Source organism: Metopolophium dirhodum, chromosome 6 (assembly GCF_019925205.1).
Source record: "Metopolophium dirhodum isolate CAU chromosome 6, ASM1992520v1, whole genome shotgun sequence".
Classification (NCBI taxonomy): domain Eukaryota; kingdom Metazoa; phylum Arthropoda; class Insecta; order Hemiptera; family Aphididae; genus Metopolophium; species Metopolophium dirhodum.
This window is the reverse complement of record NC_083565.1, coordinates 19,951,847-20,064,269: the sequence shown is the minus strand read 5'-3', so window position 1 is coordinate 20,064,269 and position 112,423 is coordinate 19,951,847. Positions and strand designations below refer to the sequence as shown.

General features: G+C 29.3%; 7 protein-coding genes across 10 annotated transcripts in view; 5 read left to right on the top strand and 2 right to left on the bottom strand.

Annotated features, from left to right (window-relative positions):
- Positions 1-31,809: 31,809 nt before the first annotated feature.
- On the bottom strand, positions 31,810-38,546 carry LOC132946542 (uncharacterized). Of its 3 annotated transcripts, none has more exons than XM_061016590.1 (7): positions 38,137-38,546; positions 35,661-35,774; positions 35,242-35,586; positions 34,972-35,183; positions 34,797-34,904; positions 34,567-34,737; positions 31,810-33,850 (listed from the first exon to the last, which is right to left on the bottom strand). In XM_061016590.1, exons 1-7 carry the CDS (start codon positions 38,241-38,243, stop codon positions 33,420-33,422), a joined length of 1,488 nt encoding a protein of 495 aa, XP_060872573.1. In that variant the 5' UTR covers positions 38,244-38,546; the 3' UTR covers positions 31,810-33,419. The 3 variants fall into 3 exon arrangements, with proteins under 3 accessions (XP_060872573.1, XP_060872574.1, XP_060872572.1); XM_061016589.1 differs by having other exon boundaries at positions 31,812-33,850; positions 34,797-34,907; positions 38,137-38,544; XM_061016591.1 differs by lacking the exon at positions 35,661-35,774 and having other exon boundaries at positions 34,797-34,907.
- Positions 38,547-38,741: 195 nt separating this feature from the next.
- Positions 38,742-43,391, top strand: LOC132946543 (uncharacterized). Its single transcript, XM_061016592.1, has 7 exons — positions 38,742-39,115; positions 39,179-39,320; positions 40,210-40,401; positions 40,483-40,593; positions 40,678-40,768; positions 42,721-42,877; positions 42,942-43,391. The coding sequence occupies exons 1-7, from the start codon at positions 38,927-38,929 to the stop codon at positions 43,116-43,118; spliced, it is 1,059 nt and encodes a 352-aa protein (XP_060872575.1). The 5' UTR covers positions 38,742-38,926; the 3' UTR covers positions 43,119-43,391.
- On the top strand, positions 43,364-44,414 carry LOC132947535 (uncharacterized). The gene is made up of 5 exons (XM_061017842.1): positions 43,364-43,462; positions 43,538-43,702; positions 43,758-43,958; positions 44,032-44,259; positions 44,376-44,414. Exons 1-5 carry the CDS (start codon positions 43,364-43,366, stop codon positions 44,412-44,414), a joined length of 732 nt encoding a protein of 243 aa, XP_060873825.1.
- A 201-nt stretch (positions 44,415-44,615) lies between these two features.
- On the top strand, positions 44,616-45,925 carry LOC132947957 (uncharacterized). The gene is made up of 4 exons (XM_061018225.1): positions 44,616-44,712; positions 44,808-45,011; positions 45,106-45,292; positions 45,801-45,925. The coding sequence occupies exons 1-4, from the start codon at positions 44,674-44,676 to the stop codon at positions 45,887-45,889; spliced, it is 519 nt and encodes a 172-aa protein (XP_060874208.1). The 5' UTR covers positions 44,616-44,673; the 3' UTR covers positions 45,890-45,925.
- A 1,844-nt stretch (positions 45,926-47,769) lies between these two features.
- Positions 47,770-54,777, top strand: LOC132947106 (uncharacterized). Of its 2 annotated transcripts, none has more exons than XM_061017306.1 (9): positions 47,770-47,953; positions 48,012-48,134; positions 49,818-49,974; positions 50,043-50,132; positions 50,190-50,421; positions 50,500-50,628; positions 52,714-53,121; positions 54,032-54,253; positions 54,337-54,777. In XM_061017306.1, exons 1-9 carry the CDS (start codon positions 47,838-47,840, stop codon positions 54,660-54,662), a joined length of 1,803 nt encoding a protein of 600 aa, XP_060873289.1. In that variant the 5' UTR covers positions 47,770-47,837; the 3' UTR covers positions 54,663-54,777. The 2 variants fall into 2 exon arrangements, with proteins under 2 accessions (XP_060873289.1, XP_060873288.1); XM_061017305.1 differs by having other exon boundaries at positions 50,190-50,442.
- Positions 54,778-56,936: 2,159 nt separating this feature from the next.
- On the top strand, positions 56,937-93,569 carry LOC132947008 (uncharacterized). Its single transcript, XM_061017174.1, has 8 exons — positions 56,937-57,284; positions 76,098-76,209; positions 80,454-80,587; positions 88,281-88,393; positions 88,492-88,601; positions 89,418-89,496; positions 90,188-90,721; positions 92,656-93,569. The coding sequence occupies exons 1-8, from the start codon at positions 57,234-57,236 to the stop codon at positions 92,849-92,851; spliced, it is 1,329 nt and encodes a 442-aa protein (XP_060873157.1). The 5' UTR covers positions 56,937-57,233; the 3' UTR covers positions 92,852-93,569.
- A 17,424-nt stretch (positions 93,570-110,993) lies between these two features.
- Positions 110,994-112,423, bottom strand: part of LOC132946926 (52 kDa repressor of the inhibitor of the protein kinase-like) — a 2,763-nt gene continuing 1,333 nt past the window's right edge. The window contains exons 5-9 of the mRNA XM_061017047.1: positions 112,392-112,423; positions 112,165-112,323; positions 111,873-112,065; positions 111,386-111,714; positions 110,994-111,310 (exon numbers count right to left, since the gene is read on the bottom strand). The exon at positions 112,392-112,423 is cut by the window's right edge and continues 462 nt beyond it. Coding sequence (XP_060873030.1) covers positions 111,197-111,310; positions 111,386-111,714; positions 111,873-112,065; positions 112,165-112,323; positions 112,392-112,423 — 827 coding nt within the window. The 3' untranslated portion in view covers positions 110,994-111,196. The remainder of the gene's footprint in view (positions 111,311-111,385; positions 111,715-111,872; positions 112,066-112,164; positions 112,324-112,391) is intronic.

Below are 112,423 nucleotides of genomic sequence, written 5' to 3'. Positions count from 1 at the left end.
AAATTTTTAACATTGACAATCTGGTACCCTTTGAATAATTCTTTAATGAACTAAATATTTTGAAAAGTTTTTTCTGTTTAAGTTTCGGGACATTTTATTTTGAACTTCGTAATGTGTGTTTCAACTGTAAATTTTTTTCCAATTTTTTTTTATGTTTTCTAAAATCTATTTGCCTGCGGGCGCCAACACCTCCCTTCAATTTTTTTTTTTTAGTACTGTAACTCTAGTTTGTATTGACTTGAAAATTGAAAACTTGGTGCCCCACGAATAATCCTTCTTTAATGAACTAAATATTTTGAATAGTTTTTTCTAAATTTTTTTCCAAATTTTTTTTGTTTTCTAAAATCTATATGCCTGCGGGCGCCCACACTTCCTTTCAATTTTTTTTATTAGTACTGTAACTCTAGTTTGTATTGACTCGAAAATTGTTTAATGAACAAAATATTTTGAATAGTTTTTTCTAAATTTTTTTCCAAATTTTTTTTTTGTTTTCTAAAATCTATTTGCCTGCGGGCGCCCACACCTCCCTTCAATTTTTTTTATTAGTACTGTAACTCTAGTTTGTATTGACTCGAAAATTGTTTAATGAACAAAATATTTTGAATAGTTTTTTCTAAATTTTTTTCCAAATTTTTTTTTTTGTTTTCTAAAATCTATTTGCCTGCGGGCGCCACACTTCCCTTCAATTTTTTTTTTATGATTTTCACTCTACCCAAATTTTTAACATTGACAATCTGGTACTCTTTGAATAATTCTTTAATGAACTAAATATTTTGAATAGTTTTTTCTAAATTTTTTTCCAAATTTTTTTTTTTGTTTTCTAAAATCTATATGCCTGCAGGTAAGCCAATTTTTTTTTTATGATTTTCATTGTAGCCAAATTTGTTCAACATTTAAAAATTTAAAATTTAAATCATCATTTAAAATTTTTTTCAACATTTACCTCGTAATGTGTGTTTCTACTGTAAATTTTTTTCTAAATTTTTTTTTGGTTTTCTAAATTGCATTTTCCTGCGGGCGCCATCACCTCCCCAAATTTTTTTAAACATTGACTGTCTGATGCCCTTTGAACATTTCTTTAATGAACTAAATATTTTGAATAGTTTTTTCTGTTTAAGTTTCGGGACATTTTAGTTTGAACTTCGTTATGTGTGTTTCTACTGTAAATTTTTTTCAAATTTCTTTCCAATTTTTTTTTTATTTTCTAAAATCTATTTGCCTGCGGGCACCCACACCTCCCTTTAATTTTTTTTTTGTGATTTTAACTCTAGCCAAATTATTTAAACATTGACTGTCTGGTACCCTTTGAATAATTCTCTAATGAACTAAATATTTTGAATAGTTTTTTTTGTTTAAGATTCTGGGCATTTTAGTTTGTACTTTGTAATGTGTATTCTTACGGTTAAATTTTTTCTAAATGTTTTTTTAGTTTTCTAAAATTCATTCGCCTGCGGGCGCCAACACCTCCCTTCAATTTTTTTTTATTAAATCATAAAATTAAATTTATATAAATTTTTGTTTTCTAAAATCTATATGCCTTCGGGCACCAGCACCTCCCTTCAATTTTTTTTTTATGATTTTAACTCTAGCCAAATTTTTTAAACATTGACAATCTGGTACCCTTTGAATAATTCTCTAATTAACTAAATATGTTAAATAGTTTTTTCTGTTTAATTTTCGGGACATTTTAGTTTGAACTTCGTAATGTGTGTATCTACTGTAATTTTTTTTTTTTGATTTCTAAAATCTATTTTCCTGCGGGCGCCAACACCTCTCTTTAATTTTTTTTTTTGTGATTTTATTTCTAGCCAAATTATTTAAACATTGACAATTTGATACCCTTTGAATAATTCTTTAATGAACTAAATATTTTGAATAATTTTTTCTGTTGAAGTTTCGGGACATTTTAGTTTGTATTGACTTGAAAATTGAAAACTTGGTGCCCCACGAATAATCCTTCTTTAATGAACTAAAGATTTTGAATGGTTTTTTCTAAATCTTTTTCCAAATTTTTTTTTTGTTTTCTAAAATCTATATGCCTGCGGGCGACAACACCTCCCTTCAATTTTTTTTTATGATTTTAACTCTAGCCAAAATTTTAAACATTGACAATCTGGTACCCTTTGAATAATTCTTTAATGAACTAAAGATTTTGAATGGTTTTTTCTAAATTTTTTTCCAATTTTTTTTTTTGTTTTCTAAAATCTATTTGCCTGCGGGCGCCCACACCTCCCTTCAATTTTTTTTATTAGTACTGTAACTCTAGTTTGTATTGACTCGAAAATTGTTTAATGAACAAAATATTTTGAATAGTTTTTTCTAAATTTTTTTCCAAATTTTTTTTTTTGTTTTCTAAAATCTATTTGCCTGCGGGCGCCACACTTCCCTTCAATTTTTTTTTTATGATTTTCACTCTACCCAAATTTTTAACATTGACAATCTGGTACCCTTTGAATAATTCTTTAATGAACTAAATATTTTGAAAAGTTTTTTCTGTTTAAGTTTCGGGACATTTTATTTTGAACTTCGTAATGTGTGTTTCAACTATAAATTTTTTTCCAATTTTTTTTTATGTTTTCTAAAATCTATTTGCCTGCGGGCGCCAACACCTCCCTTCAATTTTTTTTTTTTAGTACTGTAACTCTAGTTTGTATTGACTTGAAAATTGAAAACTTGGTGCCCCACGAATAATCCTTCTTTAATGAACTAAATATTTTGAATAGTTTTTTCTAAATTTTTTTCCAAATTTTTTTTGTTTTCTAAAATCTATATGCCTGCGGGCGCCCACACTTCCTTTCAATTTTTTTTATTAGTACTGTAACTCTAGTTTGTATTGACTCGAAAATTGTTTAATGAACAAAATATTTTGAATAGTTTTTTCTAAATTTTTTTCCAAATTTTTTTTTTGTTTTCTAAAATCTATTGCCTGCGGGCGCCCACACCTCCCTTCAATTTTTTTTATTAGTACTGTAACTCTAGTTTGTATTGACTCGAAAATTGTTTAATGAACTAAAGATTTTGAATGGTTTTTTCTAAATTTTTTTCCAAATTTTTTTTTTGTTTTCTAAAATCTATATGCCTGCGGGCGACAACACCTCCCTTCAATTTTTTTTTATGATTTTAACTCTAGCCAAATTTTTAAACATTGACAATCTGGTACCCTTTGAATAATTCTTTAATGAACTAAATATTTTGAATAGTTTTTTCTGTTTAAGTTTCGGGACATTTTAGTTTGAACTTCGTAATGTGTGTTTCTACTGTAAATTTTTTTCCAATTTTTTTTTATGTTTTCTAAAATCTATTTGCCTGCGGGCGCCAACACCTCCCTTCAATTTTTTTTTTTTAGTACTGTAACTCTAGTTTGTATTGACTTGAAAAATGTTTAATGAACAAAATATTTTGAATAGTTTTTTTTGTTTAATATTCTGGGCATTTTAGTTTGTACTTTGTAATGTGTATTCTTACAGTTAAATTTTTTCTAAATTTTTTTTTGGTTTTCTAAATTGCATTTGCCTGCATTTACCTAACCTAACCTAACCTAACCTAAGTGTATGATAACACATTACAAAGTACAATCTAAAATACCCAGAATATTAAACAGAAAAAACTATATAAAATATTTATTTCATCAAATAAGGATTATTCAAAGGGTACCAGATTGTCAATGTATAAAAAATTTTGCTAGAGGTTAAATCGTAAAAAAAAATTGAAGTAGGGTGTTGGCGCCAACAGGCAAATGCATTTTAGGAAACCAAAAAAAAATTTTGAAAAATTTAACTCTAGGAATACAGATTACAAAGTACAAACTTGAAAGCCCAGAATCTTAAACAAAAGAAACTATTCAAAATATTTAGTTCATTAAAGAATGATTATTCATAGGGCACCAAGTTATCAATTTTCAAGTTCAATACAAAATATTCAACTAGAGTTGCATTCCAAAAAAAAAAATTGAAGGAGGGTGTTGGCGCCCGCAGGCAAATAAACTTTGGGAAACCAAAAAAAAATTTTGAATACATTTTACTGTATGATCACATATTACAAAGTACAAACTAAAATGCCCAGCTTCTTAAACAGAAAAAACTATTTAAAATATTTATTTCAATAAACAAGGATTATTAAAAGGGTACCAGATTGTCAATGTATAAAAAATTTGGCTAGAGGTTAAATCATAAAAAAAAAATTGAAGGAGGGTGTTGGCGCCCGCAGGCAAATGCATTTTTAAAAAGAAAAAAAAATATTGAATAAATTAAACTGTATGATTACAAATTACAAAATACAATCTAAATTACCCAGAATATTAAACAGAAAAAACAAATTTAAAATATTTATTTCATTATACAAGGATGATTCAAGAGGTACCAGATTTTCAATGTTTAAAAATTTGGCTAGAGGTTAAATCATAAATAAAAATATTGAAGGAGGGTGTTGGCACTTGCAGGCAATTGCATTTTAGGAAACCAAAAAAAAAATTGAACGGTAGGAATACACATTACAAAGTACAAACTAAAATGCCCAGCTTCTTAAACAAAAAAACTATTTAAAATATTTAGTTCATTCAAGATAAGGATTATTCAATGGGTACCAGATTGTCAATGTATAAAAAATTTGGCTAGAGGATAAATCATAAAAAAAAAAATTGAAGGAGGGTGTTGGCGCCCGCAGGCAAATGCGTTTTTAAAAAGAAAAAAAAATTAAATAAATTATATAGTGGGAATACATATTACAAACTTCCAACTAAAATGCCAATAATCGTAAACAGAAAAAAATATTCAAAATATTTAGTTCATTCAAGAATGATTATTCACAGGGCACCAAGTTATCAATTTTCAAGTTCAATACAAAATATTCAACTAGAGTTACATAACTAAAAAGAAAAAATTGAAGGAGGGTGTTGTCGCCCGCAGGCAAATGTATTTTAAAAAAGAAAAAAAAAATTAAATAAATTATATAGTGGGAATACACATTACAAACTTCCATCTAAAATGTCAATAATCATAAACAGAAAAAAATATTTAAAATATTTAGTTCATTCAAGAATGATTATTCACATGCAGGGCACCAAGTTATCAATTTTAAAGTCAATACAAAATATTCAACTAGCGTTGCATTACTAAAAAAAAAAATTGAAGGAGGGTGTTGGCGCCCGCAGGCAAATGCATTTTAGGAAACCAAAAAAAAATTTGAATTAATTTTACTGTATGATCACACATTACAAAGTACAAAAACTAAAATCCCCAGCTTCTTAAACAGAAAAAACTATTTAAAATATTTATTTCATTAAACAAGGATTATTCAAAGGGTACCAGATTGTCAATGTATAAAAAATTTTGCTAGAGGTTAAATCGTAAAAAAAAAATTGAATGAGGGTGTTGGCGCCAACAGGCAAATGCATTTTAGGAAACCAAAAAAAACTTTTGAAAAATTTAACTCTAGGAATACACATTACAAAGTACAAACTTAAATGCCCAGAATCTTAAACAGAAGAAACTATTCAAAATATTTAGTTCATTAAAGATAAGGATTATATAAAGGTACCAGATTGTCAATGTTTAAAAAATTTGGCTAGAGCTTAAATCATAAAAAAAAAATTGAAGGAGGGTGTTGACGCCTGAAGGCAAATGCATTTTAGGAAACCAAAAAAAAATTTTGAATTAATTTTACTGTATGATCACACATTACAAAGTACAAACTAAAATGCCCAGAATCTTAAACAGAAAAAACTATTTAAAATATTTATTTCATTTAAAAAGGATTATTCAAAGGGTACCAGATTGTCAATGTTTCCAAAATTTGGCTAGAGGTTTAATCATTAAAAAAAAACTGAAGGAGGGTGTTGGCGCCCGCAGGCAAATGCATTTTAGGAAACCAAACAAAAGTTTTGAAAAATTTAACTCTAGGAATACACATTACAAAGTACAAACTTAAATGCCCAGAATTAAAATCGCAAATATTTACTGTAAAATATTTAGTGCATAATTTGTTTTGAAAATTACTGTGTGCCTAATTGCTCTAATTCAACATTTAAACGAATAGTTTCTTAGTTATTAAAATGTTTTTGCAAAGGATAGTAGTCCTTAAAAATGGTTTTAAGAGCATTTGAAGTAGATATAATATTGGATTTAGCATTATTATACATGGGCCATATTTAAAATGTATTAAATAAAATAATGTCAATAGATTAATATTAATCACTAAAATGTTCAAATCACCATAGCCCATAATATATGGCCATATTTTCCAAACCCATAACGACGGCCCTATTATTCCGAATACACAAAGTGAAATAACTCAAAACCTATTCGTTAAAATTTTAAATTTGATATGTCAAAATTTTAAGGAATATAATACATATTACCTAAGCTGAATAATATATAGAAAACAAACAAGGTGGGTTCCTATTTGAGCAACAGAAATTTGTATCACCACATAACACTCTTCAAGTAGTACAAATACTCCCAAGCATTTTCAACACGGTCTTCGAGAACATTTATAAATCCCATTTTGAATAACTTCGGGGTGAGTATATTTGGTGAGTCTCCCTGAAGTATATCGATAATATTTGCCCCGTACCTACAACAACTACAGGTCCATTTCAATGGCCCCCCACTTTCAAAATTTGAACTTCTGACCAAGCCAAACGTTTGTGCATCGTTTGTGCAGAAATGTGCACCAAGTCCAATCGTTTGAGCACAAAAACTGAAAGCTCTATCCCTTAAACAAAATGAGGGGGGGCCATTGAAACGGTAGCCCCCCACATTGAATATTTGGATTTTTGAATGTGCCAAACGTTTGTGCATCGTTTGTGCAGAAATGTGCACCAGGTCCCGACGTTTGTGCACAAAAACTATGGTATTCTATGAAAAATATCTATTTCCATATTCAAATATTATTGAATAATTCAAAAAAACTTCAAAATCAATATTTAATATTCAATATTTATAAAGACCTTTTAGGAAACCAAAAAAAATTAAACTATAGGAATACACATTACAAAGTACAAACTAAAATGCCCAGAATCTCAAACAAAAAAACCATTTAAAATATTTAGTTCATTAAAGATAAGGATTATTCAAGGGTACCCGAATGTCAATGTTTAAAAATTTGGCTAGACTTAAAATCATAAAAAAAAAATTGAAGGAGAGTGTTGGCGCCCGCAGGCAAATGCATTTTAGGAAACTAAAAAAAATTTTGAAAAAATTTAACTGTAGGAATACACATTACAAAGCACAAACTGAAATGTCCAGAATATTAAACAGAAAAAACTATTTAAAATATTTAGTTCATTTAAGGTAAGGATTATTCAAGGGTACCCGATTAACAAAGTATAAAAAATTTGGATAGAGGTAAAATCATGAAAAAAAAATTGAAGGAGGGTGTTGGCGCCCGCAGGCAAATGCATTTTAGGAAATCAAAAAAAAATTTGAAAAAATTTAACTGTAGGAATACACATTACAAAGTACAAACTAAAATAACCAGAATATTAAACAGATAAGACTATTTAAAATATTTAGTTCATTAAAGATAAGGATAATTCAAGGGTACCAGATTGTGAAAGTATAAAAAATTTGGCTAGAGGTAAAATCATAAAAAAAAAAAATTGAAGGAGGGTGTTGGCGCCCGCAGGCAAATGCATTTTAGAAAACAAAAAAATAAATTTGGAAAAAATTTAACTGTAGGAATACACATTACAAAGTACAAACTAAAATGCCTAGAATCTTAAACAGAAAAAACTATTTAAAATATTTAGTTCATTTAAGGTAAGGATTATTCAAGGGTACCCGATTAACAAAGTATAAAAAATTTGGATAGAGGTAAAATCATGAAAAAAAAATTGAAGGAGGGTGTTGGCGCCCGCAGGCAAATGCATTTTAGGAAACCAAAAAAAAATTTGAAAAAATTTAACTGTAGGAATACACATTACAAAGTACAAACTAAAATACCCAGAATCTTAAAAAAAAACCATTTAAAATATTTAGTTCATTAAGGATAAGAATTATTCATGGGTACCCGATTGTGAAAGTATAAAAAATTTGGCTAGAGGTAAAATCATAAAAAAAAAAATTGAAGGAGGGTGTTGGCACCCGCAGGCAAATGCATTTTAGGAAACCAAAAAAAATTTTGAAAAATTTAACTGTAGGAATACACATTACAAAGTACAAACTAAAATAACCAGAATTTTAAAAAAAAAAAACCATTTAAAATATTTAGTTCATTAAAGATAAGGATAATTCAAGGGTACCCGATAGTCAATGGTCAAAATATTTGGCTAGAGGTTAAACCCTAAAAAAAAAATTGAAGGAGGGTATTAGCGCCCGCAGGCAAATGCATTTTAGGAAACCAAAAAAAAATTTTGAAAAAATTTAACTGTAGGAATACACATAACAAAACACAAACTAAAATGCCCAGAATATTAAACAGATAAGACTATTTAAAATATTTAGTTCATTAAAGATAAGGATAATTCAAGGGTACCAAATTGTGAAAGTATAAAAAATTTGGAAAGAGGTAAAATCATGAAAAAAAAATTGAAGGAGGGTGTTGGCGCCCGCAGGCAAATGCATTTTAGGAAACCAAAAAAAAATTTGAAAAAATTTAACTGTAGGAATACACATTACAAAGTACAAACTAAAATAACCAGAATCTTAAAAAAAAACCATTTAAAATATTTAGTTCATTAAAGATAAGAATTATTCATGGGTACCCGATTGTGAAAGTAAAAAAAATTTTGCTAGAGGTAAAATCATAAAAAAAAAAATTGAAGGAGGGTGTTGGCGCCCGCATGCAAATGCATTTTAGGAAACCAAAAAAAATTTTGAAAAATTTAACTGTAGGAATACACATTACAAAGTACAAACTAAAATAACCAGAATTTAAAAAAAAAAAACCATTTAAAATATTTAGTTCATTAAAGATAAGGATAATTCAAGGGTACCCGATAGTCAATGGTCAAAATATTTGGCTAGAGGTTAAACCCTAAAAAAAAAATTGAAGGAGGGTATTAGCGCCCGCAGGCAAAAGCATTTTAGGAAACCAAAAAAAAATTTTGAAAAAATTTAACTGTAGGAATACACATAACGAAACACAAACTAAAATGCCCAGAATATTAAACAGATAAGACTATTTAAAATATTTAGTTCATTAAAGATAAGGATAATTCAAGGGTACCAGATTGTGAAAGTATAAAAAATTTGGCTAGAGGCAAAATCATAAAAAAAAAATTTGAAGGAGGGTGTTGGCGCCCGCAGGCAAATGCATTTTAGAAAACAAAAAAATAAATTTGGAAAAAATTTAACTGTAGGAATACACATTACAAAGTACAAACTAAAATGCCTAGAATCTTAAACAGAAAAAAACTATTTAAAATATTTAGTTCATTTAAGGTAAGGATTATTCAAGGGTACCCGATTAACAAAGTATAAAAAATTTGGATAGAGGTAAAATCATGAAAAAAAAATTGAAGGAGGGTGTTGGCGCCCGCAGGCAAATGCATTTTAGGAAACCAAAAAAAAATTTGAAAAAATTTAACTGTAGGAATACACATTACAAAGTACAAACTAAAATAACCAGAATCTTAAAAAAAAACCATTTAAAATATTTAGTTCATTAAAGATAAGAATTATTCATGGGTACCCGATTGTGAAAGTATAAATAATTTGGCTAGAGGTAAAATCATAAAAAAAAAATTGAAGGAGGGTATTAGCGCCCGCAGGCAAATGCATTTTAGGAAACCAAAAAAAAATTTTGAAAAAATTTAACTGTAGGAATACACATAACAAAACACAAACTAAAATGCCCAGAATATTAAACAGATAAGACTATTTAAAATATTTAGTTCATTAAAGATAAGGATAATTCAAGGGTACCAGATTGTGAAAGTATAAAAAATTTGGCTAGAGGTAAAATCATAAAAAAAAAAATTGAAGGAGGGTGTTGGCGCCCGCAGGCAAATGCATTTAAGAAAACAAAAAAATAAATTTGGAAAAAATTTAAATGTAGGAATACACATAACAAAACACAAACTAAAATGCCCAGAATATTAAACAGATAAGACTATTTAAAATATTTAGTTCATTAAAGATAAGGATAATTCAAGGGTACCCGATTAACAAAGTATAAAAAATTTGGATAGAGGTAAAATCATAAAAAAAAAATTGACGGAGGGTGTTGGCGCCCGCAGGCAAATGCATTTTAGGAAACCAAAAAAAATTTTGAAAAAATTTAACTGTAGGAATACACATTACAAAACACAAACTAAAATGCCCAGAATATTAAACAGATAAGACTATTTAAAATATTTAGTTCATTAAAGATAAGGATAATTCAAGGGTACCCGATAGTCAATGGTCAAAATATTTGGCTAGAGGATAAACCCTAAAAAAAAAATTGAAGGAGGGTATTAGCGCCCGCAGGCAAATGCATTTTAGGAAACCAAAAAAAAATTTTGAAAAAATTTAACTTTAGGAATACACATTACAAAACTCAAACTAAAATGCCCAGAATATTAAACAGATAAGACTATTTAAAATATTTAGTTCATTAAAGATAAGGATAATTCAAGGGTACCCGATTGTGAAACTATAAAAAATTTTGCTAGAGGTAAAATCATAAAAAAAAAAATTGAAGGAGGGTGTTGGCGCCCGCAGGCAAATGCATTTTAGAAAACCAAAAAAAAATTTGAAAAAATTTAACTGTAGGAATACACATTACAAAGTACAAACTAAAATAACCAGAATCTTAAAAAAAAACCATTTAAAATATTTAGTTCATTAAAGATAAGAATTATTCATGGGTACCCGATTGTCAATGTTTTCAAAATTTGGCTAGAGGTGAAATCATAAAAAAAAAATTGAAGGAGGGTGTTGGCGCCGGCTTGTCAGTGTTTAAAAAATCTATATAGAAAGATCTAGATAGGAATTAAATAACAGAATAAAATTCTCCGAAGACTCACAAATTTGTAAATATTCATATTAAAAATCAATTGAATTAAATTTATGAAAAAAAAATTGAAAGGGGATCGTGGGCTACCGCAGGCAAACGCATTTTAAGAAGCAGATAAAATTTTTTAAAAAATTCATGTTGTACCAAGTTGTTAATGTTTTAAAAAAAGATATATATAAAAGAATCAAAAAAAGTTAAATATATTAAAAAATTAATTGAATGGGGAACGTGAGAGAACGTTCTCTTTTCAAATTATATATATTATGTACACAGGTACTCAGTGTACTCCCAGGTATAGCCGGTTAATCTTGAACAATTTTTACACAAAAAAATCTACTAGAGTTCAATGAAGTGAAAAAAAAATTGTTTGAGATATCTGTGTGAAATAACACTAAACAAAAGAATACGCTGGAAGCTAAATACTGCAATACATATTAACTACAATCCAAAAACTAGGTTTTGTTTACATTATAATAACGCGAACAGTTTATTATGATCAGAGGTGTTGTATCACGGTAATATATGTACTAGAAAATGTATAAAAATGAATGTAAATTATAAAGGATGCAAAGAAATTAAATGAGAAAAGGTCCTGCACGGACTCTACTATGTGATTGTAATTTATGAAGGACATCAAATGTTTAATTTAAAATAATATTGTGTTCGGTGGGTCTACAGTCAATATTAAATTACAAACTATAAAGTCTAAATGCAAATAAAAACATAGTCAGATATCTGTTTTAGTCTTTGTATATATGTGCGGAAAAAAATTAGATTTAGTACAATGTAAAAAAATGTGGAAAGGAAACCCTGAGAAGTCTTTGACAATAGGATATTAAAACACAAAACCATATATCAAATTAAAACTATTGATTTTATACATTTTCTATTTACAAAAACTCATAAGTATTGAAAACCTTATAAAACCCTGATAAAATAATATTTTGTTATATTTTAAAATACATTTTATAATTTGTTGTGGTAAAAAAATCATTATTCAATGTTGGATGTATTTAAGTTTTTAATAACTATACTGGTACAACTCTTGCTGACAGTCTTTAAGACCGTGTTAAAAACTATGATAATTAGTTAACATCTAATTTCCTGCCCTATCCTAACCTAACCTACCTAACCAAATTAATAATATTTAAATATTTTCTTTCATTGTTTTGTTTACAATATCGAATACCTTGATAGTTAGTAGGAAAAGATCATCGCAAAGCTCACGACCAGTGATGATAGTCGTCTATCATTACCATAGCTTCAACTAACCATAGGTTTACCTAACTAACCTTCTTATGACTTATTAGGACACTTTGAATAAAAAGATCCTGATTTGCAGGTTGCTGAACTTAAGTGTTTGATTGTCAAGTTGATCGTTAGATTGTTGGACACCTTAAGCCATGCTATGGATGAAGCCCATAGATAATAAAGATATAGATAGTCCACGCCTATGTTAAATACATTTGAGGCCGCGTTCCCGCGGAAGGCAATTGAGACTCCTTTATATTGATAGTCGATACTCGATTTGGTCTCAATTGTTCCCCTCGAAGATCAGACGGCTGATAAGACTATTATGTCCTATCCATTATGTTATATCTTTATTATCTATGATGGAGCCATACCCAGCTCACTCGTGTAAACAATTTGAAGCACATAAAAGCGATCAACGCGTCTCTATTAATGATTTATCAGCATCATTGGCGCACATACGGGGGTGCCAGGGGGTGCTGAGCACCCCAAGTCTTAAATTAGCACCCCCATCTTCTATTGTGCAAAAAATATTATTTAAACTGTAATTTTGCGTTTATAAGAATGAGTTTCCAGTTTGTATTGGTATACACTAACGGGACGTAAATATTTTATACATAAATACAGTGATTGGGTAATTGGGTTTGTGAATTGTGATGTTGGTATGAGTGTATGATGGTATATTCCCTATTTTTAATGCATGTTATCTTATCGGCTGTTTTAACACAAGTTTATTTTTAGTATTATTTTATTACTGGAAATTGGAGTACTGAATAGGATTTTGTTTTGTATACCGGTGTTGTGGTTTATTGATATGAATATAATATTATTAATTGGGGGACGAGGCGACCTAACCTAACGCGACGGATTCGGCACAGCCGGTCCGAGTTCGATCCTCGACCACCGGGTGGCATTTTTCTCCGTGCAAGTCACGGTGTCCGGAGAACAAGTCCCGCCATCCCCCACCCGGGCATGGCAGATACCTACGGGTGCCCAATCAAAAATTCTGCCAAACCCAACACACACGTGTTCCTTCCCCTACAAACACCCACAAACAAACCACTACAGCTAATGGCCATAGTTGCCGAAGCTTAAGATCAATAAAAAAAAAAAAAAAAATATTATTAATTAATATTATTTAGTTTGATAAATGATAATATTATAGACATTTTCAACCGTCTATTCTTAGTAGTAGTGTAGTAGGTACTATGAATATATAAGATAGTCGATTCTACCTATTAAGTTGTTCAATCGTGTTCTCGAGTCAGTGACAAATGACTACAGTTCTGATATTGACTAATTATATTTTATTGTTGTTTCCATTTTTCTACATAAATACCAACAATTTGTAAAGTAGTTTATGTGATTTACATTTAATTTGCGTACGTATATAAAATTACTCACTTAAATTTGTTTAGTATATTTGAATGTAATAAAATAAGCAATAAAAACGAAAATAATGAAAGTAGTGAAAATGTGGATGATCCTGACCTATTAATTAGTAAAAATTGTAGTTAATTGATTTAATATTTTGCTGGTATTTATAACTGTTAAGGGGGTGTGGGTGGCAAAGCACCCCACGTATCACTTTGTGCTAAAAAATTTTAGCACTCCCAAGTTTAAGACTGAATGTGCGCCTATGCTATCAGCATCTAAGCCCAGCCCACCTTCATATTATTCTCTATGCAAAAAGTAAAATTAAGACAAATTTGTAAATCAATGCACAGTCTCTCTATTGTACCTACTAATATTTGTGATTTCATTAATTTTCAGTATTTTGTATTATTAGATTGGGAAAACATAAGACAATATAATTTACACAAGACTATGGCTAACACAATCATATATGATCATACAATCATATAAGTATACTTTGATAAAAGTATATGATATAAGTACCTTCTATATTTGAATTAATCGTTTTTTTTTCGGGTCATTTATTGGTAGACGGCACTTTAACTACGGTCCCTCAACTTACTGAGGCAACCTTGAGGCATTTCCTTTTAGGAAATTAATTAAATCCTCAAACATATGATATTTATGGACGACACTTGCACCATGGCCCCTCGATATAGTAATGTGGCGACCCGGCACATCTCTTTTAGATAAATGATTAAATACTTAATCAAGTCTTCCAATTTACTAAACATTTATATTTTGTAGATGATTTGAAGAAAAATTTAAAATTGAAGAGAGACTGTGTGAATTAACAACATTTTTGGTATGAAATGTTTATGTGAACACCTGTTATAATGTGTTATATTGAACTTAAGTTAATTTTTTATAATGTAATATAGTAAACATTTGAACATTTATTACAATATACGTATATTATACATAGATTTCAAGTATGATTTTTTTTAGTTTTTTTTTTGAAAGTTACCTACCTACTACAATACAAGACACTTTATTTTTATATTTTGAAGCAATATATGTTTTGGATTATTTAGATCTATATAAACTAAATTTCAGACCCATAGTTTAGTGTTTAAAGTTTGTATGATCAAAGTCGTGGAACCAAATTTTATCAGACTCTACTAGAACGTTGTAGTTAAATTAAACTATAATAAGTATGTGGAATAACAGTACCTAACCTTCTAATGATGATTTGTTATGAATATAATATTTTAAGTAATAGCTCAAATTTAGCACTTTTACGGTACTTAATACATTTTCCTAATATTTTAACAGAAATTATGGAGCTAAAAATATAGAAATACCTATATTATGTCACGGTCCATAGTTCATAGTTTTGTTTCATTTATAATAATAATGCTTTTTAATATACTTTTTCATAAATTAATATTTATTACAGTTGGCCTTTATGATTTGTTTGAACTATTATAGTACGTATTTTTTTTTGGGAGATCCCTATTATCACAACACCGTTACCAATATGCGTTTTTTTTGGGTTAGTTAATATAATTGCATGTTTTCATGATTTCTTCGTATTTATGCTTATTTTCTTAAAATGTTTTTATATTTTCGGTTCATCCGTTACCTACCTACATACCTACCTACCAAGTGTGTAAATAAAGAATTTTTTTTGTAAACCAATTTGAATTATAATTTATTAATTTAAAAAAAATTTAATAAAAACGTTTTCATTCAGTATTTTTTTGAATTTTAAGTACATACTTTTGAATATTTCAGTGCATATATTTGTCTGTTTTTAGTGCATACATGCAGGCAAATATTTAACACTTTTTCATTGCATTAAATTCACAGCCCTACTAATTACTTTTACCAGGGCCGGATTAAGGGGAGGGCCCAGGGGGCTCTGGACCCCGGGCCTCCACAAAATGAGGGCCCCCACTTAATGGGACTTTTTTGCGCCCAAGTGTAACACACAGACAATATAATGTTTGCAAAATAAATTTAAATCACAAATCGAATAATATTGTTCAATCATATTTTATATAGTAAAATTATTAAAGTAATTTAAAATAGATGATTATGACTCGTAGAGTAGGATAAGCGATAAGGACAACTAAATAATATTGCTAATTTGGTATGGTTTTAAATTTTGAGACTATCAGTTATAAATAAACACATATTACTTATATAGCAAGCCGCCCGACCGCTGTTGTTGATAAATACGTGCCGAATACGTTTTATATAAAAACATGCAATAACGTAGATAAAGATTATATTTAACATTGATGTGATATAGACGAGTACGGTGAGTAGTGAGTACCCTCTTTATTCGTCTTCAACCATACGTCCACACGAGTACCCGAGTATCCAGGTTAGTTTAATGTATTATTTCTCACTATTAAATTTATTATTCCGACGATATTAGTTGATTTTTATTTTTTAATTGTTATTTTTAAAATAATATTCCTACCCGATTGAAACATTCACTGAATAATTATATGAGCATTTTTTAGATTTATTATTATTTTATGTTATTAATTATTTTATATTATTGAATATCTACTAAATTTCAGTGGCGGCTCATGTTTATATGGTAGTGCGTTAATTTGTTTTGTTGAATTAATAAATTAAACAAAATAAAATACATATTTTGTGTTCGCCACGGACGACGGACTCAGTGGCGGACTGGACGACCGGGATACCGGGAAATTTCCCGGTGGGCCGCTGCTCGTATAAAATATATATTTATTAATATTATTATTGGGAAATTATAAATTATAATATAATCTAAAAAGTAAAAGTATGTAATATTATTAAGGGGGCTGGAGCGTAATCCATTCTAAGGAGTAAAAACTAGGCATTTTATATTTCAGTTTATATGGCCATATTATATATTCATATTCTATATCAATGTATTTAAATTTGAAATTATATGAATATGATTTATTCTTACTCTTTTTGTTAGTAAATTTCTAAGCAAAAAAAAATAATAATCAGAAAAATAAAATTGTAAAAGCATAGATAATTTAGTGATAAATTCAAATCTGTTTTCTAAATTAATATCAGATCATTATATTGGGCGTAGTTATTGAAATCGTGAGTTATGTTTTCGACTAAAAATGAATGACGATCCAGCCCCCTTAAAATCAAATTGATTGTAGTTTAAATTATATACAAAGTTCTTCAAACTGCTGTAAATGCTCTTAATTCTCTTTTATCATTTGTTCGAGAAATACGAAATAAATATGAAGAATACGAAGAATAGGCAAAAGACATGTCAGGATTAAAAGATTATGCGCCAATTCAAAATCGGAAAAAAAATGTTAGACTCAGTTCATTAAATTATAATCAAACAGCCTCAACTCAGTTATCACCAAGATAAAAATTGAGATCAGAAAGCTTCATATCAGTAATTGATCAATTGACAGTATCATTAACCGAAAGAATAGCTGCTTACGAAACAATTTGTCAACGTTTTGGTTTTTTAAATACATTTGAAAAATTAGAAACTTCTGAGCTACAATCTGCTGCAAATTATCTTGTTAGCATTTACTCCAATGATTTAGAATCTTCACTTGGTAATGAATTCATACAGTTCAGTTCATTTGTCAAAATATATGTAGAAACGCGTAAAGATAATGAGCAATGGGAAATATTTTTATACAGGATTATTGTGGAAAATAATTTACAATGTACATTTCCTAATGGCTAATATAGAAGTAGTGCTGCGTATATATTTGGTTTTGATGGTGTCCAACTGCAGTGGGGAACGATCGTTTTCAAAAATGAAGTTGATAAAAAACCGACTACGAACTTCGATGACACAAAGTCGACTATCAACCCTTGCACTATTAAGTAAAGAAAGTAACATACTTAGAGCATTGGATTTTTCTCAAGTAGTTGAAAAATTTGCAGCGACGAAATCTCGCAAGTTGCAATATAATAAAAATTATTATTAATTATATACTATTTAGTATTATATTAATATTATTATTATAGACTATGTAATATGTAGGTATATATACGATATAAATATTTAATGAACATAATTTACTACCAACTTTTATTGTATTACATTTTTTTTGTTATTATTATTTTAGCATTATAATATAAATATTTTTAAACCATAATTTTATTTCTAATTAAATATTGTTTTTCGGTAAATGTTAATATACCTATGATTAAAATAAATTCACTTATAAAGTTATAATAGTATATTAAAATATTAAATATATGTTATCGAAAAATAATATATACTTCTAAGGTGGGCCCAGGGCCCCCACATTCCTAAATCCGGTCCTGGGTTTCCAATCATAATACCTACCACAGTTAATGTTAAATGTCAAATTGTCAACAATCAACTGCTTCTTCAACTTGATAACACTAAGAGGATGTTAGATTTTTAGCGCACTATTTATTTCTCTCTCTGACCCAATCATTTTAGTGTTTTCTTAATTGTACATTTGGTATGCTACGGGTGGGTCAAAGATGGAAAACAAATAGTGCGCTGACATCCCAACCGGCAACAAGTTTACACGAGTGAGCTGGGTATGGCTCCATCATAGATATGGATGGGACATAATGGTCTTATCAGCGGTCTTCGAGGGGAACAATAAATTGAGGCCAAATAAAGTATACTTATATCGAGTATCGAATATCAATATAAAAGAGCCTCAATTGCGTTCCCCTCCGAGAACGCGGCCTCAAATGTATTTAACATAGGCGTGGACTATCCATATCTTTATTATCTATGAGCTTCATCCATATCATGGAATAAGGTGTCAACAATCAAAGCATCAACTTGATAATCAAACACTTAAGTTCGGCAACTTGCAACTCAGGATCTTTTTATTCAAAGTGTCCTAATGAGTCATAAGAAGGTTAGTTAGGTAAACCTATGGTTAGTTTAAGCCAAAGAGTCAATAGGGCTTTTGCAATTAAAGATCTTTTCCTACGTATTCGGCATTGTTAACATAACTATTCTACCTTTACACTTTTTCTTCCCCCGTCTCTCACAGCTATATACAGGTTCAGCCACTCTCATTCCACACCTTCATATGAATGGTATTCTGTCTATCCATCTCTTCTTCAGTCTTCTCGTCCATCATTTCTCCCCTAAATTAACTTCTATAGCCACTCTCACTATCTCTTATCATACAGTGACCGAACCACCTAAACATATTCTCTCTTGTTTTCACTACAATATGTACACTACCCTACACTACCCTTAATTAATTAATTTCTTATTCTATCCTCTTTTGTACCTTAACACCTTATTTATTATTCTCATAACTGCTACTCTCACTCCACTTACCTACCCTAACCTTACATTTCTTTTTCATCTTTCCCTTTCATACACCAAACATTCTGAAATCCTGTTGACACATTTCCTTATCTTCGCCATATCACACACTTCCTAATTCCTATTCACTCAGTCTCTAGTTACCTACAAGTCATCGTACTTGATTACCAGTGAAAATATTTAAATATCATTGAGCGAATTCCCTACTCGAAAGAATTGCTTAAAAAAATATCATACCTCACCAATTTTCTAATTTTGAACACGACTTTATTGATAGCCCGAATAGTGTTATACCAGTATAGTTATAATACAAATATTGAAAATTTTCAGGCAATACATCCCCTGATCAATTAACTATAATAAAAAAAAACCTACTGAGAAATAAGAAAATACATACCCCGTGACGGAATCAAAATCTGCTACGAAACTTAGTCTTCGAAACACTGAAACGTTCACACATTTCAATCTGCTTATGATATATTATTCCCAGTTTGAAAATGTTCACTGACGAATACCATTTCTGAAATAACACGCATCTTATGCAGTAAAATGTTCTACAATATTCTAATGATCTATGCGTTACAGTCTACAGATATTATATAAACCTACCAATAAATACCTAATATTAATTTTTATTACACAGAGTTTGTATTTTTAAATGTTGTATTCAAGGATTTATTAGTTTTACTTTTATACCTAACAAAAATTACATTTATTCACTAGTCAGTTATCAACTAGAACTCGACTACGAGTAAGACAGCGTTTGGATTGTTCGGACTGGCGTATAATTTATTATTATTATACATTGCGTCTTTGGTAGGCAGTAGTAAACGTGTATGCTTCTACGTTACTTAGTTAACAGATTTTCCGCGACAATAAATATTTAATTCAAGTCTAAAAAGGAAATGTAAGACCAAAATAATATAAAAACAAACTTACGCATAAACATCGACTCTTCCAGTGAAACCTAGCTGTACTGCAGCACACGCTGTCGTCGAAGAAACAGCTATCTTCATCCGTCTACATCTCGCTCCATCTCCATCTCTCTCTAATTGAAACTTATCTAGTATACAATACTAGTATCTTTATGATCTGTAATATATAATGGTGTTCGATGAAAAAGATTGAAATAAGATAAAAATACATATTTTTTTGGTTTTGAATATGAAAGCTGTGAGATGATCAATATGAATTTTGTGAGAAATCTAGAGGTACTAGAAAACTGAGACGAGTGTGTTGAATGAAATAAATAAAAAATTGATTAACACAACAATCGCTTAAAAATTAATTTAATTCAAATAATGAGATGAACCTTATTAGATCATTTAAATTTTCCAGAACAAACCCCCAGTTGTTGGTCGCATGCCAATTTTAACCATATACTAGACCACAAGACATTCTATAATGCATTCTGCTGCCGGTGGCCCTAGACACTGTTGGGGAAATTATAATATTTCTTTAGTAATTAAATTACGATACGAATTATAAGTTACGTAGGTACTTGTCCAATACTCGACTACCAGAATTTAAATTAAAGAATGTGATGTATACCTAGGTAACATATCGATCGATTCTATAACAGAAACTTAACCTAGGTACAATTAATAATATCACAATATCAAATAGTGAAATGTGAAAATTTGAAGAACATTTCCTATAGGTATATCCCGTAAAACCCCCAAAATAAAACGTACGTTCACATTTAACGAAAACTAAAACTATCGTGACGGAACTGAATTACGAAGAACGTATAAAACAAAAATAATCGTCACCAAGTGATAGGTATAATCTGCTATGTACTTACAAATCATATTAAATAACATTAATCATTATGTAATTTCTTATTTTGTTAGGTAGGTATAAAAACCTACCTTCCTACTTATAAAAGCATTACCTAATCATTGATTTAAAATTTTAAAAATTATTCTACTATAACAATAAATTAACAGTTGTAGGCAAAGTATTATAATTTAAGGTATTTTTCATAATATCCTAATTTTTGTACACCTATAATAACTGGATTTTAAAAACTACTCTACGTCTAGCGGGTATATAAGTTTGTCTGACAATAAATATTTACATTAGGTCTACCGCGTCAACAGAGTAGTAGGACAAAACTTACGTAATTATTTATTCTTCCGGCGAAACGCGGTCCCTTTGAGTGTATAATATTGTGTAGTGTCAGAGCTGTGCGTCTTCGTCAAGGAAAATGCAGCGCGCGTCTTCATATCTCCGATCCAAAAGTTCAGTCTGGAAGTATTGAGATTAATGACATTTATAAAAATAGGCACCTAGCTTAATAACCAGAATGGAACGAAATAATATGTGAGTACGTATTGGAATCGCTGTTCGTCTCAGACGATTGTCATTTGCCATAGATTATTTATAATTATAACCTCACCGTCCTAATCATAGAAAATATATATATGGTCCTAACCGATGGATGATGGATATTTTTACATTATCTTCAAAAAAACATTTATTTGTTTCTACTAGACGCAAATGCGGTAAATTGAATTCAAATTTATAATATAGATAACGGTTTTTTTACTTGGTTTATAAACAAATTCTAATTGATATAAAATAGTAATTATATAAAAATAGTTTTATTGATCCCAATATTTAAAAATAATGTTTCAAATAAAATAATAAAAAAAATTTAAGAAATACCTATTAATTAATATGTATCACCTAAATAACAAAATAACTAAATAAATTCGTGTTTTTTTTTAAACATTTTCACGTCCCCCCCCTCCTTACAAAATTGTGTCACTCCACCTTAGAGTGGTGCGCCCCTTAGGTTAAGAGCCCTTGAAATAGTGCATGTTAAAAATCAGCCATATCCTCCCCCCCACCCCTTGACAAAATCATTTGACTCATTTAGCTACTTTATGAATTAAGAACGATACATTGAACGTACAAAACTGTACCTACCTACATAATAGTTATCAACCTATTAACCCATCAATAATATTATATTTTTAATACATTAGTACACTAATCGATTGGTATATACAAAATAACGTTAAATTATAAATAGGACGTGGATTTAAATGCATTAAAAATACGATTTAATGCACTTATATTACAAAGCTTAATAAAAGTCCAATTTAAACGAATATAAAATAGAATTTAGATAAATGTATAGGTAGTGTATTCGTTATATTTTGAGTTTCATTATAGCACATCAGTCGATCAGATGCTATTTAATATTTTAAAATAAAAAAATTCGACAGTAATTCCATATTGGCAAGTGTTGTTTTCTATAACTGAAGACTGAAGTTATAGTATCGAACATAATGGGTACGTAAAAAATAGAAATATAAGAAAAAAAATTACTTTTATTTAATTGTATTTAATTTTTTTCTAATAAGTTTTTATAAAATTGACTTTATCCCATATAAATGTTCTAATTTCATTTTTCAATTCGTTGATAATATTATATGAAACGAATTGTTTGTTTCGAAAGCAATGTTCTAGAAAATTCAGAAAATTCAGTTTATATTTAAATATTATAAATAATAATTTCTGATGCATTGATGCGGAAGAGTGAGGGGGTGGACAATCAGCCGAACCGAAATCTAACATCTTGAACACTTAATATAAACAATTTTTCACACACGCGTCATGGTATGAAAATAAAAAAAATATTTATAATTCATATTTATACCGATTTTCTACCGAAAAAATAAATTACTTTAATCTCATTATTTATTAGTCAACGATATCTTTGCTCAGAATCGTTTTTCGTTTGTTCGTTTTGTATTTTAATAATTTATACGTGGATATATTATTATTACTAATAATTATAGAGTTGTGTTTGTTTTATTTCATTAATTTATCTAGTACTATACCAATAAATTATATATTAATTAATAATTTTTAAAACATTGTGTTCAAAAAAATAAAAAAAAAATGTGATTTTAATTAGAGTCTTGTAATGTACCTACCTATGTTTAAAAAATAAATAAATATAATAATAACTGTTGAACTTTTAGGGACATAATAGGTAACACATTCGTGTATGTAGTATTACACTATTTATATACCTATACGAGTATATGAGTAGGTATATTATTCATAAGTGCGCACACGTCAGGATAGGCAGTTGACCATTCTGTGAATATACTATTATGTGTACATGGTTATACATCCCTAATCTCTATGATATAGAATATAGATATTAGGTGAACAATAGAAGTTAAGTATGTGACACTAAATTAATAGTTACCTATAACTTATAACGTTGTATTTGGAAAAAAAATTACCAGTTATTAATTAAAATTGTATCTTATGACTATTATCAGTTAAGTCATAACATATATTTCTATAAATTAAACCAAAATATTTATATATTTATTTTAAGTACCCTGTATAGGTATGCACCTATTAATTATAATTATTCTACAAACAGGGACTGGAAAAACGACGACGGCGTTTATATCTCGCGTATTTTATACATTTCTAGTCCGGAACTAAAATATGCGCCTACAACACTTGGATAGCACATTTTTCGTGACATTAGATATTTGTTTTAAGTCGTAAATGTAAATTTAAGCCCCAAAAGAATATAAAAACAAACTTACTTTAATTATCGACTCCTTCGGCGGAATCCGTGACGTGTGTGAACTGCGACGCCCATGAGGAAACGCTCCAGAATACAGCCAGAACTTAGAATATTGTGATTTATGAAAAATAAAATTATACGAAACGCAGTAAGTTTTTTGCTCATATCTTCTTTGCTTATTGAAATTTTAGAATTTTTAATCGACTGATGTGTCTTCTGCAACGAATTTGAGATTTGCCATAGATTAAATAAATAAATGATAGATATTATACTAGGTACGTCAATATGATGAATCCACGGATATAATTATAATGTAACTTTTTATATCAAAGAGTTCTGTGTTAAGGACCAATTTGTTCATTGAAATTTGATAAGACAATAAACCAAAATAGTTTATAATTTTGGATTTGAATTATAATAATATGATATAGGTATTATTTAAATTATTATTTTCGTTTATCAATTTAATTATTGATTGAGGTGGTGAATAGATATCAGAAGCACAAGAATATTTTTATAAGAGCATATTGTATTTTATGAATTATTAAATAAAAATGTGATTACTGGATTTTAGAGTTAACATAAAGCCATAAACGTATACAGTAAATTCATCAAATACTTTAATACCAACTATATTTTTACAATGATGTGTGTTTTTTTTTTTAAATATTTTTAATTATTTTTTCTTGTGGTCTGTGTAAACGATAAGTATTCGTAATAAAGATTCAATTTTCATATATAATATTATATTATAGGCACTCAGTATGTAATCATATGTTTATTTTTAGTTTAATTTAATTGTAGGTATTTAGTAAATAATAATAGGTATACGAAATTGTGTTTTCGAATAGCAATTTATTGTTTGTATTAATACCTACACCTTAATAGGGAACTAAAATTTTGTAAATAATGTACAAATGTATTTTTGGTGTTATAAGGCTGCTGTAAGATCAATTTATGAGAATCCTTGCATTAAATTGTTAGGATTATTTGATATGAATAATTATTTTATTACATATAGGTTTATTACATATTGGTAAGTCGATCAGAAACTATATTTACACTGAATGTTAATAGTAAAAAGCTATTAAAAAATCTATTATTTGTATTTATTTGTTAATAATTAAGACTTAAATATTAGCAGTAGCAGTAATCTTGTTCCTTTCACAAAATGTTTTTTAATTATTTTTAATTTACATTTACATTTATCCCAAAGTGATCTCTGAATAATCATTCAATGATGAATTTAATAGTTACATTCTCGGTTATATTAATTGGATTATAAATTAAAATAAACTACAGTTTCCAGCTTCTACTACAACATTATTTTATATTTTATTTTATGTTTTTAATTTTTTAAACGCAGTCTGCACCTCGTGTTGGTGATTTTACACGTAATATAATAAAATTGATACTACTGATGAGTAGGTAAGTACCGTATTGTTTAATCAAATTATTTACACGATTATTAACTAAAAAAATATCTGTGAAGTATAAACATCCGCATTTCTATTAACTATAAATTCATAATTGTATGAGCTATACATGTTACATATATTTTTCGAAAAAACTATTTAAAAAAACAAGAATAATTCCTATTTTATGTCACACGGGTTGAACTAGCAACTGACTGCTACGACAACTGTGCAATTTTTTTTAAGCATAATACGTTTTGAAAACGTCCAGAAAAGAGTTTGTTTTAAGACTGTCTGTCTTGATAACAACTAATTTAATTTAGAGTGTATTGTTATATTATATTATAATGAAATTAATAATTATAGTAAAATATATAATTGCAAGACATTTAATACCTATCTATAGCCATCTAGGGTATAAACTACACTAAAAAAGGTGTAAGTATGCTAATAAAATATATGAGGTGTACAATGTATTTATGTATATAAAAATATAAAATATAAAGATTAATAACATTATATTGTTTTAAATACTTCGCGCAAACCTAAGGTGATACCCGGCGTATAGTATAACATGCAAAAAGGTGCGTATTAAACTTGGCGTGGTGAAACGAAGACGGTCTCGCGTATTTTATACATTGCGCTATTGGGATTAAACTTATAAATGCTTCTACGTCACCTGGTTAACAGATTGTCCGTGGCAATGAATATTTAATTTAAGTCTAAAAAGTAATTAATGTAAAATAGTAGGTAATAATATGAAAACAAACTTACTCGTAAACATCTACTCTTCCGGTGAAACGTAGCTAGAGTGCCGCCATCGCCGAAGAAACAGCTATCTTCATCCATCTTCATCTAATCACCTCACTCCGATGAACTGAAACTTGAAAGTATCGAAATATTTTATGAAAATAACCTGATCAAACGAAATTTGCGAGTTTGTGTTACAACTTATCCGGTTTAACGAACTGTCCGTTTATATTTGTAGCCTATTATTTTTTTGTTCACTGAAATCAAAATATACAATATATTATATTTATAATACAATAGTATTTCTGAAACTATTAGAATTGTTAACCGTCGCCAACGAATTTCGACAATTGACGACTGCCATAGATATTATAAAATATATTATGCCATAGATATTATAAAATATATTATTTATTATGATAAATCCAAAGAACTTATATATTATTATATAAGTACTCAGTATACCTATACGGTATATTATTTATTATAAATAATTTATAAATCGTATGTTCTTTTACAGAAATCTTTGTGATCTGCAGTGCACCTATTCTGGTTTTCTATTTCAATTATAGTTCGCATGCCAAATTTAACTATACAAACTGGTCCGCAAGTTTATAGACATTCTAATACATTCAGTGCCAATAGACAAAGTGTTTGAGAAGTTATATATTTTTGGTACCTAATTAATTTACAATATGAATTATTATAAGTTACCTATGTAGGTACTTGTCCAAAACTCGACTACCTGCAAATCATTGGTTTTTATGGTATAGCCTTACGAAGTTCACGATTTTCGGTGTTTTACGCACACGTACAATGCTTAAAGTTTACCGAGCTTAAGTATTACAAATTAATTTTTTTTTTTAATCTAGGTAAATCAACGTTTTAAAATTGATGATGCAAAAATAATTCTGACACCCACCCATGGTGGTTTTACATAACAAGTCGACGGATGTTTTTGATTTTAATTGTTCGAGCAAGCGCAGTGTGGTACACCGGGTACATATGAAAATACCAAAAATTTCAATTAGTTATAATACATACAACTTAAAAATAAGACTGACCGCCAAGTTCAGACTTCCCTGACGTTTTCAGTTAAAAACTAATGATTTCCGGCAATTATTTTTTGCAATATCGTTCTTAATTCGTTGTTACTTGTAATATATACATATGCCTATTTTAAAAATATTATTCGTGGGTAATTGAAACGTCTAAAATATATTATCATATACAAATACGATAATAAACAAATAATAATAATTCAACTTAAACGGCTACGGTATTAATGATATTTAATAATATCAATATAAATATAGTACACAATATCCTAGGCTGACAAATCGTCTCTACTTAAAATCGTTTTTCGTATACTATGATATTATATCATTGAAGTCAAATTTAACACTATCCATAACAGTCACCCACTTGTAACCTACTGTTCAGCAGAGTCAATTCCAATTTTTTTTTTTAGATTCTGAGGTAAGCGATGAATGTATTGATTTTACAATGATGTGTGTTTTTTTTATTTTTTTTTTGTGTCTGTCATCACCTTTTAGGACAGTAAAAGTGCTTGAATTTTCTTTAACAGTAACTTTTCAGATAGGAAAGTGAATCTAGTTGGTACTATGGGGGGTCAAAAGTAAAATTTTCCCAGTAGTTTTCAAAAGCGACGTGAAAAACAAAGGAAAAACGGGAATTTTTTACGCAAAGTCCGTTTTCGAGAAAATTGATTTTGGTTTTTGGTGCAACTCTAAAACAAATGACTGAATGCTTATATTAGCATTTTCTATACATCATAACATTTTCCAAATATTTTGACTTATTTTGAGCTGTTTACGGACATTTTCAGTTATTTTAGTTTTTTTTTCTATAAATATCAATAAAATGTTATTTGTTGGTTAAAAAAGCTTGAAAATTTAATAGAAGGTTCCTAGGTTATTGTTTCAAAGGCAGATGAAAAAAATTAAAAATCCTTAGTCACGGTTTTTATTTATAAGCATTTAAAGTTCAAATATTGACAAAATACGGAAAAATCACGAAAATTATCAAATTATTTTGAGTTGAGAATTCATAAAAATTTTTCTTTTTCAATCTAAGATTCAAAATTGTAATACAAGATCATCCATAAGTTTACCTACCTATATCAAAAAAAAAATGTCTACAAGAAAGTCAAATTAAATTTTTATGAACGTTTGAAATTCATATTTTTACAACATATGATATTCACTCGATTTCTCATGTAACGATTTTCTTATTTTGTTGTAATTAAAAAACGTATGACTGTAGATACTTGAAAATTTCACTGAATGTTTATATTAGCATTTTCTATACATGATAAAATTTTGAAAATAATTTGATTCTTTTTGAGCTGTTTACGGACATAGTCAGTTTTCAATTATTTTAGTTTTTTTTTCTATAAATATCAATAAAATTTTATTTGTTGGGTAAAAAAAGCGTGAAAATTTAATATAAGGCTGCTGATATATCGTTCTAATAGAAGTTGAAAAATATTAAAAATACATAGACACAATTTTTTTCTATAAGCATTTAAAGTTCAAATGTTGACAACATTTATCAATTTTATAATTTATTAATTATTTTGTAGTTAAAAATGTATAAAATGTTTAACTTTTATGGCTAAGGATTAAAAATTCAAAACAAGGTTCCACGTAAATAGGTTATATATAAATTACTTTATTCACTATAATATCATCAAATATACTTGGTAATATCATAGGCTGACGGACCGTTTTCGCTCAGAATCGTTTTTCTTATACAATGGTATTATATCATTGAATTCAAAATTAACACCATCCATTACAGTGACCCACTTGTAACCTACTGTACAGCAGAGCGACATCCACTTACCCACCTTTTTTCAATTGACCTCCCTTTTTATTTAATTCCTGATAAACGAGGTTTGGATAAGTACCTACCTACATAATAGGTACCTGTCCTACCTATATTAATTAAAAACTATTTTTAACACGACGTATTTACTTATTATTTTTGTCTTTTAGTTTATCTAATTTTGTATGATTAAAATATGTTTCCTTTATACCCAAATGATTTTTAAGTACCTACAAATAATATAGAACTCAATTTTATTTTAACAATAAATACTTTTATTAATACAGTGTTGACTTTGTAGATGGGTAATAATAAATTAACTGTACATTCAGGATTACATGCATTCAGGTGAATAATTATAAGATTGCAATGATCGATGTAAGATGTAAGATGTTAGATGTAAGATGTAAGATGTATGGTTGATTCATCAATACGATGCTGGGCGGACTTGAGGACTTCCCATGTTCAGCGACCGACGTCGACCCGCCTTGTGGCACAGCGGAAACTTCGTACAGCTGACTGTTCGACAAAGACACTGTAATATTATTTGAAAAATATTATTTCTACTTAATCGTAATAACTGAGTATAATGAGTTTAATATTATATTATATTACAATAAATATTAAGTACCTATATTATTAGCTTCTAATAATTGGGACCAGTGCCGCAATACTTGGTACATATTGGTGGGTGTGCGACCAAATATATAGGGCCCATGTATAGATGCAAAACTACAGGGGAGGGGAGAGGGGGGCTATAGCCCCCACCCCCCAACTACGATTCAGACCCCTCCAAAAAATATTCCTTATTTATTTAGATATAAGGCGTTTATAGGTTATTTTAAATTAATAGTTTTGTTAGGTGTGCTGTAGCCCCCCAGAATTTTTAAGAATAGTTGCGACTATGGTCATGTACCAATAGGTCATTAAATACATATTGCTTGTTGTTTTTAGCTATTTATACGTTATATTATGTAGTTAATATAATATACAGTGCTTACAGGTAGGTGAAGAGCATTGAACACATTGCACATTGTATTGATTGTACACAGATAGGTGAGGACTGAGGAGCAAAGTAGTATGCGGCCCTTAAAACCATTTATTTTTTTTCTTGTCCCAATTTAAATGTAATAAATCATCAGCCGTCACAACATAGAAAAATTAGGAAATTCGAGAATATGACATTGGAGGTATAATTTAGCCCCCGGCCATTCGAAATTATTATTTTTATTATTTTGTTATAATTATAGTTAGGACTTTGTTTTATATTATAATAAATATTAAATAATAATAATTATGATTCTAATGTATTCATTTTTTTTTTTCATTTTCATATATATATGAAATACTGGGCCCCACTGAGAAAACTCGTGTGGGGGCCCAAATTCATTAGTTTATATTTTTTGATAAAATAATAAGATAGTAAGATACCACTTTGTAAAACACATTAAAATAATAAAAAGTTCCAAATAGTTCGGCCACTGGCCCTGGGGTCCATTGTTATGATTTAACGGGGGCCCGGGGGTTCTTTGCACCCCTTGCACCCCCAATTGTTGCGGCACTGAACAGCATCTCGCGTCTTCTATAAGACCGTGTAGTGGACTATTTTTTTTATCACAGTGTATCTATCAACTAGGTACTTTATTTATATATTTACGTTATTTCACGGTTGTAACTTGTAGATAATATTATATACCACATAGGTTAGTTAAAATAGTATTTACAAATAACGAATATTTTAGACGTAAAATCAGAATATTCTTTTTACCTACATTTAACTTTTACATATATACCTAACTAGTAAATAAATACCGTTATAATGAGTAAATAGAAGTTCATATAGCAGAAGAATAATCATTAAGGTCATTAAAGTTCACACTTTTTTTAAAAGTTGAATTTTATCCGGACTGACCCGTAAAATGGGGTGACTTCGAACACGTACCTATTGGCTATTAGATTTCATTAAAAACCGATGTTATAATTACAATAGTTGACTTCGGGCAATATAGATATTTTCAAAAAAATAAATTGAAATAAAAAACCCCCAAATATTTATCGCAAATACAACATTATTTATTTAATATTCTAAAAAAATAATTCTTTACTTTTTTATGAACATGTCAACTTCAAATTTATTTTTTAATTTTCTGTTTTTACTTATTGTGTTGTCATTTTTTCATAACTAACACCATCAACGACATTTTAAATATCATTATAATTCTTATACACGGATGACATCCTACATTGTTGACATATGATCTGGGCATAGTTCATAATAATTATGTTTCCGAAGTCACCCCACGTTTGGTAATAATTAAGACAATTTAACACTACAGTGTGACTGTGTGATATTAAGTAACTTAACAATTTGCACATATACCAATTAACACAGACAAGTTAACGAGTATAGGTTACTGAAAACAGTAACCAAATATTTCTATTTTTTGTTGTGCTACAGTAGTCAATGTAGTTCTGTAATTTAAAAATAAAAAAATATAATATTTTGTATTTACCTCCATAACATATAGTATGACACCATTATGTCATCAATAAATATTATTTTCTATGGACTGTGGAGGTTATAGTAGATTAACGCGGAGTATCAGTTTTCAACTTTTATAAACGTGTATTCTAAAATTATATGATAACTAAAAAAACATGGTGTCCAAAGTCACCCCTTTTTACGGTAGTCATGAGTACAAGATTCTTTGGTTCAGTTATTTTTAAGGTCCCCCCCCCCCTTGCGAACAATGTCCCCCTGTACATTCAAGGATTTTGTAACAAAGTACTGTTATAAATTTATGATGTTTATTTTATATTTTTGTAAAAAAAAAAAATTATTGGTTATGTTGGTCTGTAATAGGGTGCATGTGAGAAAACTATTCAAGATGTTGCAGAACGTTTTTGGGATATCATTGAAGAAATCAATATTAACAAGATGTTGAGATTCTCAAAGGATAACATTGTAGGCACAGTGATTTTGGTTACTGGTTTGATATGGGTAACAGCGTCTTGTATTATTAACTGGTTAGATCATAAACGTGCCAAAGAAGTCCGCGAAAGAAGAAAATGGGAAGATCAGGATGATTTTGTATAAATGTCCAATAACCCAAGACCAAAAGTATAATTTACATAAAAGTGCCAACTAGTCAAATGGAAATTCTAATGACGAATAAATAAGGTACTTAAATCAACATTATATTGAATACTCCAGGATTTCTATGATTAAAAGCAAAAGAATAGTTTGTTTTAATTCTATTAAGTTACCTTTTATTATTTTTTTTTTACATTTTAAAATATTATAATACAATTCTTCATTTTTTAAACTAGTCACAATATTATAATTAAGGTTTATAAAAATAGATAAGAAATTCACAATTAATTTTAACTATTACATATTGGTATTGCAATAAATCAATTTGTTTTATTATACAAATATATTGTATGTAATTTAAATTATAATTAATATGTTAAAAATTACATAAAAAAAATATTTATATATATAAATATATTATATTACGCTTCTATTTAAAATATAATTTGATGCAAAATTAATTACAAGCAGAACAATCACAATATACAAACTAATACTTAAGCATAATTAATATTTATACTTTTTTTATCAACAATATAACAGTTTACAGTAATAAGTAAGAAATTAAAGTAAATCTTAATGTAATACATAAGTGTAGAACAATAATAATAATAATAAAAAAAAACAATTAATTCAACTGACATACATAAAATATAAAAAAAGTTTTCAAAATATATTAAACAGTATTTAATACTCTTAACTTACTATACATAAATGAAATACTAATTTTATAAAATAATAATAACAAAATTAATGATTTTGTGTTTAATATCATACAAGTGTGTTCCAAACAAAAAAAGCATTTGACCCTGTCAACTCTCATCTGTACCGTGAGTACCCAAGTGGTTCCTGGTCTGTAAGTACAGTACAATACAGAGGTAGGGACAGAGTTGCAACAGTTTGGGATCACAATTGTAAAAAGGACGGCGCCGCGCTTACATTTTCTACCAAGATGTTTGGTAGGAGCTGTATATATTATAAAAATATAAATCACTGTCTTATAAAGTAACAAATAGTGTGCTCGTTTAAAAAAAAAAAATAAATTGATGAACTAATATTGATACATATTTATTTCCTTGATGAAATTTTAATATATCAAGTTTTAACATGTAAAATCTTGGCTTAAAATTTAAAAAAAAATGTATTTCGTATAATATAGTACTATATTAAAAGTATATTTACATATACTTTATTAAGTAGATCATGTGTAAAAATATTTAAAAGAAAAAAATAACCATAATCATAATAATACTTCAGTCTGTGGTTGAATAACCTAATTTGATATTATAGCAAAGTTTAAAAAACGTCTCTGTGCTTTTTAAGTCATAACAATAAATTATATTAATAATGATTATAGATACACTAATATAGTTCTATAATATTAATTATATACTGAATACAATAATAATAAAAGCTACAATTACATAATTATTCAATTAATCAAGAGCAAAACAAATCATTCTGTATAGTGTATAATTATTATCTAGAAATTAAAATGGAAAGAAATTAGTTTATATTATCCTAAAGACCATAATGGAAGTAAAAATATATGTATCAAATAGTTTTTAGGTGGGTTACTTGGTTATAATATAACACCATTTCATTTTTGATAATCATGATTTCCATATGTCAATTAAAAAAATTTGAGCTGTTGTTTATGTCCATCGACAATAATGAACACACATGTTTAAAAAAATGATAAATGTTAATGTAAATTTTAAAAATAATGGTACTTAACTTGGTAAATAAATGTTATTTTAACAAAATATACAACACATTATTTGTCAGGTACAAAATTAACAAAAGAAAAGTAGAAAAGAAGTAAAGAACTCACACTAGATTTACTCATGAAACAAAAAGGTGTTTGTATAAAAGCTATCTTTTATTCACTTCTGAATAAATCGAATTGTGATTAATTTCATTCAAGTCTACTTTTAAACTTTCATAATTTGGATCATTTTCAACATATTCAACAGTCATTGTCCTAGTCAAGCTTGCATAGTCTGGTTCAGATGGTTTGTCAATTTTTTTTATCCGAGCGTAACCATGACTAGTGGGTCGTAACTCTTCGTAATTAGGATCAACATCTGACGCCTGTGTCTTTTTAGGTTCAACCAATCTATCATAAATACCTTCATCGTATAGGGGGGGTAAAATAGGAGATGTTTGTTCAGGTGAATCATTGCGTTTCTTCATAACTTTAGCATACATCTCGTCCAGGTATTCTGGAGGTTTTGGTAGAGGTGAATTAGCCTGTCGTTTTTCAGGCTTAGGTGAATTAGAACTCACAGCACTTGATGAAGAATCTACAAATAAAATTGATTTACATTTCCATTTTATGTATACCATCAATATATAGATCTGTACTAGAAGTAGGTCTAACTGTTCAAGTTTTAAAAAAACCGAACCAAACCGAACTAGAACATAAGTTTGAAATTCTATAATTAATTCAAACTCCAACACATCAAACGTTTGGAACCAAAAATGTTCCTGGTGTTTAATAAAACATTTTTATTTCGTCTATTGTGTATTACCCATATTTTCTACTAGTTTATTATTTTAAATGTGGAGTTTTGATTCTAATTGCATTATTGATTATTGTTATTTTTAATTTTAATATTACAAATGTAAAACTAAAACCATGATACTACGCGGGCATCGATTATTTCTTATGCCATTAAATTATTTATAGACTTACATATTTATTTTGGCTTTGTACTATTTTTATAATCAAAGTTTGTTTGCTGAACAATAATAAAAGTTAATATTGATTATTATTATTCAAAAATCATTATTGTTAATAACTTTATAAGCTATAACATTGGTCCTTACTCGTTAGTCGTTACACAATTAGTTATCAATGTTATTAGTGTTATTACTTATTAGCACTGCTGTTCGATTCGTGTTTGACGTCACAATGAATTGTTCGGTTCGACATACTATTAAAAGGTTCGGTTCGAGAATATATTTTTAAGTTCGACCCACCTCTCATCTGTACAAAAAATGTTATAAAAAGAATTACCCTGTCTGGAATGTGTTTGCTCAGGTCCATTAATGTGTGATGTAGAAGCTTTATATGTCTGACCTGTTGAAGCAACTGGTATATTGTTTGCACTAGGTATCTGAGCATATGTTTCACTTCCACTAGTATATACATTATTGCTTGGGTCAATAATAGCGGCATACATTTCATCTGTGTAAATCATATACATATTTATTATAGGATATTTTTATATTTATATATTTTTATACCAGAATCATCTGAGACAAAAGCATAATGAGGATCCGATGGTATACCGCCATTTCGAGCACTGGACATGATCCTTGATAATGGTTCTCGAACACTGATACTTGTGTATCCTTCTGAAATTTGGTTATAATTTTAAAAAAAGCATTCAAACAATAATTATTCTAATAGTATTCTTACTACTAGAATCATGCGAATCGCCACTGTAATGTCCCTGTCTTAATTGCACATTTAATGGATGTTCTATAGGTCCTACCGGTGGAGTCATATAAGGAATGTTAATACTAGCAGCTTCATCACCTGCAATCACACTAGCCGCTGCTATATCTTGATCGGGAGCCCTGTCAACTTCATCCAATTCTATTGACTCAGTTAAACTGGCTTTCTCCGATCTATAACATACATTTTGAAATAATATATATTTTTTAAATATAATGTGGAGTTAATTACCTTTGGGAACCAGGATATTGATTAGTTGCATTATGCACACCAACTTTAGCATATGGATGTTCCTGTTTTAATTTGTCATATGGATTTTCCTTATTCACACATGCATAGACACATTCACTTTTGGATGCTGTAGTGCCACTCGATGGAGACATTGTGTTATTGACATATTTTGAAGAGTCCCCTTTGATGCCATTTTTATTTTCTTCAACAGTAGCATACAGTTCAGAGTTTGTATCACCTCCATACCAAACAGCAGTGGCAACAGCATCTGAACCTCTAGGGGTTTCAACAGGTAAATCGGGAAGACTTCTAGTGGCTGAAGATAAAGTTGCACCAGCTGAACTTCTGTTGAAATCAAAATCAAAATATTAGGTACAAATGAAATTGTAAAATATTAATACAATTTTTAATATAAAAACCTTTTGGTACTATTTGTTGGGGATGGACTAGTTGATAAGTTCCTGTTCACTGGTTCTGGTCCAACATCAGGATTGGTAATTTTTACCATGCCAGCAAGACCAAGTAATTCATTTCTTTTGTGATACAAGCAAACAAACAAAAATAAACAAAAAATTACATTCCAAAAAAAAAAAAAATAATAATTGCATTTCTTTTGAGTTTCAACTTTTAACGAACTAAACAGATTTATTGTTGCTAGCAAACAATAACAACAATTATATGTTGATTTTCATAAATGCAAGCATTATTTTTTATAATTTTTGAACAAAACTTCTTCACAAGATAAAATATTTAAAATAATTCTAAAACAAACTACAAAGTGCGCATACCTGATATTAATACAGTCTTAAAAGGTTACACTTACCAATGCGTACTTACAAAAATATAATGTAATTAGATCTAGGAAAACCTACCTATACTCTGTCCAGCTAGAGAACATGCTGCGGCTCATCAAAAATTGGTTTTTCCGCACATCCCTATACCCCTATGCGACCCTCTGCCATATTGGGGAGTGTCTCAATGGCAGGGTGTTGGGGCAGTGGGGATGCGCAGAATGTGTGTGTTCTCTTGCTGGATATTAGTTTTTTTTCTATTATAATATATCATAATATAATAACTTATCTAAAAATTGTTTGTTTAATTATTGAAACCATAATTAATGATCACCAATCTGTGGTAAATTTAAAATCATTTCTTGTTAAGAAAAATTATTATAAAAAGCTAAGCTATCCGAAATTTGTAAAATAATTAGAGGTACTATAAAAATATAAAACAATAGTAGTGAATATTTTTCTATAATTTTTTGATAGGTATATTGACAAAATTGATTTCTTGGGTTTAAAATTTATTTTCTTCATTAGTTATTTTAATATATTGTTTAAACTTCAATATCCACCTAATTAAAAAAAACATAGGTTTTTTTGAGAGTCAATTCCATTTATATAGTTAATTATTTATCAATAATATTTTAACTTTGTCAATTAAGTACAACTTTATGTAAAAAATATATTACCCGATATGTACGTATTTAATTAAGATGTGAAAATCTTTAAAAATATATTTATTTTAAATTAATACCTTACACATAATATATAACTACTATTAAACAGGCAATTTTTAAGAACTTTTAAAATGCTTTTACAAAACTTTGGTGTACTTATAATTAAAAACAAACAATATATGTATTACAAATACAGTTTTACATGCACGTACACAAAACTTATATAGAATAATTCACCAAGCATGCTCCACCTTCATTTTTGATTTTTCCATTAATAATGAATTATTCAAATTATGATTTTGTTATTTTCAAGTAGGTATACTTATTACTTAAGGACCATATTTTCAAATACCTACTTAGATTTTTTTACCATTTAAGGAAAGCTCTATGTTGATACAAACCCCTTTTTTTAAATCGCAACCAACAAACCTTTTTTACTATACATTGTTAATTAATATAATGTACTTCAGTTAGTTCTATTGAACTACCTTGAAAATTGGGTGGGTGGGTAAAATAATAGAGTATACTTTCTAGTCTTTCTGCTATAATTTTATCAAATTATTTGTATATGATTAGTTTATTCCATTTTAGAGTGGTTTGAAGGGGTGGTAATCATACTATTTGAACTGCCAGTTTTAATTTCAATTTGTACCAATGGTTTATAAAATAGTATTACAAAAATATAAAAATAGATGTTATATCTAAAACTTTATACACAGACAATTATTTTAAATTTTTAAAAGATTATTCTTATTCTTCTCAAGCTTTTACAGCCCTTTAAGGACTTACACTGCGTTTCATGCTTTTGTCCATCTGTCTCTATCCATACTATCTTCCATTATTATTTACATTTGATTAAATCTTCTTTGATTCTGTTCGGCTAACACTGTCTAGGGCAATCTCTATGTTTCTTTCCATTTATGTTTCCCACCAGGCCTTTTTATTAACATGACCTGCTCACTTTAATCGCCTATATGACAAGCATTTATACCAGGTTTTTGATTTGTTGGACTTATTTATTTATTCTTGTCCTATAAACTTAATTTCCTAAAATTGATTCATATACCCATTTAAGTACTCTTCTTTAATAACAAGACATTTGCCCTCATCACACATGTATGTCTACATTGATCATATGAGCCGGGGTGGCGAACCTATGGTACGAGTAAAAGTAAAAGGAAGTCCCTTAAAATTATTTAATACATTGAATACATTTATTTAAGTATTTAAAAATGTGGTCCTTGAGTATGCTTAATTAAATATAATATTATAGGTAAGTTGGAGGCGAGCTGCTTGTTGAATCATCCTGTATAAGTAGTAGTGCTATATTATATATATGTTACAAATATTACTTATACAGTTTTAATATAAATAAAATGCAGCTTATAATAGTAAAATTAAACTTAATAAACATAATATTATAAAATATGACTCACTTTGGTATCGATTTGTGACATCCGCATATACAGGCAACAATCAGTATAACGGTAGTAAACAATAGTCCACCAGACACAAACCATATTAAGCTATCCTCAAACATCATGCTGTTATAATATAATTAAATGTCATTTTACACGAATAGAACTTAACCTTGAGCGTATTTAAACATTAAAATTCGGTTTTTGGATCAATTTTGAAAGTAATCTTGGTACGTTTTACATATTTCTCAGCGATTGAGCATTTGCATGACTGACACCGCATAATTACACAATAATCATAACATAACATTAACATGAATTCAATAGTAACTTGAATGTACAACTTTAAAAACCAGGTAACAATAACAAATAAAGTAATTGCATTTCGTTATACTTTCCAAATTAAATTTCATGTTGAAAAATTGTTTAATGTTTATCAACCGTGTTATCAAAAATTTTTTTTTATTACGGTAATCCCCACTTTCCGTCAAATAGGTGTAATTACTAATTCGTATAATTCCTATAGGTATCCACAAGTTGGTGAGTCAATTCACTTATCTTTGGCCATGAAAATAATATGATATGATTTATGATAAACGATAATAATGTATAATTTAAAATTTGATGTTTTGTGCCACAATTTTGATGTTGATAGTTGATTGTTCTGTAAACGAGTAAACGGTAGATCTGACACTATTTTAAAGCGATACATTTTTGGGTATTATAGTTATATAATATATTACAAACTTTGATACTTATCAATTATTGCATTTAATTTTATTGTTTGTATAATATAATATCAAGAAACATGGGAAAAAGAACAGTTTTAATTATTTTATTACTATGTTATTATGTAAGTGCATATTCGCGTTCAGACGAAAACGAAACGTTGAAAAAAAAACTGTCTTTAAACAATGAACCAGAATTCAATGTTCGACAACTTAATAAACCATTTAAAATTAATAAACTTAATTTAGTTTGGAGCAAAGCTAAACAGGTAACTCTTAACAATGACTATTATTTTATTTTAAAATCCAAATAATATGTTTCTAATTTATAGAGATGTTCAGAACCAGAATTGAGATCATTGCTTTCAGAACTGCGAATTCATGATGAAGACGAGCGAGAACTTAAGGTGTACAAAACCAAAAACTTAGATAAAGATGGGGAAATGGAATCTATTGTCCGAAAAAAACTTTTAGGTAAGTGACATGTTTGTTGTGTTGTATCTTTTCACAAACTAAATTTGAATGGGTCTTATAAAATAATTTACATTTTAAGATTATTTGAGCTTTCATATTATTCGATAGGGACTTGGATCTATTGAATATGATTTTAGGGCTGATCGACAGATATGCTGATGAAAATATTTATGTTAGTAATAATAATATTTTTAACATTGTTTCGGCACTATTAAATTTACAAAAAAATATTTTTTTCTTAACTATCAGGAATTAAATTAAATTTGTAAATAATTATACTATAATTATTTAATTAAGATAGCAAAAAAAATTATAATTAAGTATTAGACGATTAAAAATTATATGTACTTCAATAACAATATAGGTATAGTGGAGTGTCAATTTATCCGCACTATGTAATTTTTGCACAAACATATTTATAGATTCCAGTGTTACTGTTTGTATTATGATATTATTTAAAATTATGTTATTATTTACTACAGCTCACTTTAATGTAGATATGTAATCTTAAATTTAGTTGATTCTTACCACTTTTAGTGTTGAGTACACGTTTAAATTAAAATGGGTTCTAAAAGAAAACAATATTGTGTTAAAAACAAAAATTGAAATATTAGAAAAACTTGATAAATACATAAATAAAACATTTAAATTCATGTTCATTATATATTTTTAATCACCCCCTCAGTCCCAATTAGTATTGGTAGTTAAATATCCTTTAAAGTTCGATATTTATTGATCAAACTACCCTATGAACTAAAATATCAATGCATTTGAAGCTAATTTTAATATAATTTTTGTAGGTATTTTATTTTATGTTTTCTATTGATCATTAAGGTTATAAATATGTATAAATTATATTTTGATTTGACTTCTATTCATTATTTTAAAGGCATATTGGAAAGATACAAGTTGAGCTATCATTTTGATGATACTGTGAATGAACCTCAAATTATTAATCATACACATTTTGAAACACAAGATCGTGATTCTGGAGATTCATCTAAAGTTGTTGATAAATATTTATTGCATGATAAACGATTAAATCAACTATGGGACCAAGCTAAACAATCTGGTTTTACAAGTAATATAACTAATAATTACTAATTTTTAACTAGTTGTAAAATTAAACATTTTTAACATTTTTTTCTACATTTATATTTAGATATTGAGCTAATAGCACTGAAAGATGAATTTTTAAGCCACCAAAAAAAAATTGATGAATTTTATTCGTTGACAAATGAAATTGAGCACATGCAAAATGATATACCTATAGGTAAATATATTTTATTAACTCAAAAATTATTAATTGAGTTTATACAATTAATTTTCATTAAAACTTATATTTTTTACTTTTTAGCAATTTCAAAAAAAGGATTAAAAGATGATCTCAATTCATTACATGAATCTCAAGATTTTACAGATTTCAGTCATAAACAAAGAAACTTACAGTAAATAAATATGTGTATTTAGATAAAAAAGGCATTGTGTTATATCCATTATCCATAGGCATGTGCACAGTGGCAGCAGGCTGCCTTTGAATGGTTTGATTAGATTTGTAATTGCCGAACAGGTCCAACTGTCCAAACTGTCCAAGCCGTTTAGTACACAATAAAAAATAAGTTAGTTATCCAAAAAGTGTATTGAATTATGAAGCTAATCTTTTTTTACTTGTTGTGTTTAAATAGGCCTATCTTTGACACAGACCACAGTATATTATTATTATTAACATTCATTACATACTTGTAAGGCATAATCTAATATAATTGATCGAAAACTAAAATTACTAAGGTTTACCGTGTCTTATCATAACAATGTAGTAGGTACATAATAATATTAATTTCATTATTACTATTCTACTTATTACGTATCTAGGATCTTTTTAAGGAGGAGGGGATATTCAATTTTTAATAGACATTCAGTATACACATATTATATTCATATTATTATATACATGTTGTATTATGTACAAAATTTGGTCTCCGAGTGGGGGGGGGGGGGGGGGCTGGGTGATATGACCTCCATACCCTCCTGTAGATATGCCACTGCCCTAGACTATGTATAGAAAAAGAATGGTCCGGTAAAGATATTTGCTGCCCTTGACTTGAAACTCTGCGCACGCCTATGGTTATACCTGATATTAAACATAAGCCAATAATATATAACAAAAAACTATTACCCACCCTTTTAATGTTTAACAGATAGTAGGTTAACTGTATCAGGCTTCAAACATTTTGGTTTACACTAAGAGACAATTTATTTGACATTTGTTGGTCCAAACCGGTGAAAAATGATCTCACACAGGGATAATGAACCAAATCAATGATATGGTACAAATACTTTGGTGTGTTTTTGCATACCGGTTTGGGTGAACAGATTTTTAGAGTATGTCTATGGGTGTGGTTTTCTATAATATCAATATTGTCGTTATTTTGGAAGTTAAGAGATAATTTTTATAGTTAAAGTTCAATCCATAATTTTTAGAAAATGTTTATTCTCATTCTGTAATGTTCGTGGTTTGATTTGTATTTGTTAATATTGTTAAACCCTATGTTATATAGATTCTTATTCTCCCGTAATAGTGATATAAATCTAAACATCCATTTAACTGTTGATTAAAAAAATATGTTACAAAATTACATATTTATAATTTATATAAGACAGAATATCATTAACTTAGCTTTATAAGCTTACTAGCTGAATTACCCGGCTTCGCCCGTGTGTAGTTTTTGTTTTATCAAAATTAAATTCTTAAATCAACACAAATTGTTGTGTTTTAAAGAAGAAAAAATGTATTTTACTTAATGCTATCAAGTGCTAAAAAAGTAGTAGTTGCTGAATTATAAAGACAACAAAAATAATAATAATAGTATTTTTAGTCAGTGTTTTCTATACAACTCATTAAATAGTTTATTATATAGCCTCAGAACAATTCATAACACACACAAAAAAAAGGTCAGAGTCCAGGTAGACGGAAACCTTCGGACCGCCGTGCCGTACCGTATTTCCCGTTATCGGCCGACTGCTATTGTTATTTATTATATGAATATAGATATACAAATTACACGTAAGAATTTATTTTTGCCAATTACAACCCTTTAAAATCAAAATTTTGAAAATTGGGCGACGTGGTGACACTCACGAAGGTATTTGGAACAACTTTGTGAAAAAAAATTGGAAAAAAGTTAAATAGCGTCGTCACAAAATTGGTACATAAAAAAGGCCTGTTCTTTTATATATATAAGGATTATTTATAAGTTTTTTGTTCACAAATACACAATGTAAATAAAATACTTATTTTATTTTCTAGTTAACCCCATTAAGATAAAGATAATAATTATGAAGACTTACTGTTTAAAACTTGTATCTTTATATTTTATTCTTTTCTATTTATATTATTTAGAAATCAAGTACGTGATATAAAAGATAGTTTCGATCGTCTTCATCGACTATCACTAACCGGTCCAAATAGTGAAGAGTTTGTGGAACCTAAAGTACAAGAAATCTGGATTAAAGCTCAAGAAACAAATTTTAGTAAAGATGAACTGGAACTTCTGCACGTAAGAAATAATGAGTTATTTTAAATTTCATGTTGAACAATTTATACATATTAAAAACTTTTAGGATGAATTAAAAGAGTATGAGCGACGGTTATTAAAACTTCGACATTTTAATGTGGATCTAGCAGCTGGAAATGAACATGATAATATTGAAAAAAAAATTAAAAAAGAGAGTAGAAATGTGCAAAAGTTACACAAAATACTGGAAGACAAAATACAAAAACGGAGAGAAGAATTATAGACTTGTTCTGTTGTAATTTTTGGACAAAATTATATTTTTAATTATTTAAATTTATTTTTTTTCGTTTAAGATTTTACCGCCTTCAACAACTAAGGTTATTACTTATCAGCCAAGATTTATACTTATTGTTAATATTAATTTTATATCAATAGCAACTAGAGTCTACTAAATTTTGTTTGTACATATTTATTTTATTATTATTTATAATAATAAATTGCCTGTTTGTTTTCTCTAAAACTTTTGTAATGAACAATAAAGAAAAATCTATTGTTACTCCTATATTTGATTCATTTGGGTTAAGGGATACTAACAATGACACAGTTGATGTTATTAAACATGAAAAAGTAAGATTTAATATCATGTTATTTTATTATAAATGTTTTCGTAATTTTATTTAATAAGAATTTACTTTTCTTCAGTTGACTCAAATTTATAAAGGTCCCATTGTAAGAGGTTGTTATCATGGCCTAGGTTTAATAATGTGGATACAAGAAAATGAAAAGCAAATATATGAAGGGTATTTTTATGTAAATCAGATACACGGTTATGGTCGTATGATTTATTCCAATGGTTTGATATTTGAGGTAATAACAAAACTATGACAACTTGAATAAATAACCTTTGCAAAATTAATTACAGGGACTGTTCAAAGATAACATGCGTTTTGGACCCGGTGTGATGACATATCCTGATAAATTCCAAGAAGTGGGTTTTTGGATAGGGACTCGTATTATTCGTCTAAGTTATAATTTGACAACGCGTTTAGTTCCATCATACTCACCAAATGTGTCTACCAAAATAAAATTGCTTCAATTCAAACACCTCATTGATCTTACCCAAGTTAGTTCAAGTTATTAATATTTTTTTAGATAAAAAAAAATGTAAGTTATTAAATATTTGATTCTTGTTTTAGCCACCTCATTCAATTATAAATATACGTGACAACAACGAAAAATATCTTAATAATAATTACTCATGTCCATACACAAGACATGTTTGCAGTTTATTTTTTGATTCAAAAATATTTGATACTGAATTCATTTATAAGTCCATAATATCAGAGAATAATAAAGAAATAAAAAAAGAGGATAGATTCATATGTGGCTATGATTTGGTCCATTTGATACAAAATAACTATTTAGTAGGTATCTATTAGAAATTTAAATATTTAAATTAACATCAATATATTTTATTATAATTGCAAAACCTAAAAAAAGTTATTTTTACCTACCTAAATAATTCTGAATTCTGCTTTAGAATAACACTGAAATGGATGATATTGAAAATTATTTTTAATTTGCTTACTAAAATTATATTTATTTTTCTACCCAAATAGAAAATATCTAACAAAAAAACTCCAAAGTTAAATCGCCAGTTTTTATCAAACTGTAGTATTGGCATTGACGAACAATATGAAATTTTAAATGACAAGTCGTGGTTCATTAATATTATTAAAAACGACAATATTGAATCAAATGAAAAAAATTCTGAAAATGATCATGATGATAAAATATGTAACCGAATTCTAGCATACAATAACAACACTTTAGACGAAATGATATTAGCACATGCTTATCAACAGAAATTTGGTGAAGTAGGTACCTTTTTTAAGACGTCAACAATAAAAAAAAAAACAGTTTGGTATTGGTAAAACAATGAATTTTCTGTACACCCATTATGTATTTTTAGAAGACCTTACTATACGATATTGACGATATTTGGAATGGGAAACGGAACATGTTCATGCCCTCGCATAGTCATGAGTTAGAAGCTGTAAAGTTGTTGACTAAACTAGATATAAACTCTGAAAACATACAACATACTATTCAAAAATATGATATTGATTTGGACGTAGCCGATTCTTTAGGCAATACTCGTCTTATGATTTCTTCTGTAATATTTTATATTTTATATTTCAATATTTATTTTCATAACTATAGGTATAGGTACTTACCTACCTATTATAACCTTTATCTATATTTTTAAGGCCAATGACCAACATGAAGTTATTAAATGTTTAATTAATCTTGGCGCTGACTTAGAATGCTCCAATGACATAGGGTTTACTCCTTTAAACCTAACTATAATGCGATACATATGTTTATTAAATAACATAAATTATTGGACTGAATATTTAATACCTCATGTCGATTTAAAATTTAATATTATAAAAGGTAAGTTATATACTTTTATATCAATTAATTTATTATAGGTTTTTATTAATAAAACTGTCAATACCTGTTATAGCTGGCATAGGAGCAACGAGGGAAATTTTTCTGGGGGGCTGGAATTGTATCACATACCCTGATAATTAATATTTTAAAATAAAATATGATTTAAAATCTGTGGGCTTAGCCCACAAAGCCCCCTACCCATAAGTGCGCGTATGGTTCTTGGTTATAGGTGCACTTCAATAATGTGGTTTAAATTTGAATATAATATTATATCTACATTCTTGGTAGTACCTATATTTCATACTTGAAGATTAGGTGCCTGATTGGCTACCTACCTATACACCTATATAATATACTTAAAATACTTTAGGGTCCTTAGGGTGAAGCCCCCCTATTCAATATTATTATAGCAGATCATCAGCCAAATCTCAAACACTATTTGCGCCTATGTTGTGTACAGTATATTTTGTAAAACTACCTATATAATCATACTGAACATTTGTTATAGAAGATCAACATATTACATTAAATAACATACAAACAACAAACTTCTTTCAGCCAGAAAATTTAAAAAATATGAAGGTAAATTATACTTAAGTATCTAAATATTTTACCAAGTTAATAAAAATCAATACGTCTTATAGGCTGTATAACTGTATTGACTATTTCTATATAGCAAGTTAGTAATACCTACTATTCGTAGGTAGCCAAGGTAGGTACCAATAATACGTCTTCGTATTTACCTATTCTACAATATACCGTATGCGATGGCCGGTGGCCATAGCTATATACTACCTATCCCAATGCGGTAGGTACCAAACTGTTTCATAACGAGTACCTACATTTAGTATTTCCAGCTTCTGTGGATTCCAATATTCTTGTGCTCCTAATTTAGGACAAAACTTAATCGTAATGAGTAAATTTAGTCCTTTCTCGGAATATACATTTACGGGACTTCTGGTGCTGTTATGGTATAATCAACTAATGATAATTAGCAATAAAAATAAATGTATTTTATTTTACTACATATATAGTGTATGGTTGCCTGATTTTGAAATTACCAAACCGGGACATCAATATGAATAACCATTTTTTTTGTTGGCTTATATCATAATTTATAAGTTGTATGGAAATAAGTAGGTATATCCTTTTTTAATTTAAATATTTATTAGCCAATACAACTGTTTTACATTAACTGATTAACTTACTACTATTGTTATTACTTTTTACTAGGTAGGTACTTATTACTTATATTGATAAATTTCATTTGAATAAATTTTTTTTAAAAAAAGAGTACCTATATAAAAAAATTTACCTAATTTTAAAAAATAACCAAGGTGTATTATAATAATTTATTGGGTACATAGGTTAATAAGAAAAAAGTGCGTAAATGCATGGTAAATAGTAATAAACAAGCTTCAATTCTAGTTGTAAACTTGTAAACAATCTATAATATCCATTCAAAAACTACAAAAGCATGATAATTGAGTTTATTTATAAATTATTTAATTTTTTGATTGAATAATAGTTTACAGAAATTGATAACGATGCTGAAGAGATGATTTCGACACCGATTCAAATATCTACAAAAAAGTAAATCATGATATTATAAGAGGGTCAATATTATATATTTATTGTTTATAGGTTATCGACAACAAGTAAGTTTATAGATATAATAAGTTTGTATCATCTCTGAACATTTTAGACGAACATTGTTAGACTCAGTAGAAGACACAATACTACTTTTGATTAATATGGGTGCTAAAGCAACAACTTGCACCGTTCCGAAAATATCAATTCATTTAGCCTTATTGACTATAAATTCAAAAATTTTAAAAGCCGTGTTCGATGCTGGAGGATCTCCAACTTATATTTTATCTGATGAGGTATTTATTAGTTCCACTCAATAGAATTATAAAAACGTATACACTATTACATTTTCTAATTATAATTTTATACTGTAGAACTATAAATTAAATTTATTACACATGGCTGTTATGATGCCCACAAACTATAGCGTTGTCCAGTGTATTAAAGTTTTAATTACGCATCGTGTCAACCCAAATTTAAAAGCATTAGTAATTAATTTAAATTCTTATTAGGTACTTACATTATATTACTAAATTGATAGATACTTTATAACTTATAGTACCATTCAATATGTTTTTAGCCTATGTTTAGTATTTTTCGACATGAATTACCATGGAGTAAAATATCAAATGACACTAATGCTTCTATGACACCTATAGACATTTTTTGTTTAAAAGAGAATATATACGAATTAGATGAAGAATTAAGTGTCGATGAGCAATCAGAAAATGAATTAGCCTCTATACTTTATGACGTTACGGAGAAAAGTCATACTTATTGCGGTTTTAAGCCCATAGCTTTGGCTATGTTAACAGGAAAATTACATTTAACCAAAACGTTTTTGGAAAAAAATAGATCAGTTGTAAACGAAAACATTTCTGGTTTTGGAACTCTATTGTCATTATTACTTAATCCATTTTACAACTTCAATTTATCAAATACAAAACTTAATAAAATGTTGGATTTGTTGTTAAAATCAAGTTCGAATCCTTTAAAGATTGTTAAGATTTTAGTTAAGAAATTCAGAGGCAATATTTGTGAATATTATTCCAGTTTATCTGAATCAAAAAAGTATTCTATTTGGTTTAAAAAAATACAATTTAAAATGAATGATGATTGTATTTATTAGGCTCAGTGGAGAAATACAACCATCGTGCTATTCAAATATCTCTGAAATAGAGAAGAAATTAAGAAATTCTGGTAGACAAATCTTAGACAGAATTTATTCAAAAAGAGCTACTGTTGCACTAATGTAAGTAGTCACACAATTAATTATAAACATTACATCTCTTTAGTTATGTACTCCATGCCTATACGCATTACCAATAAATCAACAATACGAACATTAAAAACCTAGAGTTTAGCATAGGCACCTAGTAGGTACATACAGTCTACACTGGCGGTCGTGATCATATTACATTGATAGACAATATAGGCTATCTGATATTATATTATATACCTTTATAATAGCCAATAGGTATTCCGCCAAAACGATCTTTTTACCTATAAGAAATCAAAATCACAATCATAAACATTGTATACTATATTCAAATCGTGTTATTTTCTTTGACTGCAACAGCTGCATTTGTTCTTCAATTTCTTTTTCTTTGTTTTTGATATAATTTCTTGTATTAATAAAATCAGTACTTCTAATGTTGATATTTGTTTCGCATTGTACATTTAACAAGACGTTTATAAATTGATAAATATTTGGATGTGTACATTTTGAATGGAAGGATTCACAACTGTTAGTGGTCCTTGCCAATGAATATGTAAATGAGGCCCACATTTCTGGAGAATATTGTGAGCTTTTAGGTACTTAAATAACTTTCTAAAATATAATCAGTAAAGCATTCTGTTCGATAATCTGGAGGTAAAATAGAAATTAAGTCATCGGTGAAACAATCATTGACATCTGGCGGGTTTAAAAACGAAGGACTAAAATATGTTTTTTTTATATTTACCAATTTCTGAGTTTTTATTTTTGTATTCATTAACTAGACCCAATGATTGAATTTTTCTAAACCATATGCTTGTCTCAAATGAAAACGACAACCCCTAAGTTGTGCTAATGGCCAAACTTAACATAACTTCATCCATTATTATGATGCACTGCGTATCAGCTCGTAAGTGTAATATATGTAATGATATCTATTGACTGTAAAATATTATTCTGGCTACGGTAGAAATTAAATTTGAAATTCCCGGCCTATATAATAAAATTATGTTACCTATTTTATTTTATTATTATCTGACGAAAGTCAATAAGTCATACAAATGATATGCGAACGATAACACGTAATCGTCTCCATATAGCTTTTTTTACTTGCTTTTTTTTCCTTTGCTTTTTATTCACTTGCTTCTTTTTCCTAACCCTCCATATATGCACTACGTATATTATGGTTGATTTTATATTTTACTCAAAATTATTCTCGTTTATACTCGGGATTCAATTAGTATATTATATCTATTATTTTTTCCCCGTTCAGGTATTGGGGCTCAAATGCTCAATTAGTATACAGCGATAATACGGTATTATTACATACGGGTACACAAAACCAGTGGCTGCACTTGGCACCGTCGTGCACCCTCGTAATTGCGCCACTAATAATACCTATATAATATATTTTGTAAAATAATTAGTAAGTTTTTCCGTTGTAGACGACAATAGTTGACGATTATTCAAATAAAAAAAATATATTTTCTGTTATGGTAAACTGCGTGTACATATACTGTTAATTAAAAAAAAAATAATATAATATGGTAGGTACATCGGATATTGTTTAATCAACAGCCAGCAGAATCAACATAAATAAACATTCGTCGGAATTGATAAATCCAATAATATTAACCTATTATAAGTGCTTAATATATTATGAAATATAAAACTAATTTCAACTCAATAATATTGATTTAAAACATTTATAATTTTTAGAAATGATTATAAAAACCCTTTATTATCAGCTGATGAGAAAATGGCAATGTTGCATTGGCTGAATTTGGGTAATATAATGTTGACGCAGCAAGCAACAATTGTAAAGATGTCGAATAATCAGTTATTTACGTTTAGAACTATGAAAAATAATACATTTGTATGCATCTATATTCTATACTATATTTCAGATTTAAGATTCAATTTAAAAATTAATTTATTATTTAGAATTTAAAAGAAAAAAAGAAAAATGAAATATACGCATTATGTTTACAACATATGAAATTAGCAACTCGTAATCAAATTGTTCTCACTAAAGTAGGTTTAACATTATTAATGTAAAAACATTTTATATTTCTGCAAATATTTTTATAGGAAGAAAGTCAGGTGTGTTATGAATGTTTACAACATCAATCAAAAGAGATGGAAACTTGTTCAAGTTGTTATTTTGCTCTACTTTGTTCAGAATGTTGCAAAAATCGACATAATAAAGAATATAATTGTAAAGTACTAATGAGCCAAAGTTATATAATTAAAATTCAAAATGAACTAAATGACAACCAAATTAATAAAAATTCAAATTTATCTTTTACCCGTCGCATATCTAGTGAGAAATCTAGGATGAATAGTATGATTTAGCTATTAACTTATATGATTTACTATTAAATTATGAACGGTTTTATAGGTGAACAATTGGAAATCCTTAAGCACATTTCTTCGGCTTTAGTATCATCGCAGTTTTCAAAAACGTTAACATTGACAATGCATTCACGGTCATCAGTTTTTTCAAAAACATCGGACTACTCATCTTCAGGTACCTATACCTAATTTCTCAAAATATGTGAAATGGTTAATAAATAACAATACATATAATAGGTAGGTATACAAATACAATATTGTATAGGTAATTATATAGTATTTACTGACTGGTTATGATTATATTATAGTAAACTTGTAGTTTCTGAGTGGAACGATGAATGTATTGATTTTACAATGATGTGTGGATTTTTTTATTTTAATTTTTTTTTGTGTCTGTGCGCACGATAAATAGTCGAAATAATGATTGGATTTTCAACTTCAGTATCTTGTTTGATGGGAAAATAAATATCCTTGGAGTATTCAGTAGGTCAAAATTTCCAATAGTTTTCAAAAGCGCCGGAAAAACCACATAAAAATTGAAAAACAGGAATTTTTACGCAAAATCGGTTTTCCACAAAATCGATTTTGGTTTTTGGTGTAACTCTAAAACAAACGAACGTAACACATGAAATTTTCACTGGTCATTTATATTAGCATTTTCTAAGCACGATAAAGTTTTCAATATATTTTGATTTGTTTTGAACTACTTAGGAACATTTTCAGTTTCCAATTTTATTAGTCTTTTTTTCTAATGATGTCTATTCGTTGGGTAAAAAAGTTTGAAAATTTAATTGAAGGCTCCTACTATATTGTTACAATGACACTTGAAAAATATTAAAAATCCTTAGTCACAGTTTTTTTTTATAAGAATTTAAAGTTCAAAAATTGACAAAATATGGAAAAATCACGAAAATTACCAAATTATTTTGAGTTAAGAATTCATAAAAATTTTTCTTTTTAAATCTAAGATTTTAAAATGTAATAAAAGATTCCTTATAAGTTATCAAAAAAAAAAATGTCTATAAGAAAGTCAAATTAAATTTTTACGAGCGTTTGAAGTTCATATTTTCACAATATTGGATATTCACTCGATTTCTCATGTAGCAGTTTTATTTTTTTATTGTTATTCAAAAACGAATAACTATGGAATGTAGATACATGAAAATGTTACTGAATGTTTATATTTTCATTTGCTATACACCATAAAATTTCAAAAATATTTTGACTTTTTTTGAGCTGCTTATGGACATTGTCAGTTTTCAATTTTTTTTGTTTTTTTCCTATAATTATCAATAACATTTTATTTGTTGGGTAAAAAAGCGTGAAAATGTAATGGCTTCTGATATATTTTTACAATAGCAGTTGAAAAATATTAAAAATACATAGGCACAATTTTTTTTTATAAGGATTTAAAGTTTGAATTTGGACAAAATGTATCAAATTTAAAATTTAATAATTATTTTGTAGTTAAAAATTTATAAAATGTTCAAATTTTATAGCTAAGAATTGAATTTTTAAAACAAGGTTCCACGTCAATAGGTTATATATAAATTACTTTATTCACAATAATATCATCAAATATATTAGTAATACCATATGGTATAGCCTATATAGGCTGACTGACCGTTTTCGCTCAGAATCGTTTTTCTTATACGATGATATTATATCATTGAATTCAAATTTAACACCATCCATTACAGTGACCCACTTGTGTACCTACTTTACAGCAGAGCGATATCCACATACCCACCTTTACTTTAAAATTATTTTAATTGGTTAAGCACTTTAAAAAATCTTATATTTTAGCTGAAATTTTATTTCAGTAAGCACTATTAAAAGCCTCAATCCCATTTGTTTAAGGGAACACCATTAAAAAAATACTATAATAATACCTACATATAATTTCACTTATTGCATTATAATTGACAAAGAATTCCAAGAACTTTTTGGTTTTCAACAAAATCGATTTTGGTTTTTGGCGTGACTTAAAAAAAAATGACCATAAATACATGCAATTTTTGTTGAATGTTTATATCTGCATTTTCTGTATTTGATAAAATTTTGAAAATATGTTGACTTGTTTTTATCTGTGTTTTTTATTTAATTTTAACATATTAGCGCCTGACAGAAATTACAAATAATGCAATATATACACAATATATTATAATATAGTATTGTAGTTTGGTAAATTATTCAGATAGGTACCAAGATTCACTTAAATAAAGTCATAAACAATTATAATTCCATCGTGTATTTGTAGTTTTAGATGATGCAAGTTATTACAGTCAGTCTAAGCAATCTATGCAGTCAATGCAGACTATGCAGACAATTCAGTCCATGCAGACAATTGAGTCTAGGCAGACAATTGAATCTATGCAGACAATTGAGTCTATGCAGTCCAAGCAGCCTAAGCGGTCTAAGCATTTGGAGCAGTCTAAGCAGTCTAAGCGTTCTAAGCAGTCTAAGCAGTCACAAGACAAAGTTATAAACGAACCCCACTCAACAAACTACGAATTTAAAGATGAGTCAAACTATTCTAGTACTAATCAAATGTACAATTCAATATCTTCACAAATCAGCAATTTAAGTGTCAGAAGACGTAGTAACGGTCTAGATTACGACAAGAAGAATTCGTCGAATGTTCACTCGGATATTGAAGTTACTATTGGTATATTAATGCTAAATTATATTCTCTTTTTATAGTCTATAGAATTTAAGTAGATAATACAAAATTCGTTTAAATTGTGTATAAAGGAAGGTACTTTAAATTTGTAAAATATTTTTTAATGAAAACAATCCGTACCTATAATCTATATTCTTAATTTATAGATACCTATAGGTACTTAAAAATTATAATAATACACATGCAGTCGTTTGTTAGGAATACTTTCCAAATGTATTCAGAATATGTATATAAATACTTGATGTCATCTATATTTGAAATATGCATTCAAAAAATTTACGAATACTTTTTTTTAGTTCAATGAATTTTATATTGAAATATTTGTACGTTAATCATAAATAGATACACGCTTAAACTTATTTATAAATATTTAAATTAAATTGTTTATACATACTCACTTTAATTATGGATTAAAGAATTTCAGATCTCTCATATTATAATATGGTTATTAGTTAATTAGACGTGCCAACTTAAACTTCTGCTAGGTGGATTTCAATTTTAGATATTCTGTCATCTGCTTAATTGATGAAATTTTATAAATTCCTATAGAACCGTTATAATTTAAATTTTTTAAACAAAATTTAAAATAGTAAAATAAGAAAATAGTGGTCATTGAAATAAAACGGTAAAACGAAAAAAATATTTTAGAAGTATTTGAAATACCAACAAAATATTTAAATACTTAACAAGACTGCATAGTATGCAGTATATATAAATATATACCTACATTTACCCCACCAAACCCTCCCCAAAAACAGTGTTATAAATATAATAAAAGAATACTTACCTACTTATAAAACTTAAATTATTTATTTATTTAGATTTATACTAAGATTAACTTAATTCATCACGAGTCATGATCAATTATTATGTCACGATGTATTTATGATTTTAGAGGATACGCGTAATTACTCTAAGCAGTCTAAGCGGTATCATGAGTCTAATCAGTCACAAAAATCAACAAAATACAAAAACAAAAGTTTTATAGATGGGTCAAACAATTCTAGAACTAATGAAATGTACAGTACAGTATCTTTACAAAACACTAATAGCAGGGTCAGAAGTCAAAGTAACGGTCTAAATTACGACAAGAAGAATTATATTCACACGGATAGTGGTAATAACTTTTAAAGAATAAATATTTAGAAAAATTTAAAAAATCCTGCATAATATTTAATAATGCATTGTCTTAACTCATAGTGGTGAAATTGCAAAATAAAAATGAACAAAATGACAGGAGATCACGACAAAAAAATGCAAAAAAAAGAGATAAAAAACTTATTCTAAACAATCGAGTAAATGTACTTGCTATATCTACTATGAAATACAGAATGATTAGATCACCGGGTTGTTGGATACCAATATTTATGTTCATCAACCGTGGCTCATATGAAGACGTAACTATATTACAAAATGTAATAAGCCCAGGAATGCCATATATTTTAATGGTTGAAAAAAATGGACAAGTTTACTATAAGATTAATGCTAATCAATATGACATGTTGAATAACTACAGTTTGATATAAAATCACTTTAATATATGTACGAGAATCGTAGATTTATGTTATATAGTTATTAAAAATTATGGAATACAACTTTAATAAAAATAATAATGAAAACTATCAATGTATTTTAATGAAAATAAACACAAAATATAAATATTTTTATGACTTATTTTCGTAAGATCGTTAAGAACTATCATTATATGCCTATGATATAATATATATACCTTATTTCTGTTTTTTGGATTCTAAGCCAAGCGTGGATTATATTGGTTTTTACAATGCAGTGGTTGCTACTTTTTTAACTACCTATACATAATCATTAAGGCGATTAAGCATAATATTAAAAATTACCTTTAACCATTGATTAAAAATATACTAGTATTTATAATCAATGCTATAACAAACCATAGATATTTACCTATCACGTGTATTATTATTACCTACAGATGTAAAAAATAAATTTAGATCTATACAAAATTCCAAACATTCCACGTGAAAAATTGTCCAATAGGTATAGGTAGATAGATTTAATTTTTAGTGAGCATACTTTAGTTGGAAAACTTTACGATTTTATCGTTGAAGTCTCCTTATAAGTGTATTTAAAAAGGAAGAATACCAAAAGTTTAAAAAATTGAAAAATTATCAATTTTGAAACGTAACAAATATTTTGATTATTTTATTGTAATTCAAAATAAAAAATCTAGTACTTACTTCAAAATGTGTAATAATTATTTATTATAGGTACGAGGTACCTACCTAAATCACTATATTATGTATTGATAAAAATAGATAAAAATACAAAATATAATTTTTACATTCTTAGTGGAAAGTACGGAAAAACATGAATATTTACGCTATGTATTGATATATACCTTAAAATGTTGTCGTAATTAAATAATGAATAATCTGAGATATTTTTGCCATACATATTTTCATTTTCAAGACTATATGTATTCACTAAAGATACAAAAATATATGTATTATACAGTACTCGCCATTTAACTATACATAAGTGTATAGTGTATACTATAAGTTAATGTGATAAATAATTATAGATATGAACACAATATTATAAACCATATGAATTAATTTAATTTTTTTATATAATTTATAATAAATAGGTAGTCACTTGTCACTATTGTATGTGTAATTTAATTTATATTTATATTTATATATGTCACAAGAATAAGAAAAATAAGAAAACTGAAACTGTTTCAATCTTCAACGTTAAACATATAATTATTACGTATAATTCACATAAAATACTATTATGGTATTTGAAAAAAATTAGTTTATATTTTAGTATTTCACTGTGCACTTTCGCATTAGTATTTGTTTACATTTTATAAATTATTCCATTCAAGGAAATACTTTCACTTATGCATAAGCGACCGGATGAGTTGATTGAACGGGACCTCAAGAATACAATATAATAATATACACTATAATAATATATCCTACAATAATGTTGTAACTGTTTCCATGATTGATAATATTCGTATCATAATTCATATTCTATGGTAAAAATAATTTATTAAATATTTGTAAAATAGTAACAAATAGTATAAGTAGGTATGTTATACTATATTATTATAATAATGATATTATGGAATAAAAACTATTATAATTTGCATATATACAAAACTAAAATAACTAAGTAAAACAATTATTCATTACAGATCGAACGCGTACCTACTTACCGTACAATTATTAAGATTTTCACGACTGCAGATCAAAGATACATACTTCGTTAAGTAAATATAGGTTTTCTCCCACGAATTAAACCCAATCAATGGTTATATTATTATAATATTGGAACCTGTAGACAACCGCAGTATGTTATATGTATTATGGGTATTATACCTTTATAATAATATTTATACCAGTCATCGCGGCTTCTCTGATATTTTCTTCGTTGTATTATAATTATGTATAAGTATATAGTTCATTAGTTCATAGTTTTATTCGTACTATACGTATTTTACGTATAGCTATATAATATACGTGTATTCGAGAGATCACATTATTATATTTAATTGCCTACGCGCATGCACGGGTAAAAAAATAAACAATTTTCATAAAAAGTAAATAACAATCACACATTTGAGCATTATATCATTATTATATTATGGTGTAGCCGCATAGGTATATATTAAGGTGGCGCATGCGCTCAGTCAACCTCCACACCTCTACTCGTTCCAAGGTTCTACTTCACCCCGCACACCGTTCACCACATCGTTGCACCAAACCAAACTCGCCTACTCACGTTGCGTGTCGCGGTGGTTTCGTTTTTTCGTCGTTGTCCTCAGTATTTCACTGCGTCGGTCCGTGAGCACTCGTTCGCGTTCGGTTCGCACCTCATGTAAATTGCTTGTGTTTTATCATCTAATCAAATGTAATTCGATTTTTCCAGTTTGACGCAACGTAAATAATGCGTTTATACACTCGTAAAACGCGCGTATTCGAAATAATATACTGCGATCAGAATATTATTTTGTGAACGATATACAAAATAAGAAGAATCTATTCCATATAATAGTATTATATTATACGAAAATTTAAGAGCCGTTCGTTAAAGTCTCCGCCGACGCCATGAAACCAACTTCGGTTTATCTGATCTTATTGATCGGATTCTGCGTATCCGTGAGTCATGATTTTTATAAATATATTTTAATATATATAAGTACACGCACGCATCTAAGAAAAATCGTTTTAAATATAATTATATAAACATCCCAACTGACATGATGCCATTATCTATATAATCGGTTCTTGTAAAAATGTAACATTTCGTGACTCATATATAATAATAATATATATAATAAATTATGTATAGTCACCTCATGAAGGTACTTGGATAACCGGTAAAAATAAAACTATTAAGTACAATGTCGATTGTTGACAATTTATATTTCCTTTCTAAAATTGTTGAATTTTTAACTTATACCTAGTCTATATTATAGTGATAATGTATATGATATGTATTATATTTGTATCAATTGTGATGTACCTATATATACTATTAGATAATAATTTGTTTTTACTGAAACTTAAATACCAATTACATTTTTTAGATCCCATACAATATAAAGATTAAAATTTACCACATAGTTATGAACTTAGGTCTGTACTTATTACGTAGTCAAATACCCTAATTTCAATGATATTATAAGCCAATAAGTTGAATAATTACCTATATAATATATTGCAGGCTACTATATTATGATGTCTTTTACTTAGTTTTGTTTTATACATTCAATTTTATTTCATTGATAAATTATTTACGTAACACTAAATTTATTCTCGTTTAAGTAGAAAACAATTTTATACATAACAATATTATGTTATCAATAAAATACATGTATGTTCCGACATTTTAATATTATTATACATTTAATACATACAATATGGATTATCTCGACTATTATTTTTAAAAGAAACAATATTTTTGAAATGTCTTGAATCCTGGTTTTAAATATCTATCTATTTTATGCGTGTTTTCCCTCTTTTTGCTGTAAACATATAGATAACAAATTAATTCAACACCAGCTGTTTATTATATTTTTATGTTTTACCTTACGTAAACAATAAAATGTCAAATGTTTTAAAAGCTCTTTTATTTAATGACCCTTATCATTTACAATATAGGAGAAACCTATTGTAGCATCATGATGTTGTATAGTTATAATAATAGTATAGGTAGGTATCTATTTTTATATCATTAATCTTATTGCAAATTAATTGTATTTGCGCAACCTTTCTATATGGTTATATATATATATTATGAACGGCTTCGTTACACCAATATTAGGTATATACTTACTATCGTTACTCTAGTAAAATATTTTAAATATCGTATTAATACACCTGCACAATACATTTTAAATTAAACTTGACAACACAACAAAAAAATCATAAATATTATATAAAATAAGCATTTACAGATACTCTGATCTACTCTTTTGTATAGTATAGTTGGGTTATTGTGTACTTACATTACACTTTTAAAAGTATATTATCTTAGATTCATATACAAAAAAACAACATAATAAACATTATTTTCGAATCTACACAATCATCCAACAAGATCAATGAAATTAAATTACGAAACTACTGCGTTACATCATAGTATTATAATCTTAATAATATATATTTTACCTAGTGGTGTACACGTATAGGCAAATAAATTTGGGTGTTCAACCCCTCCTAGATTTTTTGACTTTGTATGATAATGTAAAAACGTTTTATAAATCATTATTTTTTTCATGCCTAACTCCCCCCCCCTTCCTATTTGATATTTTTGTGCACGCCATTGATTTGAGACGATAATAAAGGTAAAAATATGTAGTATAATTTGTTACATCCTAATGGTCGTGGCTAAAAAAATACCTCAACAGAAAATGTCAGATACGCTGTTGGTACTATATTTTAAGTATTTTATACAATTTAGGATATACGTATATAGGTACCTACCATCATAAAAGGTATATTGTGTAAATAATAATATATAGGTAACTATAGATGTATCTTGTATATCGCGGTATACCTATACCATTCAATTGAACAATTGAATTTTGTTTTACAAGAGTACATGACCTTATATTGAAATTCTTAGCATTTTCAAACCATTTATTTGTATCAACATCTATAATCTAAAAATCATGAAAAAATGCAGTTGTGAAAAAGTATATTTATTTTTAACAAGATGAATAACTTCCAAAACATGAATATATCTACAAAATTCCAATCTTACAATTTTATATTTCAAAAAACATAATTCAATAATTGCAATATACGTTTACTATAACAAATTTACTTTTCTCATAGAGTGTTTTCATTCAATATTGTGCATGAGTATATTGTGACATACTGTACAAATATTTATAATTTACGTATATATTATATATATTTTTTCTCCAAATGACCCTGCAGTACATCACGTAGCATGACGGATCTATATATAATAAGCATATAAATTGTAGAAAAATCTATGTAGGTACACTAAAACACGTTTATACATAATGTATAAGCCAGCAGTTATTATTTTCAAGTTCATATGGTTAAACATATATATGCGATTATTTTAACTAAGATATTTATATTGTATCAAATTTGCGTATTTGTATTCAACATCGTTAAAAAGAAATACAAATTAATCAAATGGCCAATATATTAGACGTATAAATTACAACATGATGTATTATGTACACACGAATTTAATTTTTCAATTTCATAACAAATTATTTTGTTTTTTTTTTTAAATGTAATGCTTAAAAATGTACCTAATAACTGTAACAAATAAAAAAAAGCATAATTTTTTACAATATATATTATAAATGGTCTTAACGTATAACTTAACACATATCATAAAATAAAAAAATTTCAGTTTAAATTATTACTATAAAATAATATATCAGTTACTTTTCGTTTATGTTTTAATATACATACTCGTATGCATACGCCATAAACTGACACGACTATAATATACAGTATACACAGACGATAATAGGTCGTGTATTCAAAATCATCTTTCCGTAAAAACTATTAAAATGACACGCAGCGTAGTGTTTTCTTTATATTTTATTACAAAATTGTTTTACATAATATATTTACTCATATTTGTATATAATATATAATATGTTCTACTTTTCATTTTAATTATATAATGTAGATACCCTAACCCCACTATTGAGTGTCTAGATATTCTAGGATCATAATAGAAAAAGAAAACAGTATTAAATGTTTAAATAAGTCTAGGCTATAATACTATAATATTTAGGCTATGGTCGTAATATAATTTATATATATATTATATTGTCATTGATTAATGAGTATATTATAGATTATTGATTTATTTACATTAACTTGCATGGCGTATGCCCCCGAGGATCAGAAGACGTATACGTTATATTATAATATATTGTAAATTGGTATTAATTATTATTAAGAACACCGTATGGCGGCGTATTGTAACTAGTAACTACCTATACGGTCTACCTACAACAAAACAATGGACATCTACTCAGGTTGTAGCTTTGGTTTATCGATCTTATCATATCTTCTGCAGCGGTTAGGGTTATAATGTATACCTAAGTACTTGCAATTATATATATTATTGAATATGCGATTATTAATTAAAGAAAAAATTTCCATCGTAACTAGTTGTAGGGGTTAAATTCTGGTTCAACATAGCCCTCGACAGAACATTCCTCTGAAACAAATGCAACTGACCTGGGTATTATCCTGAGAAATTTAGGTAGGTACAAATAATAAAATTTGTGGTACAGATTATGGCAAAATGAACGATAAAAGATAATTGTGAAATTTGAAAATTGTGGACAGTGGTGGTAGTGAAACGCATCTCTTGATATTTAAGTTGTATTTCAATAATAATTATTAAAAGGTCACTGCGTCACTTTCTTCTGGGTATCTATCGGGTATTATCAGGGAGTGACAAAATATGTAAATTTTAATAAGAAAATCATGGTGGTTTTAAAGTTCATAGAATATAATCGCTTACAATATAGTGCGGCTTCTTTGACTGTAAGCAGTAAGCAAAGATCGTTATAAAAAAATAAAACGAAATATTGAATATACCTATAAGTACCTAGTGAAATATCATTAATAAACTAATAATTAGTTTTAGAATTCCTCGTTTTTTTTAAATTTAATTTTTTATCAATATTACTAGCTGATACGGCAATACGTTGCTATTGCTAGGTTTTTGTGATCATGCAAGCAGTATATTATCAAGGTATTAGGTAGGCAATCTACTTGTGGTTAATCGCGGACCTCGCGTGGTGTGTAGGTACGTAAGTGTATAATTTAACTTTTAAGTATCAAAAAATGCGAAAAATTGGTCCACCGAAACCGTGGTTTTGTATTAAAATAAAATTAATGCGTTAATAATAATTATTATTCTTATTAAAACCAATAGCAACCATTTATAAACAAATAATAATAATAATCTCAAAATTCCTGTTTGAGAACTTCCCAGGATTGAACCTCTTATTTACCTTTTTGCGACAAAATGTAGCCTATCTTCTTCTTAAAGGTCTAATATAGCTCTGTACTAATTTTATCAAAATCGGATTAACGGTTTAGGAATGCATAAAGGACACAGGAAGTCGGGTACAAACATTTTTTGTCTTTTATATATAGATGGATTATGGTTTTACAGTTTTTATTTTGGACAGTTTTGAAACACGGGCATTTTAAAATATTATCTGCCAATTACTATCATCAGGTATCACAATTCAGTTATACAGATCCTAAATAATGTCCTATGGACTCAGCTATTGGTATTTAGCAAAATGTGCTATGTAATATAGATTATTGGAAATCATTGAACGAATAATATTTGATATCTATGAATAGTGTTATTGAATACATTATTCCATATAGTCATTATAATACTTATAGATAATAGATATTATATATTATTATGTGTATTCAAACTATACAATATTTCAGAGTAGATATCATTGTACATCGGAATAATATACATTCCATGGATCTCTTGTTAGATTCCAGTTCAATCACATAATCGTAGTTATGATTTCTTTTGAACATGTTCAATACGAAAAGAGAAAAAATATATGAAATTCAACAAAACACTATAGGCGTGGCTCCAAGACTTTAAAACTATTTATCTTCAAACGGGAGAGTGTTGATCGGCGCGCGAGTGCGTATAATATTAATTAGGTATAATTATACACACGAGCATAATAAATGTGCCTGAATATGGCTACATTAATTCAATATTTAGCTTATAAATTAATATACAAAAATATTTAATTTGTCTACAACACGTGTTAACAACCGTAATTATTATACTTATTTAGCGCGTACATCCTTGTTGCAACACATAAATTATGTCACACGAGTCCTACAATAATATATAATAATGACCGCCAACACAATTATTGCTGGTTCAAAATTGTATGCTCAGAGACAGGAAACTATATATGCACCAGTATACAGCGGAAGCCGCGCAATATACCTCCATCATGCGGTATAGGTATAGACATTCAAACGAAATATTTACATATATTATGCATACATACGGAACGTGTAAAAAATCCCAAACTAGTTTAACTTGCATCACCAAACTTGCACGTATCAATATCATATATTATGTGATCACGTCACACTGGAAAGAAAAAAAAAATTAAAAAAAAAAAACAACCATTTACGGTTCTTGTGAAGTGAAAAAAATCCTTTTGTATACACAAAATAATATAGCATCGATGGAATGTCGGCTATTATGACAAACTAGTTATTATTATTATTATTGCATTATTATATAGGTTGAGGGGAACGATGATACGTCTTCCTATAAGTAGGTATATACGTCACAAATACCATCACATACCCCCTCGGCGGCGATGACGTGACATCTAAATATAATAATATAGCACTCCTCACTTGTCTTAATAATGATATGTCCGGATGTGCATATTATTGATGTGTTTGCTATGAATCATTATTTGTATTTTATACAGTTTGGCATATTAAAAATATAGTCATGAAATATACAAATAATAATAATAGTGTTTAACGCGATGCCTACAGTCAGATTATCAGTCGGTGGTTCACAGTTCCTGCTCTGTATATATAACGCATTATCTTAAATATGTTTTAAACCTCCATAAACTCTGGCACATAAGCCGGTCTGCTGTCGTCCAGTGTACAACGACGGTACTAGCGGTGGAATAATAATATGATTACGATAGGAAATACTTAGTTTTTAATACGATATATTTTGTATATTACATTGAGACGGCTTTAAATGAAATTTTAAACGAATTTAGAAAATTATATTTGTGTACGCTATCGTAAGCACTTAAGCTTCGTTGTAGAAAACACCGTATGCAAAATGTTTAAATACTAGTTCACATTTTACCGTTGACTTATAAATGAATGTATTATTTTAAAAGCTTTTCTCGAAATGAATATTCAACCAATACGCTTTGCTTAAACATTTTCTTAAATCGTGCTAAGGCATAATGTATAAAATAAATATATAATTCCGTTTGTGCTGAAAATCTATGGCACATGGTAAACCTCCGAAAAAGGAATATTTTTCTTTATTTTATTTGATGTATATAACATGTGGAGAGCCCAATAGTACTATAAGTTTACATTATATAAAGTAAAGAAGACAAATTATCATTTAGCATATAGAAAACAAAATATAACACATAACATAAATTTATACACGATATAACATATAATTCAATAAATTAAAAATATTACCTATATAGTTTTGGTAGTTACCTTTACCTTTTCGTTTTATTTTTTTTTATTTAAGATTTTATTGGGTTCGACAATTAAGGTAATAGCTATATGCTAACATTATTTTTTACATTGTGTTATACATATAATAAACTGTTAATATTTAGAATAAAAAAATTTGTTTGTATTTACATTACCTATATTATGTCACTTAAGCCACCTTAAGTTGAAGTTTGTTTATTAGATTACATTTTGAGATGAACTACATGAGGTTTTTTCTTGGTTGAGAATTTCATTAATGTCGCTCGGGATTATAGGTATATATATCCGGCTTGATAAGTAAATATTAGTATTTAGTATAATGTAATTTATAAAATGTAGTCAACTGTATTGTGTAATTTTATGATGATAAATAATTTAGATTATGGGTAGGTAGATTAATATATATATATACCTATAAACCTTTAGCCGTATAGGTATTTAGTTAACTTTGTATGTCGATAAATCTTTACATAATATACGCTTATGATAATCTTTAATCGGCTGCAGACTACGGTTTAGTATTAAAATAGTTCAACATAATATTATTTTAGAATTAAATATTAATTACAATTTATAGGTTATTATGAGTTGTGGCCGTCATAAAAAACGTAATTGTTCACGCAATTACGTGTTGTTAAGTTAGCGCTGTAATTCCAAGAAATTATGACCCATTAGTAATTCAAACTGTTAATCGTATATTGAATAAAAATACTTAAATACATAATAATATTATATACAAATTATTGATGACCGTTGAGTGTAGACTGTATATACAGTTCCAGTATATTTTTACGACCGAATGTTTTTAATTCAAAATTAAAAATGCATAAAATTGCAAAAATTCGTATTATTTAATCATATATGTATATCTTACATAACATATGCAATGTGACGTGATGCCGTGATGGGAAAACAAAACTAATTGATTACCACGTATTTTTTTTTTCTGTTAAGAAATACTTTGTAACACATAAGATAGTTCAGGGCTCGTGAAGTGTTCTCATATTAATTATCTGTATGTGTACTATCATGATAGTACATAGTATTAATATATTAATATTATTATACATACGTCATATATATATATATATTTAGCAATTTTAGTATACTGCTAAGTAAAAATCTTAATATTTGAAATTTGAATACTCTTGCAGATTAAAATTTTTCCACGAGTCTCCAAAGTATTATTATTATTATTATATTCTTATGCGTGTTATGTAATCATGTATATTTTCCTATAATAAAATATGTCTGTTCGGGCGTTCCCGATATAAGGTAAGGCACTCTTTACCCGCACGCAATATTATAATACAATAATGTTTGTCATTAAATCTTGAATTATGTACGGCGATAAATATTGGTGTACGCGTTTAAGTCGTGCGACTTTTATTAATTTACATACCTATATAATATATAAATATATATTTTATATTGTTTATAGTTTAGGTACGTTTATACCACAGTATACATAATACTATGTGTAAACAGCACACACATTATATAGGTACACTTCACTTATAACGCAATAGCTGCAGCACAATATATATATATGTCGTTATTCTCGCATTGACCAGCGCCGTCTGTCGCGTAACCTCTTATATTGGCCATTCTCATTTGAATTCCGCGTTTAAGAGATGACGCGATGATTTTTTATGGCTCTTCGATAAATTATTATCATCATTATTATTATTATTATTATTATTACGTTTTGGTATTCTACGAGTGACATCGTATTATACGCACACGTTCAGTATAATAATAAAATGACACTATACTATATTGTTATACAATGCTATGCCTAGCTGTATGTTACACGGCCGCGTTGTCCGAGGATAAATTACTACTCCGAGATGGGCAATTCGCCCGAGGCATCTGTGCAGTGACAATAGTAACATTTTTTTTCTTACCTACGTGAACCAATTACAAGCAGAAATAAAGTATAAACGAATATTATGCGATTATGATTTTAACGATATTATTAATAGAAGGTAAGCCACCTTGAGAGGACGCCACACGGACATTTGTTGTCTCCGTCCTACAAACGTACAACATGGCAAATTGTACGTTCACAATAACACATTTTACTCTGTAATTTATAAAATTAGAATGAATTTACCTCTTATGAAATTTAAAAGTAAGAATATTATCTAGGGCGTCTCGGGGGGTTTTGTTCATATTATAACTTTTGAACAAGTTATGATCATTTTAAAATGTACAAACAATTAATTATTGTTTAAAAATATTCATAATTTTGCTTTTTAATACAAATATCAATAAAAGCCTCCGAGATTCCGTAGATCATAGGTTCTTAACCGGTGGTCAAAAGACCCCTCGGGGGTCCGTAGATGGTTACACCGTGGTACATGGGGTGGCTGTTAGTTTTATTATAATGTCAATTTTTATTGTGACGTTTATTGAATGCAATTTATTAGTTTATTACTATAGTAGGTATACGCGAACGGTCGTTCACATTTCTGTACAGCTTTCGATAACTTTTTTAGGATAAAAATCATAATTTCTTGCCCATATTCTACCACTTGAAAGACAACGACGAGACAAACAGGTCATTATTATTTATTTTTATATACCAAACTTAAATTATAATAATTACCTTCGTACTAACTACTTATCACACTTGAACATTAAAAAAATAATATGGCTTTGTCCAGTTTAACAAAGACAAATTTGTGAACATCTTGATGTGCTTGAAAATTAATTTGGCAATTATTTCGATTCTACATATTAGAAAGCAGATATATGGTTACGCAATCCATTTCTTGTGAACTTAATCTCGTTAACTAATGATTCAGACCTCGTTAAAGATGAATTAATTGATTTAAGATCAAAAGAAATAGAACACCATGATTTTCAAACAAAAACTTAAATCGAATTTTGGTGTTTGTTGAAAAAGGTTTATATTTGAGCTATATCGAGGACAATGGAGTTGTTGATTCTATTCGTTACTACATATCTCTGGAAGTATACATTTTCTACAATAGTCACAATTAAAAACAAATCATGAAATCGATTGGACATTAAGGACGATATGCGGTACAATATGATTCCAGATTTCAAGGCAATATTGCCATCAAAACAATAGCCAAAATATGTCATATTAAAACTTGGATTGGTACATCAATTATAAACCATGAAACAAATTAATTACCTATTCATAATTATTTAATAATGTATTAACTTTTAATATTATCATTAAAAAATAATAAATAATATTTTTTTTTTTTATTTTTTTTTTTTGGGGGGGGGGGAGGGGGGTCCGTGACTATACTTTATTCTTCAAAGAGGTCAATGAATCAGAAAAGGTTAAGAACCTATGCCCTAAATAATTTAATAAGCTTACCTTTAAATTTTATAAGAGGTAAATTCATTCTAATTTTAGAAATTATAGAGTAAAATGTGTTATTGTGAACGTAAAATTGTCCATGTTGTACGTTTGTAAGACGGAGACAACAAGTGCCCGTGCCCGTCCTCCTGACTGTGCAATACATCATCAATAAATCTTTTTTGAATCGTCAATAGAACCTATACCTAGGTCGATTACTTTTTGATTTTATAAGCCTCAGCCATACACTTTGCTTATTATTTATAAGTAATAGCTGCTATTCGCGCTGATTCTATTCGAATATACTCTTACGAGATCCCAAATAATAAGCGTATACAAAATTTGGCGCCAATTGGTCTAAAACTGTGGATTTGCATTTAGTGAGTAATATTTAGATATAGGTAATCCGGCTGATATAATATCTGTATTATTAGGGCCTGGTGTGGCCTGTTGTTTGCCGCAGTCACTAATGTGCTCTGATGCCAAGCATCAGCCAGTGTCTCTAGCTCCCAGATGGGTGACCTCTCGGGTTAATAATAATAATTATTTAACCATACCAATACCTGTAGGCTGTAGGCTGTAACCAATAGCAACCATTTAAATAAACGAACAAAATATAATATTCGATTTGTAAATATTTTCATCGGTGCTGAGTGGACAGAGTCTCTAGGAATCTATTGATATAACTTTTATTGCAAACGGTCCAGACGTTTCTGCAGAATCGCAAAGAAACAGACAAACATACATTTTTAATTATTCAAATTATTATATAGATTGGGTTTGGTACCTACATATTAATAAGACGCAGTGGCGTCCTCCCCCCCCCCCCCCCCCCATTGACATTTCCTTCCTAATAAATATATTATTTATATAAGTACAAAAATTGTAAAAAATTTGGTTTAATTTATACTTAACCCTCTCCGCCATTCCGCAACTCTGGCTACGCCACTGTTGAGATGATATTATAGTGTGTGTTTGTGTGTGCCTGGCTTAGGGTGTCTACCGTCGCGGCGGACAAATAACACAACGATAATAATAATAATAATAATAATAATAATGATAATAAATGGAATGCTCTCGCTGCAGGACGTGCCGCCGCGGCCAGCGAGAGAGAAATGCCGCTGCGCGTTGCATAATAATGAGTGAAATGACTGAAATGAATGTGTGCCAGCAAGCGCGCGCCTCGTCGCAGATGGTTCTTATATACATTATATTATATTATATATATAGGCATCTTTGTGTGTGTCGTGTGTATTGCGTGTGTAAGTCATAAGTGTACGTTATCCACACAGTTGCACACACGCACATGTCGCGTTCAATATACGTATACACACGTATGCGCCTATATACATATATACATATAATACAACAACAACCAGAATAATAATAATAAGAACACACTGTATAGGTAATAATATAATGACACGGTTCGTTGCGTTATAACCTGCGCATTGGTCTCGGCCCGCGGTGAAAACAAAAAAAAAAACTAAAAAAAAAAAAACGATTAATATCCAATACAAACGCACAGTACAGACAACCCCATACGCGTCCACATACTTATACACACACACACACACACACACACGGCGGGCCACCCTGTATAACATAGACGGCACTTGGCAAGCATACGTCCTGTATAGGGGCTGCAATTACACTTTATAAGCACGGGGTGTGGCCCGCCCATCAAACAATATTATAGAGGTACGACGAGGTACTACATCAATTTAAAAACACTTATATTATCTTCAGGGCCGGCTCAAGCGAAAATAGTGCACTAAGCAAAATACGATTTGGCCGTCCCTAAAATAATAATATTATAACTTTTTTGAAAATGCCACCCCCTACTGAAGTGCCGCTCTGGGCAGGTGCCTGGCTCGCGCCTGTACCTTGATACGGTCCTGATTATCTCGAGAAACTTAATATTATATCTGTAAAAGTGCAAACATTATAATGAAGCTCGTAAATTCACTGTTTAAAGCAGAGAAATTAACGAATTTTAGCGTAATCGAGGCAAACAAAAATTAGATTTTAATGTAAACACAATTATATTTCAATCATAGTTTTGATAAATTAAAATTACAACAATTGAACAATATCTATGGGATCCAACTTTATTTATACCTATGCAATTATTGAATATTATTATTGCGTACATAAACTAATACGTAACAGTATAGGTAACAAAATATTTTAATCATACTCTGTAATATTTTGTCACCATAAGCTTGAAATCGAACATTTCAAATACAAATTAAATGTTTAAAAAAATCTTGCATCCGAAATACATGCACACTATCTATTGAACCGTTAATTTTTCCTTTGCCACCTCCCGGCTCACACTCCGTCTTATAGCATCCTGCGCCTCAGACATTACCGAGGGGGGGAGGGGGCAATTGTACTATAAATTCCGCCTAAGTTGCATAATAATATTATATAAGAAGTTTAGGTTGAGTCCCGATGACTCGAATCTCAAGGGGAACAACAATAAATACGACTAGTGTATTTTTTCGAGTTATATATTTCGAATGCAAGACTTCAAGGGGTAAGAAAATAATGTTATGTTATGAGTTATGAATCGTGAGTGGTATGAGTTATGTGTGTTTTTGAGTTACCGCGAGGTTCGAGTTGTCGCGAATTGACTGCAGTACGTTCTCGTGTATATCGCTGTTGTATGCACGAGCCAGTGTCACTCAGCAGTGGATATACATTATCGGGACTGGGTAACGCCTCGGCTCGGTCCTCGCCGGTATATAGGTACATATAGGTACCTATATAATATATTACCCATGTGGCGTGTGTCGTGAACTGAGAAAGATTATATTATACAACGCCCGCGCGTCCGGATATGAGATAGCTGTAAGTACCTATGTACACGGTGTGTCGGCGGCGATGGCGGACCCGTGACAAATGATCAAAGTCTGCAGCAGCGGATACGTCGTCGTCGTCGTCGTCGGCGTGGCGGTAAAAAAATAATAACGAAAAAAACAAATTAAACGCGGCCATACTTAAGGACGGGCGCGGCGGAGGTGTGTGCAGGTTGAGAAGAAAAAAAAATCTAAATTATACGACTATATTTACTATATCGCGGTCATATGCGTTATGTTCTACTGCTATATAGAGTATTATTATAGGTGTACCTACTGCTGCGATATAATACATATAATATAATAGTATATTGCGCGTGTATTATACCTTTACGTCGACGGCGCATCGCCCGAGACGCAGAGACAATATATATTTTATTACCATCGTAACATTTGTAACGATAAAATTGGATCGTAAACTAAACGTATTTTATACATTATATATATAATATATATGACGTGGACCGTTTAATAATGGATCCGACTTTGATACGCTTGTGTGTGTGTGTGTGTGAAATGTGAATCATATAATAATGATGATAAATGTGCAATATTATTGTTGTCAGCGCGAGAAAAAAATGTATCCAATTTTAAATTTTTATTTATATCTACTGTTTTTTTTTTTTTTTAATCGATTTCAAAACAATAACGAGTGACATCGTAAAGACTCGAATACAATATAAACGTATTGCACTCGACAAACTGTGTACTTTATGTCTCTCTTTTACTTACCTAGTCCATACTTCTATCAGTCCATTGCGATATTTCGTTCGTCAATATGCTAATATACCTTTGTAAATAACTTATCAACCCATACGATTTTGGTCGTCAGCTGCACCGACGTTTTTGGGCGGTTGATTTTTGTTTTTTTTTTTTTGTTGCTATAGGAAATAATAATAATATGATGGTTAGTGTGTGGGTCCAGTGGCCATGAAAGTAGGAAACATCACACATATTATACAATTTTACAATCGGGCTAATCAAATGTATCAATTGAATGAAGGTCGACGTTACAAAACATTGCTAGTTGTGAATTTCAAAACAAACATCATTTTATTCACACGTTTAACGTAGGTATTATTTTTCAATTAGTTCCTAATACCTTCCTATACCTATGCATACATTTTTAAGTTATTGTATTATTTGATTTTCCCATTATACTATGAATACAATTTTCGTTTAAGCAACGCATATTAAACAGTAATATATTTCAGTAAACTAGTTTTAAAAAGTAGTAAATGCAGTAAATACGATTTAAATTATTTCCTCGGTCGCCGTTTATAATATTTATAATTTATTCGAGGTACCTACTGCGTTTTAAAGGATGACTTGAACGCATTATTTTGATGGGTATCTGGAAAAAAAATACAAAAGGTACGACAGCATTGTCAAAATATCTTTTTCGATTAAATTTGTCAAATTTCTAAACTGTACAAACTACAACAAAATGTATATAGTATATATTACGAGTGCCTATGTACAAAATAAATATTAGTCTACCGACGTAGTGACGTCTGACACTGAAAACAACTCATGGATCCATCTTCGTTGTGCGGACTGCGTAATGATTACATTATATTATTTTAAAATAATAAACAATTCCACGGAGGTTTTTGCTCCCGTCGCTGTTATTTCTGTAAACGACGTAAAGTTTTCTAGACTTGGCATACACATAATTTCAGCTTCTAAAAATGTACATATTTTAAAACCGAAGGAATATAAATCAATTCTGTCGATGTGTATGTTCGGTTGTCATTCGTAAAGTAACGTTTTTTTTTTTTATCTACCTACTGCTTCTCACAATACTACAACACACGACCGTCCATTTACTCGTGTGTTTTTAAAACAGTGATTTAAAATCCATCATATGTGGTGTAAGTACCTGAAATAATATTAGCCTCCAGTATGTGAAAAATATTTTGTGATTTTAGTGAAAACAAATGACTAGTCGTAAAATCGTGTTGTTTTAAAATAATAAATATATATATATATATATCATATTCATGTCAATTTTTTTACCACTTTATTCAAATATGCGCATAGTAACGTTTGTAAATGTTTTCATTTGATATATATGTATAATATGGATTAGCCATTAGGTACACGAGTCGTTCGTATGGGTCAATAATAATATACATACACATAATATATTTTATACAATATATTGTATATATTTTTCTGTTGCGTGGCACATATAGGCATGTCCCTGTTCTTTGATTATTATTTACCTTATGATGATAATATATTAAAATGATTGATAATAATTCAATTATCGTGGTTTGGATGAAATGAAAGGCGCATTCCTGATCAATGATCGATTACCACGTGACAGTACCTACGTTCTTTATGCGTTATTATATTTATTATATTATTATATATTATATTAATGATGTACCTACCCATATGGTTTATTATACAGACTGATACAGCTGTGAGATCGCATTCCGTTTAAGGAACACCGGAGTATCATTAGAACAATAATGTATGAGATGGTTTGTAATAATAATTATGCATGACCGTGGAAGGTGTTTTTCACTCATTTTTCCAAGGTTAAAGAGAAGTCCCGGGCAATTGCTGACAACAGTCGTTTTTGGACTTTCCATTTAAGGAGTCATTGTATAGATACTATATAATGTATCAGATGCTTTATGCAATTGTGTTCACCGACTACTTATATATACCTACACATCAAGCAATAATTGGGAATGACATTACCATAGGCAGTGGTCTATTTCATGACGTGCATTATGTACATTTCAATAGATAACGAGTATAATATTTTATTAGATTAAAAAATCCTAATGCTTATCACACTATTTTTTTAAAAATACCTTTACCTTAATATTTTGGTTTTTTTTATTGAATGTTAAATAATATTAAATCCAGACCAATACACAGGAATATCTACGCATTTGAATATTATATTATACTCATATTTAGAGCAGGTACAATATTTATGTACGGATAATATGATTTAATGCAGTAGGTAATGAATGATATAAACACAAGGAAAAGTCATACCTACGTTTTTATTATTTATGTATTGTAATGTACCCGGTGTATTATTTTCATAATTATCTTTTTGTCAGTATTATTTAAAAAAACACTTTATCTATATGTATTTATGTTATTGTCTTGTAGGTTCATAGGTAACTTAACCAGCTATACCTTCCAATGAATAAAATAATTTAGTATAGAGTATCTATAGATATATTATGAGTCGGGTACCCACAGATCTACTACCTACATAATATTATTATGTTGTATTGGAACAGTTTATCTCGCATTACTCACTATAATATGTATTTTACATGTACGTATAAGACGTGATCATAACGGTTTCCTTATACACGAACGATTTCCGGCTCAAGTCTTACGAACATTTTTTATATTATTTATAATTGCAGCATAGCTATATAATATAATGTGTGCACAGAACAAAAGATATATACATATACTAATAATATTATGTTATTATTAGTCTTGGACGACTTATCTATTAACTATCGTGACTTTGAGAATTCCATCGTTGACCACATCGCTCTGCCCATCATAATTTATGATCTTTACCCATGTGTCTGCAGTGTGCTGTACCTATACGTATCTCTGTACATCTAATACCTGTATATACTCTCATCGGTCGATTCTTACAATGGGGCCCACTGTCTTATTTTGTGTACCTAGCTTATTAGTGACGGTTATATATTATTATTATATTGACGGTGGACCGCGCTCTACGATAGCGGATACGATCGGCCGCGGTGGTATTTCCTCGGTTGTACACACGTTCAGTACTTATAATATACATTATTATATTGACAAGCCGCTGGAAAGATTTTCGATAATGAGCTCGGCACACGAGTGATTGATGTACATTAAAAAAATCAAATCATTTTGGACCGCCTATCGGTTACTGATTACCAGGCTATTATCGCGTTATACCTATATATACATCGTATACACCTATATATATACATACGGCGTCGGCGTGTACAGTCAGCAGCGACTTTGCTCTTGTGCAGGCTGCAGTGTCATGTACGTATTATATATTATAATAATATTATAATCTCTCGGTCTATATTATAATGAATATTAAATATACGTATAATGATCTTAAGATTCACGACGGCACTTAATACACACACACACACACTCATGTATATATTATATATGTATTGCACATTATACGCACGCCGACTTCGGTATATATTCTATACACGTATCTATATGTGTACGCGAAAAAAAAAACACACGAGTGGTCTAATTAAGCGCATCTAAAATACGGTTTTAATTAACGATCGCGATGGGGTGCGACGCGTAGGTATATTATATTATTGTAGTATTTCGTTCGTCACGCCATACTCGTAGGTCGTATAGGTACCTATATAATATACATCGAGTTTCGTAATTAGCCCGGTTTATTATAATGTGAGTGAGTGTGTGTGTGTGTGTGTGTGTGTTCGAAATAAACCGTACGAACCGCACAGCATCGTCATAGGTATCGTGTTGTTATCTACGACCACTGTGGACTGCGGCCGTCGCCGATCTCTGCACATCACGTACCTATAGTACACATATCACATATATATAAAACGATATCTCTGCGGAATAAAAGCAACGCATAAAATTAACCCTGACAAGTCGTATCTCGCACGTGCGTGCTGTACACAGTAATAATAATAATAATAATAATAATAATATATAAGGCGGCAGCGCCCTCGTGACTATTAAAACAAGTCTGCGCGCCTACACAAGTTCGCCGCGCGGACAAACCTTAAATGGTGGTCAACCAAGTCGCGAGAGATAGTGTGTGTATGTGTGTGTGATTTTGCTCGCAAGCTGAGTTTGTATATTATAGTGTGCAGGTGTGTACCAAGGCCGTACGCTCACGACGACGACGACATGGAGACTTGGACGACGGCGGCGTCTTCTGTAAAATTATTATCCAATATATTATTATATTATGTAGGCCCCTGTATATAGGTGTGGGTAGATAGGTATTATTATCAACGTAATATGATGCGTTTATCATCGGTAATTTTTTTATCAAGCGGAATAACGCTGCGCTGATGTGATAATAATAATACAAAACGCATTTTGATACGCGCGAATTGAGTAATCCGTCGCATATATTATGTACACATCATAATATCATTTAAGTACGCGCACACAATAGGTAGTAGTACATTATTATATGTACATTACACAGGTGTTTATGTATTATGTGTGCAGTGTGTGCATAGTTATATGTATACTACATTAGTGATTTGCGCATATACGCGTATACATATAATAATACACGCCATGCACCTACATATGCCGAGCATGTCTGCAACGTTGGCAGATTAGCTAACGGCCGACACGATTTCGTCTGTGACCGAAACACGCAAAAATCATCATCGTATTTATTTTTGTTTAATCGTGCTTTATCGGTATCTATAGGTCCTTGACCTCGAAGTCCTGGTATATATATGTATATAGGTACGCAGTACCACCTATATGTAATATGTATGCATGTATTACAACAACAACAAAAAATCTGGTCTCACAACAGCCTCATCAATTCACAATACGCCCTCACGTGTATGCATTGTGGTCCGAAACTCCGAAGATACAGTTATGGTATTTTTTAACCGCGGGTGACTGTTACTCAACAAAGACTTAAACGTAATATTCAAAATAGCTGACGAAACTTTCAAAAACCTCAAACGAATAATATACAATATCTCGTCGGTTTAATCACTGCAATATTATACTATATAATATACGCATTCTTCGCTGTTTGAATTGCCTGTATAGATATTTATTACGGGTTTAACGCCAAATTTAAATCTAATTTATTTATAAGATAGGTACCGCGAACACCACATAATATTCACGAATACTACCGAACATCATGTTATTATGTTTATATTATTTTTGTACGTACTCTACTATTATTTCATGTGTTTATTGTTTGTTTTTTTTTTACAGCATATTAACCATGGACAAAATCTCGTGGAAGAAGAGTTCATACCATCCGTTACTGCGACATGCAAAGCTGGGTACATGACGATTAAAGTCACCACCAACCAGCCTTTTGTTGGTTAGTTGACATTATTTTTTTTTTTTTTTTACGTTTATTCAATTATAATTACTCTGATGCATGCTACACGACCGTTTTAATAAGCCAATTACACGATAATTAAGGGCACGAGTTACAGTATTCGATTGTAATGTAAATTGTGTATATTTTATCTTTAACAAAACATATGGTATGCAAACAAGTAGTTACGTTATTTTTAAAAAAAAAAAACATTGCGTCAAATTAAAATGTCCCATTTAGTATAATATATGTGTCACAAAAATAAATAAAAGCGCACATTAAATTGATATAGATACCGTGCCTAATTTCATCTAGGTATTTCGTTATTGAAAATAATTCTGTTGAACATATAAAAATAGTAGGTACCTGGTACCTATAAGAATATGGTATGAATAAAAATAACGTATTTCTCAGTGAACATGTTATCAAAACTGCAGTTCATATCTTGTTAATATATCTTCGACAGTTATTTTAAATGATCAAAACTGACTCGATAAAAACATTTTAAACCATTAGTGTAGAATATAATTTTCTTTAAACGCAGTATAAAGTAACAACAAACGATACATGTATGTATACGGTGTTTAAAATGCATGTACTAATATACTTTACAATATTTTACATACGATAACATATTATGAAAATGTTTTTTTTTTTTTTGCTTGGCTGCTTTGCTACCTTCGAATCCCACGTCATCTGTTATGAACAACTGGCCATAAAATATGTTTGAACATGGCACGGAATGCGGTGCACACCTTTAAGTCTTTACAATCAGAAATTAGATATTGGATTACGAAACCGATCGGACGGTTCAATAATATTATAATGCGTATGTTGAGTACAAACCAAAACTACGTGTTTACTACGTTTTGACCAAAGGCCGTGTCACCATAATCCTTCTGCTTTGTCGATAATGAATAGAACTTAACAATATACCTACCTACAGTGTTGTCTTCTAAAAATAATGTCTTTTTAAAATCCCTGACAAGGCCATATTATTGTTATATTTTTCCCGCGACCTCAGCGAAAAAATAAATAATGATTTTCAAAATATTTCTATCTAAAAACATGTACTTGTATAATAATACGCGTGTAGGTACAATAAATATAGAACAAACGAAAATTCTATCAATGAGATTAGACTATAAAAGTATAATAAATAATTCAAATTTCCTAATTTAAAATGTATATAATATATTGCAGTGTTCAATATTTAAGTACATTGTACATATAACTCATATAAGTAAGTATCTAGTTGAAATTAAATGAGACCATATTAAATTATTAGTGTATTTATTATAGATTCTACTAAAGGCTTCGACCTTTGCTCGCTGCGCTCACCAACCCCTCAGATGTGTTTTATCTAAAATGCTTATTATATTTCAATAATCATAACTGGTATCTATCACTTTTTTTTAAAAAATTATTATTTTTATTTAACTTTTTGATTGCTATAGCAATTATCAATCACTCAACAAATATTTAAAAACTTTTTATGTATCATATATTTATATAATTTGCACCTAGTACCTACCTATGCTTCATTATCATAAAATATATATACATACAAATACCGACCATAATGCATCGTAATTCATTTAATTTGTAGTACTTACATTTTTGCAACTTCACATTAGGTATATACATTTTATATGTTGTATTATTTTTGATTTTCTAGAATATTGTATAGGTATAGTTTTTTATTCCAACCAGAGTGGTTAGCGTACTGGTTTTTTCTAATTATTTGTATTGTACTATACTTATATTATATGTATTTATTTATCAATTGGAAATTATTTAACGCAGATATTTATTAATAGGATATTTATTTTTTAATTTTCTCATTAAGTTATTCTATTCTAATTTCTAATTGTCGGATGATATTGAGCTATGTACTTATGTAATTCACAGTTGAAGTTTTCACATATAGTTTGATTTTACTTCTATTTTAATATTTTATATAACACATTGTTAAATGTATGCAATTTAGTTCATTTATGGGTTCTACAGCATAATGTAACGCATTTTTAATAATATGATGTCCATTTATAGGTATATCGATATTCGACCAAAAATAGCTAAATTAGTTAACACTTAACACGTCTGCATCGCAGTATCGTTTATTATACACAGACGGCAGACACACAGTTAATCATTTTATCTTTGCTTTCAAATTTAAATTAATACAACTCAGCGTGGCTATATCTGACCCGTACTTTTTAATATTTATGTAATATATTTGTATACTATGCGCGTGCGTCATACCAAAATTATTATCTGTACAGTATACCTATACACAATACACATTAACAGAAAATTATAACACTGTAGTATAAATTGTATATAATTATTCGACTAGAAAGGTGTGAACCAATAATCAATACTTTCATTGTTTTATTGTATTTTGACACCAATGATTCTTTAGTACCTAAGTATATAGGTACCTACTTAACATCAAATTTCACAAAGGACTTTTTTCCACGCCTTTTTCGTGGGATCTAAATATTTTAATATGATCTTTGTAATTTCCGCATTCAATTTATCGCATTGTTTTTAAGCTAAAGAACTATTATTATGTAGATAAGATCTAAACCAGATATTGTTTTCACTTTGTCAAGTTATGTTTTTTGAAATAAAAATAAAAAATTACTAAACTCTTCATAGTTTTCTATTTTTTTAAGTTATTCATTCCTCGCCTGGCAATCTATTTCCAATATTTATAATTTAATTTAAATATCATCATAGTAGTTATCTAGCCATTATCTAATCATAAGTTTTTACCGATATTTAAAATATTTGCATGTATATTAAAATTTAAAACGTTCCTTCGCACTAGCCCCTCTGTTTGTTTGAAAAACAAATTTAACCATCAATTTGTACGTCATTATTTATATAATAGGTATAATAGCTATATTATGTATTTAAAGCTAACTGTGTTCAAATTAAGTTTACGAATTGTTTTACTCTTTAACTTTGTAAATAATTCAAATTTAAGTCATAGATTTAACTAATGAAAATAAATCTTTCAACCAATATATAGATTATAATATTAGGTAGGCACATTAAAATAAAAAATTATCGATTACGTAATAATTATTAAGAACTCAATGAGGAACAATTACCATTTAATATTCACTTACAAGTTACAATAAGTAAATATAACGGCGTAGGTATTATCTAAGTATGATATAATTGTAAGTAAATATAATAAAGTAATAATACAATTGTGTATTAGTAAGTTAGTTTAGTTAAGTATACCATATTACCATTAACATTTATGACTATAATTTAAGAATTGTGTAAAGAACTAATAGTAGATGTTATAGTATGTTGATAAAAAGGTTATTCGGTGAGAGGTAAAAAGTTTTGTGTGGGCGTTTGTCTGCACTGCACCTTTATTTCACAAGAAAGAAATTCTAAATCTTCTTGAGATTATCGTTGATAATATTATAATAACCACGATCAAATTATGCCCCCCCCCTTCACAAAAAACGCTATCGCTAATTCGACAATCATAACATAAAGTTAGGTTAAAATAAAAAAACTTATTTTACCCTCCCGAAAAGTTCGTTTAAGTGGAGATACTCGGATACGTGTTGTTTACTTGATTCCGTTCACGCATAACGATATAATATTGAATTTTCTCTTTAACTTGTATACATTTTAATGACCATTAATTATTATTATTCGTTATACGGATATGCGGTTCATACTTCATAGTAAAACTGATTTTTGGTAAATCGGAATCCAAATTACCCGATTAACTATAATAATTGTATACAACCATTAGGACATCATAATATTATCAGTATGAAAAAATATAGCTTCTCAGTTCTCACCGTAGCATAAATATTACGTTCAAACATGGAGTTTTCAGCTTTCTTGCGATGGTCTAAATGTCTGATAGTCATACCATATTACGATAGTAATGAGTTATTTTTATATATTGTTAATTTGCGAGTACCACTATATAGCGTACCAGCGGTCGAGAAACGATCGCCTAGGTAATAAATGTCATAAATTTTAATATAAAAATATCATTCTACGGTTTAAAGTGAATATATACCTATTATACCTATCTAATAATCTAATACCGCCGGCACTTGCCCACAGGCTGTATACTCTATATTAGCGAAGAACAGTGTTCGAGGTCCGGTCGTACCCACGCAATGAACGCATCATAAACGTCAATCGAAATAATATAACTTTATAATTAAAAAAAAAAATCGTTTCGTTTCCCACAGGTGCCGTGCACGCCAGAGACTATCGTTCTTCGGGTTGTCTGAGTTACGGGAACGGCACCAAGCTCACTACGCTCGGCATCAACCTGTTGGCCACCCAAGGATCGACTGATTACTGTGGCATATTCATCAACAACGTACGTATTACAACATTGCACAATTTTTTGCTTAGTATTAATACATAATATTATACGCTGTGCACATCTTATAATAACAACAACATAATAATATTAGGACGAGGTGTTCCATCATAGAGCATTTTCTGGTTTCAAAACAATATAACGATATAGTATAAGTGATTGGTAAAGTTTAGGTTCAATGTAGGTTTATTGAATATGGCGAAATTGAATCTTCTGAACCAGTGAACTTGTGAATTGATTTTAAATACCTCAGCATTTAAGCCGATCCGCTGATTCTTTTTACGTCCCACATGCCACCAATAATCGTTTAGAAAAATACGGACCGCTAAGATGACAATAATAACAAACGCCTATGTAGACCTAAATTGTCAAACTTAAATTTTTATTTTTGTTTGTATTCATAACTTCTATTCAAATATACTGTTAAGTTTACCAATATTTATATTTTTCCAATGTTAATTTAACCACACATATAGTATATTATATTAAGTTTACTATTTGTAATTTGTTTAATTACAAATTGACAATCGTACATTAAATATGTCCATTATAAGTCCATTTAAATAACTAATAATAAAATAAAATAAGGTATTACCCTTTACAAAACTGAAGCAATAATACCAAACAAAGCTGTAGGTCATCAATTTTTTTCACAAATGTTCAATACCTACTAGGTTTTTAACTTCCCCCCCCCCCTACCATCTCATGAGGTCGCACAGATATCCAAACTCGTCCCAACCCTGCAGACTAACTTCATGGCAGGTGAAACTAAACCGGCGGCCCTTTCGTTCGTGTTGGACTTACAACTCCTTTCGCCCTTGGGCGTTTTTATTCTTTTCTTATACTACCCTTGGTCAAATTTAATTTACACATACCCTGCACGATTAGCTTCTACTTTAGGACGTTACTTTTTTGATCAACATAAATATATACTTTAAACAAGTGTACTATTCATATATTATATAGCACCCAGAAGAGTTGTAATAACGACCTCGCGGACGTATTATAGATGACTATAGATGAGCAATACAATACGTTATACCTCGAGTGTTTTATTGTAGGTGTATGGCTACGAGAAAATTTAAGCTCTATACCTTATTTCACCTAACGTTAAATCATCCACCATTCGTGGTACACCTGCATATGCACCCCTATATAGAGTCGAGATGGGTATATTTAATATACAATTACATAAACGCATAACGTGACAACTATTAACAATATATAAGTTGTTTATAGAGTCTTAAAAACAATATTAACGACAATTACGTGTCCTATAATATGTTAACTTGATATACATCGACAATCATGATATTATATGCACCTATATATATGTGCATCGGCACGGTTACGATTACAGTATAATTGATGTCATATACGTTTTGCGCACAACGATTTCTACCGTTCGTCGTCCGCAGACACCTTCGGCTAATATTGGCGACTACGACTCGTCGTCGTTATTACATTGTTAGGTACGAGTTTATGACATGTCTCCGATGAGGCGGCCGGTGACGAGTAGACGCGACCATCGTCGTCCGCGTATAATAATATCATTTACTTATTGTTGTGCACCCGGGCGGCATTGTGTGTACCGTACACTGCATTGTATTATATTATTTTATAATAATAATAAAAATATATACCTGGGAAAAAATTTGCGCCCGATTTCACGGTGAGCTGTATACGCCTCGAATAGACGGCGTAAACGACTTAACGGCGGGTGGGTGCGGCCTTTTTTTGCGGCATGCGTTACGATTGTTACACGGACGACGCGTAATGATATCACGTCGTCGCGAAATTTTCCCTCGGTAAAGCGGTGTACGCGGACAGCAGACGTCATCCATATCAAAACGATATCATCGCGTATATAGATATCATGACGTGCGTGTAAGTCGTATATTATTGTGCACGGTGTATGAGTGTTATAGGATTTTGTGTGTTTCGTACTTTGTATAGGTAGTTGATGACTGGTGTTATGTCCAAGTCGTATATAATGTATTATTATACCCGAGGACCAAGGTGAGATTATTTGATCACTGTAGTAGACAGCCATTTTCTCGGTAAATGTCCGTGCTTATGAATAAACATTATATTTTTACACGATTTGAAGTCGTTAACAATAATACCCACAACATGTTCGAGTAAAAGCAATCATTATTTTTTTTTTCAAATGAGATACCATCGCAGTGGTTATTTTTAATCGGTTACAAACGTTTATTTGAATTTCAGCTGAGCGGATGAGTGGACATGCACAATTGTATTCGCGAAATAATGGTGCGCCTCCAGTTACTCTTCAATATATATCAAATTTGAATTCTTATAAAACTAATAATTAACCACGACTGTGCACTGACTCGATATGTTAGTATAAAAATAAAATAATCTTTTACAAAGATTTATAAGGCACTCTATACGAATTGATTTCGTTTTTAACCGTTGAAATTAAAGACGTTTTGAGTTTAAAGACACGTCCGATTAAACGATATTTTACGTCGGCATAGGTATTTTAATTCTCATTTGAATAACAAATTGGTTGTTACTGTCTTGTTATACTAATTTTTATTATACCACTTTGGATAATGAAACATGTTTAGATACATAAAGTTCTAACAAGAAAAATTAACAAGTCAAATTTATTTAATTTTGTTTTTAGTTCTTTTAAATAGACACTTACATCTAAACAAGGGGTGTCCTCGTAGTTATTTTTTATGGAGAGGGTGAAAACTAAAGGTATAAAGTATAAGCTCAGTGTTTGCATACTATACGGTTAGTATATACCTATATAGTTTTAAATTGCTTATTAATATTTTTTTAAATTATTTAATATATTTTCTTTTATAATTATGTTTTAAGAGGACATCGTACCCACATAATATGTGATTTCTGTTTTATACTAACGTGTCAATTAGCGTCAGTGCAAATTGTACGTTCAGAATAATCCATTTTACTCTGTTGTTTTTAATATTATAGTGAATTGACCTATTATGCAATTTGAAGGTAAGACTATTGTTTGGGACCCACGTAGGTTTTTATTTATATTTTATTTTTAAAACAAGTTACGAGCGTTCAAAAACTGTGGTAAAATAGATTATTCTGATCGTATAATTTACTATTATAGATAGATCCCTCCCGCCTCGAAGACGGCCATGGTCTGAAGCTAAACTAAATTACAAAATTCATGAATTAATATAATATAATAATATTATAATAGGTATGCATTTTTATATACGCGTTCAATACCAGTTTTTCTATGGAATACCATTATAACAGGTTTTTGACATTTTGATTATGAGGAATAAAGCATTCTGTCGTTGTCATTTCAATTGTTGTACCTTATTCTTGCTTCTATAACGTTGATTCTATGAGCATGACCAAATACTGGATAGTATATAGATACTAGAATGCTAGATAGTATCGTATACGTTAATATAAAATATATACGTACTGTTTCGTCTTTCACGAAAATAACATTACTATTGTCATTTCCAATTCCGGTTGTGAATAGGTAGTTACACTAATAATTACACTCTTTTCATTAAAATTGAAATACTTTTTTCGTGCTCGTATTACACCCATTTAACATTTTTTATTTTTTATGAACAGTATGTTGGTATTTTTACATATTATTTACCTTTATTTCCTATACATTTATACATAGGTAGGTGCTAGTCTCTTTTTTAAGCAATTTATGAGTACCCACCAGAGTATACCTATGTACGGCTAACCTATGTAAAATATAACAATTTAGACATTCTCATAACTAGCATACAGCTTAAAACATAAAATTTACATAGGTACCTTAAGGATTGATAATAGGCCAATCCACTCTACTATTAAACGTTACTACAAAATATTCGAACGACTGAAAACAAATTTTCTATGTTGAACGTTTGTAAGATAGAGACAACATGTACACGGGTCCTCTTAATAATCTAAGATTCTTAGTTTCTCAGAGTTAAATAATAACTCTAAATTAAACTATACCTAAACGAGCAACATATATTTGTATACACTAATTTATTATAATATTATACGGGGTGATCCATTTAACTTAAAACACTCATTAATTCAGAAAACACCTAAGTTTTTGAAAACACAATATGTTTCTTTTACATAATTTTAAGTCGTTACAACCACACTTTTGGAAAAAAAATATTTTTCATCAATTATTTTTTGTCATTTTTTAAGTTTTTTTACTTTTTTCGAATGACAAAATACATTTTTAATTTTATATTCCGAGCGAAATATTATTTTGAGTATTTCGATCCATAAAAGTCAAATTTCAGACAGGTAGTTTGTTACTTAGTAGTTATAAATATATTATTTTTTTATTTATAAAACAATATATTTATTTTACAATTCATACAAACATGGTATAATAATAAGTGTAAGTCTGATGACAAATTTGACAATGGCATTTAAGATAAGAATAAAAAGGCTCCCTGCGGTGCCACCCGATAAGTTTAAGTTAATATTATTATGCTTATTTAGCAGGTCCTTGGCCCATGGCCTTTTTAACCTTCTGGGTATGAGAGTAACAGAGGATAGTCTTTTAACTATAAATATTTTAAATTAAAATATTGGAATAGGGAATTAAAAATGCATGTTGTCATTGAAAAAAATGATTTAGATAAAAAAATAATTTTTCAAAAATGTTTATACTTTTAACATAAGGTAGTGTGCTACGTTAAATGAATCACTCGGTATATTTATATGCTTAACTATATAGGATAAATATATATATAAAAAAGTCTTCAATTAAAATATTATTATTATCTTCTAAAATCAACATTTGTCTCTAGTATATAGGTACCTATTACATTATTACAGGTATTATTAACTCGTATCATCACTTCAGGGCACAATTATATTCAAATATCAAATATACCTTTATGTCTGAAAGTAGTATGTATGTATTTAAAAACAATTATTTTTCATAGTATATATTAATATAATATGCTCATTTTTAATAGTTGAATTTGAATATCCATTAGGATTTAGGAAGCTTTCGTGGAATAGTAAATCGTTTGCTAATAAATGGTAGGTACTAAAATTATTCTGAACAAAACGGTTTTGTTGAGTTTAACATTGGCTTAACATTAAAAAACTATACACTATCATCATGTTTTTTTTAAACAGCTTTAAATTAATGTTTTTCTTTGAATATATTAAAACAATATGTATAATATTTTTAGAATATATCGTGTGGCGGTTATTAACTGAAACTATTTAATAAATTTACATTTAGACAACTATTCGTTAAATTTGAAATTAGCTTCATCGAAGTCAGACCGTTTTAATTAAATATATTGTAATAATTACTTTTAGTTTTTTTTTTAATGGTATTCCAATACAATATAATACTGTATTAAATGTAGTTTTAGGTTTTGGTATTTCGATTTTCATTGTACCTTTTAGACCGCGTGCATGTTGTGGAAGATTCGATGAGAAAATATATAGATTTTGTAATTTTATGATATGATTAATATATTCAACTGCAGACTCGTAAATTGATGAAATTCGCCGTATTCCAAGTGTATGATTTTTCTTACTCCTTACAATATGTTATCTCTTCGCACTAAAAATCAACTTGTGCAAATATTTACATTTGTATCTATTAACCTCGCCAGTGACCATTGTTACTTAACGCGTTATTGTTCTATTATATATTTTTTTTTTCAAGTGTCCGAGGCAGCTGATCCTCTTTGATTTTGGTTTTTTTTTAATAAATATAATGATACGATGGACGTGTATTGCACATTGTTATTGAAGATAATATATTAATATGATAATCAACCGATGTCACTTTAACTTATACATAATAATAATATATAGGGTTACAAGCAATAATAAATAAACTCGGTCGTTAACATGATATTTATTTGTACAAATTATAATGAATTCTTATGTTATGTGTGTCTGTTTGGCGAAAATTGTGTAAATAAAATAATAGCGTGTTGGTCACGGTCGAGTGGTTGACCACAGCGAAGTCAGCACACCGAAGCCATCGAGCGAACGGGGAAAGTGCAACGGTAGGGACAGATGATCCGTGGAGGTGACGAAAAAATTATTCATTACGCGAGCATGTCTAATAAACGATTGAAACGTTATAATAATATGTACACAAACATTTTTCTTTCGTATTTGAATGACCGATTGTTTATGTATTTTTTTTCTCGTGGACAATTGTTACAGTTACGTAACAAACAAAATCGGGTTGATCCATTATGTGACGGATTCATTAATGAAATTATATGTATAGGCCCATAAAACATTTGACACGAAAATAAATCACCTATGATAATGCATTTTACTATTTAGGATTAAGATTGACAGCGTATTAAAATAATATCTTCGGTAGCGATAATCACGGTGCATTACTGTATAATATATATATATATATAGGAAGTATTAGGTATATAAATAGAACACGTTTAAATCAACGATTAAATTGTTTAAATAAGTATACATTTTTTATCACAGATCCGTGAACATAAAATGTTAATCTTTTTGACGCGGGCATTATGGGTACACCACGAACGTATTATTTTCTGATTATATTCTTTAGATTAAAGCAGTTTATATCTTTGAAATCGCAATTTATTGTATTCATTATTCTAAAAACTAAAACCTAGGTGGTAAAAACATCAAAATAGTTATATTTTACAACAATAGTTTATTCTCATTTAATCATGTTTTATGCGTAGGTTGGAACTATTACCATTAATGTACGTAGGTACCCAGTCACATATAAATCTAATTATATTGTAATATGTAAAAGTAATATTTTAGATAGTAAAAAATATTATAATATTCATTACATACATCTTAAAACTAATATAAGTATAAGTACCTTTAATACCTATAAATTATATATCTGAGTGTATTTAAAAATGTTAAATGTGAATTGTATTAGTTATTCAGTTAAGTAATAGTTAATCAGTCTCAAACTCGAAAAATATTATTAAGTCTTAGTTCAGTTTTCAAATACAATTTCAAAACAAAATGTAGGTATACAAATACATTCTTCCTAAATAAATAGGCGGTATAACCTAATTGGTATTTAATATATAGAATACAGAAATTATACTGAACCCAGAACCAATCTATTACGATTTTGATTACTCAATATCAGAGAACCTACAAATAACACATAAAAACACATTTGGCAATTTAAAATGTATAATATTATATTATGTGGTTAAATAGAAGTACTTATAGTTAATTATTTTAATTATTTAGGTATATGTGATGATTATAGGTATCTAAATTCTAAATATTTAAAGATTAGGTTATCACACTGAAATCATAATGTGATAATCACAGATTTCTATATAGTATTAGATAGCGAACTCCCGTCATTAATTAAAAATATATGAATATGATTTATTTTGGATTGTATTTTATTATTTCTAAACCTGTAGATTAAAAAAAAACTAAAAATATTTTATATAAATCATTTTACATTTACTATTTTATTTTACCATTTTTTTTTTACCAAAACGATGTTATTCCTAATACATTTTGTGTAATAAATTAATGCTTTTCCAACCGACAAAATGGCGAACGTTCACAGCTGAGCTTTACTTGTAATAATGTAAATTGTATAGGAGTTTCTTATCTAGTGTAGTATAGAAGTTTGTGTATGTAATATACTAATATAATAATATTATATTATATTATTCAACAGAAAACTGAAGAAAGATCAGTACCGATTGCTATAAGGATACATAGAACTCTAGAACTTGCGGACGATAAGTATTACGTCATCACATGTGGCAAATCAGGATTCAAGAATTCCAAGTAAATAATTTCTATAGACTTGAGTTTGCTGATTAAATTCTACAATTGTTGAAAAAAAAAAAAACTCAACAAGATTAAAACATTATATTATTTTTCAGAAACGAAACGTCGTTGGTATCATTAAAATTCCTCGATAACGGCAAAAGAATTCAGGAAGTTGTTTACAGTCATCCTTACACACTAAGGGCTGAGATATCAAGACACGATGGTAATATAAAATAATACTTTAATAATATTGAAACTTTAAATAACCTATTAGCGAATACCTAGGTCAATTAAAAAACGTCCATGTTATAAGTTTGAGCTAAAACACATTTTTGAGGAATTTTGTCCCCAAAACGTATACAATTCATAATAAATAATTATATATTAATAATATTATGATAAAACCTTAAGCCATATTATCATAATAGGGACATTCATGACCCATATGTGATAAAACGATATATTTATTTTTGTTGCTTTTTTGGTAAGTAACTACTTTCATGTCTTCAGTACCTACTAAGAGGGATTTTCGAAAAACGATTTGTATACACTGTTCCAATCAAATCGTATATATCTAAATATTTTATTTTATTATAAAGTAAAAACAATTAATATATTTTAATATTTCATATTAACGCTATAGCCTATAATGCATCTTAGTACTTATTATAAATATATTTAATTTAAATGTAGGTATATTATTAGTCCTTACTGCGGTCGATTTTTTAACACCGTGTGAAAGTATTTATGTAATAAATTACACGCTTCAATAATAATCAAATTCAATATTTACTCTCAATTTGTGGTTTATTAAATAATAAATACACATATTATAGTTTATTAATATTTCAACATTTTGCTTAATTCAATGAAGTGGAACCACGCCATATCAGACATAAATGGTTTTAAAAAAAATAAAAATCATATTTGCTCAAGCCTAGGTATATCTATCGCATTGTGTATTTCCTGGTGTAAATAATATCCGCGTCCATAAGATATTAAATATAAATAATTTATTTTTTCATGTCCCATACAACAGGTGCCTATGGAATACGCGTTAAGAACTGTTTTGCGTTCAACAAGAGGAACAACAGCGTCAACCTCATCAATGAGCTCGGGTAAGTGAACCCTGACGATACTGCACATTGTCGGCTACAAAAGATCTCCCGCAGTATACCGCGTGTAACACAATTATGTGGTTTTTCTAGTTACAACTTCCAAAGACTCTGAAATTAGTGGTTTGAACCGTGATTGTTTTTTAACTCGCTTACGTCTGCTCGAGCGTTTCTGAGAATATGGCGTTCGATGGGATTTTCTTTTGTACTTGGCTATTATTTCGATTTGTCAATAACCGCGATGGTCTGAGAGAGTGCTGCAATATAATATGACTCTTCTCAAAACAGACGGTCTCGTAATACATTGTCAACGATTAAATAGTTAATAATGGCTGACGATATCAAACCGGAAACGTTTTCACGTCGTGTAAAAGCCATTAGTTTTTTTTTTTTTTAATAATACATAGTTAGCCGCAGCTTCTAGCCGATTTTCATTGCACAGTAGCCGCGATTTCATTGTTGTAGCTACACTTGACAATGTACAAAATGCGTACCTAGAATGCGTCTGAATTTCCCGTGTCCCATAGCAATGTCGAGACTTTGACATCCATCGCTTCGGATGAAACATTTTGTATTTTTCCACGTGGCACAGGGGGGGGGGGGTAGAAAAAATCCAATTGAATGTTTATATTTGTATATATAATGATATCGTAATGATGCACCTGTTAATAATTATTATCGTTGTACGCTGCAGTTGCCCGGCCAACACGAAGGTCATCACGCCGTTCAAGTACGATCCGAAATCGGGGTACGCGGACGCGGCTCTGGCTTCGATGTTCCGGTTCCCGGACAGCCCGGAACTGTACTTCCAGTGCGACATCGAGGTGTGTCGGGGCGCGTGCGCGGAACCCGATTGCGACGGCGTGTCCGCGGTGCAGTTGCAACAGCAGCAGCAGCAGCAGATCAGGTACGAGTTCGCGGTGGACACGCCGGCGGAGAACGGCACGCTGACGGCCAGCACGACGGTGTTCGTGCTCGAGCCCGGCGAGACGGCCCGGAGCCTGACGCTGTGCGACGACCCGGCCGACGGGGGCATCCGGCCGCCGTGGCTGCTATACCTGTGCATAGCGTTCGGGCTCATGTTCCTCATCATGCTCGTCATCAACGTGTTCCTGTGCTCGGCGATGACGTGCTCGTGCGCCCGCACCGACATCATTGAAAAGGAGCCCAGCATCATCGAAGACTACGACCCGTACCGCAGCTGGCACGGTTCGCAGTACGGATCTAGGTAAGCGGAGATGACACGGCCCGCCTCGTATATACAGAGTGATTTTTTAGGCGCGATCACCCTATTTTATGCTTAAACTATACGCACATTCGAATTCTGGTTATTGGAATTTTTAAACACAACTGAAGACCATATTTTTGAAAACTTGAGATTTTGATATTTTATCATTTTTGTATCACTTAAGGATCATCCTGAGACAGTACATACTTCTGTTTTTCAAATAGGAACCCCTCCCCCTCTTTTTCGCTTTTAATTATTCGTCAGATATTTTTTTTTGAACGAGTAGATTTCGAGTTATATAATTTTATATTTAGATACATCAACATTTTCAAAAAAATCATCCACTAAATAATTTTCAGTAAAAAAGGGGGGATTCTCATATGAAAAACAGAAGTTTGAATCGTCACAATACACTCCTTAAGTAGTACAAAAAATATCAGGAATTTGAAAATACGGCTATCAGGTGTACTTGAAAATTATAAAAATCAGAATTTGAATAGATAAAAAAGAGAATTTAAATATAAATATTGGGGTGAGCTGCTTAAAAAATCACTCTGAATACGATTACGATATTATATTTTTATATTAATAGCGTATATTACAATTTATAACTGTAACGACCGTCGGCGATAAAAAAATGTTTGACTTTAAAAACCCTCATCCCTTTTGCCGCATCCGCACGCATCGTGTAAAAATGTAACGTTTTCCCTTCTCCGCCCTCAACATTTTCAGAAAAATCATCCATTAAATAATTCATAGTAGGAAAGGGGTTTTGTCATTTGAAAAACAAAAGTTTCTATCTCTACAGGAAAATCCTTAACTAATACAAAAAAATCTCAATAATTTGAAAATATGGTTTTTGAGTACGTACATTTAAATATCCCAAATCTCAGATTTTATGATAACTGCATTATTCAAGAAGAAAAACGGGGTAAGCATGCTTGGTGAATCGCCGTATGTAATATAACTACTACCGTGCGGTGTATTTTTAACGAAATAAAAACAAGACAAAAAAAAACTTGGTTCCGCAGTTGGGCGGGCCACGATTTCTGTTTCATTGCACTTCACTTTGAGTTACTTCCGTACAGCGTCCCCCCACCACTAAGACATTTAATTGAGCATGGCTACCCAGATAGAATCGCTGTAAATACGCCACTGAGTTTATTTTTGTCTGCCGGTCGTCGACGATGACTGCAGACGGACCAGCTTGGTAATCGGCGAGTACCTACAAGTACCAAGACAATGCGAGTTTTTAGTAGGTAGCACATCAATCGGTAAAAACGAAGGGCATTCCGATTTTCTACTGCCCACTCAGGTCATAGATAATATGTTTTAATAATATACAATGTATGGCCATAGTACCCCACCACGTAGGTGGGTTATATTGAAACACTGAATACACGCATAGGAGTGCGTAGGTTTTAGTGGCCGCAGAGTCAGTATATAAGAGGAGATCGTGGGGTTTTGGGGGATGAGATTATCCCCTCCAAACCCTCAATTCCTTTATATTACGAAATCAATAATCTTCGTTATATTATTATTACATAACATTATACGGTGTCCTTAAAAAAATACTTGAAAGTTTTTACAATATTACGTTAAATGCGTAGCTGTACGTTAAATACTTAGCAGTACATTTCTCAGCGGAGGCAGCTGCATCCTCTCAGGTCGCACGCCTCCGTGAATGCGACAATCGATTACATTTTTCTTTAAACATTACTAAAATAGACATAATATCGTTATAAAACCATCAGCTGCAGTATTGAGCAGAATACGATAAAAATTAAAAACTAATACCTATATAATAGTGATAATGCGATTTATTTGATTGTGAATATTATTTTAGTGATCGTCAGCTACAGTTTAAGCATAACATGATAATAACAAACACTTGATATCGATACAACCATTGATTACATTTTTGAAATTTATAGGTATTCATTAAATGGCAAGCCGGGATACGTATCTGGTGGCTCTACGATGAATTCGACTCGGTCCATGTCGACCAATAGCGACCATTATGCTATTGTGCATTCGCGACCAGGTAGTCGGTATTCGGGCACCGCCAAACACCAGCCACACATGAGAGGACCCCCGTCCAACATTGGATCACATTATTCTGGAAAATAGTTTATAAATTTCTAAAATAATAATAAGGTATCAATATATAAATATAATATGCATAATATATTATATATTATACTATTATTTAGTTAAATTATCATTTATTTCGGAGAGGTAAATATTGGATTTTACCTGTTTTTGAAAATAAGATATATTTATACTACAGTGTAAATAATATACTCGTACATGCATTATGCAGCAGTTGTACTTAATTTTAACGAGAATTATATTTTGTAATCTCTCAAAAACTTAGTTGCCATTGTATTTTTCTATCTTCAAAAATTATTTTAAGTTTATTAATATATAATATAATATAATATAATTTAACGTGTATATTTAATAATTAATTGAATTATTAATAGTTACTATATATATATATACCTATTACGCGTATCATGGTGTAATAAATTAACTTCCTATTATTGATTTTTATAGAGAGTAATAATGTCTAACTACATAATAATATACTAGAATGTAATAGTACAACTCAAGTAAATTAAACTTGAATCACTTGTGCGTAAAACCAAGTAATATGTCAATTATTGCCATCACATCACTGAATTAATTTTGTTATGGTATATATATTATTATACATTTAAAATTTTATATACAATATGTGTTACGTATGTTAATTATAATAATATGATTTATAAAAAATTAGTTACCTCTGTTGTATTCAATTTTTTAAACAAATGTGTAAATAATAAATACATTCAGTAAAATATTTTCAATGTTTTTTTTTTCTTAAAAATATTATTGTAACTTACGATTACTACCTACCGCAGAGAATTACTGCTAGGTGGCTATTATACCTATATTTTATCTAAGAACTGGTCATTTCGATCTACAATTAAAAACAGATCATCAACTCAATCAACGTTTTATTCTCCAGTAGTGGCTGGTATAGTCAGTAGTGAGTGTCCCAGACCCCCTAAGATGCACTTGCGCATTAAATGTTGTCACACGTCATAAAAGTCTAATAATATTATAGTATGCTAAAATATAGGTAATACGTGTGTACCATTTCCACACAATTGTAAGCATAATAATATTGAAGATACCAAGGTAACTTTGCACGTATAACGTATTGTACAGGGTATTGTGACGTATTGTGTATTTGTGTGTATCTTATAATACAAATTAAAACAAATACCTAAAATCGCTTATAAAAGATTATATTTAAGTATATATTCCCGCATGTCCTCTATAACCATCCCCGACAATCTTCCGAGGAGGTTAAAAAGAAAATGGCCAAGAGACGCTCTTGCCTAACGGTCTCCATATTATATGAACCCATCAAATTAAATAGGAGGTACTGTTGATGGACGGTTTTCCCCCCTCATGACATCCAAGTCATTTTAATTACCTATGTTATCAAATTTACTTATTGTACAAATTGTATAGATTGTAAATATGCTTAAATAAATTAAATAAAATAAAAAAAAAAGTATATATTATTATTGCAGTGTCACATTTTAAAAAGCAAAAACTTCTGGTTCCTGTGAATAATATTATCTAACTACCTCATTATTATTATTTCTCGTTAAAATATCCAATTTTATTGTAGTTCGAAGTGTTTGAATATATTTTAGTTTCTGTAATAAGAAGAACCGCTGTATTTACTCAAATATAACATTTATTTTTACCCTCCCCCTCAACGTACCAACTACATTCACTTCCTACCAGAAAGCATTTTTACTGCTGCAAAATTTGATAACAGACAGAAAAAACCACACATAATTTTAAATAAACACATTCATTGCTCCGTTCTCGGAGCTAAAAAAAAATTGGTAAGAGGTTCACGTGTTCCCGCGAGCATAATATACATTTTAAAAAAAACAAAAAAAATTTAACTGACTATAAAAGTATGTTTTAATGGAATCGGAGAGTGCCATATATGGGGATTGATATTGACACATTGTGAACTTAGGGAAATAGGTAATAATCAATACACACAATATTAGGTAGTTCTCATTAGATATCAATTAAGGGGTACGAATACCGATCGTTTCTATAAGAAGTTCAATATAGGAAATTTTCTATTTGTGTGCATGCTGGTCGTGTAAATGTGTGCGTAGTAAGTGATCATTAGTGTGAGTGACTGTTTATAAAATAAATAATTCAGTATGAACACCTATAATTACACAAATTGAAGAGAAGAAATTTATCTAGACTTGTATGGGAGTCGATTTTCGATATTTTATTTTCTATGTCCAATATTTAGCACTAAAACTTGTGATATTTTACTTTTTGAATTTGAATTATTGAGTTTAGTAATTAAAATATCGAAAATTGACTTTTAAACGGGCATAGATTACTTTGCCACTTGGGAACCTGTATATAGATATAATTCCGTAAATAGAAAATTAATTTTATGGAATACCTATTTTATTAAAAATATTTAGAAGAATTTAAAAATTAAGTTTTAATTGAATACAAACTGTGATGAAACTCATGTACTTGGAATGCATTATCCTCTAGCAACCAACAAATAATGATAAACAGACACTTTGTACTATCTATTGTTTTGTTGCATACCGCGGACATTTTGTACGATGAAAATAAATTGAAAAAAATTGATCGCGAACACTTTGTACGATATAAATAAACCAGAAAATATACAAGATAAGATAAAATAAAATTGATCAAAACTTTAGATAACGACGAATTGTGAACAATTGTGAATCAGTATGAGGCATGAGTTTGGTAACATATTATACACTCCATACACAACCCAATAACCCATACACTAAAATACAATATGAACTAAAACCAAACTACTAAACTTAATCCAAAAATGTTTAAATATGGATATGAATATACTATTTTAAGAATAGATAGTTATAATAATAAAATAATTACAAATATACAATTACCTACTTGAAATAAATTGTCATACTTTAAATTTTTAAATTCTCTATATTATGACTTATAATTGACAGTGGATTTTTTAAAAATTCACGAAACCTGTACATAGCACGAATCTATTATCATAACTATTATTATTATTATTTATGTCTGTTAACTACATGTGTTTTGTAATAACAATTTATGTGATTTGTTAAAAATTTTTCTACCTCAAATAGTACAAACTGTCCGCCATATATGTGACCTAGCTACCCCAAGGAGAGCTAAAAGACATTTTAACAAAGCTACACTTCAGATCATGGTTCAAAAAAAAAAATTAAAGTTCTAAACGATACTCACTTAATTATCAATTAATTAATTAAATAATTATTAAGACTGGTGTGTATATTTTTTTATCATGCCTTAAGTGACCGAAGATTTGTTTTTTTATTTAAATACATTTTTATTATGTTACTGAATTGTGTTATATTTTATATTTCATACAACTTTACTTTTAGGTACCTACCTAATATCATCAATTTCTATACAAATAATTTGCAACCACTGATCGACAACATAACGACGACAATAATATTATATTATTTACAACCCCACAGCTTTTAAAATATCTAAAACCACTTTTAATATTCCATCGTTATCTGAACTTCATTGAAGCATTCAATAAATCTTGTATGTATACCTAATAACAAATGTTAGATTATGGTATGCTATAGAAATTCTATCTTTATTATTTTATAACAAAACAGGTACCTATCTAAATATTATTCAACTCTTCAAAAGAGCATTGTCACAACAATTTATTATTTATTTATTTATTTGTATAATAAACGGGTCAAGACCCTTTTGTGTAAACAATACAGTACAGGTTTAACATTTAAGTATTTTACAATTAATAATAAACATTTAATTATTTTACAATTAATAATAAACGACTCGATTTAAAACAATAATAATAATAATGAGCCGACAATATAAAATAATAATAAGTATCAAGAATACAACATAATTTAACATTTAAGTATTTTACAATTAACAATAAACGACTCGATTTAAAACAATAATAATAATAATTACACAAGTTTAAATAATGAAAGAATAATAATAATACAATAGGAGACAACTCTAAATCAATACCTAATAGTATAATGATAGAATATTACTTAATTTACAACATCGTTTAAGACTAAATATACATTTCTTTTGAAAACATTACGTGACATGAAGAAGAAATCAACATGATCAACAACAAGATTTGCTAGTTTCAATGCTCTTGGAAAGTAAGAAGTGGAGCTGTAATTATTATTATAAAATGGAACATGAAATAAGTTTGATTTTCTTAAACAGTGATTCGCTGTATTAAATGCTATCATTGAGAGCAAATCTGGGGAAGAAATGTGACCATTTAATAAATCATATATAAACATAATATCAGCAACCTTTCTTCTTACTTCACAAGATATAAAGCTTATTATGAGAATAATAATATGGTATGATAATATAGTCATAGTTGTTTGGTATATTATATAGTTTTTAATTATATTTAGTAATAATAAGACAGTTGTTTCTGATTTTTATTTGGATAATAAATACTGAAACGGGACAAATTAATCATGAGCAAAAACGTGGGTGCCAAAATTGTAAATAAGGTCCAGGACCTGCACAGTGACACAATAATATAGGGTATAGGTTTCAAATAATGTACTCGCGTAATTTTTGTCGAAAGATTATAGTAAATTTGTTGGCCAATATAAAATAATACTTTTTTTCTCGTAAAAAATTCCCAAGCTGGCTGTATATAAACAGTCACGTTTGTTACCAATGGTGTGTGCGGCCAAAATTTTTCCTATAAAAGGCGTAAACACACGATAAAATATGACATTTATTTCTTAGACGCCAAGCCGCTTATATATCTCATATCATAACGCCGAGCTTGCTCTTTGAAAAACCCCATCGCGCTTTCTCTCTCTTGTGTAAAAGTATTCTGTTGTTTTTTTTGTAATTTCTTGTAATTTTTTGTGTAATTTAAGATAAATTAGATTTGTTTTTTTTTATTTATTTCATATTACTTAGTTTTTTCTGTTTTTTCTTGTTTGTTTATTTGCTTAAAGTTTTCAAAAATCATGTTGTATAGACTAGAAAACTTTAAGGTACGGTACATGCGGGTACAGACAATGTTAGCCGCGTGGTGCACCGAAGAAAACGTAAGTATAATTTGATATTATATAGAAAAACGCTGCTGCAAGCCTCCCGTGCGTGTGTCACGAATTAACTATGAATAATTATTGACTTTAATGTTTTTTTTATTGCAGGACGACAATCTCACAGCAGGTGTTATAAGAGTGGCGTCAATGCTGGTCGTCACCGTGGTTGGCACTTTGTCGATGAGTATCTTGGCGTTGCTGCTCTGCCTGTTGTACGCAGGACTCGCGATGACTGCGTTCATCGCCAACATTGTTAGGAGTCCTGCAGTGCAACGGGCATGGAGAAGACGTGTGCCAGGGGCCGCCGTTTTGGCAGACGGGGAAATAGCGTCGCGTTGCGTGTCCATCGGGATGGATACCGCAAGACTGGCGACTGCGACGCTGGCCTTTGTCATTTGGCTCATCGCTGACTCTATCGGCACCGTTATGTTTGTGGCAGTGGAGTTGATCGGACCCTCCAGCCGACCCGAAGAGCAGACGCCGCTTAAGTCTGCCGCTGGAGGTCCGATCGTCATAGACACCACGGTTGCGGACGTCGCACTGATACCGTGCAGTTCCGTCACCACGGAAAACGGTGCTCACGGTGGCACCGTGAAAAAGGCGTCAGCAGCGCGGGTCGATACCACGTACGTGCATTTACTAATAGGTATAATCAGAAATTAAATTTATATATTATTTATGTATTTTTATATTGCCCACAGACCAATTACTTATAAATATTGGAAGAAAAGACATGCTTTGTTTTCTAAGTTCGACCAAGGCATACTGTTGGACGAGGGTATGTAAAAAAAAACCTTTATATATTATATACGTATATCATACCATGTTAAAAATAAAAATGATATATAATATTATAATCGTATGTTTGGTTTTATAGAGAGCTTTTACTCGGTCTGTCCCGAGTCACTGAGCTTGTATATGGCGGAAAAGTGTGGCCGGGTGAAAGTGGCTGTGGATCCGTTTTGCGGCGCCGGCGGAAACATAATTCAGCTGGCCCGACTGTTCGACAAAGGTACTGTAATATATTTTGCATTAAAAATAAATGAAACCGTTTTTGTGGAAATAAAATGTGAACATATTATTTCTACTTAATTGGTAATTACCGAAATGTAATAATTGTCTTTAATGTACCTAATTATATATTATAATAATAAGGATATATAATCTGCGGATTCTAATGATTGTAATATTTTCTGTTTGTAATTTCAGTAGATATTGACGCCGACAAAATAGTAATGGCCAAGGAAAATGCCGCTATTTATGGCGTACTGGATAAGATCGAATTCGTTGTCGGAGACTTCTTCAAATTGGCTAATCAGATAAAGGGTGATGTTCAGTGCCGCAACAATTGGGGGTGCTAGGGGTGCAAAGAACCCCCGGGCCCCCGTTAAATCATAACAATGGACCCCAGGGCCAGTGGCCGAACTATTTGGAACTTTTTATTATTTTAATGTGTTTTACAAAGTGGTATCTTACTATCTTATTATTTTATCAAAAAATATAAACTAATGAATTTGGGCCCCCACACGAGTTTTCTCAGTGGGGCCCAGTATTTCATATGTATATGAATATTAAAAAAAAAAATGAATACATTAGAATCATAATTATTATTATTTAATATTTATTATAATATAAAACAAAGTCCTAACTATAATTATAACAAAATAATAAAAATAATAATTTCGAATGGCCGGGGGCTGAATTATACCTCCAATGTCATATTCTCGAATTTCCTAATTTTTCTATGTTGTGACGGCTGATGATTTATTACATTTAAATTGGGACAAGAAAAAAAATAAATGGTTTTAAGGGCCGCATACTACTTTGCTCCTCAGTCCTCACCTATCTGTGTACAATCAATACAATGTGCAATGTGTTCAATGCTCTTCACCTACCTGTAAGCACTGTATATTATATTAACTACATAATATAACGTATAAATAGCTAAAAACAACAAGCAATATGTATTTAATGACCTATTGGTACATGACCATAGTCGCAACTATTCTTAAAAATTCTGGGGGGCTACAGCACACCTAACAAAACTATTAATTTAAAATAACCTATAAACGCCTTATATCTAAATAAATAAGGAATATTTTTTGGAGGGGTCTGAATCGTAGTTGGGGGTGGGGGCTATAGCCCCCCTCTCCCCTCCCCTGTAGTTTTGCCTCTATACATGGGCCCTATATATTTGGTCGCACACCCACCAATATGTACCAAGTATTGCGGCACTGGTCCCAATTATTAGAAGCTAATAATATAGGTACTTAATATTTATTGTAATATAATATAATATTAAACTCATTATACTCAGTTATTACGATTAAGTAGAAATAATATTTTTCAAATAATATTACAGTGTCTTTGTCGAACAGTCAGCTGTACGAAGTTTCCGCTGTGCCACAAGGCGGGTCGACGCCGGTCGCTGAACATGGGAAGTCCTCAAGTCCACCCAGCATCGTATTGATGAATCAACCATACATCTTACATCTTACATCTAACATCTTACATCTTACATCGATCATTGCAATCTTATAATTATTCACCTGAATGCATGTAATCCTGAATGTACAGTTAATTTATTACTACCCATCTACAAAGTCAACACTGTATTAATAAAAGTATTTATTGTTAAAATAAAATTGAGTTCTATATTATTTGTAGGTACTTAAAAATCATTTGGGTGTAAAGGAAACATATTTTAATCATACAAAATTAGATAAACTAAAAGACAAAAATAATAAGTAAATACGTCGTGTTAAAAATAGTTTTTAATTAATATAGGTAGGACAGGTACCTATTATGTAGGTAGGTAGGTACTTATCCAAACCTCGTTTATCAGGAATTAAATAAAAAGGGAGGTCAATTGAAAAAAGGTGGGTAAGTGGATGTCGCTCTGCTGTACAGTAGGTTACAAGTGGGTCACTGTAATGGATGGTGTTAATTTTGAATTCAATGATATAATACCATTGTATAAGAAAAACGATTCTGAGCGAAAACGGTCCGTCAGCCTATGATATTACCAAGTATATTTGATGATATTATAGTGAATAAAGTAATTTATATATAACCTATTTACGTGGAACCTTGTTTTGAATTTTTAATCCTTAGCCATAAAAGTTAAACATTTTATACATTTTTAACTACAAAATAATTAATAAATTATAAAATTGATAAATGTTGTCAACATTTGAACTTTAAATGCTTATAAAAAAAAATTGTGTCTATGTATTTTTAATATTTTTCAACTGCTATTAGAATGATATATCAGGAGCCTTATATTAATTTTTCACGCTTTTTTACCCAGCAAATACAATTTTATTGATATTTATAGAAAAAAAAAACTAAAAAAATTGAAAACTCACAATGTCCGTAAACAGCTCAAAAAGAATCAAATTATTTTCAAAATTTTATCATGTATAGAAAATGCTAATATAAACATTCAGTGAAATTTTCAAGTATCTACAGTCATACGTTTTTTAATTACAACAAAATAAGAAAATCGTTACATGAGAAATCGAGTGAATATCATATGTTGTAAAAATATGAATTTCAAACGTTCATAAAAATTTAATTTGACTTTCTTGTAGACATTTTTTTTTTGATATAGGTAGGTAAACTTATGGATGATCTTGTATTACAATTTTGAATCTTAGATTGAAAAAGAAAAATTTTTATGAATTCTCAACTCAAAATAATTTGATAATTTTCGTGATTTTTCCGTATTTTGTCAATATTTGAACTTTAAATGCTTATAAATAAAAACCGTGACTAAGGATTTTTAATTTTTTTCATCTGCCTTTGAAACAATAACCTAGGAACCTTATATTAAATTTTCAAGCTTTTTTAACCAACAAATAACATTTTATTGATATTTATAGAAAAAAAAACTAAAATAAAATGGAAACTGAAAATGTCCGTAAACAGCTCAAAATAAGTCAAAATATTTGGAAAATGTTATGATGTATAGAAAATGCTAATATAAGCATTCAGTCATTTGTTTTAGAGTTGCACCAAAAACCAAAATCAATTTTCTCGAAAACGGACTTTGCGTAAAAAATTCCCGTTTTTCCTTTGTTTTTCACGTCGCTTTTGAAAACTACTGGGAAAATTTTACTTTTGACCCCCCATAGTACCAACTAGATTCACTTTCCTATCTGAAAAGTTACTGTTAAAGAAAATTCAAGCACTTTTACTGTCCTAAAAGGTGATGACAGACACAAAAAAAAAATAAAAAAAACACACATCATTGTAAAATCAATACATTCATCGCTTACCTCAGAATCTAAAAGAAAAAATTGGAATTGACTCTGCTGAACAGTAGGTTACAAGTGGGTGACTGTTATGGATAGTGTTAAATTTGACTTCAATGATATAATATCATAGTATACGAAAAACGATTTTAAGTGGAGACGATTTGTCAGCCTAGGATATTGTATACTATATTTATATTGATATTATTAAATATCATTAATACCGTAGCCGTTTAAGTTGAATTATTATTATTTGTTTATTATCGTATTTGTATATGATAATATATTTTAGACGTTTCAATTACCCACGAATAATATTTTTAAAATAGGCATATGTATATATTACAAGTAACAACGAATTAAGAACGATATTGCAAAAAATAATTGCCGGAAATCATTAGTTTTTAACTGAAAACGTCAGGGAAGTCTGAACTTGGCGGTCAGTCTTATTTTTAAGTTGTATGTATTATAACTAATTGAAATTTTTGGTATTTTCATATGTACCCGGTGTACCACACTGCGCTTGCTCGAACAATTAAAATCAAAAACATCCCTCGACTTGTTATGTAAAACCACCATGGGTGGGTGTCAGAATTATTTTTGCATCATCAATTTTAAAACGTTGATTTACCTAGATTAAAAAAAAAATTAATTTGTAATACTTAAGCTCGGTAAACTTTAAGCGTTGTACGTGTGCGTAAAACACCGAAAATCGTGAACTTCGTAAGGCTATACCATAAAAACCAATGATTTGCAGGTAGTCGAGTTTTGGACAAGTACCTACATAGGTAACTTATAATAATTCATATTGTAAATTAATTAGGTACCAAAAAAATATAACTTCTCAAACACTTTGTCTATTGGCACTGAATGTATTAGAATGTCTATAAACTTGCGGACCAGTTTGTATAGTTAAATTTGGCATGCGAACTATAATTGAAATAGAAAACCAGAATAGGTGCACTGCAGATCACAAAGATTTCTGTAAAAGAACATACGATTTATAAATTATTTATAATAAATAATATACCGTATAGGTATACTGAGTACTTATATAATAATATATAAGTTCTTTGGATTTATCATAATAAATAATATATTTTATAATATCTATGGCAGTCGTCAATTGTCGAAATTCGTTGGCGACGGTTAACAATTCTAATAGTTTCAGAAATACTATTGTATTATAAATATAATATATTGTATATTTTGATTTCAGTGAACAAAAAAATAATAGGCTACAAATATAAACGGACAGTTCGTTAAACCGGAAAAGTTGTAACACAAACTCGCAAATTTCGTTTGATCAGGTTATTTTCATAAAATATTTCGATACTTTCAAGTTTCAGTTCATCGGAGTGAGGTGATTAGATGAAGATGGATGAAGATAGCTGTTTCTTCGGCGATGGCGATGGCGATCTAGCTACGTTTCACCGGAAGAGTAGATGTTTACGAGTAAGTTTGTTTTCATATTATTACCTACTATTTTACATTAATTACTTTTTAGACTTAAATTAAATATTCATTGCCACGGACAATCTGTTAACTAGGTGACGTAGAAGCATTTATAAGTTTAATCCCAATAACGCAATGTATAAAATACGCGAGACCGTCTTCGTTTCACCACGCCAAGTTTAATACGCACCTTTTTGCATGTTATACTATACGCCGGGTATCACCTTAGGTTTGCGCGAAGTATTTAAAACAATATAATGTTATTAATCTTTATATTTTATATTTTTATATACATAAATACATTATACACCTCATATATTTTATTAGCATACTTACACCTTTTTTAGTGTAGTTTATACCCTAGATGGCTATAGATATAGGTATTAAATGTCTTGCAATTATATATTTTACTATAATTATTAATTTCATTATAATATAATATAACAATACACTCTAAATTAAATTAGTTGTTATCAAGACAGACAGTCTTAAAACAAACTCTTTTCTGGACGTTTTCAAAACGTATTATGCTTAAAAAAAATTGCACAGTTGTCGTAGCAGTCAGTTGCTAGTTCAACCCGTGTGACATAAAATAGGAATTATTCTTGTTTTTTTAAATAGTTTTTTCGAAAAATATATGTAACATATATAGCTCATACAATTATGAATTTATAGTTAATAGAAATGCGGATGTTTATACTTCATAGATATTTTTTTAGTTAATAATCGTGTAAATAATTTGATTAAACAATACGGTACTTATCTACTCATCAGTAGTATCAATTTTATTATATTACGTGTAAAATCACCAACACGAGGTGCAGACTGCGTTTAAAAAATTAAAAACATAAAATAAAATATAAAATAATGTTGTAGTAGAAGCTGGAAACTGTAGTTTATTTTAATTTATAATCCAATTAATATAACCGAGAATGTAACTATTAAATTCATCATTGAATGATTATTCAGAGATCACTTTGGGATAAATGTAAATTAAATTAAAAATAATTAAAAAACATTTTGTGAAAGGAACAAGATTACTGCTACTGCTAATATTTAAGTCTTAATTATTAACAAATAAATACAAATAATAGATTTTTTAATAGCTTTTTACTATTAACATTCAGTGTAAATATAGTTTCTGATCGACTTACCAATATGTAATAAACCTATATGTAATACAATTTTTATTTAATAATTCATAAAATACAATATGCTCTTATAAAAATATTCTTGTGCTTCTGATATCTATTCACCACCTTAATCAATAATTAAATTGATAAACGAAAATAATAATTTAAATAATACCTATATCATATTATTATAATTCAAATTCAAAATTATAAACTATTTTGGTTTATTGTCATATCAAATTTCAATGAACAAATTGGTCCTTAACACGGAACTCTTTGATATAAAAAGTTGCATTATAATATTATATCCGTGGATTCATCATATTGACGTACCTAGTATAATATCTATCATTTATTTATTTAATCTATGGCAAATCTCAAAGTCGTTGCAGAAGACACAGTCGATTAAAAATTCTAAAATTTCAATAAGCAAAGAAGATATGAGCAAAAAACTTACTGCGTTTCGTATAATTTTATTTTTCATAAATCACAATATTCTAAGTTCTGGCTGTATTCTGGAGCGTTTCCTTATGGGCGTCGCAGTTCACACACGTCACGGATTCCGCCAAAAGAGTCGATAATTAAAGTAAGTTTGTTTTTATATTCTTTTGGGGCTTAAATTTACTTTTAAGACTTAAAACAAATATTTAATGTCACGAAAAATGTGCTATCCAAGTGTTGTAGGCGCATATTTTAGTTCCGGACTAGAAATGTATAAAATACGCGAGATATAAACGCCGTCGTCGTTTTTCCAGTCCCTGTTTGTAGAATAATTATAATTAATAGGTGAATACCTCTATACAGGGTACTTAATATAAATATATAAATATTTTGGTTTAATGGTCAACTGCCTATCCTGACGTGTGCGCACTTATGAATAATATACCTACTCATATACTCGTATAGGTATATAAATATACCTATATAAATAGTGTAATACTACATACACGAATGGGTTACCTATTATGTCCCTAAAAGTTCAATAGTTATTATTATATTTATTTATTTTTTAAATATAGGTAGGTACATTACAAGACTCTAATTACAATCACATTTTTTTTTTATTTTTTTGAACACAATGTTTTAAAAATTATTAATTAATATATAATTTATTGGTATAGTACTAATATACCTATCCACGTATAAATTATTAAAATACAAAACGAACAAACGAAAAACGATTCTGATCAAAGATATCGTTGACTAATAAATAATATTGAGATTAAAGTAATTTATTTTTCGGTAGAAAATCGGTATAAACATGAATTATAAATATTTTTTTATTTTCATAGGGGGTGGACAACCCCCTCACTCTTCCGCATTAATGCATCAGAAATTATTATTTATAATATTTAAATATAAACTGCATTTTCTGAATTTTCTAAAACATTGCTTTCCAAGCAAAGAATTCGTTTTATATATTATCAACGAATTGAAAAATGAAATTAGAACATTTATATGGGATAAAGTCAATTTTATAAAAACTTATTAGAAAAAAAAAATTTTAAAAACACACTTTTCCATAAAAACATTTAAAAAAAAATTTTAAAAATTGCACTAAAAAGACAAAAATAATTCCCTGTACTTAAAAATAATGAAAAATTTATTGATGAAAAATTTAAAAGTGTGTGGTGCTCATACACTTGACATATATTCCCAGTCACTATCTTATAAACATGATTGAACAAAGAAGTGTATGTGAGACTTTCCTTGGCTTTTAAATTTTTCATCAGTAAATTTTTCATTATTTTGCTCTTATACTTGACATATACTGCCAGTCACTATCTTATAAACAGGATTGAACAAAGAAGTGTATGTGAGACTTAGCTCGGCTTTTAATGTTTTGTATGATGCACCACACACTTTTAAATTTTTCATCAATAAATTTTTCATTATTTTTAAGTACAGAGAATTATTTTTGTCTTTTTAGTGCAATTTTTAAAATTTTTTTTTAAATGTTTTTATGGAAAAGTGTGTTTTTAAAATTTTTTTTTTTATTTTTTATTTTCTACTTTTTAGTTGAAAGTAAATATTTTTATTAAACGTTTAAGAAATATGTTATCCTGTGTTTTCGGTACCTATATCAGAATACCGGTATAATGTTATTTGGTAATAATTACCGTTGTTACCATAGATATTATAATAATGGATAGGACACGCCTATACTTGCTTCGTAAGAGGTTGCGGTTTTTTTTGGGGAAGAGAGAAAGTTCAATATCTGCGAGAGATATTACGGCGACGTCGTGGGGACAATCCTTTTTTTTTTTTTTGGTCCATGTCCCAAAATGACAACGGATTATTGTATTGTCATCCAAGACCAAGGTCTATACCAATTTTCAGAATTTTTCATCTTCAAAAAGTGCCTCAAATCGAGCGCGCAAGATTTGATCACAGACAGACGTGAAACCAAACTTAAGAAAAGTGTTAAAAAATTAAATACAATTAAATAAAGGTAATTTTTTTTCTTATATTTCTATTTTTTTACGTACCCATTATGTTCGATACTATAACTTCAGTCTTCAGTTATAGAAAACAACACTTGCCAATATGGAATTACTGTCTAATTTTTTTATTTTAAAATATTAAATAGCATCTGATCGACTGATGTGCTATAATGAAACTCAAAATATAACGAATACACTACCTATACACTTATCTAAATTCTATTTTATATTCGTTTAAATTGGACTTTTAATTTTTCTGGCCATTTTATTAAGCTTTGTAATATAAGTGCATTAAATCGTATTTTTAAGACATTTTTCTTATTTTTAATGCATTTAAATCCACGTCCTATTTATAACTTAACGTTATTTTGTATATACCAATCGATTAGTGTACACAATAAAAAGTATAATATTATTGATGGGTTAATAGGTTGATAACTATTATGTAGGTAGGTACAGTTTTGTACGTTCAATGTATCGTTCTTAATTCATAAAGTAGCTAAATGAGTCAAATGATTTTGTCAAAGGGTGGGGGGGAGGATATAGCTGATTTTTTAACATGCACTATTTCAAGGGCTCTTGACCTAAGGGGCGCACCACTCTAAGGAGGAAAGACACAATTTCGTAAGGGGGAGGGGGGGGACGTGAAAATGTTTAAAAAAAACACGAATTTATTTAGTTATTTTGTTATTTAGGTAATACATATTAATTAATAGGTATTTCTTAAATTTTTTTTATTATTTTATTTGAAACACTATTTTTAAAATATATTGGGATCAATAAAACTATTTTTATATAATTACTATTTTATATCAATTAGAATTTGTTTATAAACCAAGTAATAAATAAATTGTTACCAAGTAAAAAAAACCGTTATCTATATTATAAATTTGAATTCAATTTACCGCATTTGCGTCTAGTAGAAACAAATAAATGTTTTTTTGAAGATAATGTAAAAATATTCATCATCCATCGGTTAGGACCATATATATATTTTCTATGATTGGGACGGTTAGGTTATAATTATAAATAATCTATGGAAAATGACAATCGTTTGAGACGAACAGCGATTCCAATACGTACTCACATATTTCGTTAGGTGCTATTAAGAATATTAAGCTAGGTGCCTATTTTTATAAATGTCATTAATCTCAATACTTCCAGACTGAACTTTTGGATCGGATATATGAAGACGCGCGCTGCATTTTCCTTGACGGAGACGCACAGCTCTGACACTAGACAATATTATACACTCAAAGGGACCGCGTTTCGCCGGAAGAATAAATAATTACGTAAGTTTTGTCCTACTACTCTGTGGACGCGGTAAACCTAATGTAAATATTTATTGTCAGACAAACTTATATACCCGCTAGACGTAGAGTAGTTGTTATAGGTGTACAAAAATTAGGATATTATGAAAAATACCTTAAATTATAATACTTTGCCTACAACTGTTAATTTATTGTTACAGTAGAATAATTTTTAAAATTTTAAATCAATGATTAGGTAATGCTTTTATAAGTAGGAAGGTAGGTTTTTATACCTACCTAACAAAATAAGAAAATACATAATGATTAATGTTATTTAATATGATTTGTAAGTACATAGCAGATTATACCCTATCACTTGGTGACGATTATTTTTGTTTTATACGTTCTTCGTAATTCAGTTCCGTCACGATAGTTTTAGTTTTCGTTAAATGTGAAACATACATCTTCTATGCATACGGGATACGGGCATTAAATATTTGGGTTTTAAGAGAACACCTCAAACGAAAATCTGTTAACTAAGTAATGTAGAAGCATATACGTTTACTACTGCCTACCAAAGGCGCAATGTATAATAATAAATTATACGCCAGTCCGAACAATCCAAACGCTGTCTTACTCGTAGTCGAGTTCTAGTTGATAACTGACTTGTGAATAAATGTAATTGTTGTTAGGTATACAAATAAAACTAATAAATCCTTGAATACAACATTTAAAAATACAAACTCTGTGTAATAAAAATTATATTAGGTATTTATTGGTAGGTTTATATTATATCTGTAGACTGTAACGCATAGGTCATTAGAATATTGTAGAACATTTTACTGCATAAGATGCGTGTTATTTCAGAAATGGTATTCGTCAGTGAACATTTTCAAACTGGGAATAATATATCATAAGCAGATTGAAATGTGTGAACGTTTCAGTGTTTCGAAGACTAAGTTTCGTAGCAGATTTTGATTCCGTCACGGGGTATGTATTTTCTTATTTCTCAGTAGGTTTTTTTTTATTATAGTTAATTGATCAGGGGATGTATTGCCCGAAAATTTTCAATATTTGTATTGTAACTATACTGGTATAACGCTATTCGGGCTATCGATAAAGTCGTGTTCAAAATTAGAAAATTGGTGAGGTATGATATTTTTTTAAGCAATTCTTTCGAGTAGGGAATTCGCTCAATGATATTTAAATATTTTCACCGATAATCAAGTACGATGACTTGTAGGTAACTAGAGACTGAGTGAATAGGAATTAGGAAGTGTGTGATATGGCGAAGATAAGGAAATGGGTCAACAGGATTTCAGAATGTTTGGTGTATGAAAGGGAAAGATGAAAAAGAAATGTAAGGTTAGGGTAGGTAAGTGGAGTGAGAGTAGCAGATATGAGAATAATAAGTTAGGTGTTAAGGTACAAAAGAGGATAGAATAAGAAATTAATTAATTAAGGGTAGTGTACATATTGTAGTGAAAACAAGAGAGAATAGGTTTAGGTGGTTCGGTCACTGTATGATAAGAGATAGTGAGAGTGGCTATAGAAGTTAATTTAGGGGGGAAATGAGGGGCGAGAAGACTGAAGAAGAGATGGATAGACAGAATACCGATCATATGGAGGAGTGGAATGAGAGTGGCTGAACCTGTATATAGCTGTGAGAGACGGGGGAAGAAAAAGTGTAAAGGTAGAATAGTTATGTTAACAATACGTAGGTAATACGTAACGTAATCAGTTGATAAATATTTTCTTTCATTGTTATGTTTACAATATCGAATACCTTGATGGTTAGTAGGAAAAGATCATCACAAAGCTCACGACCAGTGATGGTAGTCGTCTATCATCACCATAGCTTCAACTAACCATAGGTTTATTTAACTAACCTTCTTATGACTCATTAGGACACTTTGAATAAAAAGATCCTGAGTTGCAGGTTGCCATACTTAATTGTTTGATTATCAAGTTGATCCTTTAATTGTTGACACCATGGATAGTCCACGCCTATGTTAAATACATTTCAGGCCGCGTTCCCGGAGGGGAAGGCAATTGAGGCTCCTTTATATTGATAGTCGATACTCGATATAGGTATACTTTATTTGGCCTCAATTGTTCCCCTCGAAGACCGATGATAAGACCATTATGTCCTATCCATATCTTTATTATCTATGATGGAGCCATACCCAGCTCACTCGTGTAAACTTGTTGCTGGTTGGGATGTCAGCGCACTATTTGTTTTCCATCTTTGACCCACGCGTAGCATACCAAATGTACGATTAAGAAAACACTAAAATGATTGTGCGTGGGTCAGAGAGAGAAATAAATGGTGCGCTAAAAATCTGACATCCTCTTCAGTGGCGTATTTAGGATTTTCTTGAGGGGGGGGATATAGAAATTAGAAATACATTTTCAAAGAAACCAGTCATGCAAGACTTTTTTTTTTTTGCTAATCCCTAATTTTTAATCACTAATCAAGTATAGGTATTTTAAAAGACAATATTAATCAATGAATAGCATTTTACGTTTAACATAATAATCTAATGAATAAAAAATATATTAATAGCTTAATATAGATTTATAATAATCAACACAATGAAATAAATTTATAAAATATTTAGCTAATTAATAATTTGTTCTGTAAAAATGTAAAATATCATATAATTATATTGATCATTGATATCTATTATCTACATAGGTATATATAACACATAGGCACATATAGCCATTTATTTGCAGTGATTTTACAAAACAAACTCCAGTCTTCTATTTTTCAGAGACAATTCATCAATGACTTCATCTGGTGTAATCTTTGTTTCTGTATGGCATGCTAATAGAGCCAATCCATTCAGTCTAGTCTATAATAACAATGAAATACACAATTTTATAAATACTTTCAATAATATATCATAATTTAAAATCTGCAAATTTACTTCATTCATACTATTCCTGAGATAAGTTTTAATTCTTTTTAAATTAGAGAATGATCGTTCAGGAGTTGTTGTTGACACTGGAAGCGTACAAAATATTTTTATCAACATGTAAATGTTGGGATAAAATTCTTTATCACAAATTTCTAATGCCTGTAATCCTGAACTAAGAATGATATTATCTGTAAATAGTTTTGTTTTCCACATATTGAATTCGGCTATGCTATTGAATTTATCTACAACGGGTGAATATATGTTCACAAGCTTATTAAATTGTTCTCGGTCATTTATCTCTAGTGGCAATGGCTGGGTTTTAAAAATGCAATCGAACCCTATAACAGTAAATATCAAATAATAAAATACTTTGGCAAATTAGTTATTCATATAGCTATTCAGTATTTGTACTTATATTATAATTTATAATAATATAATGTCAATAGAGATTTTTTTTTGAAAATATAATATAAAATATGTAATAACTAGTTTATACCTTCAAAAATACTTTTATGATTTATAAAACGCTCAGTAAGTTGTGATATAAAGTAATCAATATATGGTAAAAATACTGTTACACGATAGTATTGTTCGGTAGAATGATTTTGTAAATTTGGATTAGCTCTATGTGTTTGTTTAGAAGAAATTCTTTTCTCTAGCAATTCAATTCCAACATCATCTGCCATTTTCTGTAATATATTAATAAATATTTGGGGGTATATTTATGATGTATGTACATCATAAATATTATTTTAAATATTAAACAGTATATTAAAGTAAAAGATTACTTTGACATTATTATAGATAATTTTGAATTCTATTTCATTATTTTCTCTGATACATTTTAAAGTAGCTATTACATTTTCTACTATGAGTATTGTCCTTTTCAAATCAATTTGAACTTTTTGCAATTGTTTACACAGCGGAAGTCCATAAGAAAATAATACCTAAAACAAAATTTAAAAATAACACAATATATGTACCTAAATGTATATAAAATAGATATTATCTGAACCTTTATAACAATCAAAGAAATCATAAACTCTG

What these genes read in the sequence shown, in the direction of transcription:
- LOC132946542 (XM_061016589.1), bottom strand. Translation starts at nt 38,243, where the DNA reads ATGATGTTTGAGGATAGCTTAATATGGTTTGTGTCTGGTGGACTATTG. An exon ending in TGTCACAAATCGATACCAAA is followed by an intron (nt 35,775 to 38,136) that starts GTGAGTCATATT and finishes GTATCACAAAAG; the next exon opens with AAATGAATTACTTGGTCTTG. An exon ending in TTTTGTCTCAGATGATTCTG is followed by an intron (nt 34,738 to 34,796) that starts GTATAAAAATAT and finishes TGATTTACACAG; the next exon opens with ATGAAATGTATGCCGCTATT.
- LOC132946543 (XM_061016592.1), top strand. Translation starts at nt 38,927, where the DNA reads ATGGGAAAAAGAACAGTTTTAATTATTTTATTACTATGTTATTATGTA. An exon ending in TTTGGAGCAAAGCTAAACAG is followed by an intron (nt 39,116 to 39,178) that starts GTAACTCTTAAC and finishes TCTAATTTATAG; the next exon opens with AGATGTTCAGAACCAGAATT. An exon ending in GCAAAATGATATACCTATAG is followed by an intron (nt 40,594 to 40,677) that starts GTAAATATATTT and finishes TTTACTTTTTAG; the next exon opens with CAATTTCAAAAAAAGGATTA.
- LOC132947535 (XM_061017842.1), top strand. Translation starts at nt 43,364, where the DNA reads ATGAACAATAAAGAAAAATCTATTGTTACTCCTATATTTGATTCATTT. An exon ending in ATGTTATTAAACATGAAAAA is followed by an intron (nt 43,463 to 43,537) that starts GTAAGATTTAAT and finishes ACTTTTCTTCAG; the next exon opens with TTGACTCAAATTTATAAAGG. An exon ending in TGATACAAAATAACTATTTA is followed by an intron (nt 44,260 to 44,375) that starts GTAGGTATCTAT and finishes ATTCTGCTTTAG; the next exon opens with AATAACACTGAAATGGATGA.
- LOC132947957 (XM_061018225.1), top strand. Translation starts at nt 44,674, where the DNA reads ATGATATTAGCACATGCTTATCAACAGAAATTTGGTGAA. An exon ending in ATCAACAGAAATTTGGTGAA is followed by an intron (nt 44,713 to 44,807) that starts GTAGGTACCTTT and finishes ATGTATTTTTAG; the next exon opens with AAGACCTTACTATACGATAT. An exon ending in AAAATTTAATATTATAAAAG is followed by an intron (nt 45,293 to 45,800) that starts GTAAGTTATATA and finishes CATTTGTTATAG; the next exon opens with AAGATCAACATATTACATTA.
- LOC132947106 (XM_061017305.1), top strand. Translation starts at nt 47,838, where the DNA reads ATGTTGGATTTGTTGTTAAAATCAAGTTCGAATCCTTTAAAGATTGTT. An exon ending in AGTTTATCTGAATCAAAAAA is followed by an intron (nt 47,954 to 48,011) that starts GTATTCTATTTG and finishes TGTATTTATTAG; the next exon opens with GCTCAGTGGAGAAATACAAC. An exon ending in AGAGCTACTGTTGCACTAAT is followed by an intron (nt 48,135 to 49,817) that starts GTAAGTAGTCAC and finishes TATAATTTTTAG; the next exon opens with AAATGATTATAAAAACCCTT.
- LOC132947008 (XM_061017174.1), top strand. Translation starts at nt 57,234, where the DNA reads ATGAAACCAACTTCGGTTTATCTGATCTTATTGATCGGATTCTGCGTA. An exon ending in GTGGCATATTCATCAACAAC is followed by an intron (nt 80,588 to 88,280) that starts GTACGTATTACA and finishes ATTATTCAACAG; the next exon opens with AAAACTGAAGAAAGATCAGT. An exon ending in AACCTCATCAATGAGCTCGG is followed by an intron (nt 89,497 to 90,187) that starts GTAAGTGAACCC and finishes TGTACGCTGCAG; the next exon opens with TTGCCCGGCCAACACGAAGG.